The 113,792-nt window shown below is 39.4% G+C and overlaps 4 protein-coding genes across 6 annotated transcripts; 3 read left to right on the forward strand and 1 right to left on the reverse strand.

Moving 5' to 3' along the window:
* Positions 1-14,963: 14,963 nt before the first annotated feature.
* LOC115022836 (RNA-binding Raly-like protein) lies at positions 14,964-55,896 on the forward strand. The gene is given in 11 exon segments (XM_029453938.1): positions 14,964-15,109; positions 29,647-29,921; positions 49,543-49,618; positions 50,242-50,289; positions 50,971-51,155; positions 52,293-52,406; positions 52,579-52,625; positions 52,627-52,668; positions 52,670-52,738; positions 54,489-54,525; positions 55,239-55,896. Coding segments are annotated over 9 exon segments (870 nt in total). The 5' UTR covers positions 14,964-15,109; positions 29,647-29,665; the 3' UTR covers positions 54,522-54,525; positions 55,239-55,896.
* A 1,962-nt stretch (positions 55,897-57,858) lies between these two features.
* lrrcc1 (leucine rich repeat and coiled-coil centrosomal protein 1) lies at positions 57,859-73,441 on the forward strand. Its single transcript, XM_029453920.1, is given in 21 exon segments — positions 57,859-58,291; positions 59,424-59,629; positions 59,753-59,818; positions 59,905-60,072; positions 61,136-61,299; positions 62,292-62,483; positions 62,938-63,137; positions 63,865-63,946; positions 63,948-64,040; positions 64,986-65,134; positions 67,293-67,497; positions 68,132-68,271; positions 68,803-68,971; positions 68,973-69,005; positions 69,592-69,777; positions 70,421-70,595; positions 71,055-71,218; positions 71,454-71,662; positions 71,756-71,893; positions 72,581-72,716; positions 73,125-73,441. Coding segments are annotated over 21 exon segments (3,030 nt in total). The 5' UTR covers positions 57,859-58,247; the 3' UTR covers positions 73,236-73,441.
* Positions 73,442-74,157: 716 nt separating this feature from the next.
* e2f5 (E2F transcription factor 5) lies at positions 74,158-85,134 on the forward strand. Its single transcript, XM_029453933.1, has 8 exons — positions 74,158-74,412; positions 76,303-76,412; positions 76,718-76,879; positions 77,391-77,499; positions 78,915-79,257; positions 82,859-82,996; positions 83,289-83,327; positions 84,027-85,134. The coding sequence occupies exons 1-8, from the start codon at positions 74,284-74,286 to the stop codon at positions 84,101-84,103; spliced, it is 1,107 nt and encodes a 368-aa protein (XP_029309793.1). The 5' UTR covers positions 74,158-74,283; the 3' UTR covers positions 84,104-85,134.
* A 2,195-nt stretch (positions 85,135-87,329) lies between these two features.
* Positions 87,330-92,938, reverse strand: ackr4a (atypical chemokine receptor 4a). Of its 3 annotated transcripts, XM_029453775.1 has the most exons (3): positions 92,873-92,938; positions 92,091-92,152; positions 87,330-89,249 (listed from the first exon to the last, which is right to left on the reverse strand). In XM_029453775.1, exon 3 carries the CDS (start codon positions 89,232-89,234, stop codon positions 88,131-88,133), a length of 1,104 nt encoding a protein of 367 aa, XP_029309635.1. In that variant the 5' UTR covers positions 89,235-89,249; positions 92,091-92,152; positions 92,873-92,938; the 3' UTR covers positions 87,330-88,130. The 3 variants fall into 3 exon arrangements, with proteins under 3 accessions (XP_029309635.1, XP_029309636.1, XP_029309637.1); XM_029453776.1 differs by lacking the exons at positions 92,091-92,152; positions 92,873-92,938 and adding an exon at positions 90,908-90,980; XM_029453777.1 differs by lacking the exons at positions 92,091-92,152; positions 92,873-92,938 and adding an exon at positions 90,904-90,978.
* Positions 92,939-113,792: the final 20,854 nt, after the last annotated feature.

A 113,792-nucleotide genomic window follows, 5' to 3' on the forward strand; every position in this document is an offset into this window, starting at 1 on the left:
TTCCAGTTTCTGTGATAAGATTTCTTATTTAACAGACATACATGAGAATGATATCGAACTTCTTGATGTTGAGAGACATTTGTGAGGCTGTTGTGAATTGTTTAAAAGCCAAATAAATGATCACCACCTCCATGTGGATGAAAACACACTGGACATAATTAGGTACAATTAGACTACTTTTTTTATTCATTTCATTTTTATATTGTATTTCTTTTTGTATTATATTAATTTTATTTTATTTTATTCAACAAATATGAGGAGGACTCAAATAGGCCGGCATAGTTCTGTGTTTAATGTATTTCTTCCTTCTCTTCACAAGAGTTTGGTGTTTTCCTTTTGTTAAAACAGGTAAAAATAGCAACAGTTTCCTTTGTTGTCATTCTGTAATTTCATAAATGCAACAAATATAGTATAACTATATATTAAATCTATAAGCTGTGTTATCAAATATGTTTTTGCAGCTCCAGACAAATCTTATTTGGTGGAAGAGGGGCAACATGGCTCTTTAGATAGCAAAGGTTGCCGACCCCTGGCTTAATCCATGTCAAGAAAATAGTCCCTCATGTAACCTCAAAAACACTAATTGTTGTTTTTACAGCGATGTTGTAGAGATGAACAAACATATATATAATGTGTTATCCAGTCATCTCCAGAGGTGGTGGTGGGTGGATTGTTTAAAGTTGGACACAGCTCATCTAGCTTTCAGCAAGAAGGTAAATATGAGTATTTCCCAAAATGTCTGAATATTCCTGTAATGGTCCAGCTGGGAACTGCAGAAACGGCAGATGACATGAAAACTTACTTCTACTCTTGATTCCTCTGTGCTACATAGAAACACCTTGACAGTTCCTCTTATGTGCTCTGTGCTACTGGTTGTACACTTTCTTTTCTCTCACACACTCTTTTTTCTTTTCTCTCCTTCTTGGTTGCTTATTATTTACTTTCAAATGAATCAATGCACTGCTGCGTCTTGGGGTATAGAGCGATGTGAATAACCTTGGAAAATTGCAAAACCATAGAACTGCAGAACTCACAGTTTGATTTTGGAGTTTCTGTGCTTTTAATTTGGTCTGTCTTTGCAAACGTTTGCTGACCAGCCTGCTGCTCGGAGGCGGACATCATGAAACAGATGCTTGGCAGATGTTAAGGTTAAAACGTGCTTGGAGGAATTCACTTTCTGCTTAATGATGGCCAATGAGAAACTGCCTTTCAGCTGTCGCCTGTGGAAGTGGAAAGTTTGAGTGTTAGACAGAGTGATTGTGTATTTTCCAGTAGATTTTAGGAATGAATACATGCCTAAAAAGGCATATGGCACTCTAAACTTATCGTTGTAAGTGTTAGCAATCAAAGCTCTCCATTTTTCTTTTGGGTTTTGAAGTGAGTAAGGGAAAAGACGAACCAAGGTCTCGAGGGAACGGCGACAAAGTACACCGAGTCGTGGATTGAGATGACACTCGCTGCTCTCTCGTGCTTTAGATTGAAGGCAGCTGCCAGACAAGAAGTTGATCATTTTTAAGATTCAACTTAAGATGGAGCCCTGCTAGCTTTTTGAAACTTGTAAAAAATACCAGCGCTCGTCTTTTCAGGGGCAACATGTGGGAGAGAAGCAGCAACAGGGAACGAAGCAAAAGTAGACGTCTTGTCTGAAGCTGTCAGCGCTATACGAGAAGATCTTGTGGGCTTATTTCAGGGAAGTTATACTATTCATGCTGCTTTGTTCCAGAAACATTGACACATATAGAACATATTTGATTGTAGATTTTTGCCACTTTTCATTGGAGAGAAATGTAAATGAATTTTCAATGTAATCATAAGGAAACAGTTTCACCTGTTTGGTGTAAACTATCTCTTTGGGAGGATGCTGGGAGTGACGTTTTGAGATCTATGGCACCGCAGAGACAGAGGGGAGGCTTCAGATACTTTTTCATCTTTGACAGTAACAACTTCTCTGCTGAACAGCCCTCCCATTAGTGAGGGACTACCATTACCTCCCAGCTATCCTAACATGCACAAACTGGTCTTCAGAGCTCATTTGGAGGAGAGTGAGCTCTGTAGCTTTGCATTTCTCTTTACATTCCCACCTTACATCTTTATGCAGGTTGAATTGTTTTTGTTTTTGTTTTGTTGTTTGACATTGAAGAAACATTAACATTAACAAGGCTGTGTCTTTGTTATGGAGAAGCAGCAGGAGTGGGCATGCTACTGCGAAATTACCCACCTGATGCTTGCAGTACACACACACACACACACGCACACACACACACACACACACACACACACACACACACACACACACACACACACACACACACACACACTTTGCTCTTTCACTATTTGATAATCAGTTGTAGCAACTATCAGAATAGGAAACGAGCAGCCATGGAAACGCGTGCCTCTTGAGTGCACAATACAGTCGATAAATATGCCTGCAAATGACTCTCCATTCTTATCCTCAGCCATCTCTGCTCTGCTACTAGTTGTAACTGATGATTTATTAATATGTTCCCGCTAATACCCTCCAATCATACCGTATGGCTCGCAGGCAGGAAGATTTACTCACCTCTCACACTCTGCCACTGCTCCGGCTCAGCGTCAGGTCAGTCCAACAGAACCTGTTCAATAATTCAAGCACTGGACCGCAGGGCAGGGACCCACATGTCGCACACAATGAGGATGCACACGGCACTAAACTCCAGGAAGGCACTCACAGCTCATCATCAGCCGCCGACGGGTAATGAACCCAAATGACCTGACACGAGCAGAGAGAGATAAATTAAGTGCTGTGGAACAAAAAAGCATGCACAGTGGATACTGTACCTAGATTTAAGAAGGCACATTTATCTTCATTTAATGCTTATATAGTGCTCCAGGAAAAAGTTAGATATTTGTGGAAATATGCTTTTTTGTTTTCTGACTGAGAGTTAGAAAACATCAAGCATGGCTTTGTCCGAAGGTAACTAAATCTGCAAATGAGCACCTCTGAAGCTCACTAATTACCTCTGACAAGGAGTTGGTTTTGTTATCTTTGGACAGATCCAGGTCAGCTGTTTCCCATTGTGTCCAGTCTTTATACTAAGCTTAATACATTTAAACATACGGTATCTGCATATAAGTGCAGAATCTGTAGGACAAGATTTTGGTACCAATCACATTTGAGTACTTTGGCTGCAGGCAGATAAAGTCTTTGCCCGGCTATCCATTATCTGGATATCTTAAATATTTGCCATTGCCCCCAGAGGCTACATAAATCGTCATCAGACCGATAGCCGATGGGTTCAGAGATTGTGCTAAGCTAAGCTAAGAGGCAACTTCAGTTTAATTTAATAAGTATATTCACCAAAATGTTAAACTAGACCTTTATTTCACCTGCTGTTTGCTCTTGTTGCATTTGCAGAAATGACTTGCGAGCATCATGGCGAGCACCCTTAAATTACTGCTGAGCAAATTCACTGAACACATGAAGTCAGAACATTTACTGCTAGCGATAGCAACAAGTGGGCTAAAGGATGCACTGAAAGGTTTTGACAACTTGTGAGCATATTAAATCCCCACAGGAAGCTTAATAATCACCCTTGAGCTTTAACTAAGAGAGGAGTGAAATGAGCGAGAGCATCAAACTTCTCCATCAGCTGAATTAATCAGGAGTCAGAGAGTACTCTTCACAGAGCGGGCTAGCTTCACGTCTAATGACTCCAAGTCCAAGCCCAGTGTGTCCATAATTGAACTTTAAGCCTCAGAGAAATACGAGGAGCGAGGGTACAAAAATAACACTGTGTACTTATTATCCTCTACATAGCAGTGAGTGAGAGATCAGGATGAATTTTCGGTGGGATATAAAGATACAAGCTCCCTTCTGGGGTTAAACGTGCAAACACAGATTTCCACTGGAACGAGAGTCACAACGAATCCTCCGGGTCTGCAGGTCATGTCTGTTTTTAAAGCAGATGCAGTCTATTCTTACTGAATGGCCATTTTCAGGGAACGAGCACTCATCGTGCAGTGAGACCTTGCTTTGTGCAATAGGCACGTATTCCCAAGTGTGCTATAATATATCACGGAGTTTGCATAGCAAGCAAGTCAGTAGTTTCACATTTGCAATTCATAGCAGCTCCCCCCCACATGCCTGCTCACTCTCTGGAGTAATAGACTCCCGTCATTGATGAGTCCCCGGGGTGTGCAGAGTGAATCCTTTCTCACGTCTGCATCGATCGACCCGAGAGTCCTACCTGATTTACATTGACAAGAGCATTGGGGTCCAAATGAAAGTAAGCATGTTTTCCAAATTGGAAACACAAGGGACACTTCGCTCCGTAAACAGACAGCCGGGAAGGTAAACGCTGACATTTGAATTGAACACTGTGGAAGACAGCTGACTTGGCTACTTTTCTGGCTCCTTCCTTTAGCGGCAGTGAACATTGCTTCAAGGATAATTTAAGGTGTGTTCTGTTTAGATAAAGCAAAGGCCATATCCATGATGAGTAGACTCGTGTCAGCTTGTAGACATTTTTGATGGTTTCATTATTATTATAATTTTTTGAATGCAAGGTTTTGACAACTACTCTGTATTGTGTTTCTCTATTGTAAAATAAGATGTTGTTAGCACTGTGGACTCACTTGGCCAAAAACAAATTCCACTGACCCTGATTGTAAGCTCATTAAAATAAAGGGAAAATATGTTTCAGATCTTTTTGTGCTCTTAGGTTTTAAACAAATATGAAGTTAAAATATCATTTGGAAAACACTTTAAAGAAGAAGGCAAGTGATTTTAAAATGTACTTTTTAGACAATTCAAACAGCAGATCAAGCTGTAAACATAACACTGACACATTGTTACATTATAAGGTCTTTATGGCTAATGTGTTAGCAAACACATCCAGCAGACACTGAGCAACATTACCACATATGTTTGTGTCCAGCCGATGATTGTAAGTCCAATATTCACTCTGTTTTTGGTTTCTACCAAATCCTGAGGGAGAAGTCTGTCTCGTTAACTGTTAAATGCTTTCATCATGTTCACCAGTCTCTAACTGTGTGTGTCTGCCATTTGATGCTGAGCAGTTGTTGTAGTTAGAGGGTTTTTTTGTGCTGAAAACGGCTGCATGCTGCGACTGGAAAAGAGGCTGATGAGAGCGGTGAGAGCGAACTAAAACACTAAAGTTGCAGGGCAGACAACCAAAACAATGAGCTGAAAGACGCCTAAACGCTGAAGATAGATGGTGTAGAGTCAGTTGATAATTCTCTTTTCACCACAAGCAACATATTACGAGTTACATGTAGTGATTTGATTCATTGTTAATATAAAAATATGGATTAATACAGCATTAAAATCTTCATCAATGTTTATACCGGACATTAATGTCAAGTTAAATCTTCTTTGGTCTATTTGTTCAGAATAATTATATCATGAGGTGAATCACTGCGTTTGCCAGGTTAATTCACAGTATGATACGGAGACCCACAACATATGGCCAAATATAATGAGCAGCCAAATGAACAGATGGACTAAAATCCCACATAGTCATTAGGTGTCAGGACTCATTTAAGAGTCAGTGTCATAGGCTGGATGTTTGATTTTGAAAAGTCAGTGTTGGATTTTAATTTGAGTCGGTGAAGTTTGATGGACGCAGAGAGAGAGAAGCATCAGGTTTGTTTAGAAAGACTTCAAATAAACACATAGCTACTGTCTGTTGTGAAATCTATAGGGCTTTATAGGTATTGTTCTAAGTCATGAGCGGACAAGAGGACGAGGATATTAAATATTCCTCCCACGCGGACGGAGCGAGATCATGAGATGTCCAAATTATGTCACACACAGACAGTCGGTGAAACACTTTGTTTTAAAGCAAAAGCAATCATTTGAATTCATATTTGACAGCGGTGGGGCAGATGAGGTAATAAAGCCGATGTAATTATGTTGTTGATGCCGGCTTTGCATGGCATGAGAGCTGACAGGACAAGCAGCTCATGGAAATGTGAGCCTCAGGAATGTCAAGGGTTTTAGTTTCACAGAGGAACACAACAGATCTCAGAAATGTCAATGTGTAAACACATCAAAAGGTTACGCTTCATCAGTTGCATGCACACGGCCAGATGCACGGACAAACACATGACTCTCACTCTCACTCGCAGAAAAAACACACACACACACACACACACACACACACACACACACACACACACACACACACACCGACTGCATCCGTAAATGACCTTTTGTCTGATCATTATTTTTCAGTATTTTCTTTCCGTAGTCATTTCTGTGAGAAACGGAAGCAAATATGCAACGAAATGCCTGGAAACATGGGACAGAACTCAACAGAACAAAATAGAAAAAGCAACAAATGTAAAAAGAAGGACAAGCACTCAGAGCTGTAACTTAGACACCATTACAGTTTTTTTTTACAATTGCTAAAACACTAAACCCCATTCTCTGATCCAAATCATCAGTTGCCTAAACCCATTTGTCTAATCAACCACTCTTTTAACAAAACCCTAAACAAGTTCAAGTTAGACACTACTTGCAAAACTCTAAACACATTCTCCTTTACTATAAAACACAACTCCCACTGTGATGCACATGTGTTGCAAAATGCTAAACACAGGCAGCAAAAGTTGAACACAACTACAACACAGTGGTCATCGTTTAAACACAACGACTCAAAACTGTACACACTTGTTTCTAATGATGTGATCAGCCGAAGTTCAGAATGAAAACCCACAATGGATGAAAACATTTTGAGAGGCAGAGGAGGGAGAGGTGGAAGAAGAGGAGGTGGAAGAAGATGAAGAGTACAAGTAAGAGGTGATGGGCCAAGAGGAAGATATCAAGGCCGAGGAAGAAAACAGAACCGTCATTTCAGATGCAATCCGGGCAACGGTCACAGACCATGTTCTTGTTCATGGCTTGACAATGAGGGAAGCAGGACAAAGAGTGGGTTCTCTGTGGCCACCATCGTAAGAGCATTCAGAGAAGACAACAGGTACAGTTGGAGATTGTTTGAATTTGATTCTATGGAAAGGCCCCATGAATATATTGTTGGAGATGAAGCAGGGATCAATCTGACGAAGAGAAGAAGGAGAGGCAGGAACATAATTGGCCAACGGGCCATTGTGGAAGTCCCTGGCAAGCGTGGTGGCAATGTCACCCTTTGCGTGGCCATAAGTAATTGGGATTTTCTGATTGAGGTTCAGGTTCCTCATCAGGCCGGGCATCCTATTTATGTTGTAGTTTGGGACAATGTCAGCTTTCACCGTGCAGTCTGCATACGTGAATGGTTCATAAATGTTTGCCTTCCACCATACAGCTCATACAGAGGAGTTATGTTCTGCGTGGCGCTGGAGGGTCTTTGACCTGAACCCCTACACCAGGGTAAACCTCCTACAAGCAATGGCATTGGCCTGTGGTGACATGGGTGTGGATGCTTGTCAAGCCTGGATCCGCCATGTCAGAGTTTTTCCCCCGTTGCTTAGCAAGAGGAAACATTGCATGTGATGTAGATGAAGTCCTCTGAACCCAGAACACAAGGTTTTTCTATTTTGACTGGAAAAGTGCATGATCTGAAAGCATTGTTTGATTTGTGCCAGAGGAGTCTGTGATTTTGTGAATGTAGCTTTTGTGTTTTGTGTTTTGTGTTTTGTGTTTAAAGTTTTGAGAAAATGGTTGAAGGTTGTAAAATGTACTTTATTTCAGAGGACATTGAATAATACTGGCACCAGTACAAGGCCTTATTTGGTTTACAAACATACATCACTCATTCACCTGCTTTCACTTCCCTTTCCACATGCCCTAAATTGTATTTAATAGCTTCAATCAGTGTGGGGATAGTGAATCTCTGCTGTTAATGCACTATTCATGTTTGAAAAGGGGACATTGTGGGCGAAGCATCAGCCCTGTTGCCATTAACGTTGCATTAGATGTCCTGTTCCAAACAATAATTACAGCTGAGTGCAGACACATGACTCGACCTGAGGCTGAAGAGAGGCGGCCTGAAACACACACACATAAACACACACTTTTGTCTGCAATCACCTCATCCAGCTGCATTGCTCAGACCTGGGAGTGTCTGCTAAGACGAGCTGCATGTCAGAGACTGTTGGCCTCTCCACACAGAGCTTGGGACCCCAGCCAGAGAACCACCGTGTGTATTGGGGTGGAGGAAGGTGGATAGAGATGAGCAGATAGAGAAGTCCTTGGTCACACAGTGCTGAAGTGGCAGCTGCTCAGAGACTTGTGTGTGACACTGAGAAGAGAGGAGAGTTTGGCTCTTTTTAGGTTTTTTGCTGAAGTAAAGTCCAATAATATTCTGATGTGCTGAATGACAGGCACCATATTCCCACAACAGGGCAGCCTGGTCTCACCAAATGACATTTGGTTTGGTGTTATCGCGACACATTTTCTGCTTTTCGCCTGCCAATATCAGATGTTCAGAGCAAGTGATCTGGAAGTCAGGTGATGTAGTATAAAAAGTGAGAAAGTCCAAGACCCAAGACTGCTGTTTGTGACTACTTAACTCTTGTATTGTGTTGAAAAAGAAATACGTTAATTATGTTTAGGGTCATATTGACCCTTACTGTGTAAATACACTCAAAGAACCAGGTGAAACTAATAAGAACTTCAATTTAGATCATATGAACATTTAGAAAAGGGACATACAATACATTTTTTATTCAACAATCCAACACTATATGTAACAATTCTTTACCGTTACATTCTTTAACATCTTTCCCTCATCACACTTTTTTTGAAACTAATTTAACTTTTAAATATTCTCCTCACATTGTCAATGCTCTCCACACGATGGGCAGAATGTGATCATCTGCAGATGTAATTCTTGCATTTCACACAAGAGGTTCTTGTTTTACTGAATGGAACAAGGCGCTCGTCTACAGTAACATATTAACAAGGATCGTACAACAAAGGAAGAACTTCGACCCATGTATCCCAGACTTCTCTGACCGCAGCTAGTTTGTCTCTTTCACGTCGACCAGCTCTGGTGTCACGGTTGTCAAATCGGATCACCCGAGTTATCATGTGAAATGACTCCAGAGACATTGTTGCTCCAAAGATTGGCCTTCCCTTCTCTTCATCCCACAGACTGGCAGTTGCTTCTCCTCTTGACTTGCACACTGCGGCTAATACCAGGATTACAATGTACGCATGCAAGTCAATCTGATCCAGTGGCTTCCATGTCTCTTGGCATACACGCCTCCCCTCCGAGTTGGTCATGTCGAGTATGATCCTCTCTCTTGGTGGGGATGTGAAGAGCTGAAATGCTGATTGAATATCATCAACTCCTGTGGCAGCACATCTTGGAGGGCCTGGAGTCATTTTGATGACATTGGAAGATGACAGTCTGCCTCGGCTTTGGTGTGGTGATGTTGACCATTTTATGTTACCATCTTTAAATGCACGTGTCACTTCTGTCGAGGATTGCTGCATTCCTTGGTTTTCATCTGATGGAGAGACTACGGCAGGATCGTCCTCTGAATCATCTTCATCGTAGGAATATTCATAATCCGGATCGTCTTGTCCTCGGTCTCTGAAACCTCTTCCTCTTCCTCTACATCACTATCACAGTCCAGAATATGTGATGAAGCTTCTTCAGTTGTAAATCTTTTGGAGCCAATTTTTTATTGTGTCTCTCAGAGAGATGACATTACAACGCTGACAAGAACAAGCGTGAGAAAGCTCCTCCTCCTAATTCACACACAACTGGTTCTAAATGGCTGTTCAGAGCCAGTAGACAAATGCAATCAATTAAAGTGTATCAAAGAGACATGTTTTCTTTGGGTCTGAACAGCGACCTACCCACATCAAATACCAACTCTGCACAGACCTTCCACTGCACGTCTAAGTGTTCAGATATTACACCCAGTTCATGAAACTAAATGAGGAAAAGTCAAAAACATTCAGGAAGAAAATGACGAGTTAACCAAAACTTTGGTCAACTCAAAAGCTGAAATGGGTCAAATTGACCCTTAACATAATACAAGGGTTAAGTTCTTGTGATTAGTTGTCTGTGTGTATGTATGTATATGTGTCCCATTGTTCCTCATCGGTTCGTTGTGTGTTTGCTGGTGTGGTTGGTCCTTCTGTGCTGATCCTGGTGCCCACCTTGTTTGTCCTGTTTCTTATTACCGTAGCCTGCTCCTTCATTTTTGTTTTACACCTGTGAGTGCGTGTGTGTGCGTGTGTGTGCGTGTGTGTGTTTGTTCTTTTTAACCCAAACCATAATCTTTTCCTAAAGTACTTCATTTTGAATTCACAACGTTAACCACATGTTTAAAGCTGTGACTATGGTTCCGTATGTGACAAGTTGGGAATGAGAATGGCGTTAAATTACACATAAAAAGCTTAAAATGCATGACATGACACGTAAAATGGCCTTAAGTGGCATGCTATTCATACGCCTTCCCATGAGATCACTTTGCAATGCTGAAATCAGCCTCAGCTTTTCTTTCTGGCTTGTTTTTGAAACTGTTGGATTGAGTTGATCCTGCTGTTCATCCATCACCATAAACTAGTTATGCACTTAATTGGTTTTCATCATTAAACAGCTATATCATGACTACTTGTAGCTTTTAATTATAATGCAACAGAGAATTCTCACCTGACTGCAGCTAACCTCCGCTCTACGGAGCATTATAATGTATTTTTAGCTTGTTTTGGTTTTCTGAACGCAACTTTACTGTTTTTGGTTCACTGCTCTCATCGTGTCGTTGTTGCTCGCAACTGGCAGCTGTTTTCAGAAGGAAAAGAAAAGTCTGATACCGGCTGTATGCTATCTAACCGGCACCAAACGTCAAGGCGTCCACAGACAAGGTTAGTGACAAGCTGCTGAACAAAAACAGGAAAAGATATTTTCTTCTCATTATAAACTGTATGAATTTATCTCCATGTATGCAAACAAATGATTGCAGTCATTATGGAAATGATCACCACTTCCATGTTCATGTTTGCACCATGTGCAGACAAACAAACATTAACGCTGCCAATAACAGCGAAAAGTCAACATACGGTAAAAGAAGCACAGCATCAGCAACCAAGCCACGCCCCCTTCAAATAAATCAAAGTCATTCCTACATTTATAAAGGTTTAATAGGTTAAATACGTTATTTGGCCTCTTAAAACAGTCATTTTTAGATCTTATGAAACAGTAACTACATGTTTACAGTTAATTGGTTTTGATTAGAGGGAACTACAGATTATTTCTATCAATTTATATATGATTTCAAGTATTTAAGACATTTAGAGAGATTTATTTAATCTTTAGTTTGAAGCTTTACACACATCATATAGCTGGTTGTATAAATCTCCACTTATAGTCGTGGATTACGAATAATTACGAAATTTGAATTTATAAGCAGCCGATGCTCCTGGTGATTCAAGCAGCAAGTCATTTGTCTGCAACAATAAACAGCATTTTAACACCATCCCAAATCACATTTCAGAAACTCACAAGAGCACAAAATCATGTCTGATAGATGCTGCTCCTGTGATGTTTGCCAAAATCTATCAAGCAATTTATCCATCTAAGAAGAAAACAGGCATGGTAGGAAGCACGCTGCCCTTACGTCCGTCTGTCTCTGCATATCTGCCACTTGAGAAGCCATTGATCCAAACAGACCTTTTGTTCATATGACCGGCCGACGCTGCAGCAGCAACAAACACTTCTGTTCCTCCCTGACGGCATGACCACTCGTGTTTCCGTCAAGCGTGGGTATGAACCCTGGCGCTGTCAACCATGCAGAGAGGGATCAAATAAAATGAGATGAGAAGCCGAGCTGGAGTATCAAGTTTTCCAGACCAGAAAACACTGCACCTTAATGTCCTGGAGTTACCTTAAGGGGAGACACGACAGGGGAATAAGGTAAAATAAATTAACTATCACCATGAAACACCGTGACAAGTTTTCTGAAAGGTTATGTTTTAATAAAAACATTAGACATTTTCTCATTAAATATGTGCTCATTTAAATACAGCTCTGTAACAGGAATCTGAAGATTGGATAAAGCCAGGTTCAATATTCTTGTTTTATTTTGTTGACATATTAGAGAAAGGTTTTTAGAGGGAACTTTGGATATTTCTACAGACTTATAGACAAGGCTAGAGAAACAAACACCTAAATGTGTATTTTGATGTGTACTTCAAATCAAATCAAATTTATTTGTATAGCCCAATATCACAAATTATACATTTGTCTCGACACCCTCTATCCTTAGACCCTCGCATCTCACAAGGAAAAACTTCCTAAAAGAAACCCCATAATTAAAGGGGGAATAATGGAAGAAACCTCAGGGAGAGCAACTGAGGAGGGATCCCTCTCCCAGGACGGACAGACGTGCAATAGATGTCGTGTGTACAGGATAAACAACATAGTACAAATACAACATTTGACAGAAATGATGTTGTGTTGGAAAAGAGAAAGTTTGGATGAATCCAGGAAAATGTCAAAAAGGCTTCCCGGTGTCCAGCAGGACCAGGGCAGCAGGCGCAGCCACGATTCATGATCCTGACGTAAACTTTATCAGTGGCAACCTGCCACATGAGAGACAGACACTCCGGATGATGAGTTAGTAACATACATTTACATAAATGCATACAGATAGAGAGGGAGAAGAAGAGAAAGGGAGGGGGGGGAGAGAGGAAGAGAGCAGGGAGGTGTCCCCCGGCAGTCTAAGCCTATAGCAGCATAACTAGGGGCTGATCCAAGACAAACCTGAGCCAGCCCTAACTATAAGCTTTATCAAAAAGGAAAGTCTTTAGCCTACTCTTAAATGTGGAGAGGGTGTCTGCCTCCCGAACACAAACTGGAAGCTGGTTCCACTGGAGAGGAGCTTGATAGCTGAAGGCTCTGGCTCCCATTGTGCTCTTAGAGACTCTAGGAACTACAAGTAACCCTGCAGTCTGGGAGCGCAATGCTCTAGTTGGTTTATAAGGTACTATGAGATCTTTAAGATATGCTGGAGCCTGACCATTAATTGCTTTGTAAGTCAGGAGAAGGATTTTGAATTCTATTCTGTATTTTACCGGGAGCCAGTGCAGAGCAGCTAATACAGGAGTAATATGATCCCGTTTCCAGTAATCCAGCTTTGTCTGAAAGACGACATCTTATGGAAGCAAAATGGGCCAAACTTTCAAAATTGACCTGTGCATAAAAAAATGTTTTGCCTTTAGTATCTCGCCTTAATGTTTTGAAAGATGTTCAATCAATATTGCTCATCACCTGCTGCGGGGGACCATATTGCCCGATTTTAACTGAGCTTTAAACTCTGTTAAAAAACGACCCGAGAGTTGACGTCCTCATTGATGATCAATATTCTTATGAGGCTGAATATAAACTCGGTTGATTAATCCATTAAGTAGTTTTTAATGAGCGAGCACTGAGAGGTTGGAACTGTGAAGATATATGGAAACCTTTTTCAAATGTTCAGCGGATGATAACAGCCTTTAGCAATGAGGATAATGAGTTTATTTGTTTATTAATTTATGTAAATAACATAATGAGGGACAAGGAGTGATAAAATAAAAAATGTTGATGGACCTAATTGCGACAAGATATTCCCTTTAATGATGTGGTTGTGGTATAAGAGATAATTCTGGTTTATTATGCATGTAATTGTCCAGGATTTCTGTTACTTGTGATACCATTGAGTTCACCAAGTTAATTTGAGTTATGGAAATGAGACAACTAAAAAGAAACAGACAGTGCATTTGTTTCTGAAACTGTCACGATGGCAAACTTTTGCTGCCTTCAAATGGAACTTGTAAACTTGTGTTTACGAGTTGTGTACACAATATTTACCAGCAATAATATTGTTACTTCTCCCTCTGGTCTGAGGGCAGACCGGAGCTGCAGTGACTCACTATCACCTCTAGAGGAACAAGTGGTATTACAGCCTGGACGGAGCGCAGCTAGGCAGTTAGACTGATCATTTCAGTAGATATCTCTGCAACACAACACAGACTTCTTTGAACGCTGTTACCGCTTCACATTCTGTTGATAATGGTAGTTCATTGTTTAACACAGTAGTAATAAGCACAGAGGATTTACACTTTGTTCTCTTTGGCGCCACCGATGATGATAGGCGATAATCGCAGGTATGAGTTTGGATCTCACTTCTCAGACAGAAATGCGAATGCAAAGGCTCAATCACCATTGTGTTAACTCATTTGCCAATAGATTGTTTTAAGAGACATTTATTTATATGAAAATCTTCAAGATTATTAGACTTCTCATTTTATATTTCTAATATTTGAAAAGATAATGTAAATATTCGTTTTAATTATCTTTATTATTTTATCTTTTTTTTTACACTCATATGTAACAGTTCTTTTTAGTGGGCACGGGAAAACAATTTTTTTTATATATATATATTGAAATTACAGTAGGCAATAATCTAATTTTTTTTTACAAATAGCCTAAAGACATAAGAAACTAATAGTAGAAAAAGTGTATTTTTAGTTTGTCATCCTATTAATCATCTTCATGCCTAACTTTTACTCTTTACTTTACAAGTCTGCTTCTTTGCTAGCATCCCTCGGTCCAATTCAGGTCTACTCACCAAACTTTTTCTTATCAATGATCCCCAAATAAATTCATATTAAATCCCCTTTTGATAAGAATGCACAAGGAGGAAGGAGATGTTGCTGTCAATTACTTTAAGAGGTGTGTGACTTCAATTTGTTCTAATAAAACAAAACAGACTGTATACATTTATTCACTTCGGTTAAAAGGGGTTAAAATAAATCATAAACAATAACTCATATTTTAATAATGACCCTCCTGGGACACCGTCATTGACCCTTGGTAGTACCCGGACACTATTTTAGGAACTCAAATAGCACTGGGCATAAAAATCAATGACCTCACGAGAAAAGCTCCTATCCATTACAACACTAAATGCCTTCGTGTGTAGCTACAAGAGAGAAAAAGCTCGGACTGATTCAAAAACTCTGGCCAATCCCGAGTCACATGACTCAAACACCGGCAGCGATAGAGAGCGCGAAAGGGACGCAGAGCCTCGGTGTTCACGAGCCTGCACAGCACCAACCCACCACCGCTATACGCCCAATTTCTTTTTAATTGAACCCTTTTACTCCCGCTCGGTGAGTACATTTTCCACTGCCATTTTCTTAAGCATATTTTTATCCTCTTTTTCTTGCTTTCTTGTCTTGGTGTTGCCGACATGGGGAAAATGTTTTCTCGTTTTCTGCATGCAATGATTTAAATCTTGGATGCTGAGTGTTGCTGCTCCGGCGACATCCACCGAGAAATAGCCCTACGTGCTTTGCGGACGCTCTTGATATTTTTTTTCCTCCTCTTTCTCTTCCTCTCCTCTTCCCGAAGCGGCTTCTTTACGAGCTCACTTGTTATAATCCCCACCTTTTGCTTATTTTCAGGCTTTTTTTCTCCTTCATCATGGCTTGTTTTGGTGTGATTTTGCTTTTGCTTTTGCTTTCCTCTGATCTTGCAGTGTTTCTCTGGTGTTGGAGCCTGTACGTCTCCGAGGGCGCAAAAATAACAGTTTTGATTTTCATCTTTAAGGATTTTACTTTTCTAATAGGTGAGGAATTTCACTTTGCTGGAGTTTGTTTTGGTGTTTTCTTGGTACTTCTTCATGCAACCTTAACGAGCAAATGGGAACTTTTTGTTTTGCAAAACGGATATCTCGGACAGAGCTGGATTTGTATTGAATTGTTAAATAGTTTTTTAGATCTTTAGATCTTTAAATATAGATATGTTTTCAAAACACATCAGAAATCAAACAGCATGCCACAATTAAAGACATTTGTCCTCTTAAGTCCATATTCTTGACCTGTTTCTTCAGGGGAGTACAATAAAAGTGATGAAAAATGTCACATAATACAGGATTGTTGTCCTTCAAAGTTGCCTTTTCAGTTTGGAAAATAAATGCAAATCCCTGCTGTGCAAAACAAACAGAAGCAACAACAGATTCCTGCCAATTGAAGCAGACACAGCTGTGCTCCTCCGCCCTGTTTCTCTTGCTACACACACAAACCGTGTTGCGTTTGGGAGTGATCACTGGCGTCAGACATCACACAGAGAAGCCTGGAAACTTGAACTGGCTGAATGAGTCGATGGAGAGTGCAGAGGAGAGGGTTGGAGCAGGTCCTTATGGCTCAGGGAAATTTTGCAGCAGTTCATTATGCAGATGAGGCTGATAGATTTGATTAATAGTTTGACCTTGACATGCAGCCAGAACTCACCCACAAACCTGCAGGCGACAAATTAAAAGAATGTGCCTGCAATTAACACATAAAAAGAAAAGCGACATTACCCTTTTTAAATGACCGCTGGAATCACCTCTTTAAAATTCTTGAACAAAGTTTGTTTTTGTGCTCTGCTTTCAAAACATTTATAAGACAAAACCTCCTTTCAAACATCCTGGAGAGATACGGGTTGAAGGTATTTGACAGCTATTCCAGCCTTCAGACTTTGCAGGTCAGGGAACAGGTGGGTGAAGCCGAGCATGAAATGTGCTGCTACGCAAACAATACTTATCTCTCACTAGGAATGAGGTGGGAGGCTGGCTCTGGAATAGCCAGCCTATATACGCATGCACTGAATCACTAAGAGAGGAGAGGAGGAAGGAAGGATTAAAGTTTCTGTACCGGTCTGTAATCTGTCTCTGTCCAGTCGAGGCCTGTCGTAACGTTTCTGCACCCGTGGGCCGGGATGATCATTGACCCTTAGCAGGTGTACGATGTGGGCCGCCTCGAAGCTACGCACCACAGAGTCCATCTTCTTTCACATACAGATAAAAAAAAACATTTTTAGAGCTTCTCCAGCTTTCAGACTGTAGGTCAAAGAACAGATTTTAGAGGCCTGCTTCTCTCTGACTATTTGCTTGTGAAAGATAACCAAAGAGAAAAACAGATGAGGAAGTCAGACAAATAAAAAGAAAGATGATGGCATGCGCGTGTGTGAAAGAGTGTGTTAAAATTCACAAGCACACACACATGTAAGGATATCCACACAGTTCTGTGTTATATTATGCATGTGATAATACCCACTGCTGTCTATTAGATCTCCTATTCTGGGATCTGCACGCTATGTTCCACGCTTGCATTAGACATATTTAACACATTTTTTCAATGCAGAGTCCGTAATTTCAGCCTTTGGAAAACAGCAGTTTGGATAAACAACGGTGAACGCCTGCACCTGACGCTCAGTTCTGTTGTGAGACATGCCATTAGCCTCGCAGCGTCAGTATCTCAGCACCACGGCCAGCTCCTTTTATTCTCCATTCAAAGAGATAGCGGTTGATTTCAGCACCATGGACAGCTGCCAACACTTTATTACTCTGGCAGCTGGAGCAAACTGATTCTTTCCTGAAAGTCTGGAGTGTCTCCACTCACTAACCCCTGCCCTCTCCACCGCACACTTCTTATTCTAAGCTATTTCAAGCTCTGTACCCCTCATTCAAAAGGCTAAAATAAGCGATAAGTTAATACTTTCTCTGAACGAGTTCCTGTGTATTTGAAATGTTAATTTAGTCTTTTTTAAAGCGGAACTGGAATAAAACTTATATTGTGAGGATGGATATGCAGGTATGCAACAAGTATTTATGTTGTTATTCAACAAAATAACAGAAACACAAACTGTGTACAGTAGCAACATTCACCATCTCTGACACATCCCTAACAAAAATGAAACACTACGAGCTCTGAATGTAGTTATTTTATTGTATTTTCAGGTCTACCAGTTTACAAATGCCTCCATTCAACATGCTAAAAAAAGTAGTTTTCACCTTTTTAAGAAACAAGAGAACTAGAAAGTCACTCAGAGAACGCAGACCTCCGCCACGGCCGTTTCATAAGTGAAAAATAATGCGTGTATCCACACTGATTCAGATCCACTCCAAAATGTAATGGGTTCTTTCATGGCCCATGCTGCATCCTTCCACCCAGTTTCATGAACATCGGGCCGGTAGTTTTTCTGTAATCTCTTCTGGCAAACAAACCCGCAAACAAACCGAACCAAAAGCATCACCTCCTTGGTGGAAGTAATAAGATACTTTCTCAGACAGGGTTCCTGTATGTCTTGAGCTTGCTGAGAAAACAACTGCAAAGGATACATTTCGTGATATTTTATGAGTTTTCTTTTCATTCCTGACAACAAATTCCACGTAGAAGAAAAACAAAAATGAATTGACTCTTCAAGTATTGTGAATATAGCAGAATCCTGTACTTCAGGTGGTCCATGGAACTATTGTGGAATAACTCAGATAATTCAAATGAAATGTAACAAACCGACTTGGTTAGGTTAAATAAAAGATCAGGGTTTAAAATAACTACGTCTGGAGCGACTTGGTAGCCGGAGGGTTACAGCACATACAGCAATGTCCCGGGTTTGATTCCTGGCTTGGGACTTTTGTTGCATGTTATATTTCCCTCTCTCTCTCTCTCTCTCTCCCTGAAAATGCCCCAAAAAGTATCTTTTTTTACGTGACTTAATTTACGTACATTATCTAAGTTAAATTAAGTCAACATTGACATTTAATTCCACACGGGACACGAACAAGCGGTCTCCTGGGTGAATTTACTGCACGTCATTCCCTCTCTCTCTCCCTTTCCTGTCTATCTTCAACTGCACTTTCAATAAAGGTAAAAAAAAAAAAAAAACGTAATCCAGGGGAAAATATGTTTCCTTTTAGAAGACTGACCAGCTGTCATAGACCGACTGCACCGACACTCACCAACCTGAGCCGGATGTAACACTCGAACACCACCTGATTGAGATTATTAAACCGTGAGCAGAGGTGTAAAAAAGAGAACAAGCCGAAGAATCAACAATTCTAGGATGTGGGGGTTCGTTAGAGGGAGAAGGCTGTAAACCACTACCATAGACTTCCATTGATGTCCACAAACTGTTCACCTCAGTGAGCCACACTGTCACACTGAACCAGGGTCAGTCCCACTTACACCGTGCTGCTGCTGCTGTCAATACTCAAGAGAGCACCAATTATGTCCTAATCCACAGCTAAAAATAGTCCCCATCAAATTTACAATTCATTCTTTTTTAAGAAGACGTGTTTGTGAAGATTTATATCTTTAGTGGGAACCAATAGGTTACAGGCTGAGGGAGTTGGAAAGTCTCGAGGGACGGATTTACGCATTGTTTGTTTTGGTCTTTTCATGGGATTTATCAACAAAAATCCTTTAATTAAATCTTTTGTGAACTAAAACTTGATTATGCCTTAAATAGTGAGGAAGGATGTAAAGTATACAACAGTTATTTTGTCAACTGCAAACAAACATATGGCCCCAAATCTACCATAGAGTTGCAGTCTCTGAATTAAATACTTGTTTTTATTAGACACTGTGAGCATTTATTGCTTGAATATTGTATTTGATTGCGTTGTATAGTCAGTTTTAACTGCTATGAAATGCCTGTAAAACAAATATAGAAACTATGGAGCCAATTGGTCATCAAGCCAGAAAACCACCGCTTCTGTTTTCTTCTGGATCTTTCTTGCTCCTATCACAGCGGATGTTTATTTGCTTTCATTATTTAGTGTTCACCAGCTTTGATGAAGCATGTATTCACTGTAACTCTGTCTACAAAATCTGTTTCTTATCCACTATATAATAATGTGGAAACATTGCCAGCGTGAGATGTTCAATAGCAGATCCATTCAGTTCTTAGTGACGTTGTTTTCAGCGTTCACAGTGAGGGAACTCCATATTATTCATATACAGCTCGGCTTCATGCCTATGTGTGATTAATTTGATTAAACCTGCAGATTGTGTGAACGCTCCTCCCCGTGTGTGCGGCCTCTTGCCCACTTTCACCTTTAACCTTTCACTCTCACTGTAAGTCCTGCTCTAAATCATTAAATCACTTTACGCCTCACTCTTCCTGGTGCCATAAAGCAGAAAGCAGCTAATTACTCACAGCTCTAGTAACCCAGTTACTTTAGCCTACTGGAGCGGATGCTATATTTGGCAGTCACACAAGAGGAGAATTAAGGAAATAGAGAAATATGTCCGTGCCAAGAGATATGTGAAAGCATGGCATATGTTCATATGGCCTCTGGGGTAGCTGTGGACTCCCCTGCTACACAAGCAGGTGGAGTCTTTTTCTGCCTCTTTTCTTCAAATACACATATTTGTGTAGGAGAAATCCTTCGTTCTGACTGTTTTTCCACAGGGTGACAATAGAAAAGTCTCCAAATGAAGTACAAAAAAAAAGAAAAGCACTCAGAAGGCTGCAGAGGAATACACGATGATGCAATTGAGAATTATTGAAGCAACAATTGTTGGAAAAGGCTGCTGGTAGCAAGAAAAACAGCTTTAAAAATATTCCCTTTAAACTGTACGGTTCCTGTAGAATCAATGAATAGAATTCACTTTATTGTCCAGCCGAGGCAGAACAATTATCTTTGGTCTCACCCAGGAAAATATAAACACAAAACATATCCACAAGATAGAAACATCACATCAGCAGATCAGTCATTGCAATCATACCCACAGTGAACAGCCTGCACTCCAATAGTTCACTGTAGTTTGTTGAGCACTTTAATTGCATTTGGGATAAAAGAAAACCTGTAGATCTTTTTCTGAAAGCCCTGAAGGGCAGCAGCTCTAACTCAAACTAGAGGGGATGTGTTAGTGTGTTATTGGGGGCTTTCCTGTGTACAGCTGTGTGTGTACTGTGCCTACTGTCTTAATCCTGGTCATCTTGTTTCTACTTACTAAAGTCAAGTGACCATAACAGACGAGGACACTGTCTATATCAAGACCTTAATTCTCCTATTTAATAACATTCTGATTAACTTTGCTGCATATAAAATCAACATTGTCTGTAAACCTGAGCCGCTCATCTATGTGTGTTCCCAGATACTAAAGCTGAAGGAGACGTATTGTGCTCATGTTCAGGTTCATAATTGTATTTTGGGTTTCTACCTGAAACATTTTTAAATACATGTTCAAAAAACACATTATTTTTACCCACACTGTCACATTTACTTGTATGAAATGCTACGTTTTGGCGCCTTTCTCTTTAAATGGGAGATGTATATCCTAAAGAGCCTGCATGTGACACAGGAAGGGGAGCCACATCTGAATGGGTTGTTGACTCGCGTGTTTTAAATGTTTTAAAAGTTTCCACAGTGTAGAATAAGTTCCTTTGTTTTATCAGTATTAATTAACAATGAGCAACATCTAAGGAGTTTCTCTGTGTATCACTTTCATAACTGTTTATAAAAGCTGACAGTGCAAATAGTTTTAAGTTGTCCAAATGATACACGTGACCTCAAAGATCAGGTTTTTTGATACGCGCACAAATGCCCTGATTACGAAGATTATCATCCCTCTTATTATTGTAAGATGCAAGATAAAGTGTCTTCCAGAGATATGGCTCCATGCCATCTCACCGTGCAGGTCACATTGGGCTTTTATCTGCTGGCTGTCATTGCTGGTCGAGGCTATAGGTTGCTCGAATCAGATTATGGTACAACTCATTTTAGGAGCGTGATCATACCTTCAGTCGCTATGCTTCACTGAGTCTCCATAAATTCTCGTAGGAGAGATAAAACGGATGGAAATTGGATTGTATTTTCTTTACAGGAGTTTGTATTCCTGTGGGGTCTAGCATGTAAAGCATAGCCTTACGCTTCATTAAAGGTATAAAAATGTATAAATGATAAAAGGCTGATAGAATAGTAATATAAAAGGATAGAGTCACAGCAATAATTTATAAGCTACATACATATCCTGCATGATGTATGCCTGCATTTTCCATCTTTGATATTCTGGTCCGAGGCCTCGGCTTCTTAAGATGATTGGCGAATGTCTGAAGTTCTGTGATTCCCTCCTGCTTCTCTATCCCTTTTCCTCTTTTGTTGCCATCCTCCCCTCCACCCCCTCTCCTTCAATTCAACTCAAGGGAGGTATTATGCAGAAGGTAATGGGGTGGAGGAACAGAGAGAAAGAAAATAAGAATAGTGCTTGACAGTCATCCGTCCTTGTAAAGATCCACAGCAGAGAAATTCCAGGTGCATACAGTAGACAGGCCTTAAAACTGCAAAACGGCACGTTGCTCATTATGTGTGGGCAATAACAGGCTATTCTCTATCTGCTCTGCACCGTTAGTCAGTATTTACTGTACAAGTCCTACAGGAGAGATTAGACTCCACTGGGCTCCTCTGGACCTCTATTCATTAGCCCTTAATTGCTAATTGAGGTCTTTGAATGATTCAGCAATAGCTGCTGCTGTTGGAGCATTAGCTGAGTAATTTATGGCTGTGAGGGAGCAGGGAACAAATGAACAAGGGCGAGAAAGTGTTATGAAAAAGGACATCAGTGCCCGCAGAGCGTTGTTATTACACAGCCACCTTATGTTAACTTAACAATGTACAATGCTCTTTTTTTTTTATAGCTGATTTGTCTGCGTTAAACTCATTATGTTCTGTGATTAAATTAAATTTAGCCATAATGCAATTTGACCCTCCACACCCTCATTTTCCCTCGAAATTCTAATTTAATTTTTTGTGCATATTGTGCATGTACTACGGCTATGTCATTGACTTAATTTAGCACTATTTTCAGCTTTTATATTATTCACAGCAGCATTTTGATGAATCCTCACATGTTCTCACATAATAGCAGAAGCTGTTCCTAAATGTAGACTGTATAAAAATGTAATAAGTGTAATCCACATTTATTCCTCAAAAAGAAAAGAAACTGGCTTATTATAAAGCTTGATTCCACTACTGTGTCCGTCCGTTAAACATGAAGCTTCAGCCAGAAGGTGGTTAGTTTGTGTCTGTCCTAAACTTGTTAGTAGCATTGCATACTTTTAAACAAATGGGACATACAGTGTACATTACCTTTGGATAGAGCTACATGTAGGCTAGCTGTGTCCCACTGTTCCCAGTATAGTTAGCTATGAGCTAAACTGGCTCCTGCTCCATATTTAGCACGGACAGTGGTAATAAAGTCAATTATTACACAAACCACCTTAACTCCCCAAATCTGTACAAGACTCTTTTTTATTTTCACAATGTAAACTTTCTCTCATCAAGTGTTATGGAGGTGGTGTGTTTTTTTATACAATGTCAGTTATCCTAAAAGTTTGATTTAAAAAAAATTGCAATGAGTCATTTGTAAGTGGGCTGAGAGAAAACTAGACTTCTACACCTCTGGGCTCTGTGTTCATGCTTTAAGAACTATATCCAGTGACCGCAGACTTTGGCAAATCACAGGTCATTTCAAAGGTCGTTCCTTTTGGCTGTTTTACAAATGCAGGTGCACGTGCGCGACCTTTCAGACGCTGAAAGCCTGATTCAACAACAGAATATCCTGCCGGTAAATGTGCTATTCCAGTATTGACTACAACTTCCTGCACTGCAGAGCAACCCCCCCCCCCCAAAAAAAAAAAATGAAGACAGACTTATCAGAAAGTTTGACAATATCGGTGAAGCGTTTCAGAGATGGAGAGAAAATGTTGCTAATATTTTGTCTTCACCGGAGACAAAGACTCACGGCTACGGCCGGCAGAAGTGTTAGCAACATTTATGAAACACTTTGATATTGTAGCTCGCTCGAGGCTTGAATCACAGTGTTTCATCTCAAAAGGTTTTAACGTTTGCAAAGAAAACAGGGACGGTCATTCTTATAGATTTGGGGCAATATCACAGCATCAGGATCGGGATGAGATTACTCGTACTCGTTACTGTATGAACACATGCAGATACCCCTGCTAGTGTGGTGGGAGGGGAGGGTTGTATTTTCCAATTCTGTTTTATTTTTGCATTACTTTGGGCACCACTTGAATTACAATATGCTGAAAGGTTATTATAGGAATATTTGCATAATGAAGGCAAAGAAAAACCTGCCTACCCCGGCTTTAAGCATATTAGTTTGTCTTTGTATGAATTCTATATTTGTTCTTTCTTTGCCTTTTACTTACAATTGGAGAATTATTTTTCTGGCTATAACATCCCCCAGCGTCTTGGTATTGAGTGATTTTGGCACTATTTTCAGCTTTTATGGTATTTGCAGCAGCATTTTGATAAATCCTCCCATTTTATGCTGCACATGTTCTCACATAACAGCAGAAAAATGGAAAACAACCCATACCTGCACTGCAGCGTAGTTCGTAAATTTAGACTGTAAAAAAATGTAATTAGATTTCAGTCCACAGTTGTTCCCTAGTAATGTGTTTGGCTGTCATTCAAAAGAATGAGGCAAAAAAGAATAACTGGGCTATTATGGATCCATATTTCATTCTCTGCATGCAGACATATATTTTCCAGGGAGGCACTAAAAGTTGAGACTTAGTTTGAGACTGTCTCCTGAGACCGATAAGGCAGAAGGTGACGTGTTTAAATACAACTTATTTTCCTGTGTTGACGACAGTTGAGGTTAGATTCTACGCTGTCAAGCGGCTAAAGATAAAATGCTGCAATGCAACATTCAAGCAGCGGAGAGTGAGTGTGGCCTGAAAGCATCCTTCACATCCCATATGTTTTTGTCATATTTGAGGAGGAGTTTTCATCTTTTTCTCCTCTGACGGGAGGAAGCGTGAGTCAGTCAGGAGAGATCAGGGAGAGAGGAAGTGCTAAAATGATTACTTTCACCTCGCTTTTTTTTTTTATCTCCGGAGAATTCAGACTCTGAAGCCCCTGACAGTCGGTGTGAAAGGACCAAAGAGGATCCATGAAATACTTGGAACCTCTGCAACACGGGAGGATGCTGTAGTAGCCCTGAAGAAAAAAGCATCACTGTCAAACACTCACTTTTGCTGTTATAAGAAAGACTTTTAACACACAAACAAAGCGTCTTTGCGTGGAAAAACATGTCAGTGATGAGTTGGGATGCGTTCACAGCTCCACTGATGTGTGAAGATATTATTTAGCATTAATTTCTGGAGCATGAAGTGTACCAGGATGAATCCAAAGAACTCTCTCTCCTCATGTCTTGCCTATCAGGCTGATTTGAATTCAGTGTGAGTGTGTTTTCTGGCCTGGGATGTTTCCACCAGCATTTGCCAGCGGTTATGCCACATGTTCTCCTTAAAAGGCTTTGAGGATCTTAGAGACTCATGAATATTGTAAAAAATCGTCTTTGAAGTCTCTTTTTTGCCGTTTTGAGTGAGCTAGAGGAATAATGTAAAAGTCTTTATTGTGACCATGTTTATTAAAAACATGTAATTGACAAAATACTGAAAGCTTCCTTCACAGGACATAGATGGCCTGTAGCTGCAGCATGTGAAACAGATACAAACTAGCCGTTTCAAATGTTATCAGCCCAATAAATGGCCGTTATCAGTTGTTATCACTACCGTTATAATGTTTCAGATGGGGACAAAATAGGCAAAAGGTTTGCAGGAGACATCTCAAATGTTAAATCTCCCTCCACATTCCCACCCCCCATCAAATCCAAGGTCAACATACATATTTCTTTAGCAAACAATAGAAAGAAAAAAGGCAAGATATAAAAAAAGTAACTACATTTTAAAAACTTGGATGCAAAACGTGGACAAATAGTCAGACTATGAAAGTATTTAGTGTCTTATCGCTATCATTTTGGTAAAGGAAAGGCACTGGGTGCAATAAAGGCCTTAATTCAAGCAAAAGACTAAGTTTCTAAGTATCTTAATCAAGTTTAGATAGATACTTTATTGATCTCGAGGGAAATTTAGGCATTCAGTAGCTTAAAAGACATATGACATTACACATCTAAAAGTAAGTAAACATAAAAATAAGAGATAAAGGCTGATATAATTACAAAAGTAAAAATCCAGGTTGTTATAAATACAAATACACTGCAACATTGAGTTAGAGTAGGACAGTACCACCTCAATGCTACGCTCCCTGACATTTAATTGGCTGATAACATTCTCATGTCTGTGCATTAAGTAGGAATTTAAAGCTTTGCTTAGCACAAAGAGTAGGAAACAGTCGGGCTCTGTCTGAAGGTGACACGAATCTGCGTGGCAGCACCTCTACAGCTCACTAATTAACATGTTTAATCTTGTTTGCAGTAGCTTCATACTAACTGTACTGTTTGTTTTTGTTTCACATGTTTTTCTTCTTCTAGCAACGTTTGAATCTGATGACAGACGGTGGGGTTTTTATTTCCTGCCAATCAAATCTGATCAAACGACTTCAACACAGCCCTTTTAACTCTTAATAAATAATACCTAAATATGTTTTTAATTGTATTTAATGCTGTTTATTTAGTGCTAATGTAATAGATACATATATTAGGGGGTTTTAAAGAGTCAGGCTGTGTGCTTTTACAACTGACTCTAAGAAACAGGTAATAAACCAGTGACTCTACTTCACATATAGCCCACATCTCTCTGCTTTCTAAACTATGTATGAATAACCTTTGCATATATATTTACTTGTTTCTTTTGTTCACTTCTTCCTGACTAGCTACCGCAGTCTTTCTAGCCACACACTGTTCATTGAAGCATTTCAACTTGTGAGAAAAAAATCCAATTCATTCCTTTGGCACTATATCCCAGCTCAGCGTGGGCTTGAATTAGTAAAACCACATTTTCTGATATTAAATCTGCTTAAAAATCAGCTCTTTCTTGCTTAATCAACTGTCTAATGGCCTCACCTCTGTGCATGTGCCTTAAAAAGGGGCCATTCAGTGGACTCTTCACATCCATCAGTCACTCAGTGTGTCGGGTTAGGCGCTAGGAGCTGTGAGCTTTATTCAAAGTCAGAGACGGACTAAATGGGATTTGATTGTAGTGGATTGACTGATATTTTTTTTTTAGACCCCCTACTCTGTTGATAATTAAGTTAATCAACTGCAGAAAACCCAATGAAGACATCGCCACTTTGTGGGTCCTGCAGTATTAAATTATCCTTCATTCTGTGAGCATTAAAGGAGATTTTCTTTGATTAAGAATGAATTATGTGCAGGTTAGAAACAGGTAGGATGGGTAAAAGTGTGCTGAGTATTGTGTTAGGGTATTTGTGTGTGTGTGTGTGAGGATGTATGAGATATATTTTTAGAAAAATACCTATACATATCATTACATCTTTTCATCCATTCCCTATACGTACTCATCAGTATTCAGGCCCCTGACAGGTTTTTGCTGGATCCATAAAACATTCACAGATTAAAATACATTCACACGTACAGTCTGCTGCTCACCTGAGCTGCATGTCTTCATAGGAGGAAAGACATGATATGATTTGTCAATTAAACGATAAATCGATAAACAGAAAAATAAATTGGTTACTGATTCTCTGAGTAGCACGAGTTAGATGAGAATAAAACATGAGGGGAGGTACAAACAGCACTTTTCACTATCTTCTGACATTTTATAGACAAAACAATTAACCAATTAATGTTGAAATAAACTCAGCAGATTAACTGAAAATGAATGAATAAATGAGTTCAAGGTAAAATCTACAAAATGCTTGTTTGGTCCCAAAACCCAAAAATATGCAAATACAGTTAAAAAAGCAGCAACAGCTCCTAATTTGGAACCACGAACCAGAGAAAGTAGCTTACGTAATGAATTAATTATCAAAATAAATAAGATGGATGGCACATTAACTCTAATTTGTTAATTTAATTGATTTATTGTTTCAGCTCAAACATGAGGTGAGATTGTTTACACTTTTCTGCTCTTCCAGCCTCATAAGAGCTTCTCCTGTGATAATAATGTGTGTACAGTTTGTGGACTCTGGGTCTAAAAGCGTCATTATGGAAAGACACACAAACACACTCAGAAGTCATTACCAACAGGGAACTCCAAGGAGCACCAACCTCATCCCCCCCAGAGGACTGTGGCATTATGGGTACAAACAGAGCAGTGTGCAGACAGGTTGTCGTTTATTTGTGTCCTTCTTTTCTCTCTGTTGACCCGGTTTCTCTGTGACAGTAATGAAGCTGTCACTGTTTGTGTTGTTAATGCAATTGTTAATTGTGGAGGAAGTATTGAGATTCTTTACTTAAAGGTGGCATCAGCGATTCTAGTCCACTCTTGGTCAAATTCAGCAAATATCTCCTCACGGTCCGCTAGCTGTCCGTTCTGTGTGTGCGCTGAAAATATCTGGTATTCACACACAGCCCTGGCTCTGTGAATGGGATCCAATCAGCAAAAGGGGGCGTTCGTGCTCGTGCACGGGACAGGGGACAGGCCGTGGATGTCTAAAGAGGAAGGCAGCGGGAGTGAGAAGGACGGTCAATCTGTGGGAGGGTGTTTGTTTGAGTGTTCAAATATCAATATCGCTGACTCCACCTTTAAGTCAGAGTACCGATACAGTAATGTAAAAGACATACTCAAGTAAAAGCACAGAAATGTTATCAGCAAAAGTTTCAAAAGTAAAAGTACTCTTTTAGTAAAATGAACTGATATATTATTATATCTGAGTAATACCGATACATGAATGTGTAAACAACATTTTACTGTTGTAGCTGCTCGTGGTGGGGTTAGTTTTAACTGCTTCATCTTCAGCTACTGTACGTAGTTAAGCCCATTGGTTCCCAACCTAAGGGTCGGGCCCCTCCAAAGGGTCACAGGACGAATCTGACGGGATCGTGAGATAATTGAAATATTGGATCATTTTATTGCTTTGCGCATGAAGAAAACATGATTTAAATGAAGTCATGTGAGAAGTTTAGAGGGGAAATGACAAGGTACTACAACTACACACAGCTTTGCCCTTTAATCAAGTGGTTGAGCAACAGAACATTATTGTTAACTATTATGATCATTGATTGTTTTGAGTCATTTATTAAAGGAAAAAACATCTACAATGTGTGGATTCTCTGCTTTTCTCTTTTTTTTATAAAATAGTGAACTTAAGATATTTGGGTTTTGGACTGTTGCTCGCACAGGAAAGAAGACATTTGAAGACGTCACCTCGGACTCTGATGTTTTATAGATTAGACGATTAACCAAAGAATCAAGAATGAACAGATGAATTAAGAAAATAATCATCAGGTTGGGAAACTGTGACACTTTTCTAACTTTTCATGGACCAAATGATAAAAAACAAAACAAAATCAATGGTTGCAGCCCAAAATAAATCACTTACATTGTTGCTTTCAGGTTTTTAGTTTTCTCATAAAAACAAATAATAAAATATGATCCCATAAATCAGTGGCTCCCATGGTGGGTCAGGATCCTTCAAAGGGTTCCAATAAATATTTAAGGGGTCACTAGACCCCTCTGCTAATCAAAATCATGTATATATCTCAGACTTGGATGTTTTTCTTGTGAAATACTAGATGTTCACACCTCTTAGGCCTCTGAAAGCCCTTTAAAGGAAACTATCGGACAAGGAAATAAATCACTCTGTTGTTGAACTGTTCTCGACTCGTTTACGCTCTAAGACCACGAGGGGCTACGAGTCCACATTACTTTATTTTAAGGTTTGGTCCTTTGCTGTGACCATTGAAGCTATTAAGTAAAAATCTTGAATCGTATCTCAAAATCCTTTTTAGAGCTTATTTTGACCATCTAGTTTGGTTTAAATGGATTCATAAAAACAAAGATGGAGTTTGCTCAACCTGAACAACTGCAAGTATCTATAACACATACTTTCTGCTCCGACCTCATTGGTTGGCTCTCTGTGTGAAACCTCCACAGTCTAACCTTCCTGGCTTTCTGAGCAGTGTGCACCTGTGTCTCCCAGCAGGCAGTGCTGTAGGACTAGGATGACTGGGAAGACCCAGACCAGCAACGTGACCAACAAGAATGACCCGCGCTCTCTCAACTCCCGCGTCTTCATCGGCAACCTGAACACGGCCGTGGTAACCAAGGCAGACATCGAAGCCATCTTTGCCAAATACGGCAAGATTGTGGGCTGCTCGGTGCACAAGGGCTACTCCTTCGTTCAGTACGCCAGCGAGAGGAACGCCAGGGCAGCCGTGGCCGGGGAGAACACCAGGGTCATCGCCGGACAATCACTAGGTAATGTTGTTCAAATATGCATCACTGAGTATGATTACAGTGTCAATGTTTTGAACATAAGAGAGATCTACACTGTACTCCCTGTACACCAGGGGTGGCCAACCAGTCAGAGGTTAAGAGCCAGAAACCCCCCCCCCCCCCTTCTCTCTTTTGCTCTCAGCCTTTCTCTGTGCTCCCTCACTCTCTTTCTCCCCTCTCTCTCTCACACAGACAAAATGAAAATATAAAACTTTACACACACACACACACACACACACACACACACACACACACACACACACACACACACACACACACACACACACACAAAGACCCTCCCTCCCAACAACACACACACACACACAGACAGACACACACAGCTCTGCTCAGACAGATTTATTGTAAATGTCACATACCATAATATTGAGAGAAGTTGAATTAAACCTCTCCTACCAGTATTCAGTTATTATCAACAATGAACATTGTGTGCACTCTCACACAAACTCTCAGTGTGTTTTATCTTCCTCTGCATGTTGCTTCTTTAAATTAGTGGGACTTCTGACATTCCTTGCCTCGAACAATCCTCCTCAAATCTGGCTTGTATTCCGTTGTGGTCGCTCGAAGCAATTATTTCCCATGTGTGTCAGTGTGAACAGATCGATACTTTGATTGCACGTGTTTCAGGGTAGATAACACCGACTCACAGACGTATGTTGACCCAAACATTGATAGTAGCTTGAGTGCAGCCCGTTTGACATTGGGATATTTTTCCATTGGCACAGTTTTCCAGAACTCAAGGGTCCTCTTCAATCAGAACAGGTTTCAGTCGGTCTTCCTCAGAAAGTTCAATAATCTCCAAATGGGCCACCGCCTCGTCCGTGACTAGTGCATACCTGTCAACCCTCCCGTTTTTCCAGGGATTTTCCTGTATTTTTAACCTTTCAGAAAAGAAAAAGGCCTAATTATAAAAAGTGTACATGGTAAAGTGGCCTCCGGTAGAGCAGATGGCAGGATTATGTTTAACTTTAGCTGAAAAACGTTATCCGCCAGTAAACACACAGAAGAAGACGAGAACATATGGACGAGAGTCACAGTGAACGGGAGATAGATGGAGACGCAGTTGTACCTGCCAAACAAGTTAAAACTTTATGTAAGTACCAAATGGGAGGAGACCTTCCATTTATTAAAAGCAGAGTCGGGCAAACACTTGCTTTTTGTAAAGTGTGCCATTCAGATGTTAGCATCGCACACGGTGGAATAAGCGATGTTCGCCAGCAAGAAAAATCGTCCAAGCACAAGCACGCCAAGAGGCACAAAAACATCACTGTCAATGACTTCATGTGTGACAAGAACTGTGTCGGAGGCAGACCAAGTGACCAAAGCTGAGGGAAAGATGTCGATGCTTTGCACCAAAAATAATGTAGCCTTCAGCTTCTGCGATGATTTCAGTCGCAGTGTCGCCGACATGTTTCCCGACTCTGCCATCGCAAGGAAGTCCTCGTCGGGTAAACAAAAGCCACACAACTCATCACTATCAAATACATTGATGATAATAACTCATCAAATAAAATACATAAATCTTATAAACATGTATTTCCTGAATGTCCCTTCTGTGTTTACGTTTACATTGGTGGCTGAGAGCTGTTGGAGAGATTTTTAAATTCCAATGTTGACAGGTATGGACTAGCGGGGCTTTCAAACAGTCCGTCTCAGCATTAAAAGGGTCGACGAGGAACGTAATCTGTGACCTTTTCAGGTGTAGATCATGGAACCGGGTCGCAAAGTCTTTGTGCAGGGTTTCAACCAATTCGGCTTCGACAAGCATTTCGGCTTGTCCGCTTGCTTTTAGCAGAGAGGGAAAATGCTGCTAATTCTCCCGTTTTGAAGAAGTGTTTTAAACAGTTTCAGTTTGTTAAGAAACACAAATACACTTTGCACTAGGTCAGGCAGCATTTTTATATGAATATGAACTCTCCCACTCTACTAAAACGTCCTATGTTGGTCTTCATATTTTCGCTTAGCTGTGCATTTTTTCCTGCAACTTTAGGATCGAACTCAGATGGTCAGATAGTGTTTACTCTACGATAGGTTGTTCCCCCCTCGAAGGTTGATTGGTTCACTGCATCGCAGGCATTTTTGTGATTGACTCTTGGGCCACATCAAAATTAGACGCACTGTCATGCTCTCATACTGACAGCACACATACACACACTCACAAATAAAATTCGATATGAACTGAAGAGCCGCATGAAACTGGGCTCGAAAGCTGCGGGTTGGCCACCCCTGCTGTACACCCCTGCTGTACACCCCTGCTGTACACCCCTTTCTGTACACCATGGACTTACACCATTACTGGAAGGACCTCCGCCAAGGCCAAAAATGGCCTACTAATTTGATACTTCCTAATTTATGTATCCGCCCCGAAATGTAATGGATTTCTCCTTGGCCCATGCTTCACCCATCCACCAAGTTTCATGAAAATGGGACGAGTAGTTTTTCCATATTCCTGCTGAAAAACAGTCAAACAAACAAACAACACAGAAAACACGACTTCCTTTGACGGAGGTATCAAGAGACCTCACTTCAACATTAGTGTACTATCACTTTAAAGTCATGACGGGACAGAACATCTGGTGTGGGTTTGTTCTCCAGTATCAGTTTTGAATGTTAGACGGAATCCCAAAAGTGCATTACTGATCCTGAGCATTTCATCTTCATTTTTAAAACATGCACATAACTAATCTGCTGGCTGATTTATGTGTTGTGCTCTCAAGTGGCACGGTTAAACTGAACACATTTATAAGTGATAATAAAAAAGAGAACAAACCCTAGCAAGAGATCTGCAGCTCACCATCAGCCAGGTGTAGGTGTGATCCATTTGGCCTGTCTGCGGTCCGTGGTTTGTAAGGTTTGGTCTTGAAACTAAGTGACTTGGTCTGTTTGCGTGACTTTAAAGCTCTTATACGCATAATGGTGAATACATCGGTTGGTACCTGCTACTGTGGGATTTTAATATTTCGATATTTCGGTAATATATTTCTTTTATGTTTTCTTGTGGTTATTATTGTTGTCTGTCATTTCTTATGCTGCTGTCTTGGCCAGATCTCTCTTGTCTTAGCTGGTTAATTATGGGTTTTTAAAAGAAATGCTAGATTTATTCAATTCAAATTAATTTATTGTAGCAGTGAACTGTGGATTGTGCTTTCTTGTGCTTATTGTTTTTATTTTCCTCCAACATTTTGTCCAACAAAGACATACAGCTGTGTGGTAAAAATGGACAAAATGTTGTTTAAAAGTTTATGGTTTTTAGATTATAACCTTTATTTTAATGGCATTTAATAACTATATTTCCAACATGAAACTTTTTCCTGCCATATTTCATGACAAACACGTTTAAATAATAAAATCCTTTACTTAAATGACGGTTTTCAAGTGAGGTGCCGCTGCAGAATGGCGACTTGTTTCTTCCGCTTACGTACAAGTATTTGTACTTAGTAATACTCCGTAATAAAGCTGTGATTTGCACGCTGCGATCTCAAGTGTTACCCCTGCATTAGTATGTTTGTTGCATGTTTTTGTCTGAGCGATAGAGACATCTATATGTTTCATCTTCACAGGTAGAACAATGAACCATGCATGTTTCATGTAAACCAATGTAACCTGATATACAGTATATAGCGTTTTTTAAAACCTGATTTACAAAATAAAGCACTGTATACAAAACACGTAGAATTTACTGCAAAAGCAATAAAAACTACACATGAAGTACATATAAAAATAAAAGTCATAAAAGACGGGGTCAATACCAATAATAACAAAAAGATAATTTCATAAAAGTCCATGTAAAAAGAGGTTTAAGATTGGAAAATATAACACAGATGTAGTCGGTTTGAGACCTTCAATGGTTCATGTTATTTCAAATCCAAACTCTTATTTTTAATCAATATTGCCTGACGACCTCAGGCTGCCATCTGGCTCATGGTGTTTATGAACAACAGTTCTGAGATATATCTGGATGGCGAGCTTTAATTTGATCAGTAAAACCGTAAAAATTATTCTGAAATGAACGCGTACAGCCAGTGTGAAGACGCTAAGATACAGAATCTATTCTTAGGATTAGCAGTGAGGACACAAGGCGAGCTTGAAGGTAAAGATAAGACAAACAGCTGGACAGACAGACAGACAGGCCGGCAGGCAGACAGACAGACAGAGAGACAGACAGTAACAGGGAGGAAACACTCAGGGCCTGGTCCTCTTGGGCATTGAGTGGATCACTTGTAAATCTTCCTTATATGACTTATTGATTAGTTCACAGCCTCCTCCACGGAAAATAAAAGTCCTCCCCGAGCCCTGCTCTCTCATTAAATATGAATAAGAGCGCTGCAGGGTCACATCTGTAATTCCACTCTGTGTTTGCACAGTTTCATGCAATCTTTGGCTGTGAAATTACATATGACAGTGTTATACTGTATATTTATACAGCGATTCACTGTATAATTATGTGACTCAAGAACTATTATTGTATTGTTGTACAACTTTATGATTGATACTCTAAAATCACAAAAACAGCAAACACAAGTATAACCCAAAACTTTTTTGGAAGAACAAATGTGAGCCAGCAGGAGAATCTCCTGGTTCAATTCTGACCTACTCACACAGTGTTCCTGTTTAATGAGAGATTATTACTCAGGTAACTTTAGGATAATCTGTCTGAATTGTTATCTTGTTTGAAATCTCACGAGGAGGAAGATGAGCTAGATCTGTCTTTAGATCCAAATAACTACAAAAATGAGACCCAAGTTGAAATAAACTATCCTTAAAAGGAAGAAAACAACATTTTGAGGATACATATTTGCTTACTTGCCGAGAGTTAGATGAGAAAATAGATACCACTTTCATGTCTGTATGCTAAGTATGGAGCTCGAGCCACTGGGTGATTATCGTAGTTTATCATAAAGACTGGAAGCAAGTGGGAAAGAGCTAGCGTGTTCAAAATGTTTTGGTAAAAAACACCTGTAATTAATCTCCAGGAAGTCAATTCATCCAGCTCCTATGTGCCAAGAAATAACAATCGCATGTAACTACCCATAAAACCACAACTCTCTTTCATTTTTGTCCATTGTGTTTTAAATAAACAATCAAGATATAACATGTTAGTTTGTGAGCTTCAAAGTTGCTGGTTGGATGAGCTAGAGCTTCCAGTCTTTATGCTAAGCTTCCTCCTTTATGAATAATAAATATAATGTCGGAAAGTCTTAGAGTTTATAATCCTGGATACTGGATTGGCTCCTTTATTTCATTTTGCACAATGGATGCTTAATCTTGTTTTAAGGAGGCATTCTCCACATCAGTGTCAATAAAGTGTTAAGTTATAAAGGATGGGTTATGACGGGACCATTGATAAAAAAGACTATATGTTCCTTCATCGGACCTGATTACTGGCAAGAAAAATCTGACGCATATCTAAATACCTCAGTTCTTGATGTCCCAGCACAACAGAAGTATTCGCTCTGCTGTCAACACAAATCCACGTCCCGTCCGTGTTGTACTGTCTGCATCGTTGCACCCACTTAACAGAAGCTCCTCTCAGTGTTATGCACACTGACAAACCACAACACGCTTATATATTTTCTGAGAAACATGTGGTTTCCTGAGAGAAAGGAGAGCGCGTCTAGCTGAGAAGATCTATGGTGAACATGTGTCGATAGTAAACACTGAGCGTCTGTGGACACACACACACACACACACACACACACACACACACACACACACACACACACACACACACACACACACACACTATGATTTCAGTATATTAGCAATGCACCCTCAGTGTCAGAAGGTATACTAACGGTGCCTACAATAACGTCTCCCTCTGCTTTGGAAATGATCGTTTCTACCTTAATCTGCTGCCCCCCCCCCCCCCGAAATGTAACCCTGACAGTCATCATCTTTTAAACATGAACTTTATATTTGATTAGGCTTTGCAACTGTATTGCCTCGAGGTGGGTGTAGCCTGCACAAGATATGAATTCTTGATATTTTCTCCCTTTCTTATTAAAAACACAGGGAGGAGGCAGTAGTGTAAAGGAATGCGACAGGAGGTGTCAGGTATGGAGTCATAGGAGTGCCATAAAAAAAGACTCAATCTGTAATAACGTGGTAAATAAGAAGAAATAAATAAATAACTATTATAATACGTGTGGAAATATAAAGACAACTAACAAAATATTTATAAGCCTTTTAATTAAATTATGTATTTGTATTGTATTTATGTAAATATTTATTTACATATTTTACAGCCAAGCTGTCAATCAACTGGCTTTACCTATTTATTATTTATTTCTTGAATAGAAATGACTTTACTTTATATTTCTATATGATGTAATTGATTTACTTTGTATCCCTTTATTTTTCCTTTTTCTTTTCCCTATTGCTTTTACTGTGGCAAGCTGTCAATTAACTGCCTTATTTTAATTATTCTTTAAATTTTCTTACTCCTTTGCAGGTGTATTCTTTTTTATGGCACCTCCATGACTCCATAGCCACAAGGTCAGATTAAAACCTGTCATGTCCTGAGTATACAGCCTGCAGTTAGCAGAACGTCCCACACTTGCTTGTGCAGATTTAATATTCGCGAGGTACTGAAGCTCCAGCGATTGCTTTACTCACTTTAATTCCTCCGGACATGACTGGATTGCCGACACAATGACTTTAACTAGTTAATGAAAATACAAGTGACATTCAATCACACCGCTGGTTGGCCTCAGGCAGCAGCTACTTAGATCTTGATGAAGATGTCATCCGGTGATGAAGAGCGCAGGGGAGGATTTCATTCTTATTGCACAAACTCAGCATTTCTGCTTTCTGCTTTTGTGGATAATATCTGGACATAGATGTATCGATACTTTAAGGTTCATTCTTTATAATCAGAGCTTGGTGTATCTGCTTTCCCATCATCTTCGTGTGTAAGAGCTTTAACGTGTGACTGCTGTCTGGAAGTCTTTGAGCGCCTCTCTGTGGTTGAAAAGCTTACTGCAGAACATCATAATACATCCAAGGCATTTAATGTCATTTCTCATGATATTCAGGATCTGTAGGTTACATAAGGGGGGGGGGGGGGGGGGGACCTCTACTGGTCAAAAACACAAACAAAACATAAAGAGGACAGGGGACATCAAGCCCAACTGTTACAGCGTACAATCAAATAAAAACACAGAGTTTTAGTCAACTTTTGTCTTTATTTTAGGTAATAGTGTTAGAATAATTGTGTGTAATCAGTGTAATAATCTGTTTGCAGATCTGTCTGTCAAAACCTCTAGCTCTATTTACTTGTTTTTGTAAAAACAATCCAGGATGGTTAATGTTAATTTGATTATTATCTATTAAACATTAAATGTTAAAAGAACTAGAGCTGCAACAATTAGAGAACTAATCGATTAGTCCATCGACAAAAAATAATTAAGCATTTAAATTTAATTTAAGCAACTTTTGATGCAAAAATGCATAAAATGCTGTTTTTAGCCGCTCACATATGGGAATTTATTTTCTCAGGTTAATATAATAATAATAAACTGAATATATTTGGGTTTTGGACTCACAAAACAAGACATCTAAACACATCACCTTGGACTTTTACAAACTGGGATGGACATCTTTCACTATTTTCTGACATTTTATTAGACCAAACTTTAGAAATGAATCAATGTATTAGTCAATAACAACCATACTCATTAGTTGCATCTCTAAAATGTTCCCCTGTTTACTCTGAAATATGGATTTGTGCTTCTGTCTAGCGGGGAGTTGCATTCATGACTTTTCCATCTGCATGAACACTAGATGGTGCTGAGTGAACATCATTGAGGGCAACACCACCAGAACTGGGACATCTTATTCTTGCCTCAGCATGTATGAGTCATTTTTATCCTCAGTAATCAAACTCATGCAGGGATCGCCTGCATCCAGCTGTGCAGAATATTAATGTTTACATTTATGTGTGATTTTATGATGTGAAAAGCTGCATCTTTTAGTGGTTATCTTTGCTGTTTCCATAGGAGTGTGAATCAGAGGGGTTTGTCTTAAAATATGAGAATGATTATGCTGCTGTTGCCTCTCATGTGGATCAAATGTGTTTCAAAATGATCGTGAATAAACCCCAAAAGGCCAAGAGGATGTTTTAGTCCCCACACAAATAATTAGAGATGCATTTTTAATATTTCTCCAAAGATGTCAAACTCAGTGAGACCATATTTGAGGACATTGTGTTTTGATTCCAGCGACTGTCCTTGAAGCCATGAATCGTTCGCCTCCATCTTTCGTGAGCTTTTACTTTCTTGTCTTTTTTTTTCCGTGAGAACAAAGAAGCTGGGGGACCATTAAGATGTCAGGCTGTGTGCGAGACAGCTGCAAACCCCATGTCAGTGTAATTACATATTACAATTACAAGGCTTCATCTACAGCAGAGCCCAAATGCTGCAACAGCTGGGGAATCATAGGCACTCGCCCCCCCCCCCCCCTCCCCGCCCCACCACACACACACACACACACACACACACACACACACACACACACACACACACACACACACACACACACACACATCACCCTGGGTGCTCTGCTTGTTCAGTTTCTGTCTCTTAACTCCACAGCCCATCCACTTTAAATTACGCTTGAACAAAGAGTGATGTGAGACAGTGGCAACGGGAAGCTGTCTCGCAATACAAATAGATGTTTGACTATAGTGAGGTCAAACTGTATTTTTCAGTACGTATAAAAGGAATAAAGAAAAAACTGCATTTATTTTCTAAGACGGACCTTGAATATCAAACAAGAGTTGTTGACTTTTGTTTTTGTTAATTTGCTGCAAATGTGTTTTGAATGATTGCGCTTGTGTGTGGTTCAGAGTTAGGGTTATGTGAATCATTCTTTAGTGTAGGACATTATTTTTCGTGTTTTTCTAATGATTTATTACATAATTTCACAGCTTTCTTTCTTTTTTTGATTGCAAACATTTCTCACTTTGATGTTTCCCTCAGGAGTTGATAGAGCATCAAAACAGAGCGGAAAAGAGAGCGAATAGCGATATTAATGTTGAGCATTTGTGCTAACGTTGGTCCATGTTTGCTGTGTGTTTTAATAGGCAACTCTTTGCTAACACTTCAACCAATATCAACTTTATTTTAACGTTCCCCACCAAGTAGCCAAATAAATAAATAAATGACAATATATGAATGTTAACATGCAGTGTTTTCTCAATAGATCTTCAGAAATCCAGTTAATTAAAACTAAATGTCCAAAATGTCTTTTTTTTAATGTTTAGTTATATTTTTCTGAGGGGGGTGGTGGGTGCCTTGTTTGAGAGGACGTGTGGGCAGAAGTCCTGGCTACGGCCTTGTATGCTACTTGTACATATACACAATATTGTAGAGCTGCAATGCTAATAGTCGAACAACAGTAAACTAATAACTATTTTGATCAAATTAATCGTTAAAGTTGTTTTTTTCATGCAAAAATGGCAGAAAATGTTGTTTTCAGCCTTTAAAATATGGAGATTTCCTTCTTTTCTCGATTTTCTATCCCATTTAACTGAATATCCATAGTAGTTTTATGAAACCTATTTTATTTCGCTTTTTTATTCTCATGCTTCACGTTTAATTGCTTTTATTTTCAGGTAACATACATTTGGATTTTAAGGGGAGAGAAGACTTTTTGGAAGTCAAATAGTCTGACAGTATCATCCATAAAGGATCATAATTACACTCCTTGTAATTTACTCACTGCCTAATCTGTGCAACACAGAGGCAAACCCAGATTATTAGTTCATCTCTTGCATTTGGAGCAGCGAGGAGTATTTTGAGGCGCGAGTTCCCCCTGGAATAGTTTGACAAATGGTATGGTCTGCGGCGGCTCTGCTTTGAGTCTGCAGCTGGAGGTTCACGCCGGCAGTCTGGCTGTTTTTAGGGAGAGGAAAGGAAGCAAAAGTCGGCTCGACTACAGCACAGACATCACTCGTATTTCCCCGCTTGGTCATGACCATGTACAAAGGCAGGCGTCGCAACCAGAGATGTGAGTATGATGCGTCAATCACTCAGAGTTCATGTCGCTGAAGTTAATGCTGCTGTTTGGACATAAAGTTGCATGTTGCATATTAATTCAAGTGTTTCTTGCGGTCAGTATCACTTAGTTTACATTGCAAATGCTCTCTTACAAGTATCTCCTTTTTTTTGTAGCCCTAAAAGCAGCGATGGAATACAAAGTACACATTTGACGTATTTGTACTGTATTATTGCCATTTTATGCTACTTTTCCATTTCTACTTCACTACATGTCGGAGGGAAATATTGTTCCTTTTACTCATTTATCTGAGAGATATCGTTACTTTTCACATCTAGATGTTTTACATCAAACATTTTATTAATTTATAAAATCTGCAGTTTTATATTATTTAGTTTGCAACATTGAAATGCTGCTCAGACGGCGATGAATCAGGAATAACATAACAAATAATCAAGGTAACACTTTGAATGGAGCCATTATGCATAATGAGTACTTTTACTTTTGATACTTTAAGTAGCCTGCACTTGTAAGATTTGAATGCAGGACTTTTACTGATAACAGAGTATTTTTCATTGTGGGATTGTTTATTTAAAAATACAGCGTACTTTTTCCACTAGAAACTTGCTGATATTTATACATTCTTAAAATACATGTACTGTGTGCAACCTACTTTGCATTGTTGGTGGTTTTCTTGATTGAAATCTGTATCCACTGCACATCTTCTCTTGCTGTTGCTCAGCATTTGCATGTAAATGTACAATTTCTAGGGAAGAAAAGTAATCCTTGTTTCATCTTAACATGCACTGTAAAATATTGCATTGTAGCTTTTATCATTCATGGCAATTAAAGAATGGGTGCTGATACAAATCTTGCTGGATTATAATGTACATGTAAGGCTAACATTATAAGCATCTTTTCATCCAGTCTTTGTGCTTTTCACAGGAATTGTGTGAAATACAAATTTTTCACAGTGAGTTGATCACAGGCAGGTAAAGGGCGTTACATTTATCTTTATCTATTTAGTGACTGCAGTCTAAATAATCATGGTGGTGTGATGTTCAGAGTGTGTTTCCAGTGCAGAAGTGCATTTGTGTTCTACAGTGTGTGGTTGCACATGGCAGCTCCAGGTGTGCACCTGTGCACATAAGAGATATTCCTGCATTGTTAGCAGATCTGCGGGTAAATTAATAATTTATAATGTTAATGTATTTTTCAAAGCAGATATTATAACTTGTGAAGACAACAAAAACACAGGTGTTACTAATAACATCCATAATGTCTTTGTTCTATGTGTGCACCCGTAAGCCATGACAGTAGTGTTTCCATCCACCTGTTTTGATGGGAAAAAGTCTCTTTTTAAAAATAAAACTATAATGGAAACAGATTTATGAATAAATTATGACGTACATGAAGAATATGGCTTTAACGTCCACTAAGAGAAGAGTTAGGATGCAGTCTCACAGACACTTGACAACACAACCCGATGATTTCTCCAATTAATTAATTAATTAATTATTAATCATTTGCAAAATATATTGTGAGAAAAAAGGGAAAGAATCTATTAAAATTTCCCAAGTGGCTAAGGTGACCGCTTGTTTTGTCCAAATCACTATCGCATAAGAAAAATACTGAAACTTTCCCAGTAACAAAAGGATAATTATTTAATCCTATTCTATAAATCCTCTCAAATTTAAAATGTTTGAGGTGCACCACCCACTGGTTGGGAACTGCTGATTTTAAATGATCATTCAAATGTCAACATTTCACGTATTAATGTTTTGTTAGTCACCCAAATGATGAATCCCCTCAATAATATAATTGAGCTGATGTCTTATCACGTATGCCGCTCCATGTTTCAACCCCTGAATGAGAAGGCCAAGTTTTCAGAGCAGATGAACATGTAGTTTAAAGCAGGGGGCAGCTGTCGGGTTGCTTTCCAGCTGCTTGCACAGATACATGAGCGTGTGGTGAAGGGGAAGTGATGGACCGGCTCCGGGGCTTAAAATGTTTCAAAGCCTTGCACTTAAGAGCCACATAGTTACATCATAAGTAAAAGGAAAAAAGAAATTGCCAAGGAGGAAAAGTGCATTAACAGCTCAGGAGAGATGAAAGACTAAATGATGTTTACCTCAGGCTACGGCAACATGCTCATTATGATTTAATGCAAAAATCAACACGCACCAATGTTGAGATGAACCACAGCTGCAAAAACATTTTACCTTTCTGTACTGCTGGTCTGAAGAACATTGTATTTCCCGTGCTCTATATATATATATATATATATATATATATATATATATATATATATATATATATATATATATATATATATATATATATATATATATTGAGCACAGTTAACCTGAAAATTTAGCAACCCCACATCACGCTCTCCTCAATGCACCACAGCGCAGCAGTGTCTAATGAAAATCATTTCATTACATCCACAGGAGCTCCGGGGTAAGGCTGCCAAATCTATCCTCTGCCAAGAAACCATTTTCCTTAAGAGGTCAAAAGAGCAAAGTACAAGGAATTCATTAAGGAAGGACGGCAATTAATCCACGCGTCGCCTTCCAACCGTAACAAAAACTGTTAAAGCCTGAAGGTCCTCGTCCTCAGTGGAATCAGTTGGGGCGTAATGCACTGTACGTCACCACATGTAGCTCACAGAGAGTTGACAGAGTAATTTAAATAGACGTCGCCCTGGTCTTGTTCCCACTTTTGTCACTGAGCACTTGGGATGAATACCGGAGTGAAGCCGGGCGCTTACCCTCAAACTAATGTTTCCGTGTTTTTCTACAATAGCTGCCAACTGCTAAGACTCTTGATCGCTGACGACACAGAGATATTACGTGATACTGACGTCGTTATATTATTGGCTCACAAGCCTTGTTCGCAACGACACTGGCGGCCACACACAATCTTCCAAAGAGGTAAACACAAAACATTTTAGATAATTAATGCGGTGTATTATTTATTTCTAAGTATTCGTCTACATAACATTGTTGTCAATACGACCTTTTAACCAGCGGCCTCTGGCCACAAATGACAATTACGTCATAATGGTGAATGCTAAAACGTATGTATGACTAGCATGCTTATGCTATTAAATCCGTAATGAGAACTTCTGTTAAAAGTGAGCTAATATTGATTAACATAAAGCCATCATTAGTTACAGGTCATACCAGGGGCTGGTTTTACAAAGATACTTTAGACTGGTCCGTGGTGTCTTAACTTTGCTCTTACGGTTACGCTAATGCGCAGAAGACCGTTTCACACAAATAAGGACTGACTTAATTTAATCCTAAAAAGTTATGCTGCGTTTTATTTGCCTCAGAAATTGGACCTGGGAATAATTTCACACCAGAGTTGACGGCAATCCAGCACAACAAGTTGGGAAAAACGTTAGCTTTGTTAGCCATTGTTAGCAATACCAGTCGATAACGACTCATTACGGACTATTTTGCACGTACAAACATCGTAGCAACATGCCCACAGGTAGAAGTTGGACAGTATTGTGTGTATGACTGATTAAATGACACATAACACAGAAGTGCTAATAAATAGTATATTACTACAGCCTTAATTGATGCTCGTTGCAATTATCTCAGATATTGAGGTAAGCCATAAGGGGAAGAGAGATGTGATGCTAATGTTGAAGTTTACTAGGAGTGTATGTTCCCCAACTCTTTCCTCTTAATGTGACTCACAAAGGAGTCAAATGGTTTCTGAAAATATTTTTGACTTAGATCTATGCCATATTGATATACGACTTTGTGAAACCAACATGTAAACGTTTGATAGACTATTTATAATTACATTCATATATCTACAAATGCATTGTAACTAAATAAAATGCAATTTCATTCTGACCAATATTTCAGGATAACATGAACAGAAGGTCATTATGTACACACACACACACACACACACACACACATACAAACACACGCACTGATGCATATTTTTGTTTGTGTGTATACACAGACACTCACTCGCAGTGTGTGCTTCCTCACCCTGTCACTCATCCTGCCCTGCTTGAGGAAACACACTCTCAGGTGTAATAAAAAAGCCGAAGCTGCCAGTGCCCTCCAGCTGAGATCACAGATTATTCAAGTCCTCCTTGTCAGATTTAGGGAGCGTGAGAACGCAGCGTAGATTGAATCTGCGACCGCTGTCATGCAGGATGTCTCTTAGTCGCACATTTGTATTCACACAGGTGCCCGGATAATCTCTTAATCAAATACTGCTCACCTGCTCTCGGGATGCGTGTTACAGCAGAGATGGAGTTTGTTCTGTGCCAGGAGAGATGCTTTGCCTGCCAAAGATTGTGTTTAGGCATTAGTGCAGGGAGGAAACGTATTCTCTCATTACTTTTCTCAGGTTATGTTACCTCGTCGCTTACCTTTTTCTGTCGTAACTGAGAGCACTAGTTTAAAGGGATGGTTTGGCTGATTTAAGAGTGGGGTTGTATGAAATGCTTATCAATAATCAGTGGATACCTACTGTAGATGGCGGTTGGCGAACAGGAGTTATCTCCCCAGTGTACTGCTGTGGACGGTGTGCACATTTTAGCCACCTAAAAAACGTTCCACCTAAAAAGAATCAATAGCGGTTTAAGTGTACGCTATATTTAAATATTTTGAGCACTTTACCTTGCTGTCAAACAGCCATTTCCCACAGGCAACTGAAGCCTTTATATCTATGCTCTCACCAGCCACCAGAGCCACCAGAGTCCTTTTACCTCACAGAAGACGGGGCAACTTCTGTGTTCTGCAAGGTGAAATTACTGTTTTTGTCAATGGAGTCTGGTGAAGAGACTATAGATGGATATAACTGCTTCCCAGTCAGAAAGGGATGTCTGACAGCAAGGTAAAGCGGCAAATGAATATACTAAATATAGCCCATACTTAAACTGATATAGATTTTTTTTTTTAGGTGGCTAAAATACGTTTCCCTGCTGCCCCCTCCACCGCACTACACAGCTTTGCTCCCGTGCCCATACTCCTGTTTGCTTCTCCACACTGAGGCATGTCGACCGCCGTCTACTGTACGTAATACACTGACTATGGATAAGAACATCAAACGACTGCACTTCAAAACTACCGCTTTAGCAACCACTTTCATCCTAAATATCACTATTCCAAGAGTTAAACGTTGAATTGTAAAGTCTCTTTAAATGTATTGTTACCCATGAGAATAATCCCAGTCAAGAGGAAAATTGCTAATACTCTATAATTCAGTGCAGTGTTTGGCTAAATGGAAGCAGCACAGGGGCTGTACAGTTATTTAGCTGCGTTTTTCTTTTTAAACTAAGCCCAATGGACTAATTTGAATTTTTGTCAGTGTGTGTGTGTCTGTGCTGGTCGGGCTATAATGACTCGTCCGCACCTCCAGAGACAAAGAGCTCAAGGGCACGCTGTGGCTCTATATCTAACTGAAATAGACACACTCATGTAATTTAGCAGAGCTTCATTAATATGAATGAACCCAAACTGAGTACAGGGGAGCCCGGAGGTGGTGATGATTGTATTCTTGAGGGATCCAGTGTTAATTAATAAAACGGTTACTGAGCTCAGCCACATCTTTGCCTTTTAGAAGACGTTCAATTAAAATGAGCTCCGGTCCATGAATGGATGCTTTCATCTTGTCCACAGATGAAGGGAGGCGGTGTGAAAACAAATCGTTTGACCTCTGAATAGTGGATGTTCGCTCTGTTGGAGAAACATCCTGCTTATATTATGTCATATTTTTCCGATATTGTAACATGAGATAGCAAGTACGATCCGTGTAAATCTCATCTCAAGACCAAAAACAGATTAAATACTGGATTTATATTTGTCAGGTGGACAGAAACATGGATATTAATGAATGCTATTGTTGTGTTTGGAGCTTGTTTTGCTGCCCCAACGACCAAAAAATAGATAAACAAATTATTTTGTAAAGCAATTTACGCAATATGATCCTTCCCACTGATTATTTTAATATTGCATTGATCTATTCTGCTTCATATTCATACTGTAAACACTCTGAGGATTTGTCCACTTGTAGATATTAACTTTAAGACGCCTTTACAACCTTTCCTGGCAGCAGTGCGTTCGAGCCTGAGTAGCCTCTCGTGAGGATGATCAGTTGTTTTTCAGGATCTGTAACTGAGTTTTTTCAGTAGTCTTTTAATTCGTTATACTACTGCGGCGAACCTTCTCATAAAGAAACTTTTTATATTCCCCCTCCACGTGATTCTGCATCACTGTATCACTCAAGTTATAACTGGCTATTGCTTAGTAACACACTCTCGATCTCTTCCATCTCCAGTCCTCAACCTTTTTATGGATACACGTACAAACAAGTCTGAAAGCGCACACACGCACACATTTGTTCTTCCTTGTGTATATGATTAATAAAATGACTGTAATTAATCAGAGGCTCAGTGTGTGTCTGTCGGGCGTGTGGAGGGTTGGTGGGGTTCGTTTGGGAGTGCTTTTTAGTGCCTCGCTCTTTTTAATGACCCCGGCAGGGGACCATGGCGCACACTTTACATTGTGAACCATTCCTCACGTCTTCCTGGAGCCTAATGATAATGATACAGCCGTCCCTGTGTACCAGAGAGCCCCCGATACATCCCAGATCCATTAGTCCATTAGGGAGAGTGAGGAAGGAATAAAGAGAAAGAGGGAGGGGAAAGTCCGGACGCCAAACATAACACCATGGTTAATCTACAGCAAATGTGTTGGAGGCTCCAGGTGCAGCTGCTGGAGTGAGTGTGTGTGAGAAAAGGTGTGACAGAGTAGTACTGTAGTCTGAGATACGTTGCATTATTGAATGCATGAGTGTTAACAGTGCAGCTCTGGATTTCATCTCCACCAGTAGCTCCTGTCATGACATATGCTGGTGCATGATCCCCCCTACGGTAGATGCAGAGCCGATGTTTTATCTGAGCAACTTTTTGAAGCTGTCAAGGGTGACTCATCCATCAGACGGGAATCTGCCCTGTGTTGTCGGTGTGAGCTTCTGCGTGTGCATGGGAAGGATGCGTCTGATATTTGTTTGTGTTTTTTTGTGTATGACCTTGAGCAGCACTCGAGGCTGATTGAGTCGAGTTTGAGCAGAAGCAGCGACGTCAAGCCGACAGACTAAACGCAGTGATACCAGCCTGCTTTAGCGCAGTAGGGCTGTTGGCAGCTGGAAGGGGCTGTCAATCACGATGAGAGCCGTGTGGCGATGAGTCACACTAGTCTGCTAATGCAGTTTGAGGGGATTTAGTTGTTTTTAGCAAGTAAAAAACATTGATTTGAAGTCCTTTTTTCCTAACAATCAATGTCCCAGTTGTCTCTAGACATTTAAAATCGTTTAAGTGTTTCAAGCCTCTCTGCTCGTATTTATCTACGTCTGTTTGAAAGCTACGGTGGACTGAAGTTAAATCACTAAATGAATCAATGCTTTCTACCCAAAGCTGCCTGGTTAGTCTCATCACACAGAAGCAGACATGTGCTTAGGGAGCACAAAACTCTGCCAGCTTCACGGCTCAAACCAACAAATACTTTCATTAAAAGTTCCTCTGTAGACCTCTGATGAGTTGATCAATAAAGCTTTTCAAAAACAACATTAAACCAACTCCTTATTTTTAGAAGCTGAAGCCAGATAATGTTTAGATTTTTACTTTGCAAATTGATAATATAATGAATAATTTTATTTTCATTTATGAATCTGTTTCAGCCATTTATGAATAATTACTTGCTGTTTCGTGCATTTAATGTTATTTGATGAATACATCAAGCAAACTTTAAAGATAGCAGGTTCCGTCTTTTTGAGGAAAGATTGTAATAACATTTGAAGTTCTGCAGTTATACAGTAATAAGTGTCTTTTTGCTATGATTTCTAAGCGGATTTATCAGACATAATGATAGCCCCAGTACATCACGCTGAATCTATAAATGTAATATAATGTGTGTTCAGATTTGACTGCGACTCAGAGAAAGAGCCGCTTAAGTACCTTAATTGCCTCCATGAGCAGTGTTGATAAACTCGACCAATCAACCGTCAGTATGTAACCTATGACCTCACGCAATATCTTTGCCTCTCCTTTAACTCTTTGAAAAGCTCTGTGTTACAGCATTGTTGCATGTGTTCATCTTCCCTGAGCTACATTAAGTAAGGTCAAGTACAGACTACCGTTTAATCTTTTAATATCTTTACTTCTATGATGTTGCTTCATAGGCTGCATTTAAACATCACGATGAAATGCTGTTGCATTCATGTTTTAGGAGTTTGAAGGGCTTTGATGTCACAGTGAAAGGGATAACATTCTGCCATAAATCACCATTTCCAACCGCGTTCTCATGAGGATTGTTTGGTGTCTTGATTTGATGTTGTGTTTGAAGTATTTTAGACGTTTTGTACTGTATATTTTTCTCAATAAGGATGTTGAAGCAGTTAGAGAAACTTGTGTGGGTAATATCACAGTCGTTGCTATGAAAATGTTCTAGTAAGGTAACATAAAAGTTAAATAGATGCATCTTTTTGCATTGCTAATAAGGCAACCTTCTTACATCACTGACTGTGAGTCTGCAGGGCTTCACTGCAAAGAATCAGCCTTTTCTCTAAGATGGGGGGGGGGGGGAAATATTGCTCGTTTACCCAGGAGGTGACAACAGTGAGAATGAAGTCTTTCTGATGTGTCCGTGTCTCGGAAGTGATTTTGGAGGAATCGGGCCCTCGAGCGTTAGTCAGCGGCGCTCTTCCTCTAATCTTACCCATCACTCTTTTCCTCATCAAAAGTAAATCCTCTAATTAACGATGTCCCTCGTCTCCCAAAGTTGGGAAAGTTGCTTCGTGTGGTTTTCTTGCCACTTTCTTGTAACATGTAACTCCAGTTATGCTTTCACTTCACAATGTTGTGTGTTCCTCCTGCGTTTATGTGAATGTGTGTGGTGGTCCTGCTTCAAGTGTCTGATTCTGGTTCAGCTTGTAATGACTGGAGTCTGTTATTACAAACAGTATATGCAATACAATAATGCACAGCTTTATTTTCATTATTAATTAATCTAGCCCTGATTTATTTTATTTTTTTTATAAAATGTTATTAATCGTTTTGTTTGTCCAAAACAAAAGATTACAAACTGTGATTCCTATCCAATGGTTTATATCTTCCAGTGACCCTGAAGTTACAAACACTGTAGCATGTTGATCATTTTAGATCTCATGTGATCCAATTTAAACTCTAATCCAAACTATATTTTGGAGTTAAGACAATATGAACATGTCTGTGTTCTCTGCACGTATTTCATATACAGCGAGGTGTGGGGCATTGCCTAAGTTCAAGGTCAACCACATTTTCTCAGTATTATCATGGCAAAAAATGTAATTGAGCTACAATTAAACGGCTCTGAAGCTCATAAAGCTATCTTTACTTAAACCACATTACAAAAGGCAAAGAAAATGCAGCTTTATAGGCGTTAAAAACATTAATTTAACCCCCTATTTTACACAGAATTTGACTGTAGCTGCAGCCTCTCATGTTCACAATATTCAGTTTTCTGTATATCATAAACTGCTACTGTATCACATCATTTCATTTTGTTTCCAGATATCAACATGGCAGGAGAGCCAAAACCATACAGGCCTAAGATGGGCTCCAAGAGGCCTCTCTCGTCCCTCTACAGGTCTGTGTGAGACGCGCGTCTTATTTTACTGTATCAGTGGGATTTTGCTTTGCTGACCTAGTTTCCCCAGCGTACTTATATTCTGCTGTCTGCTCCCTGACTGTGCTATCAGTGTCTGTTGATATCACACCATTTCTTCTTGACATTTTAATCTTAGTCTTGTTAAAAGCAAAGAAAAACGGGTGCACAATAAGTGAAAGAGCTGACATCTTAACAGGCTAAAAGAAATACAAAATAAAACGTTTGTTAGGACTTTTAAAGCTTATTAGAGTTGGATAAGATGTTTGATACCGCTCTCATGTCTGTACGCTGGACATGATTAGCTTAGCTTAGCATAAAGACTATTTCTCCTCCTGTGCAAGAAAAAAGTCCAGCACGTAAACCCACCATAAAATGTCAAATTGTTGTTTTTCCACTTCAGTTTTTGTACAGATTAAACAAACAACATATAACATGTAATTAGTGATCTTTAGAGGTTATTGTAGGCTGTAATACTGTTAGGCAGAGCCAGGGAAGCCGCTTCCACTTCTTATGCTAAGCTTCTTAAAGAGACAGTACAGACATTATAGTTTCTAACTGTAACAAGTGCAACAGAAGAATTAAAAACTTTTTTGTCTCCGCAGTGGCTACGAGTTTGACTACGACTACTACAGAGACGATTTCTACAGCAGGTATGTGAACGAGATGATCTTGCGGTAAACAACAGCAGAGTGCGGCTGCACTTTGTCCGTTTTAACTCTCCACGTTGTTTTTTCAATTCACTTTCCTCCTGATATGTTGCCCTTCAGTGTTCACCCTCTTATCTCTCCATTTCCAAGTCAGCTACTTAGATAGAGATGGGTTTTGAGCAGCCCCCATTTCAATCTGAGGCAAAGTAACTAAATTATCATAGGCATAATGAATGTCATATTGGGGAGGTTTTTATTCCTCTCCGCTGGGCTTACTAATGATGCTTTTATCCGCATATGCGAGTACTGAATGTCAGATAGTCCCCCGGCTGGTCATTTGCGCTGGCAAGGCAAAGAATGTTTCTGCCTTCTGACATTTTCATTGGTTTGTTGTTTATTTCCTCTACTTTGCAATATCCCTGAGAGTTGAATCCTTCAGCTTTGAGTCATTATTACTATTTTGGCAATTTGATGTGTCGTAGTCAACGGGAAACAGGATTTGATTGGATGGCTGTGTTGCTTGAATAACAACATCTAGAGACTGTGTGAGTGATTACTGGGAAAAAAAACACTTTGCTGTCGAACGCACACATAAAGTCCAGAATTCTTTCTTCTGCACCTTTTTTGTAACATTTCCGTTGTTACTAAGATTGCTGAAACTGTGTCATTATGTGTCTTCTTCAGACTCTTTGAGTACCACGGTCGTGTCGTGCCGCCGACCCGTGCTGTGATCCCCATCAAACGTTCGCGGCTCGTCGTCCCTTCCACACGCAGAGCCAAATCCTCCTTTCCAGTCAGGGCCTGTTCTTCCTCCTCCTCTTCCTCTTCTCGAGCGCTCAATGTCGGCTCTTCCATCACAGTCCCTAAACGTATGTTCTATTCGTCCCTTCTTTCTCTTATTCACTTTTTTTTCCTGGACTGTTTAAAGGAAAGTTCCTGTTTTGTTACTACTCGGGTCTTATTTGTGAAGGTTGGGCCGTCATTGTTGTGCTCAACAAAGTATATTTCCCTCAGAAAGTGGTAGAGACCAAACAATGGTCTAAAAGAGAGTGAATATTGGATTAACTTCCTTAGTTGAACAGAAACAAATGAATCATAGTTTTGCTCCGCAACAATTTGCTAATGCATTTGCCACATCGACTTGGTCGGTGTTGTGTGTACAGCTTGTTGTGCTGCCCTCCAAATAAACAATCAATAGTTCGACATTTTGGGGAATGTGCTTATTCACTTTCTTGCAGAGAGTTAGAGGAGATTAATCTCATTCTCATGTGTGTCTGCTGCAGTCTCTTAGCTTAGCGTCGCTTAGCTTAAGTTAGCTTAACTTAGCTTAGCTTAGTTTAGCACAAAGACTGGGAATGGGGGTAAACAGCTAGACTGGCTCGGTCTGAAGGTAACACAATGTCCCTACCAGCAGCAACATATATCATCCAGAGTGAATAAGGATATTTCATTTATAAAAACGTAACATTTTCCCTTGATTTGATGAGTACAGTGTTATTAATACTGATGATGGCAAAAACTGTGAAAATAATATCCAGATTGTATGAAAACGTAATTTCCTTTGACTTGTTAACGGTTTGCACTGCTCGTACTCGTATTCTCCACACAATCATAGGACTGGACAATGTATCAATATTATATCGATGAGACTGGATATTGTCTTAGATTTTGGATACCCTAATATACCATGTTTTGTGCTTTCCTGGTTTAAAATGCTGCATAACAGTAAAATGATGTCCTTTTCTAAACTTACCACACTGTTCTATCTTTTTAATGATTTGCCTTTTAACCACTAAATCATTGCATCTACGTTACTCATGATTATTTATCCTATTATACCATAAACCTTTCTTTCTACTTGTACGCCCTTTCCCTAATTGTGCCTCAGCAACATGTCTGGCAGCAAACCTTCCTGAGCAGTGCAGGAGCTGTTGTAACTGTGTCCGTCTCCTTGTCAAACATCCCATTAATTATGCTGTTTATCTTTTATTAATGTATGCACACAGTGAAGACAGACCAGCTCCTAACAATCAAGAAGGAGCTTTCACAGATCAAGAACAAGATCGACTCGCTGCTGGGAAGGCTGGAGAAGATTGAGAGGCAACATCGCTCTGACGGCGGTGAGACTTGGCGGAGGAACATGAATATATACATGTGGAGATGAAAGACACGCTCGGGGCGAAGCGATACAGAGAATGTTAAAGCTGAAGATTATTCTATTAGTAAAAATAAGATGTCAGTTCAATAAATCTCTTATGCTCTGATGATAACTGCCAGTCTCTCTCTTCGCAGACATGCAGAGGAAACAGGAGGAGGTGTGCGAGTGTCTCCATGGTGACAGCAGCGGACCACTCTAGTGGAGAGGAGGCGGAGGGGGCGGCCTGAGGTAGAGGTGGGGGAGATGACGGACGGAGGCGAAGACGACTTTGAGGATGAAGGCACCGGTGATATGGTGAGTAGGTCAAGGAGCGTGTGTGCGTGTGCGTGTGTGTGTGTGTGTGTGTGTGTGTGTGTGTGTGTGTGTGTGTGTGTGTGTGTGTGTGTGTGTGTGTGTGTGTGTGTGTGTGTGTGTGTGTGTGTGTGTGTGTGTGTGTGTGTGTGTGTGTGTGTGTGTGTGTGTGTGTGTGTGTGTGTGTGTGTGTGTGTGTGTGTGTATGTTGTACATCTACTGCATGTGTTAATTTTACAGGACTAAAGTCTTAATGTTAAAGGGAATAGTTTGAGATTTTGGGAAATATGCTTATTCTCTTTTAGGCGGAGAGTAAGACGAGAAGATCGATACCACTCTCATGTCTGTACCGGGAATTTGAAGTTACAGCCAGGGACGCTTAGCTTAGCATAAAGACTAGAAACAGGGGGAAACAACCCCGCTCTGTCTAAAGGTAACACAATCTGACCGCCATCACCTCTGAAGCTCACTAATTAACACATTATCTTGTTTGTCTAATCTCTACAACAACAGCAGGGTAAAAACCGATAATGTGCTAGACTAATTATTGCTTCTGAGATTCAGACGGTGATATCCATCTTCTCCTCTAACTATCAGCAGCAAGGAATGACAGAATGCAAAACTAATCCTTAAAGGTTGTGACCCTTCAGTGAACTACATTTCTCTAGATACACAAACAACAACCTGATGTCTCTCCTAGTTTGGCACTTATTATAGGGGAAACGATTCGTAACGAATGTGTGTACAAGCAAGCATACACGTCAATATACAGGATAGGAAGAGTAAAGTTTCCAATGAGGATTAAATAATAAATGAACACAGTATGTGCTTCGGTTTACATGGGACAGTTATTTCAAAGAGGTTCCTGTTTGCTCTGTAATTACTATGAAATTAAACGGTTCTTTCCAGGAAACCCATGAAATAAAGCACCACGCTCAGACAGAGGGTTTATCAGATGTGTGTGTGTGTGTGTGTGTGTGTGTGTGTGTGTGTGTGTGTGTGTGTGTGTGTGTGTGTGTGTGTGTGTGTGTGTGTGTGTGTGTGTGTGTGTGTGTGTGTGTGTGGACTGAACCATTAGTCAACATTAGAGCATATTTTGCTTCCACCAAGAGATACCATTTGAATAAAACTGCATACACTTGTGTAAAATGTGTCTCGGAGGACATTGTTTGAGTGCCAGGAGATAGATAGACAATACAGGCTTTATCTGATATTCTTTCTGTAACATTACTTCTCAAAATATTTTATTTATACACATCTCACCCTGTATCAGACTTAGCTGAGGTGCTGGAGCTATAGACTATCAAACTTAATGAAAAAAAGCATCCAAACACTCAATAAGCGAGCTCAAGGCCATGCAGCTCTTCATGGAAAAGAATCTGCAGCACCAACTGTTAATCAGTGGCAGAATGGCCTCTGAGAGGTATGCTACTAAAGGTATCCCAAAAATATGGTTTAAGGCACAACCTGGGAGATGACTGTGTGCATCTGTATATCGATTTTTATGTTCTTATTTATTGTGGAAAAATGTTAAAACCAATCAATATGCCCAAACAGAATGAACCAAAACTCTTTTAGTTTTAGCTATTGTGCCGTTTTTTTTACCTGATGAGAAAGCCATCCATGTGACATTTTAAAAGGACAAAATGTCATGTTAATAAAAATACAAATTCATTAAGAATAGAAGAAGGAAACCTAAAAAGATTGTATGTCCATCTCACTTATGTCTTTTTTCTTCTTCTTTTAATTGCAGATAGAGAACCACATATCGGACATTGACAACTGAGAAGGTCAGTGTTTAATCCCTGCTTAAAATGCAATACTTCTTTACTTAACTGCCATTTCATTTTGTGAATGCACATTTAACAGTGTACGGACAACATATGCAAAGTATCCTTTTTTTCCTCACTCAAAAACAGCGACTCAAAAGATCTTCGGTTTATTTTTCCACTTTAAGCGGAGTGAGACAAGCTTCTCATCCCGTCTTCTAAATGGCCTGTCATTCTCTCTGTCTGCGTGCGTAAGGGAAAGGTATCTTCTCTGCAGTTATCACTGATGGCTGTCTGAACAGCCGCAGAGATACGACTCCGTCTCATCTGCACTTTCCATCAGACGACATTTTAAATCCCCTGATTTTCTTTGTATGAGCAAATAGCTTTTGAAATTTAATTTGCCTCTCGGCTGACATTTCCTCCCTGCTGTCCTCAAGTGCCCGATAACGGAAATCTTTTTCAGCCGTTCTGAACATGATGGATCATTAAGATGATGACATAATGAACTGTTTTTCCTCAGGTGGATATCTCAGTGGTTGCAGGTTATATCAGAAGCATTAGTTTATTTTAATATGCTCACAGCGCCTACACCTCCTCTGTTTTGTCACCTCACAGGGAAAGTTTGCAGATAAAGAATCTTTTATAAAGTAGCCACCTTGTCTACATGGGTTTACTCTGTCTGGCAATATAATTCATTTTCACTGCGTTTTGTCTTGTTTTGTTTTTTCAAGCCGGAGGAAAAAGGGAGCGTACAGTAGAAGAAGCTGGGAGAACAGATACCAGCAAAACCTTCTTGATCAAGAAGGTGTCTTTGAAATTTAAAGGAAAGCGATAGCGGGAGTGACTGACGGCAGAGGAAGAGTTTTTCAAACGTTTTCTTTGCCTCCAGACTGCAACTGCAAAGAGCTATCACTAATTTCCCTTTGTGAAAAATAAGGACAAGATATTGTGTGCTTATTATATTATGGTCTGTATTGTGCATAAAAAATAAATTTACGTCATCAATCAGATGAACCATGAAACGCCCTCTTTGGTTGTGATGTTTATTCTGTTTCTGTGCCTCAGCGCGTGCAGAGAGCTAAATATGAATGTAAGAGGAACACTTGATAATTATGTGATTTTGCTTTTATTCACACATTTTTCTGAAATGTACACAGTATGTAATTTATTTACAATGTCTTGACAGTGTTGTGTATGCATATCATCCCATTTGTTATACATGATAAGATGCATTTTGAATTCTGTTTATGGTTAACAAGATTTTTTACTATCAGCATGTTAAAAATGTGGCTATTACATTTGTATTCATTGCATCTGTTGTACAGCTATGGATGATAGCAGTTTTTGAAATATACCCGTTCCTCCCTGAAAACTTGAGTGTTGTGGCTTTTTATTTTCACAAACAATCGGGAAGGAAAAAGTGCAAACAGTGTTTCTGTGGCGGCAATCTGTTTTTTATTATATGACGAGAGAAGCAGCATTGGAACATTTCTACCTGACCAAACTTAAATTAACTCCTCGTTAAAAACGGTTTTAGCAACATGGCTGTGGGTCCGTGTGTCTGATAAATCCAGCTGGCTTTGCCTTCAGGTTGACTTTTTTTTTGGTTTTGACTGAAATGTCTCAAAAACTATTGGGATTGATTGCCATGAAATGTTGTGGAGTGATTTGAATTATAAACAGAGAGAAAATTATATATAAATGGAAGTGAATTAATTAGTAGGTTGACAAAATAATTAATTGCCAACCATTTAAAAAATCTAATTGAACAACTTCTCGATTGACCAAGCAAATAATTAGCATATTAAAAATAAGTTGCTACCAACAGTTAAAAGCTGCCTGAATGTTAATACATAAGTAATAACACTCTAATGGTTTATGATAAGTCACAGGGGACATTTATCTGCATTCAGTACTTTTACTTTTAATACTTTTAAGTACATTTTTCAGATTATACCTACATACTTTTATATTTTTTATATATATATATATATATATATATATATATATAATGCTATAGCTTATATATATATATATATATATAAATATAATATAATATATATATATAATATATATATATATATATATATATATATATATATATATATATATATATATATATATATATATATATATATATATATATATATATATATAAATAAATGCTATAGGCTTTGGCTAGTTAGTTTTACATTTGAGAAACTTTTCTTTCCACCTTCAAAAACTATTCTTTTCAACAAAAAGTAGTTGCAAGGTGAAAATAAAGGCACAGCAATGATGCTAAATGTACAAATTCTCCACTTCAGTGCCCTTGAAAACTACGGTTTATAAGCGATAAGTGGTGTGAGGCAGCAGCAGATGGCATTTCTAATTCACTCACTTCATTAGCACCAGATCATCATTTTTACAGGTTAAGGAGGGCCATTGGCTGGGTTGCAGGTATAATTGGTTCTATCATCTCTGGCTCGCAGCCAGTGGGTACAATGATCAGTCATGCAGCTCCTCAAATATGGACAATGTTCAGTGTGTGATGAAGTGAATCCATCACCGGCCTGTAGCTGCTGGAGGAATTATGAGTATAATAGGGGTCAGGATCTTTATAATGCATCTGTGATTACTTGAGCAAGGATGCACAACTCGCAGTGAGCTTTGTTTCACAGGCCTTTAAGTCAAAGATGGAGCTAATGTAGGAAGTTGTGTGAATCCTATCTTAGAGAAAGCTAGCATGAAAGGAGCCATTTATATTTAATATGTTCCTCTATGAATAATTCCAACGTGGCTACTTTATACTTCTACTCCACTACATTTCAGAGGGAAACATTGTACTTTTACTACAATTATTTGACAGTTTTAGTTACCAGTTACTTTTTACATATAAAAACAGGATGCAGTACTATACTACTAATCTTCCCAGTACTATACAAAGTATCTAGAAGTGGCTCCACGTTGAACTGCAACTAAATTGCTCTTACATGTACTGAAGGAGAAGGGCATAGGACTACTTTATTAATAATTAAATTATGAATTTTCATATTATATAATCCATGCAGGAACAGGAAGATTATTTTCAGTCATTTAGTTCTAAAACAAGAATGTTATAGTTGCTTTGTGACATTTCTATTATACACCAACATGCCTTTGTTTTGGCAGGCATGCAATATTATTTTTGTATCATTCTATACATTGTTGTTGTTTTTTAGGGGGAAATCCTTCTGCCTTTATAGTCATGTAAAATTCAATGGAACATTTTATTAGAATAGAAAATAATATGATTCACAGAAAAAGCTCTAAACCTATACATTTATTATTATCTTTAAACCATGATGTTTGATCAGAAATTGTTCAATAAGAAAAGGAAAAAAACTAACAAACAAAAAAAGTCTAAAAGCAAAAGAATATCCCGGATGTTACCGTTAACTACGTCACCGGAAGTCCCAAACCAGAAGCGGCTGGTTCAACTCGACAGAAGAAGAAAGGCTAAAAACAACAACAACAAATGTTTTAACGAGCTCACAAATCCTGCTCGGGATGTTATAATATTAAATAAACGCTTTTCTAACTGTGCTAAACAGTTAACCTCCTGCCATCGATCGCTATAAACTTATGCTAGGCTGCTAGGTTAACTTAGCTAAACAGTTTTCTGCTCACTCTGCCTGATATGGAAATACTTGTATTAGCTTGCAGACTTACAGCCAACGGTACAAACGGGTAAATAACGGTTAACGCTGCGTTTCGTCGTTATGGGAGACAAGGAGCTGAGTCTTATTGACAAGAATATAACAAGGTAACGTTAACTAACCACTGCTTCTTCTTCTTCTTTAGCTTTGTTCAATGAAAACTTGGTCCCCTGAGCTGTACATTTATTAATTTTAAGTAAAAGAGCAGAAGTATTATCAGTCAAAGGTTCTTAAAGTGAAAGTACTCTGTTACTTAAGTAAAATTAGCATTACTACAGTGTAGAAATACTCTGTTACCAATCCTGCATCTTTTTCCCTCTGTAATTTAGTGGAGTAAAACATTGAAAGTAGTATAAAAATGAAGTATGCAAGTAAAGTAAAGTTTCATCAAGTAAACATACTTTGTTACATTCCACTGAGGAGGGGTCCTCATCTCAATTCAGTCCCAAATCCTACTATAGAAACATGACACAAAGAACAGCAGAACATCCTCACGTCTGAGAAACTGAAGCCACAGAGTGTTTGGCATCTTTGCTTAATTTGCAATTATTAAAATAGTCTAATTATGACTAATCGCTTCAGCTCTAACACTCCTATCTCTTTGGGCTCTTTAAAATACTTGAAATGTACATTTGTAATGGCGGGAGGGGGGATAGATGGGTAATTGTTGTATGTCATGTTTTAAGCTACTGGATGCCTGAATTTCCCTCGGGATAAATAAAGTATCTATCTACTTAAAATTAAACAATCTTAGATATAGAAATTACTCTTTGCTCATAGTTTATGTCCACATTACCACCGTAACCTGTGATGAGGGATCACATCAAGTAGATCTTACTTCATGTAGACGGCATGTTACTTTTTAGCATTGTGAACACCTAATAGGCGATCACAAACCCAAAAGGTTTGGAAGCTCTGCCTTAGGACATTAAACACAAGGTTTCAGAAATGGAACAATTAATTGATCGACCGAAGGTTATTTAGCAAAACATTAGATGAATCGTTTAAATCGAACAAAAATGCCAAATATTTACTTTTTTCTTGTTAAATGTAAGGACAGGTGGCCTTTCTGTGTTTTTTATAAATGTAAATAGAATGTCTTCACATTCTTTGGGACAACAATTAGTCGATTTAATAAAAGAAAAAAGAAAATGTTGCTCCAAATTTTAGGATTTTTTTACTGCAAAGTGATACGTTGCATGGTGAATCTGTTGTTTCACCTTGTTGCTTTTTGTCTAGTTTGCTAGATATCTTCCTGAGTCCCACTGTAACATCACTCAATCTGCACTGCAATCACATCCCAGGGATCGAGGGTCTGACCTCAGCTTGGCACCTGCGGCACTTAGACCTTTCCTCCAATTGTATTTCTAAGATTGAGGGTCTAAGCTCCCTCACTTCCCTGAGAACTCTAAATTTATCCTGTAACTTAATCACCAAGGTTGAAGGTGAGTCTTTAGTCGCTCTTTTTCTTTGACGATAAATGCTTCACGGGTGTTCTCCAAGTAATAATTCTTCATTACAGACTCTTTGAGCTGTAGAGTCGTTAATGTCCCCTCCCTTTACCTCAGGACTGAACGGCCTCGTGAACCTAACACGATTAAACGTGTCCTACAATCAGATAAACAACCTCACTGGTGAGTTTAACACCAACCAAACTTTTCTTTTTCTACACTCAAATAAAACCACTTTTGATTGACGTGGCTGTTGATGTACCTATTAGGCTTGTTGTATCTTCATGGCGCGGGATACAAGCTGAAGCACCTCGGTCTCCATAGCAACCACCTGGACAACATCGATCACCTCCTGCAGTGCCTTCTGGGATTGCAAAGTTTGAGAGAGGTCACTCTGAGCCAGGATGGCAGAGACAACGCTGTGTGTAGGTTGCCAGGTAAGACATGAAAAGGTACATACTGGTACTCAGCCCCATTTCTAAAAAAAAAACAAGCTTGTGGTTGTTTGTTTGGAAGAGATGACTTTCTTATTTTTGAAGGTATCTACTTCTGAATACACTTATTGTCAGCGTTGGACAAAAAGTATTTGCCATAAGAGTGATGTAATGTTGAAAGATTAACAGCCCTGCTTAAAACCTTATCTTTTATGAAGGTAATAACTCTCAGTTTGTTGTTGAATATGTGCTGATTCAACTTCATGATCATTTTGGAGGCTTTATATTTAGTTATTCTGTCGAGCACATTTCAATCAGTGCAGACTAAACATTAGAAACACGTCTCTAAATCAGTTTGAACACTATAACCATGATGAAGGTTAGAGATTTTACGTGTTGGACATTTAAAAAGTGTCAAAGAGACATCATAACAGTATGTGCTATAAACACCTCTCTCTGTTGTTTTTGATGCATCGCTGACTAATCCAGAGGATAATTGTTATATTTTGCAGAAATAACTGACTCCTAACTCTCGCCTTGAGTTGTCTGAAATGAAAGCACAATGAAAATCAGTGGGAGTCAAATTGACAGCTACTGCTAGTAATGACAGTGACCTATTTTTCTCTCTATGCATCTTATACCCGTGCCTTTTTATACTTTTTATCTTGACTGCAGTTACTACCTTTTTAGTTATGCTATGCACCCGTCGTACATATCTTCCTGCTCATAATTAATTCACAGCAGTAGCTGCTGAAAGCACGTGTTTAAATCCGCGAGGGCGCACTTAAAGCATTCTTACAACCCTTGCTGTCAATATGCAGAGGTACACTTGTATTAGCAGCGTTCAGTTCTCATTAAGTGAGCCGCATCAATAGTGCATATGAGGAAAGTGCACGCAGAGGAGAGGTTATTCGTTAAGAAATAGATTATTTGATTTCATGCAGCATTACACCTGATGATTTAGCCAAGCCACATGCCACTGATGTTACCATACTGAATAATGGTGTCTTGCAGCTCTAGCCTGGTCAGGTTTTTCTAATGTCTGTGTGTGTTTGTGTCGCTGCAGGTTACAGGGAGATTGTTATTCAGTCGTTGCCACAGATCTCTGCTCTGGACGGTCTGGACCGGCTGGGAAATCCATCACTAGTTCTCGGGAGTCCCTGTGATATCCCCGGTCTGGAAGACTACGTGGACCTCCTGCTGTCCTCGGATACTAGTCACAATGAAGCGGTATTTATTGTGGCCACACTACCATTAGTAGCATTATATTTATACAATTGTATTTCATTATAATGACCGTAGTCCAGTTAAATTGTTTATTAATTGAAACATTCATTTAACCAAGGAGTCTCTTGAGATACATTTTTGGAAGAGACACCTTCAGCATAGAAGTGTCAACACATAGTCACAGAGGAACACAGACTTCATTCATCACATTCATACGCAGCACAATAAAACAGGACCTAAGAGGAATGAGAGAGAGAAGTTTTACTTTAAAACGGTTACATTCCTCAGAAGATTTATTTGTGAATGTGGCTTTTGAATTCCTGATATGAAGGCCACATTTCAAAATGAAGTTTATCTTGTAAACAGTGGTAAGGATCAAAGAGACAGAACACCGGCACTCACAGATAAATGGTCTACTTATTTATTGCTGACGAAGCTGAAATGCATTCGGTTTCACCCACAATAAATAAGAAGACAATTTATATAATATAATACATTAATAAAAGTGCATAGTTCAGAACTAACGCTGTCAATATCATAATTGCACAGAAATACCTTTTAACACTAAAGAAGCTTTCTAATGCAAAATAATTCAAGTATCAACACTTTGCATCAAGAAAACCTCATAAATAAATAGAAGTTGCATTTTGTGTCCAACAGGATTTAATCCAAAACTCCAAATTCGTATTTTTATCAGGAACAGTTAAATGTTTCTCTTTAGATTCTGTCATAAAAAGAAAAGTGTTGTATTACTGAAAGTGTTTGGGAGATTTGATTACAGGGCCATCTTGCTCTGTCGCTGTGTCACTCTGTGGCTCAGGTAGTTGTTGTTAAACGCAGATTCCCAGTGCTGGAATATTATGTAATTCAGTGGATTTGTAGCAGGATAGTGAACATTAGGGAATCTGTCCAATAAATTGGTTTAAAAAAAAAAAAAACAACTTCAGTGTTAAACCAAATGGAGAAAAAAAAGCTCATTTAATTTTCCACTGCAGGTTAAAGAGGATGTCAGTCTCGGCACACCCCGCATCGATGAGGTGCTGACCCAGTTTCGTCAGCGGATTACCTCCGAAGTAATCACAGATCCAGGGGAACAGGTTCGCTCGTCTGTGGCCGATCCAGCAGACCCAGCTAATGAACAACGCATCAGGAAACTGGAGCACCAGGTGTCTCAGCTCATCCGGAAGGTGCTGATTTAACACTGCTGAAATATATAAGTCAAAGATAAAGAAGTATTTGTGCGAGGTATACAGCAGGTGAGGGTAGCTGAGCACATTGATGGCTTGTACTTAGATTAAAAACAGTAGAAGTTAGCCTACAAACCTAACAATCCTCTTATAAATCACATACAATATTAGAAACTGGAGTATTTTAGCATTTTCAGAGAGAACATTCTTCCCTAAAGATGCCTGTTGGACCTGCTCAATTAGTCAGTTCTAGGTTAAGTATTCGTGGTATCCAGGCATATTATTTCTTTACCTTTTAGTCTTACGTCCTTGTATTTTAAGTGTTGCCAGAAAGGGCTTGCTGCTATGTCTATCAAATAAACCCTATGTTTTATTCATTTATCATTTACGTGCATATTTATATGTAGACTTATTTTATCCCCTCACATTATTATGAGTATTTCTGTTTACTCAGGCCCCTGCGGGTGACAAATCCAGTAGCTCTGCTCATTCTGTGGCGACGATTCGGAAACCCAAGAGGGACACAGACCGCACGTCGGAGAGCGAGTGTGACAGCGGGAAGGAAAACAGGAGGCGCTCCAGGATCCCCAAACGTCGTAGCGGCATAACATCAAGGACGACCTTCAAGGAGACCAAGGGCCGGAGATCAGACAGGTGATTCTGCAACTGCATATCTCTGCGTTTGCTGCATTAGCCGTGCAAGAGACCCTGGGCGTCAAAAGCTCGCATGCAATGCATCTTGGTACATTTAGGCACTGCCGGCGCGGCCCAGCAAGCAGAAGAACTCAGCTTTCTTAGTCAATATAGCACACACTCAGTCATTTATTGCTTCAGTTGACTGCATTTACCATCAACACTGATTAAACATGCACATCAAAAACTGTGTGAAGACATTTTGAGCTCTATTAGACACTAACACAATCTGGAAGTGTACCTTTAAGTAAAGATAATCACATTCATATATCACATATCATACGGTTTCTTTTTTGCCTCTCAGCTGGAAGGCGGTGACACATTTTCTTCTCTGAGCGATGTGGTAAACTTTCCTCCCCTCTGGTAGAAATTACAACTGTCATCTCACTCCTATGATTAACGACTGTGCTTCTGTGGCATACCCCCTCATCTTGCTTCATCAGCCACTGATGACACATGCTCAGGATTCAGTTATTTAACTCAAGTAAGCGCCCAACTGTCCTCATCAAAGGCAAGGTGATTTTAAAATACAAGCTCCAAATTCAATTCAAAGTTGTTCAAACTTTGCCAACCTATAAAAGTGCCCATGTTGCCTGCTTTGACCTTTTATTGAGCCACACACAGCTTGAGGGTTTTTATAATCCAGTTTTACAGCTGGTTCAATGCCTGTGATATAATTTATGTGCAGCGATCAGGAGAATCATAAACAGAGGAGTTCAAAGTCTGCTGAGGGGCTCAGGAGGAAGGCTGGTGGCGCAGGTGTGAAAGACGCAACAGGGGCCGATGAGGAGGGGACCTGTGAGAGCTGCTAAGGCCTCAGGTGACATGAAAACTAAGTCCAATGAAGAGGAGGAAACCTACAGGGTAAGACTTGGATAGGATGCAGTCTGAATGCAGTTTTTATTTTTATTGAATGAATGTAATATGAAAAAGGTTATGTCATCGTACATCCTCTGGGTGTTTGCACTCATATCTCTGGGAAAGCAGACTTTTCTTTGTATTCCTTTTTATTGTACTCTGAAACATGCACATTCAGGAAAAGAATAATACAATAAAATAACCACAACACAAAGACAACAACAAAAATAACAGCGTCAACATTTTCCATTCCACTTTTTGAGATTTTTGAGATAACATTGTGTTTTAAGTGAATCAGTGCGTTACACTAACGGGTTGCAATATACATATAGAGACATGAATGATCATTAAAAGTATACACGCATATAAATAGCATATTTTCCATTCCCATTTAATATACCAGCCACAATTGTTTTTGTTTTATATGTATGAACTGTATTCCACACATTCTTCCTTGTGTAAACGAGACGCATACATTACCCACAATGCAACCTGTCTGGTAACAGTTTGGTCGAATATTTGGGTGTGTTATGCTAGTAGAAGCTAATGTTGCCTCTAGCTGCTAGCTTCAAGCGGAGATGAGGAGCGGGCTACAGAAGTCTGGACTCCACACCTCCAGATTCTTTTCATTTTCAAACTTGTAGTCTTCAGACCCGACTGACGCTGACTCATGTGACAGCATGAGGCAATTCATCAGATTTCACGCAGCTCCCTCCGGAGCTACCAAATGCTTTAAAAACCTTTTTTCACATTATGCAGTATCAATCAACCAATCAAATGATAGTTGTATAGCACCTTTCATACGGGTTAGTGTAGTTCAAAGTGCTACACAGATGACTGACGAGCGTAAAAGAACAAGTGTAGACTGTGAAAACAGAAAAGACAAAAACAATTTGAGAGCAATGCATCCAAGACAATAACAATTATGAATTATCTTTGTGTATGTGTCAGACTATTGTGGAAGAGCGTGACCAGGAAAGGGAGAGGCGTTGGAAGGCTGAGCAGGCTGTGAGGAAACTAACAGAGGATCTGAAGTGCCTGCAGACAAAGGTCAGCGAGGAACAAGACCTGCAGAGCATGGCCCTGCACACCACTGACAGGTAACAGGAAAACTTTGTTTGGACACGCAGATGTTTGCACACAAACTTCCACGTGAATTGCTGCAGTAGCTCTAAAGAAGATATCATGATGAAAAGGGATAATTGAACTTGTCTCTGTGGATTTGAATTGTCAACTGCATAATGGATTCTCATCTAGTTCAGCCCTCTTCATCAGACCCGCTGCCTGTCTCATTCTTGAACAATGAGTATCCATCCCAGCCATTAGAAATCCTCACCGCTATTGTCCGGGAGCCTCTTGTGAAATCAAGCACACATTATGGCTCCATTATTCCAAAACCTTAAAGGGATAGTTTGGATGTTTGAAGTGGGATGGTATGAGGTACTTATCCACAGTCAGTGAATTTCCTGTATATGGAGGTCCGCACGCCCTAACTTTGGAGAAACTGTACCAGCATGGAAGCTAAGCTTATGTTCTGCTGTGGAACAAAATTATGCTCGCTTCAAAGCCACCAGAGTCCTTTGAGAAAAACAGTCATTTTACATCGCAGAACGCGGACGTTGCTGTGCGTTGCCTCTTTAAAGCCACTACCAGAAGTCTGGTGGCTTTAAAGAGAGCCTAACGTCTTCAGTTCCCCATCGAAAAAGTAAAGCACTGAAAATATTCCAACTCTACCGTACACTTGAACTGATGTTGATTCTTTTTAAGTTGCTAAAATACATTTAGCTGATTCCGCCGTCTGCAGCAGTACATTGCTTCTGTGCTGGTACTCCCTCCTATTCCTTTAAAGTATGCCTGCATTTGTCTGCAATAATAAAGCTGAGTATAAAGATCATTAACATACCCTCCCATCCATCGGTATATCTTATATTTAAATTCCAGAGGGTATAGTTATCTATTATTTAATATTCCTATATGTCTAAGACCATTTGGCTGTGAGCGATGCTCCTTCTGCACTGCACTGATAGAGCCAGGTAAAACTATTGTGTGCACTCTTCTTGCTTGCATCACACCCTGCTTCGATAAATCTGCATTATGGTGGTAGTTAGAATCCTGGTGACAAGCATATGTCAGCTGTATTACAGGAATCAATCTTAACTGTCACTTTGTAAGGACAGTGAGCACGGCTGCTACTGTTTACTCCCCCGCTCATCAGGAGATAGATTACAGTAAAATGACTCATCATGGCTAATTTAAAGGTTTAATGTGTAATTCTGAGCCACCTGCTCTAAAGAAATAGGGGGCAGTATTTCACCTCTAAACTGGCTCCATATGATCTCTAATGTTCATATTTTAGCTGTAATAGTTTGGCATATTTATTGTATTCTAATTTATTTTTTGTATTGTGTACTTCTGTGTAATGCCTGTCAGTCAGTCAGTGGGCAAGAATACCACAATTTGACCAAACTGCAGAAACTCTGAGAGCCGGTCAAAAGAAACTGCGATCTTCTAATCTTCACGTGGGGCTGATGTTTACTGGAGCACTAATGTTTACCAGGGGCTGTAGTTCGATTAATGTTACATTAGTTTGTTTATTGGACTAAATCTAAAGTTGCAGAAACTAGTATTTGGAGTCCCCGGTGGCGGTGAAGCTAGAGCAGCCCGCCGGGGGAGGAGAGAGAGGCCGGCATTCTGCAGCCTCCTCCCTCTGACGGAGCCCCAGTCAGCGGCCGAAGAGACTTGAGCTCAGCCAGAACAAGCCTGTCCACACAGTGGGCTGCTGGAGGATGTGTAACGGCAGCAACACAGAACATTTACAAACGAGTCAGGCAGCTGTACTTCTTCTCCCTCTGGTCTGAGGGCAGACTGGAGCTACAGTGACTCACTATCACCTCTAGAGGAACAAGTGGTATTACAGGACTGGACGGAGCGGAGCTAGGCAGTTAGCATGCTAACTTCAGTAGATATCTCTGCAGCTCAACACAGAGACGTCTTTGACATCACGTTAACACTGTTACCTCTTCACATTCTGTTGATAATAGTAGTTAATTGTTTTAATTTTAAATTCTGGCATAGCTTACACATTGAACCTTTACAGAGGGAGAAAGATTTTTAACAGCAGGCTATAAAGCACAGGAGACAATCAAGGGCATCACAAAATTGGTAGTGGTTGCCTATATCAGTCTCCATATGTAGTCATTCGGTGTATTACTCCTGCTGTTCTCGCACACTTTTTTATCATGTTTTCTCCCCATACAGACTAAAAGAATTGTTGCTAAAGGAGCGATCGGGGCGCTCTGAACTGCAGGCTCGTGTTGAGGAGCTGGAGGGGAGCCGGCAGTCTTTAACCCAGCAGCTGGAGCAGGCCCGCAGCAATGAAGAACAACACAAGACGGCACTGCACAGACTGGAGGAAAGTTTCTCCCATGCAGAGGCACTCAGGGCTCGCCAGCAGGCTGAGGAGGTAGAGAAGTTGGTTTAGTATACCTGAAAACTCTTGTATCGCCATTTTAATGCATATAGTGAACATTCATGGAAATCAGAGCAAGTGTATTTAGAGTCATACAAATACAAACTTGTATTTATTACAGAGAAACATTGACCGTACTGTACGCATGTATACGGCTAAAGCTCATTTTCAACACCAGTCGCTCGATGATTGATAGTTCAAGTAATCATTAAAATGACACATTACAGTTCATCTTAACATCTTTTAATTAAAGAAAACAAGAACAAATCATCCATGCCATCACACTCAAAAACAACACTCACACAAACAAACAAAACATTTATATCATTAACTGAAGTACACAAATAATGACTCGGCTAGTTGGTGTCATTAATACAGTTCTGGCTAAGTTTTAACAAGTGCTTGTAGAAAATGTTTTAAAATCCTGAATCTGCTTTGAGCCGGCAGGTAGGGAACATCATGCTGTTTCTGTTACCTACCACTGCACATGTTAACTAACTCCCTTGGTCGATTTCAGTGTTGATTAAACCAGATAAGTAGTTCAGTGATCTCTCCTGCAGAGGAAAAGCTTCAGTAGAGCTCTGATGGTATGTGATAAAACATGGTTTAATGTGCTGACCCTCCTCAGATGAAGCGGCACCAGGAGCTGGAAAACAAGGCAGGAGCTCTGAAGAGAGAGTCGGACATCCAGAGAGCCTCGTTGCGTCAGCACAAAGACAAACTGCAGCAGCTGCATGAACTGCTGGCATCCAGGGAACAAGAGCACAGGTACACCTGGAGGTTTTGCTCTGAATCACTGCAAGATGTGTTGCATAATATCAACACACACACACACACACACACACACACACACACACACACACACACACACACACACACACACACACACACACACAGGCTGGAAATCAATTTTCTCAATCAACTTCACCCTATGAGTGCATGAATAAGACATTTTCTGCCAAAATTAGAATAGTTTTGGTTATTTCACATGAAAGGTTTGCATTTTTGTGTTTTTGTCTTTGCTCTTCTGAATGGTTTGATCAGTTAGAAAACAGTGATACACATATTTACACTTTCTCTCCTCTCCAGCTAAACATGAAATCACTGTCCAGTGAAGCACAAACAGGGAATTTCATACTAAGAAATCTGTCTGATTAACTCTGACTGCTGCAGCCTCATATTAGTCTCAGATAATCTTTTGAATAAATAAAAAAAAAACAAGAATATAAGACTTGAAAACAGTGAATCCTGTTTGTATAAAGGCTCCAGTGAACCATCCTTGTTTGTATTGTTTTACAGAAAACAACTGGATTTGCGCCTGCAGCCTGGTGGGGCAGACTTCCGAGAGGCGGTGGCGAAAGAAGTTGCATCAGTGGAACAAAGACACGGCCACAGGGAGGTGGAGCTGCAGGAGAAGCTGGCAGAGGGCAGGAAACAGTACGCCGCTCTGGAGGACGAGTTCCGCATAGGCGCTGACCATCGAGGCTGCTCGCTTCTCTGAGGTTTGCTAAAAGATGGACGTGTGCCAGACAGAAGACCTGTTATCCCTAAATGTGACTCTGTTCTCAGCGGATAAATTACTACTGTGTCCAGTAAAAAGTGAAATGATTGAACCGGAATCAATCTAGATAGACTCAGTGGATTCTTTTCAGCATTATGGTGAAAGCTGAGATTGAATTAGGGTCATCTGAATCTGAACAAGCAGTCTGGGGTTGCCACAGGAAGAGAGCTGTACAAAAGGATTGGATTTGAATCAATCTTGTCGTTATGGTTACAGATTGCATTTATACGTTCTGCACAAAATGTAATTTAGTCCTGATTGGTACGACTCGCACAATTTTCTACTTTAAGTGTCCAAAGTTTGACCTTTTGGAAAAGTTTGAATAAGATACAGATTGACAGCCGTACTCTCACTCGTGGAAACCTTTAAAAATAGCTTTCTTTAAATCTGTAACTCTGAAACCAGAATGTCACATTGATTGATACAATTGTTGAGTCAGGTAATGCTCAAACCAAAGTGCTTCACTCTATTCAACTCCTAGACGTCTCATTCACATTCGATTCCACATCCTCGCTCTGCTTCTGCAGGTGAAGGACGCTTGTGATCACATGACTGCAGAGCTGTTGGGGGTCAAGGCGATCCTCGCTCAGTCCCAGCAGAGGGAGAAGAAGTCGGGCTCCCTGGTGCAGGAGCTCACAGCCATGGTCAAAGAGCAGAAGAACCGCATCACTGGTCTCATCAAGTCCAAGAGAGACACTGTCACTGATCTGAAGGTACAGCACTAAAGTAAAAGAGACATATCTGACTGTATTAGTAAATCAAGAACGAACTGTCTGGAGAAATCGATCCCGCTTCTTCAATACACCGCAAATAAAGAGTAAACTAACTAGTTCACAAAAAATCCCGTTGACCATTATGTCTGAATAGAATGTTTTTGTTTTTAAATGGAAGAAATGTGTGACATAGTGGGAAATGCTTATGGACTAACTGATATATAAATCTCAAAATACTGGATTTGTATACGCCCTTCTTCAATGACTGGACACTTTGACCATGGCTGTTTCTGTTTTCATTTATTTTGCTTATTTGTGGAGTTTTTTTTCAATCTTAATCTTAATCTTTTTCCACTCATAAGTTACCATACATAATATGTGTGGTTGTATGCACAAACTCTATAAAGAAAGAAGAATACATTGTCTGATCAGGTTTGAAAAATCACATCATATATGAAGATACAATAGAGACGACCAGTTCTGGGCATCAGTCGCTGCCTTTCCAAAGATGGTTCAGCCTGAGCCTCTGCGAGACTTTGAGACATCGTGAATACTGAATGGTCCAGATGCCTTTCCATCTGTCAGCCGTGACAGATGGCCGTTGATCATTAATACTGTCTGTCTCCGTCTGTCCCTCTGCCAGAGCCGCCTGCATTCCTTGGAAGCAGAGGTAGAGCAGGACCGGCGTCTCGGCCTGCAGCTCGAGCTGCTCAAGAAAGACAAAGGACGACTGTTGTCTCAGCTCACAGCTCAGGAGTCGGTGATCGACGGCCTCAGGGCCGAGAGGAGGATCTGGGGCCAGGAGCTCGCTCAGCAAGGTGGGAAACGTCCAGGAGGGCTCATGGTGTCCACTTTGAATGAGCCTTTTAGTGCATGGCACACATTGATAACCAGTTTTAGTTGTTTGTCATCAAACACTCGTACAGGTCTTCCCTTGAGTCCAACGCTTAGCGTATGAAGGAGACATTAGCTGTTTGGCTTAATAATGTGTATATGCTGATGTTTCATTTCATCCATATCAAGTAAAGCCTGTCATCTAGTGGTTCTTTGGGAGAAACACACTCAGGCTAGGCAAGGTAATTGTACACAATTGAAAATGTTGCTGCAGACGTATAAGGCATTAAAATGTACTAAAACAAGATGACTCAAATAAAAAGGAATCGAATGGATAAAAATAGACAAAAGAATAATAGATGTTGAAGTAGTAAAGTTTAATATTAAGTGCTATTGTGACAGCTGAGATCCAATTAACAATTGTATGTATTTCTCTTTACAAGGAGCATCTTTGTCTCAGGATCGTGGACGCCTGGAGGCCAGGATAGAGGTGCTGGGGGCTGAGCTGGAGTCTCAGAAGAAACAGAACAAGAGAGACAACGATTCTCTAAAAATCAAAACCAAAATCATTGATGACCAGACAGAGACCATCCGCAGACTCAAAGAGGTAGTGGGATACTTTGATTATTGAAATCAGTGAGTTGTACTAAAAGAAAAACAACAAAAGAGCCCATCATACCAGAACCCGCCACAACTTCAACATATTTGTGTGTGTTACCATGAGCATCAATGTGAATTGGTGTATGTTTGTGAATTTGTGTTTGCCTATCCGTCTTATTCGTTCTTTATCTTGAGACACACTGAAGCCATTTCTCTTTCTCCTCCGCCTTCCTGCTGTCTAGGCCCTGCAGGAGCGCGATGATCAGATTCGCCGGCTGCGCGAGGAGGCGGTCCAGGCCCAGAAGAGGTTCCAGCAGCAGCTGGAGGAGGAAACATCTCAGCAGGCTGAGCTGAGGGAGCGGCTGGAGCATCTGAGCCTGCGCAAGGAGGAGCTGAAACAGCAGCTGGAGGACAAGGAGGCGAAGCTTGAGGAGATCAAAAGAGTTTACAGGCAAGCGTCGCATCACAAACACACACATAGACATACTCGCTATATAGCGTATACACCAGAAAAAAATGATGTTCTATCTATTTTTTCTACTAGTGATTCCAGTAAGAAGTGGCAGGCGAAGGCAGACCTGCTGACTCGGCTGGAGAGCCAGGTGAAGTGCATGAAGGAGAACTTTGATTCCAAGGAACGCTTGCTGCTGGAAGAAAGAGATAAAGCAACCGAAGCACACAAGTATGATACATTACATGAGAGCACAATCCCTTGTAGTTATCAAGTGGCAACTCTTATATCCTATGCGATGGGTAATGTAGTTGTATTTGCTTGTCTTTTGTAGAAAGAGCGATTATCCTGCATTAAAAAAAGAAGTTTAAATGCCTTAAAAACTTAAACAAAAAACGTGTTGCTACTCTGTATTTCCATATCTACCATGTGCACACATGTTTGCCCAATCATGGTCTACCTGCTGGGAACAGGTAAGGACAGCTCTGCAGCTTTCTTTAATCCTGAAGGAGAGGGAACTCATTTCCTACGTCAAGAAAGCTGATAAAATACTTTTCCTCAAAAGTCTAAAAGGAAGATAAAGTATGTCTCACTCTGACATTTTTGTGGCAGTAAGGACTATTTTTTTTTTATATATTTCTTCCACCTTTCTCACAAAACCCCAAGCTGAAGAACTCTGAAGACTCATAATTGTAATAACATATTACTTATGAAGTCTGGGGTCAAATTATAATCAGGGTTTATGAGTGTCCTTGACACAGAAGTAGGTGATTCATTTTTAATAAAATATTAGTTTATTTTTAGGTCAGTGGTTCGTTCATGGACGGTCCGCCCTAAAACAATGCTTATTATGCAGTCAGGACATGATTTCCATGTGCCTTATGTAACATTATGTTGTATTTGTTGTCTGTCTTGCAGAGCTGCGGTAGAGAAGTTACACTGTGTGGATGATGCATTTCGACGACAGCTGGAGTCTGGCCAGGCTGCTCATCAAGTTGAGCTGCTTCGACTGGCAAATGAGAAGCAGAAACAGATTGAACAAGCCAATAAGAAGGTAAAATATAAACACTAGTGTAGTTTTCAAAAGGAAGTCGTGTTTACTATAGATCTGGATTTTATATTTCTTTTTTATAGAGCTGGTAAAAATATTGTCACTGGAAATGTTACATGTTGGACACAGCAGATCGTTGTCTTCCAGCTGTCCTTTGTGAATCTGAGAAGAAGGGAAACATTTTGAAAGGAAGTTCCACAAACACGTGCAGTTTGACAATGTCATGAGTAAAACTGGAATCTGTGGTTTCAACCTAATCACTTTTTTACCTCTGATCATATCCAACTTTATTCTTTGGATTTCACCTAACAAGGCTTTGAAAGTCGCTAAAAAGGTTTGAATTTGATGACCAAAACATGTATAAGAACCTCATGTTTGAAATTGTAAAATTGTATATCTGTGTGTCGTCAGGTATTTGAAGTGGAGGAGGAGATGCGTCAGCTCCTGGAGGAGACGGAAACTAACAAGAGAACCGTGGAAGAGAAAATGAAACGTCTCACAAGTGTACTAAAAGACTTTTAACACATGAAATATGACTTCAGCTATGGCAACTAATGAATTTCAACACTTTGAAATTTTTCTTTTTAAATCAATTTATTAATATTTTGTTTATGTTAAGTTATTGATGTATTTTAATATCATGATTTATCAATTAAATTCTTGAGTATATTTTTGTATTTTTAAGACATAATATGTAATGTTTTTTCATTAAAATGTTCTAAAAACAACACCTTTTATCCAGTTCAAGCCACATTTTTACCATATACTTTTTATATCTTAGTGGTTTTTCTCTATTTTAACTGATTTTTTTGTTATTGATTTGATTAAGAGCCCCCTAGTGTCAGAAGATTACCGGTACATATTTTACGTTTTGATGAGAAATAATTATAAAATGTTATTTATATAGCATATTTCATACAAGAATATACAAAACAATGTACATGACGTTAAACAGGACAAAAGACATTTTCAAGAAATAGAATTAAAAAAATCAAAGATAACTATGATGTGTTTGTTTCAGTTATGAATAAACTAAAGTGTGAGCACAGAGAATGGACCAATTAACCAATGAATACAATACAATATCTACAGAAATAATAATAAATACAGAAAGGAATCTCATCTTCAGTCAAATGAGCAGAGAACATAATTGCAATTTTTTTTACTAAAAATATATGTTTTGAAAGTTTTTTTGTGTACTTTAAATCAGCTTTATGTCAAGATTATGAGAATATAAATATGTATAAGTACGAGATTTTATTTTACTTGCTTATTTTATGTTTGTTTCTTTTTGTCTTTTTCGACTTCCATACACATTGAGTATTGATTGATCAGAGGGGGGCGGGGTCAGATTCTAGTCGAGGAGGGGCGTCACGAGCGGGACAAGGGTTGCCGTAGCAACAGTCAGTAACCTAACGTAACGTCCGTTTATTTAAAAAAAAAAAGAAAAAACAGGTACTGCCGTCGTCCCGTCGAGGTAATTTAGCAGAGTTTCTATGTTGGAAAGAAATGGTCGTTAATAGTAGTTAAAAACAGACAGCTGAAAGTAAGACTGTTTTAAGGAAAGAAGATGGAGTTTGAGACGACGGAGACTGTACGCTCGACACCGAGTCGCCACGAGAAAAGTTTGGGGCTCCTCACGATGAAGTTTGTCAGTCTGCTTCAAGAAGCGAAGGATGGCGTCCTTGATTTGAAAGTGGTCAGTGAAACGGCGAGAGGAGAGCAGGCGGCTCAGTGTTGGTGTTTCTGGGTTTGTTTTGTGGGGGAAATAATCCGTGTTTAGTGCCACCTTGGGAACAAAGAGCTGTCAGTCAGTCACAAACGGGGCCAGTCAGGTGCATTGATTTTCTTAACAGGTGGTCTAGCTAGCCGCCATTAGCTCCTCGTTTGTAGGTTCAATAACACCAACTCACAAGCAGTAAAAATATGATTACAGAGAGTGTGTAGCTAGTTTGCTGTCAGATTATTAACGTTGATGACAGTACACCTAAATACTATAACGTTATATTAAAAGTGAGGCTATGGGTCCCACACATGTTATTTATCGGATTACTGATCTGTCCCTCTGAGGCAGTCCCATTTAAAGCAATGTTACTTATAGCTAAGTGTATACGTACATATATTAGGGATCCTTCAATAATAATTAGCCTAATCAAATTAGAGTGAAATGTAATTGCTCATTTTAATTAAGACTAAAAAACACATTTTTAATGACATTTATGTAAATGTATAGCATAAGGATATACGGCTAGCATAACAGGCATAACTCAACTCTCAATAGGATGATACATTCAAACATGGTAGCATGACATAGGGTAACTGTAAAATAGTACAAATAAAGGCACAAAATCCAATTTCTCAAAAATAATCCCTGTAGCATATTTCGTATTATTTAACTGTTTTATTTCCTAAATAATATTTAAAGATTTCCAGAATCCTAATGTGTACTGATATTTATAAAATCATGTTGTTTCTGCTTAATTCAACAAAAATATTGAGACACATTTGTTGGTGGGATAAATATTGTGCACAATATTGTAATGTATTTCTTTCAGTGTGTTGGGGATAACACATTTATATGTGAGAAGCCATGTTTCTCAATGATTACTAGGAAACATGGGAGCTCCACACAGATTTCCCCTGATGGAGTAATTTTCCTTTTGCTGTAGAAAAAATTATTATGTTTTTTTTAGTACATTTGTGACTTTATTATTTTTTCCTTTTAAAAACAACAACCAAAAAGACGATAACTTCCAATTCCTTCTAACACTTATCTCTGAGTGGCATTTCATCAGCTGAATTCCACTAGTAATAACAAAACAATATCTTACTCTGACCCAGTGCCACCAGTTGCATATATCTAGGAGTCATTTTTATTTTTCAGGGCAACCAAAAAGTGATGCATCGTCTTGTCTTTAGCGTCCTGAACAGGTTAAACTATGAATTTATTCACATATAGATTTTGTTTATAAAAAAACAATGTGTAGACTAAACAATAATGGCAAAAATGATCGACAGATTAATGGATGATAAAAAATAGTCAGTAGTTGCAGTTTCCTTCCTCCATCTCTCAAATTATTCTGTTTTCTTAAGGGTCTGCTATCAGCTAGAAACTAACCCCTTCTCCTCAAACATCACGGTTGTGATAGACTGTGTTGTAGCTGCCCTAAGTGTTTAGATTTGTGGCTGTATCTTTGCCAGACCTACCTGAAGTGTCTTCCACAAATCTACCTTCTTTTCATCCCACTGATAAGTAGTTTTCCCTCCCTTCTTGCGCGCCAAAGCTGGGTAATGTTTACACAGCAGGCTCCTTAGACCCCTTCCCTCCTCCTTTCTCCTCTGCTATTGTATAACTGTCTTCTTCTGCCAAGGGGTTTTATTTTCTGCTTGTGCAGCTTAATTTGCCAAATCCTTTATTTGTTGGCTTTGTTCGAGCTTCTCTTTATTTTCACCTCAAGAAATGTTTGCCACCGAAGTTTCAGGTTTCCTGTTAAAGCCGGCTAAAAGTGTCTGCATCTTGTCAACAAGGGTTCATATTAAACTGCCACTCTGTAAGATCCTTTATGGAAACGTCTGTCTGAATTAACAGGCTGCAGACAGCTTGGCAGTGAAGCAGAAGAGGAGGATATACGACATCACTAACGTACTGGAGGGAGTGGGGTTGATCGAGAAGAAAAACAAGAACATAATCCAGTGGAGGTTTGAAAAAAACAAACAATTTTCATATTTTAGAATCAGTGACATTTTTACTTTCTTACTGATAAATGATTGCCTTTAATATGTTTGAACTTTTAAATGTTGTCAGTGTGAACATTTTTAGAGCACTTCCTTTGCTACTGTAAATAAAAAGTATCATCTTCCATCATCACCTAAGAATTTTCTTTTACGCTTTTAGCAGCAAATAAATTTTAAATTGGCTGTTAACCTGTCAAAATGGAGCGAAACATTACTAGTATATGACTCATATCACATACTTTCTTCTTTGCTATCTTCCTCGTGTCCAGGGGAGAGAACTCAGGCAGCCAAACTCAGGAGGTGCTGGAGCAGGTGAAGGTTTTGAAGGCCCAAATCTCTGAGCTGGAGGCCCAAGAGAAAGAGCTGGACAACCAGAAGGCATGGCTAGAGGAGAACATCAAACACCTAAACCACGATCCCATCACCAGCACATATCCTTTTATGCCATCTGGAATTAAATGGAGTTGCTTGTACTTATTATAAGGTTTTTGTTTGTGCAATTCAGGTCAGTAGTTTATTTCTCTTCTTCACGCTTACAAACTGTAATTTTGCATTAACGTCATGTTGAGGATATTTACCATTCCTACAAAAAGCAAGTTACTGTTGGTCTGAACATGTTAAGTTTAACTTTTGCTTCCTGTTTGATGTAATGTTGATCTTGATTCTTTTTTTCTCTACAGTTTGTAACTAGTCCTCTTGAGGCCCCATTTATTCATTTCAGAGGAAAGAAAATCTTTACCTGATCCTTTCAACATTGTTTGCTTATTGAGAAAATTCTCTAAAGGGAGGATTGTAAATATAATTGCTATTATCAGTCTCTTGTGAATTCACAGCCAGGCTAATCCTGACATGTACAATGCTCACAGTCTTGTTGTTCCAGTTTATTGTCTTTATTTTCCTTCCATAAGTAATCCTGCTCCTGTTTCCTTAACACCTCTCCACTTATAAATTTGTCACACATGAAGATATCTGCAATGCCTTCAGCGGAGACACTCTTCTTGCCGTAGTGGCTCCTGCTGGGACTCAGCTCGAGGTACCGCTACCCGAAACGGTTGGTCTCTTTTCACAAGCTGTTTTTTATTGATTGGGATAGATGGGCTGTGTTTGAAATTGCATGTCTGAGTCACATGACTCACGGTCAGTCTGACCCGGCCAGTGGCTCTCACATCTCTGAAAACGTTGCAGCAAATTTTCAAACAGGCCTTATTTTGATAAACTGATCACATATTGGGAATCTAAATGGTTAGTTTCTCACATGCAATGTGGGGCAGTTGAGTATATCCAGTAAACTCACGTCTCATACTAGGAAATTATTGTTAATCGAGTTTACATCTGGGCATTTCTCAGATACACATGCTATGCTGTTGGAATGCACTACATTCTTAATTGGACACCATACTTATTATGAATTGTACGTTAGTATGTGATTCCTAACACAGCCATGGACTTTTGATCTGCACTATGTTAATGATAATAATCACCAGAAAAGATTTCAGCATAGTTATTCCTCGTTTTCTATGGTAAACCACATGTAGTCTGTTTATAAAAGAAAACTAATGCGTGTGAAGTCTAGTTTCTGTAAATAGGGAACTATCTTGGAAATAATTTTCAAGCACATTTGGCTTTTTATTTTTTTAACACGCTAGCGTGTATTTGCTGTATTTGTCTTGTTGCACAATTGTCGTGGATGTTGTGTTTTCTTATATGCCAGTGCCAAAAGAAAAATGTAGTACCGGTTTGTGGATAGTTTGGTACAGGGCCGCACAGAAAGAGTACAACTTTTTTTTTTTTTTTGTGTTGTTAATATTCATTGTAAACATTTTATTTACATTTATAAAAATGAATAAAAGACCACTTCCATCCGCACCTCTTTCCGGCACTTGTCTGTTTTTTACATACACCTAAATTATATTATATATTACAATGTAATATTACTATAAATACAGTGCATAATATAAAATGGAATAATTACATTTACAATATATATGCAATAATTTAATTATATGTTTTGCTCTTTTGTAGAAAAATTGTCTTGTCATGAAACCGGTCCATGGTGTGGGTTGGGGACCACTAGTAGATATGGAGTAACATTAGCATCACATTAACACATTATCCATCTGATGAATGTGAGTCCAATGAGGAAAATATCTTGCTCATTAGTTGCTAAAAGCTCCACTAAGTTCACCAGCTGTCTGCTGCCGTTTGGTGCTGAGTAGGTAGTGTAAGCTGGGTTTTTAGAGGTTTTTTTACTAGAAACAGCTGTTTGCAGTGAACCAAAACCATAAAGTTGTGGCCAAATAATGAACTGAAAGTTCCTCAAATACTCTGTAGAGGGTAATTAAGATAATTTTGTGTGGGATTGTGACTACAAGGGACCTCTTTCATACCAGTGGTCCTGTGATCCATTGTGTATTTAAAAATGCTTGATTATATCTGCTGTAATGATGATGATAAATCTCTACATAGGGCAAGAGTGGTCAGAAAAAGTACCAGGTGAACCTACGGAGCCACTCGTCTCCCATCCAGGTCATGCTCATCAACAGGGATTCAGACTCCACAATACCTGTGGTCTTCTCTGTGCCGCCGACTGACGACGTCTGTCCGATGCCAACTCCACCCAGCACCCCCGCCAGCCTGCAGAGGTTCCCTCTCTCCACATCAGTGTACTCCACCTCCACCTCCAACACCACCTCCTCCTCCTCCTACTCCTACTGCAGCCAGGACTCTCTCTGCTCCGACCACCAGATGGTGCTGCCAGAGCATGATGAAGTGCTGACGCCATCGTCCACGCCTCCTGATCTGCAAATGGGTAAGCACAGGGACTTTAATGCTTAATAAGTTCTCTATAAAACCACCACATACAATTATTACTGACTTTTAATGGCCTCCTCGGCATTGACCAAAACTTGACTTTACACTTGTGTAGAGACATAATTTATATGCACAGTATGACCTTAGTAACAACATAAAGGATTAAATGAATAAACCCGCTAAAGCCTCAATTATATTTTTATAATACAAATGAGTAAAATATTGTTCGATGTTCACTTTTTCGGTCCACACATTATGTCTGACTATATATATTTTTTAAATGGCGTCACAAGAAATGCATCGCAAGTGTTTCTCGCCTTGTTCCACATAAAATGAAATGGGAAGTTAGTTTCGATCTGACTGCACCATGGGAACAGCTAATGAAGTGGTGTACAGAGTGATTTCTCATTTTTAACTGTAAGATTTAACTTTCAACACCCAATGCTCTCAGCGTACTATGCTGCTGTCCTTTTTTAGTTTAACTCTATACTTAGACATTCTAAATATCAAATTACCTCCTTGTTGTTGAACTATGTTGACTTATACTGAGACTAAAATGTTCTGACTACAATGACAGTGGACATAATATTGGCAGAGACACTTTTTTAAATCTCTGTGTTGCATTCAAAGACTCCCCCATGTCCGAGAACTGAAAGTATTGCATGGGTGAGCTGTGTTGTCAGGAAATCAAATCCTGATGACATACGGTAAGAAAACACTTCCGTTATTCGCATCGTGTGAATTTGGTTGATTATTGCTTTAAAAGGTTTGCTGTCCATCAGGTGACTGAGAAATATCCGATGTCTGCATGTCCTGATATGTAGTAACAGGAAAGGTTCAGTCTTACATCTCTAATACCATGTGATGATATTGTAACTAACACGGTCATAATGGCTTCCTTATCTCAAGCAAGTTCAAAGTCTTAGGAAGTTGTTTGTCATGGTGTCATGCTGTAAAAATAAACCACAACTAATGGTTGTCTGGTCCATGAGAACAATGGTCATTAGTAAGACACAGTCATTTGAGTGACTATTTTATTTGTATTACAAACGTAAGACAAAATACTGTATCAATGTAAAAGCAACGGATGCCAAGACATGAGAATGGTGTTTGAGCTTTGTAATCCTGATGTTTTGATTGCAGAAAATGTGTCTTCTCATCTAAGAAAAATGAATAAAAGAGGGTTAAAACCTCTTTCATGAGCATTTTCATACATCAGCCTTAACTTGTGAATGTTCTATCTACTTTTCTTCTAATAATAATAATAAATTGTATTTATAAAGCGCCTTTCAAAGCTAAAAGCAATCTCAAGGCGCTAAAAAAGCAGGACAACAACAAAACAACAGACATAAGATTTTACGGAGAGGCTTTTGTGAAAAGAAAGGTTTTTAGGCTCTTCTTGAAGGAGTCTGTGGCCTGTGGAGCCCTCAGGTGTTCTGGGAGGGAATTCCACAGGTGAGAAGCGGCTGAGCAGAAGGCCCGATCGCCCATGGTGCGGAGCTTGGTCCTGGGGGGGTGGAGCAAAGTTTTTTTAGAGGAGCGGAGGTTGCGTGTGGAGGTTTGTTGGGGGAGGAGTTCCTTGAGGTACGGAGGAGCATTTCCATGTATGCACTGATGGGTGAGTAGGGAGGATTTTGTATTCGATCCTGAATGCGACAGGAAGCCAGTGGAGGGAGTGGAGAATCGGTGTGATGTGGTTATATATTTGCACCCTCATCAGGATCCTAGCGGCGCTGTTCTGGATATATTGGAGGTTTTGAAGGCTCCTGCTTGGAATCCCGATGAGGAGAGCGTTGTCCAACATTGAGGAGACAAAGGCGTGGACGAGTTCAGCATCTGACAGGGAGCGTGTGGGACGGAGTTTTGCAATGTTCCTGAGGTGGTAGAAGGAGGTCTTGCACATATGTTTGATGTGGGTGTCAAAGGTCAGATGAGGGTCAAATCTTACACCTAGGTTGGTGACTGATGGTGATAGGGGTATGTTTTGACCAGAAAAGGTGATGTGGGTTATGGGGGAAGACTGGAACTGGTGTGATGTGCCAACTAAAATAGCCTCTGTTTTTGAGTTATTTAATTAAAGGAAATTGTCTTTCATCCAAGCCTTTATCTCCTCAAGGCAGGTGTTGATGATGATGATGATGAAGATGTCGACAGTGGGGCTGCATGTGGCATCGGGTCGTTTTTTATATATAGCTGTGTGTCATCAGCGTAGCAATGGAATGGTATTCCATGCTGGCTGATGACACGGCCAAGGGGCAGAGTGTAGAGGGTGAACAGAGTGAGGCCAAGAACTGACCCTTGAGGGACACCACAGGTCACTGGGTGTATCTGCGAACATGCACCTCCCAAGGATACATACTCTGTTCTTCCAGAGAGGTAGGACTGGAACCAGCTCAGGGCGGAGTCAGAGAGTCCGGTGGTGTAGTGGAGGCGCTGAAGGAGGATCTGATGGTCGACCGTGTCGAACGCTGCAGTCAGATCCAGGAGGATGAGGAGAGATGGGGAGCCAGTGTCAGCTGCCATCAGCAGGTCGTTTGTGACCCTGACCAGAGCGGTTTCGTTGCTGTGGGCGCAACGGAAACCGGACTGGAATTTCTCAAAGAGGCAGTTGTCCTGAAGCTGGGCTGCAACTACTTTTTCCAATACCTTTGATAAAAATGGCAGGTTGGAGATGGGCCTGTAGTTGGTGAGGACATCCGGGCCTAAGGTGGGTTTTTTGAGAAGAGGTCTGATGACAGCAGTTTTAGAGAAGATGGGACATGACCAGTCTGGAGCGAGAGGTTAATGACTTTGGTGATCAGGGGGCTTAGAGCACAAATGTTGGATTTTACCAGGGCTGTGGGAAAAGGGTCCAGTGCGCAGGTGGAAGGTTTCATCCTGCAGATGACGTCCTCAACCTCTTGCTGAGAGATCTCCGTGAAGACTCGGAGAGGCGGGAAAATCCCAGGCTGTGGGTTGACAGCAGGGACAGACTGAGCGGAGGAGCTGGAGAGAAAAGAGCGGATGGTGTCGACTTTAGTCTTGAAGAAAGTAATAAAGCTATTGCACTGCTCTTCTGTGGTGTCGGTGTGTGAAAGAGTTTGTGGCCTGAGGAGATGACTTATGGTGGACAACAACTGCTTGGAGTTTCCAGGGTTTTTATTGATGATATTGGAGTAGAACTGTGTCCGTGCGTTTCTGAGTGACTCTGAGTAGGGCTTTTTGGTGTTCTTGAAAGGCTAATCTATGAACACTGAGTCCATATTTTGTGAAAAGCCAGAAAGAAAGAATGCATTTGCATCTGTCCCCACATGATGTCAGGGGAACAGACGAAACGCAGATTAAACTTCCAGTTTGTATGAAAGACAATGACTCCTTACAGTCTTCATGCTAAGCTAAGCTAAGCAGCTGCTGGCTTTATATTTACTGAATATAAGAGTGGTATCAATCTTCTCATCTCACTCTTGGTTGATTACAGATTATCCACAGTGATATGGATGTAAAATAATAATATGCCCCACATTTTTGAAGACATTGGTTTTTTTTTGTTCATGTCTGTTATATAAGTTTATTAATGTTTAATGTAATTACTATTGTTGCACCTCCGATGCTCCCTGCAGAGTGTCACAGTCAGTCAGCAGCGATGTTGGAGCAGCAGCAGATGGACCTGGCGGGCCCAGAGTTCCAGTCTGTGCTGGACATAAGCAGCCTGCTGAAGCTCAGCGCTGCTGGAGACCACATGAAGGACGACAGACAGGGTATGCAGCTACACGGTTCACTCTATAGTCGCATACAGCAGTGAAGCTTGGGGGAATTTAATGTTTGCGTCACACGTTCAGTTATGGTTCTATAAAGCCTTTAAGATACAAGCTTTCGGACATGGACTAGTAAGAGAAAATGGCTGAATAATATACTGATAGTTTTTAATATACTACTTAATCCAGTTTTGATGGTTATGCATTAATGTTATATAGATTATGACTGTATGTGTTTATATGTTATATATTCACTATATTGTGAAATGGAAATATGTTTTTAATTCTCTTGTAGGAGCTGTCGATCTGATTGATGAGCTAATGTCCACGGATGGTAAGCATCTCAGAACTTTAACTAATGATATAAATAAAAAATGGTGTCAACAATTGTTTGCAATTAAAGTATATTTAAAAAGATGATCAACAAAACTAAGTCTACAGCCGTGCTAGCAGTTCTGTGAGATTGTAACAAGCAAAGCTGTGCTTTGAGCTAAATCCTAACGTCTACATGTACAACATTTATTTTGTTAGCATCTTAAATTAGCACTAAACAAAGTACAGTTGAGGTTGATGGGATTGTCATTAGTTTGCAGGTACTTGAACATAAACCAAGATATTGGAATCGACCCATTGTGTCCAAAGACTATATTTTGTATGATCAGGAAAAATGCCACAACATTTGTTCTGATTGGTCTAAAGTCTTAATCTGGTACGGACATACATTGGGCAAATATCTAAACTTACAACTTTGACTATTAGTGTTTACTAAATGTCTTCCAAGTGAATTATTGTTTTACACTTTGCAAATGTTTGCATATGTTTGATGTTCAAATTGTTATGAGTTCTTATATGCAAAATGAGAAGCAGCCATTTTCTTATCATACAAATATTTAGTTTTTGGGCACATGGGACTCCTGCCCGACATTCATACAGCTATGCTGCTAGCATGGCTAAAGTCTCTGAGTAGTTTATATCTGTCTTGCTCATGTTTTACAGTATGATGTATTGTTGATGCTCCTCTCTCCTCACACAGGAATAGACTACAGCTTTAACCTGGAAGACAATGAGGGAGTGTGCGACCTTTTTGATGTGCAGATTCTCAATTACTGATGCCTAACAGCGCCTCTGCTGTTCACTTGTACAATCTAAGGAGGCACTTTTAGCCTTTCTCTAAGGACGCTTCAAAGATGCCTTTTCCCATTTTTGTTATAATTGCACAGTTGGTACTTAAACATACCATTGTCAAAACACTTTACACATATTTAGACTTCTCTGCTGTTTGTCTGCCAGACAACTACTACACTGTCCTAAGTCAACACGTCACAAAGTGCCTGAATTATTTTGCCATAAGATATTTATGAATCCACGAGTCATAATGTGTCAAATGTGTCAAATGTAATGGTTTACTGGGTAAATGTGATTCAGATAAATGAGTTGCCTTTAGTGGGAAGTAAGCCAGGACAAGTCATTTAGCCTCCTACTGCACCTTTGCATGTATGTATTTTTGTATTTTTCCACATCCAGTGGAAATCCTGAGAATTGACAACTGCTTTACTTTATGTTTATGAACAGTTCGGACTGTGAGAGTGTTTTCTTTTAGTTGATATTCACAGTAACATATACAGGGTTTATAATCTAGTTCAGGTTATACAAGTAAGTAAATAATATTGTGTAAAAACATAACATTCCATAGTTATATTTGATTAAAAAAAAAGGCATATTGTATTTAATGAGTGAATGTTTCGGTTACATGTTGTAACCTTGTTCTCATATGTAAGTGCCGGAAAGATTTATTTTCTAAATTATTGTGACACTGCCATTTTAGGCCTCTAAATTTGTTTTTTTTATATATATATATATATATTTTGTGGAATTAGTTATGTGTTTGAATAACTAATATTCTTTATTTAATTTAAGATAAACATTCTTTGTTCTGGTTTGTTTAAAGTGAAGCTGGTTGACTGCCTTAATTATAATAAGAAGTGATGAAATATCAGATGCTAAGAATGGCTATTTTGTATATTTACAGTTTTTGTTAATTACAAGAAGTCATGTTTTTTTTTGTGACATTTAGTTTTTTATTTGCACATTTTTGAAAATAATTTTCAATAAATCTTGATTTTCGATCTTTTTTTCTTCTTCTGACGAGGGATCATAGTTTGATTTGAACTTACTCAACTTTCGTCACGTAAGACTTGTTTGGGAGTTGTTGAAGTATCTCATTATCTCAACAGTTTTAACAGTTTATGTTTTGGCTCAGTGAAATGTTTTGCTCAGTTAACAGATGGTAAACCTCCAATGGTTTCCACGGGACATAGCACATGTGCCAGCCAGACCTGCAACATCACTTGATTTGTACCAGCTGGGATACAAGAAGACAACTAAGGAAAAAAACATGAAATTGAAAATGGGTTTTTTCATCTTTGAAGACCTTGTGAAATTCTAACTTTCCGTGAACACTTAATGTGTTTACATTTTGTCTGAGAGATTAATGACATGACAAGCCAAAGAACATTTAGCAACAGCCAAGCAACACATTTATTAAACTATCTAGTGCTGTGTTTATGTCTAATTTAAAATTGGAGACATTGTTTTATTTTGCTGACCAACAATAACCCCTGAACTTTTATCTACTAAGCCATGCAATGAATTTGCTTCATTCTTTATTGACAATATTAATACAATTATACAAGCTTTCAGTCCCTCCATATGGTTTGTATTGTCAACTTAAAACAAATTAAATTGGCATGAAATGATTTGGTCCCATAAACTATAAACATTTTAGGATATTGTGCAACATATGACATCCTCCAACTGCTGCCTTGATGTTTCACGTACAGGCCTTTTTTATATGTTTTAAACTGCATGGCATCAGATCTTCTGCAAATAGTCAACTTCTCTACTCTGAGGATATTTCCAACAGATCCTGAAAACTGCAGTTACTAAAACACTCTTAAAAAGATAATCCAGACAATTTACAAATGATCAATACAGGCACATATAAAGAGTTTAACACTCTTGGTCCTAAACAATTGTTTTGTTGTTTTCCAGTCAGGATTTCAACACAGAGACTGCTCTTGTTATGCTCTTAAATGACATCCACTTAAATGCAGTTAGAGCAAACATTTCAGTCTATGTATTATATTTCAGTGCTGCATTCGGCATGGTCAACCTCAACATATTGCTACACAGACTAGAAATAAATTCAGGGTAACTCAACGCACTGCAAATGAAAAAAACACACATTTTGGGTGAAAATCAGTGGTGTTAGAAAATAACCTACAATTATAGGTTTTTTTGGCTTATTTTTCTTTGTGATCACATGACGCAGGTATTTGCTGTTAACCTAGCGTTGGCCTTTATTAGCCCCGTTCAATAACTTCATAAACCGCAAACCATGGCAACAAGGCGTCCCAGTGTGCATCACTTTCAGTGTCCCCTGGAAACAGTTTCTGTTGTGTTGTGAGCTTCTTATAAAGTGTTTTTGTATTTGCAGCTTTTTCTATAAATCTGCATGTGTCGTCAACTTTAGAGATATATTTCTTAATTTGCTTGTGTTGTATCTATTTGCATTTTGTTTTGTCGTGTATACGTGCTTTCTTAATTGGCAGTGCATTGAGCAACAGAGCTGGGACTACTTTGTGTCAATCAAGGATTATACATCTGAGCCAACAACAATTATCTGGAGTTCCCCAAGGCTCCATTCTCGGCCCTCTTCTGTTCAACATCTACATGCTCACACTATCTCAAACTACAAAATATTTACCATAGTTATGCAAACCATAGACATATTTGTATACTAATATCACCTGGTGACTATGGTCCCGTACAAGCACTTAGTAAGCATGGTTGGATAATGCTAGAGTTTCCTCTAGTTTAACAAACAGGTGGATGATGTAAGCCGTTTGTAAGGAAGTAAAGAAAATAACACTGACTTGTGTTTATCTAAATAGAAACGGTGTGCTCATACTGGACTTTTCACAAGTCTATGACTAAATGTTTGAATGTGTGCAACCCTCTATGCCTCTCCAGGTTTTAGAGAAAAACATCTAATGAAGAAAATATGGTTTGCAACTATTAAGACGACCATCGCCTCGTAAAAAGGTTTCTACAAGTTGTTTTTCATCGTGTTGTGCAGACTTGGCTGCAGAAATAAACTTTGACGTGCGTGTGCAGTAAATGTGCCTCAGATGTTCTGAGGAATTCAGGAAACTAATTTGTGGTTTTCCTGCATGACAGGAAGTTAAATCCCACGTGGACGTAGTACCAGACTGCAAGTTACAAGACAAGTGCAAAAAGGTGATTTGTGATATTTTTTTAATTTTCATAAGTAAGTTCATCTTGAGCTGAGACATAGAACATCAGAAAGTTCAACTGATACAATATTAGAGTTTAAAAGTCATGCTTCTTCACTTCATATAGTGGTACAGGCATGTGTAGTACATCTGCTTTGTAGGCTGTGCAGATGTTTAACATCAAGTGAATCAGGAGTATTTACTTAAGTTGATTACACTTAAAACAATCAGGATTTTAAACAAGTTGCAGTTACAAAGTTGTTTTTCCCAAAAGAGCAAAGCTCCAGTTTTTCTATTTAGTGTGTAATGAAGAGTATCAAGTTCAAGTATTTATCTTATGTGTGCTTCCTTACTGTGTGGCAGCTGGACAAACCTTTTTAAAAGTATGTGTCTCGTAAACTCCTGGAGGAATAGATAGAATAGATCTGGAAAAACAAGGAAACAACCAATTTTAGCTTGTAAGCTATCCTGCAAAGAGCGTTTTCATGACAAATATAAAAAATACAGTATTATTATTTCGTCTGGACCAGGGCATAAAAACTAACAAAACATTCCTCGAAATCCCTTTTTCATTCAAAACTCACAACAGAAAAAAAACATACAATTCTTTGGTCTTCGAAAGTAAACAAGAATACTTTGCTTAAAGCAACTTTTCTCAAACAGGAGGAAGAAAATATTTGAAAATAACAACTTCCTGTTTTGGATGTGGAGAGAATAAGTGTTAAAATGTCAGTGGAATTGTACATCCTAATGATTTCCACACATTCCTCTGCTGCTGCTGAATCTGCTCTTCTACTTTACTAAATAAGTGATGTTGAATGTGATGTTTCTCTCGTCTTGACTCATATTGAGAATGTGTTCGTCTCTTGGGAGGCGCTGTGGGAGTTAAATGACATCTCTATCTCTTCCTCAGCAGGATTTTCCCTCCTCTTCCTCCTCTTTCTTCTCTTCTCCCCAAACTTCTTGGCCACGTTCATCATGTGCTGCCTGAAGGACGACCCCACGAAGGCGTAGAGAATCGGGTTGAGGCAGCAGTGCATGAGGGCCAAGCTCTCCGCCACCTGAGCCGCCTGATCCAACACTTTACTCGTCCCACAGTGGGTCACTAAGGCATAGACTGAGTCCATCGCTTGGTAGACCTTCAACACGTTATAAGGCAGCTGAGTGACCACAAACACCCCCACTACTGTGAGGAGGACACGTAGAGCTTTCCACTTCTTGCCTCTGCTCTCCGCGGGGAGACCCTTCAGTGCCCGGCCCACACTCCAGTAACACATCACCATAACCAGGAGTGGGAGCAGGAACCCCAGCAGCACCTCTACGATCTCCAGAGCAGCTTTCCCCTCTCGAGCCATCGATGTAGGGTATATAGCCAGACAGACACTCCTATTAGACGCCCATCTTACTTCTGAGAGTATTAAATCAGGAAGTCCAAGAATGAATGCTGTCGCCCAAACAACAAAGCACATCTTCCAGCAGTGTTTCCTGGTGAATATCCTCTGCAGACTCTGCTCTTTACCTTGCGCCCTGGCTAGCGCCAAGTAACGATCCAGGCTGATGCAGGCCAGCAGCATCATGCAGCAGGTGAAGTTGACCGTGTAGCAGGCCGACACGATCTTACAGATGACCTCGCCCAGCTCCCAGCCCCTCGCAGCATCAGCAGCCCAGAAAGGAAGCGTTAAGAGCAGCAGCAGGTCGGCCACAGCCAGGTGGGTCAGGAAGGCATCCGTCATGGTCTTGAGGCGTTTGTGGTAGGCGTAGACCGCCACGACCAAGCCGTTTCCTGCCAGCCCCACCACCAGACACACAGTGTACATGATGGGGAGGAAGAGGGCTGCGAAGGACCGGACGTCGCGCTTCTCACAGAGGGTGGGGTAGTCGTCGTAGCTAAAGTTGAAGCTGATGTTTTCATGGTAGTAGTAGTCGTCCTCCTCTGAGACATCCATGATAATCCGATAAAGCTGCGAGGGAGGACATATAGAAATGTTAAACATTCACACCTAATGAAATAGCAGTTAGATCTTTAGCTTCTGTAATGTGACACAGTTCTGAGTGAAATGGATCTATATAAGAACTGGATATGGCGCCGCTACTCAGCCTTGCTTCCAATGTTTTCCAATGGCCACTCGCGGTATTGCAGCGGGGGAAAACACCTGCTTCCGAAAAACCATTTACCCCATAGACCACCATTGTAGAAGATCCACAGAGGTTTTATATTTGTAAAACTGTCCTCGAGCCGAGAAAACTTATTTAACAACTAATGTCGTCACGTCAATATAAAGTCTATATAAACCAGGCGAGCTATTCTTAATGAGTGGAATAGGCGCCATCTTTGGGTGTTTTAACCAGTTCTTATAATACATCCATGTGTAACGGTATATGAAACACACAGGGAATAGTTTGGCACAGAGAATATCTTAAATCAAAAAGGGAACATCGATTTAAAATAGCCAAAAGTCATAATAGTGTTAACGACTTAACCAAAGCCACAAGCAGCTGTAGAGCCAGTGTCTGGATTTAATGTTCTCATCATAACAATAAAGCTTTTAAATGAGCTGTCTGTGTTTTACAGCTGAACGAGAATTGGCAACAAAACTGGAAAACACTGCACGTGGAAACCAAAAATCATCTAGTTTCAGGGGAATAAAACATCTAAAGACACTAAAGTCTGCAAATAAATGTTGTGATTGTAGACTAATTATTGTGCAGCGATAACATCATTGTTGACATCGTGTCTTGACCCAAACTGTTCCTCCCTGTTTACCTTCACTGAGATAAATAACAGTTCATCCTGCCTCTCTGCAGAATCACATGCGCAAAGGACAGAGGAGGACACATGAGTTTCTACAAGTGCAGATTGTAGAAACTATTAAATTCCCCCAGAGATCGCCCCGCTGAGATGAAGAGTTGTGATATTGATAACTTTAGTTAATTTGCAGATTCTCACAAGCTACCCAGCAGATAAAGTAGTTTCAGCTCCACCTTTACCAGCTGCAACATTAAAGTGATGTTGACGCATTAATGCGTCAACAAATGTAATTAAATATTAGAATATACATTATTCTGCATGAGTACTTTAAGTATATTTTGTTGCAAGTACCTAGAAGATTACTTAAGTAGGACTACAGTACTTGAGTAAAAGTAATATATAATGTTATAGACAGTAAGTAGCTAAATTGGCTCATCAAGCTATAGCATTAAAATGCTGCTTAATGCATCAGTAATAATATTTATTATAATAATAGACGATATTATTCTCAAAGGGACACTCATAATGAGCACTTTTGATACTTTAAGGGAGTGTTTGCAATACTTAATGTAGTCTGCTTTTACTTAAGTTTGAAACACCTATACTTGTAATATAGTTAATCTGCTTTTGCTTTAGCCTACTTGTTCCACCTCTTATTTAAAGTAATATCAAATGACTGTACCTCTGGCAGTTACAGCACAGAAAGCCTCTGCACATTGGATATCAATGATTAACGAGACAAACGTGACACTAAGTCACAAGGCAAACTGAAATATTAGTGTCAGCAGTGGTGGTGAAGCCCATTCAAACCTGTTAAAAAGGAAGATGTAACGTAACAGAACAGGTAAGCAATGTTAAATACATACTCACGGTGTTTTTATTCACTTATCTGTCCCGTCTATTTGCGCCATTGAAGCTCAAAGCTTTCGGACTACGTGCTCTTTTGCAGACAAGGGTTCGTTTGATTTTAACCCCGCGCAGCACGAGTGGGCGGGATGTGTGAAGTTTAAAAGAGTTCACGGAGAGTTCTGTGATCGACATAAAATGCAAAACAATCTATGGCAACATTTACAAGAGAATGCTATGTAGTAAATGTGTCTTATTATTGCTTTATAAGCCTTTATTTGTAGGCTACTCGAGAGATCGACTCAATTACAAAAACAACAACAACAGATAGATATAGGCCTACCAACAAAGCAGAGGGAAATAAAATCCATTAAAACCTTTCGATAAAAGATTCTGAGAAAAATGGAATAAAAAAGCACCAGGAGGCTACAACAATATAAACATACTCCCATACAAGTAAAAGCCCTGCATTGAACATCCTACTTAAATTATAGTTCATAAATGATCAGCCAAATGTACTCAAAATGTCCCATCATGTGACTGATAGCCAGGACATTATAATGTTGTTATTACTGATGCATCAACGTGAAAGCACCAGTTTACTACCTGCTCAAGGTGGAGCTCGATTTATCACTTTATACACAGTTAGTTTAGTCCAGTGCAGAAACCATCTGAGAGGTTTAGAGGGGAAATGTTTCTCATGTCTATGATGTCATGTCTATTCAGATGTCTATCTGAAGGTAGTCAAAGGGTCACACAGCTCACCAGGGGGTCACAAGCCAAAACGTTTGGGAACTACTGGTTTAATAACACGTTAGCAATGTGTTTTATTTATTAGATTAACAAATGTTGTTTTAGCTAAAATCTTAATCTGTACAGTATCTCCAGCTGTCAGATAAATGTAGTGAAGTAAAAAGTACAAGTGTTCTCTCTGAATTGTAGTAGAAGTAGAAGTATTAAGTAGCAGAAGAATAAAGTAAAAGTACCACAAAATTGTACGTCAGTGAATAATTGTTTATCCAGCACACTAAAGATTCTGACATTGAAAATACTGACTATGTGGATCAAGTTGTATTGCATCTACTGGGAAAACTAGCTCGGCAAGTGTCCCAAAAAATCTGAAATGACTGTAAATGTCACCACAGGATAATAGTAGCTGTATGATTTTGTGAATACGCCCAATAATCAGTTCAGAAACCAGTCTTACCGTCAGTCACTGCCAGAGAGCTGGGAATCCGTCCAGCTTGTAGCTCCGCAAAAAACACACTTCTGAGAAAAATGACTCAGAGAGGGAGAGAAAGAAAACAGGAGACAGAAACCAAATCATAAACTTGTTTACACTTGTTTACTTTTGCTTTAATGACTTGATGTTTAGTTTAGCAGTGAAGGCAAGGCAGGTTTATCGCACATTTCAGCAGCAAGTGCTTTACATAAAACATTAAAAACTGAAAAAAATACAAAAAAAACAAAACAAATTATAAAAGGACATTTAATTACAATTAAAAACATGCAGCCGGTGTATATACCAGCACCGGGAGTAACAGCGGGCTGATGGAGCGCTGGGTTCAACTTGTTTAAATGCAGCAACAGAAAGTTTGACGATCCAATCTACCAGACAGCTGTACTTCTTCTCCCTCTGGTCTGAGGGCAGACTGGAGCTACAGCGACTCACTATCACCTCTAGAGGAACAAGTGGTATTACAGGACGGGAAGGCGCGGCGCTGTCAGTGAGACTGATAATTTCAGTAGATATCTCTGCAACACGTCTCTGACATAACGTCAACCGCTTCACATTCTGTTGATAAAGTTAGTTCATTGTTTCAATGTGTTAAGTTTAAATTCTATTTTACACATTGCACCTTTAAAGATATCTTCCTGCTAAAAAAAGCATCGACCTGTGGTGTTTTCACTGTATCTCATTTTACACCCACACCCAGAGTATCAGTACCCTCGCCACAGTTAAAAACCACGAGGAATGTGCAAGATTACCTTTCGGTTTCAATCCAAGATTAGTCAGCAGAGACTCGCTTTTTCTTTTTTTATATAAAAGCTTCCTTCTCCTGTTCTGTGTTCACTCAACGGTTGAGCTGCCCTGCCCGGTAACAGAAAACATAAACATTGGATTATTCTCTTCAGTGTGAAATTCTTTTGGCTCCTAAAATATTAAGATTTTGGAAAATCACATTCCCGTGTAGAGAATAGTCATAGGTTGCGTTACTTTGAAGTAGTTTGTATAAGTACCGTATGTGCATTATTAGTCACTCATTTTAATTTAAAATGTCATGTTTATATTATTATTTTGTTTGTCATCAGCGTAAAGAAGCTTCTTCTGTGGGTGCTGTGGGTTTTACACCATTATTACATGTCACAGACACCATGAAAGAAAGCTCAATGTTTTAGACATTCATGCAAGGAGCCCCCGCTCTATAAACTTGGTGATCCAGGGACTCGCAGTTGTTGATTAACTCCTCTGACAAGCTTCCAGCTAACACACTGAGTAGCTGGCAACATGTTAGTGTCACAATATTGTCACTCAACAATGTCCAAAGGCACTTCCTTTCCAAATAATTCCGCAGTAATCATCATCCTTTTGCATCATCACTGACAGGTGATGCACAACCGTTATAGTTGCATTGCAACACACTGCATTGTGAGGCGTCAGCTGAAAGAGTGACATTTCACTCTTTTTGAGGGGATGTGGAAAATGTACAAAATCTGTATTCAGACACTCAATTCATTTCAGTTTTTATTCACAAACAGTTAAAATACAAGATCAATTACAAGACATAATGGCGATATGTGAAATGGGACGCCCTGATAAGCGTTCTTAAGCTTGAGAATAGGGGCTTAGACACTACACACATAGTATATAAAATATATGTATATATATTTTTATTATAAATGTTACTCAAATTGTATTGGCAATGATTTATTTTCGTCAACAAAACACTAAATGGCACGGAAAAATAAATATTTTATGATAAAAGAATGTAATGAGGGTCTTCATGTCTTCAACGTCCCTGAGGAGGAGGAGCATCAATCAACTGATCAACTGACCTCTACTGAGCGCACAGGTGAGTGTGTCTTTATGTTTGTTCACTTACACAACAGATGTGATCTCTTTTTAAACTTGCCATTGGTAAAACCATAACAAACAGCTGTCCTGTGCACAAATGTGTTTAATTTCTAAATCAAAATATCAAACACAATTTATTTCCTCCCTATATTTGTTAAATCTCTGATGCTCAATGCGCACCAATGATTGCAACGTGCGACTGATTATTTTATTTAATTTGTTAGCTTCTGTCTTCAATCAAGCTTGTTTAAAAACAAAAAGAAATTCTCTAAATTCCACACAAGCAATTAATCAATTAATTTTGATCTCATGTATTTTATGATAAATAAAATAAACGCAAGCAGATTGGGTGTTACTGAGTGGGAACTGCCTCTCTGAATACAGTTACATCCTTGTTTATAACATTGTCTACTCCTTTTTCCTTATTCTGCCTATAGAACAAAACTATATTTAGTTTAATTAATATTTATAAGTATATAAACATTTAACTATGGTTTATAACACACTATAAAGTAGTAGTAGGCAATTAAAGGCTGTATGCAGATACAAAAAAAGCCAATCCACATGCATACCCATACGTGAAATGATTTGTTTAACCACAAGTCCAATGTAATTATCAGCTGACTCTCAAGTGTATTTTAACTGATAGTATCTGCTTCCTTCCACTGAAGTCCCTCCTGAAACATTTCCTCCCATTTTGAGAGCTTAAAGTTACGGCATCTAAACTTCACAGAACTGTACAAAGTCCTAGTTTAAAGAATGTTCTTGGATCTATAAACACAAGATGAGTCTAAGCATAAAATTGTGAAAATCCTTTATTTTAATGAATGTATCAACATTTAACAGCAAACGAATAAACTGAATGTAAACAGTAATATAGTAAATGTATATTCATAATGAGAAATCAAAACAAAACAAAGAATTGTGGCTTTCACAATGATGAGCTCATGTAATGATTGACTTTTGTCACCAACAAATGCAATTAGCAAAGCAAAATAGAACAGCTTCCTTGAAGAGAAGATGCAGGTTTTCATGTCTGTCTTCATTTCTGCAGTGCGACTTGTTTGGTTTTCTTCTTATCACTGATGTAGAAGAAAAAGGAGAAAAGTCACTGAGATGTAGAGCAAGATAAAACATATCAATATGTGTGTAGTGGAGCATTTACAACATCACCAGAATGTAATCAGTTAATCTACATTGATTACATTTAGAAAGTGTTATACATGTTTACATTTTGTTTACCTTTGTCGAGGGTTTAGTGTAACTGGGATCTGTAAACAAAGAGAAAAGAGAATCTGAAACAGTTCAAAGATAATAAAACAAAAGTATATCTGTTTGGCTTGCTCTGCAGGTGATGTACCTGAAGGCAGCATGAGAAACCCCTGTTGTTACAACATTATTTACAACATCACCAGAATGTAATCAGTTAATCTACATTGATTACATTTAGAAAGTGTTATACATGTTTACATTTTGTTTACCTTAACAGTCACTTTTTTATTTGACTATATTGCAAGAAAACAACACAGATCTTGATCTATGCTAATAATATATTTATCCCCAAAATATGAAGCACATTTACATCTTTAGGTCCAAAGTGGTCAGTGGAGGGTTTGGTGTAACTGTGATCTGTAAACAAAGAGAAAAGAGAATCTGAAACAGTTCAAAGATAATAAAACAAAAGTATATCTGTTTGGCTAGCTCTGCAGGTGATGTACCTGAAGGCAGCATGGGAAACCCCTGTTGTTACAGAGTTAACTACTACCTATTTGTTTCTCTTACACTCATTTGTAGTAAATGCCTTTATCACATTTATGTTTCCCGTTTCTTTGTTTTTCAAGATGTAGATTCTGAGGAGAGCACCTTTCTTTTATTTCTTTTTTAATATATATATAAATGTGTTTATTATTGAGTAATTTGGAAAAAGCAGCTACAAAAGCGACATTGTACATGTAGTTTATTATTCTATTTTCCAAAAGTAAAATAAACATTCCCCTTATCCCACAAAACAATTTAAAGCCAGAGTAAGACATATAGAAAGTCCTTATGGAAGTAATTTTTCAATGATTTGCTAAAGTGTACATTTAAGGAAGAAGAAGAAGAGGGGTACATTAATACAATCCAGTTTTTAATAAATAGATGAAGAAATAATTCTAATAATTCTAATAATAAAAAAATAAACACACACACACACACTGTATATATATGTATAAACAAAGAAATAAAATGATTCACTTAATTTATTGTGAATGAAAAATTACCCATTTTGGTGCACTGAAGGCTAAACATCCACCTAGTCTGCCCCGGCAGCCGGATCGACGTGAACTTCTTCCAATCTTTTCTTTGTTGGCCAAAGTTCCTCCCACCTCCACCTACAACAAAATAATTTTTAAATTACACATTGTTCTATGCCTACAGCTCTAATGTGTACTTATATTCAAAAAGTCTGGTATTAATCTGTGCCGTGACTCCAAACCACCAATTCTAACTGAATAAAATCTCTCTCTCTCCCAACAACTTGTTTGATGATAGACTGAAACAGTCCTGTGAGAAAACACAATTTGAATCAAAGATTTTACAGCTCCTGCGTTGATCTTCTTACCCGGTCAGGAAACGGTTGTTGTTGATCATCTTTCTGTAGAGCGGCTGCATCAGAAGAAGTGAAGGCTGTGATGAGCAGGAAAACCTGCAGACACAACAGCACCAGCAGCACACTTTTGTCCATGACTGATGAAGAGTTTGATTCAGCTGTGAAGCACACTGGTCTTTATATACTCACTGCCAACCAATCACTTACATGTTGACATAAAGAGGAAATTAAGAGGGTGTATGCTGATACATGATTCATGAATCCAACTTCATCATTGCATTGACTCTTTAGACATCCCTGCCCAGCAGCTTCTTAGATGAAAATAAATATATTGAAAATGTTCCATATCACATTAGATTAAAACCAAAATAAGTCATAATATGTAAAGGTCCTGATTGATACATTATGTGTTGAATTGAATTTATGATGCAATTTAACATAGCGTTCATAGAGTTTATAGTTATATATAATATTCAACTCTTGTCCCTAGTTTGGCTTTTGCATGTGTATTTAAAATATACAGCTTTCAATTTCATAAAACTACAATACATTTCAAATATAGAAATACTATCACATAATAGACATACTACAATACAGCAATATACATACATATACACTAATTCATTTTTAATGTGTAAAGCTCGGTTTTGCTTTTAGCCAGGACTTAACCTTTGTTGTGAACCTTTGTTGTGAACCTTTGTTGATGATGACTATGGTTGCAAAGGGTCTGGAAATGTTTCATTATTTGGTAGTTTAGTCCAGTGGGTCCCAACAGCTGTGAGATGATTAATGGGGCAGGAAAGAAGAAAAAAACTAAGTCCTGGTACACAAATGAATTGTTTGTATTAATCTTTATTTTTTTTCTTGAAATAAAAATAATGGATACGTTTACTTCATGAACAGTTATTTATCTGAGGAGTTTAGTCTCTTTGAATGAACTGGAAAAAGTACCGTAATATTTCCCTCTGAAGTGTAGTCGAGTAGAAGTAGAAGAAGGAACTGTCACATAAACGTCACAATTCTACAACTTAGTTGGCCAAAGAATATTTTACTGAACTATCAAATCCAATTTATTTGTATAGCCCAATATCACAAATTATACATTTGTCTCAGTGTGCTTTACAGACTGTACAGGATACGACACCCTCTGTCCTTAGACCCTCGCATCGCACAAGGAAAAACTTCCTAAAAGAAACCCCATAATTAAAGGGGGGGACAAATGGAAGAAACCTCAGGGAGAGCAACTGTGGAGGGATCCTTCTCCCAGGACGGACAGACGTGCAATAGATGTCGTGTGTACAGGATAAACAACATAGTACAAATACAACATTTGACAGAAATGATGTTGTGTTGGAAAAGAGAAAGTTTGGATGAATCCAGGAAAATGTCAAAAGGCTTCCCGGTGTCCAGCAGGACCAGGGCAGCAGGCGCAGCCACGATTCATGATCCTGACGTAAACTTTATCAGTGGCAACCTGCCACATGAGAGACAGACACTCCGGATGATGAGTTAGTAACATACATTTACATAAATGCATACAGATAGAGAGGGAGAAGAAGAGAGGGAGGGGAGGAGAGAGGAAGAGAAGGAGGAGAGCAGGGAGGTGTCCCCCGGCAGTCTAAGCCTATAGCAGCATAACTAGGGGCTTATCCAAGGCAAGCCTGAGCAATCCCTAACTATAAGCTTCGTCAAAAAGGAAAGTCTTCAGCCTACTCTTAAATGTGGAGAGGGTGTCTGCCTCCCGAACACAAACTGCGAGCTGGTTCCACTGGAGAGGAGCTTGATAGCTGAAGGCTCTGGCTCCCATTGTGCTCTTAGAGACTCTAGGAACTACAAGTAACCCTGCAGTCTGGGAGCGCAATGCTCTAGTTGGTTTATAAGGTACTATGAGATCTTTAAGATATGCTGGAGCCTGACCATTAACCTCTTATCTCTCACCGTGAACATCGTCACATTGATAAAAGCCCATGAACAGCTGTTGCAATCTGTGAAATCAGCTGATCGATTTTTAACATTTTGTTATCATAAACTGTCAAAACTTAATATTTTGAGCGTTCAGCGGTGTCCAGGCACTTTCTGAATGTTAGGCGGACTCTTAGCGTTAGATTGACACTTCATTTGAGCCAATCGGAGCTTCCATGGCTTATCTACAACCTTTATGAGCCAATGAGTGTCAACTTGATAAGGAAGTGCCCGTCCTCTTCTTTTGTTGACAGGCTGAGCCAGCAGCAGCTCATCGTAATGCGCATCGTAATGCCAATGAACGGCTGGTCAGTTTGTTACATCATAACAAGGGTTATGATGTCCTATGTTTTTTTTATTTACAAATTGTATTTATTTTAAAAATTATATTTATTATATTCAAGTTCAGAAGAAAATACAAAAAAAACATAAAGATATTAGAATTTTTTTGTTTATACTTCACTTACTCTGTGTGATTACTACTAACAGGGAATATGGGTATATAATAGTTATTTATAAATAAATAAAAATAATATTTATTAAGGCATGCTTGAAGTTTAGCCAATTGATTGGTTTCGTCTGGTTTAATTGATAGATATAATTGGGTATCATCTGCATAACAATGAAAGTTTATAGAGTGGTTCCTTATAATATTGCCCAAAGGAAGCATATATAAGGTGAATAGAATCGATCCAAGTACAGAACCCTGCGGAACTCCAAGACTGACTTTGGCTGTCATGGAGGATTTATTGTTAACACATACAAATTGAGATCGCTCAGATAAATAGGACTTGAACCAGCTTAGTGCGGTTCCTTTTATGCCAACACAATGTTCCAGTGTCTGTAGTAGAATGTCCTGATCAACAGTGTTGAAAGCAGCACTGAGGTCTAACAAGACAAGAACAGAGACGAGTCCTTTGTCTGAAGCCAATAGAAGGTCATTGGTAACTTTCACCAGTGCCGTCTCTGTGCTATGATGAACTCTAAATCCAGATTGAACAACCTCAAATAAACTATTATTATGTAAAAAAATCACACAACTGTTTTGCAACTGCTTTCTCAAGGATCTTAGCGAGAAAGGGAAGGTTAGATATCGGCCTATAGTTGGTTAAAACCTCTGGATCAAGACTAGGCTTTTTAAGAAGTGGTTTTATTACAGCTACTTTAAAGGATTGTGGTACGTAGCCAGATAATAGAGACAGGTTGATCATATTTAATAACGAGGTGTTAATTAAGAGTAAAACTTCTTTAAACAGTTTAGTTGGAATCGGGTCTAAAAGACAGGTTGATGGCTTAGACGATGAGATTGTTGAAGTTAGTTGGTTAAGGTTGATTGGAGTAAAACAGTCTAGATATATTTCAGGAGTTACAGATGTTTTTAAAATTCCGATAGTTGAAGTTAAGTCATTACCAATTGAGGTCAGGAGGAGATTAATTTTGTCTCTAATAATTATAATTTTATGGTTAAAGAAGCTCATGACGTCGTCACTACTGAGAGATATAGGAACAGAAGGCTCTGTAGAGCTGTGGCTCTCTGTCAGCCTGGCTACAGTGCTGAAAAGAAACCTGGGGTTGTTCTTATTTTCTTCTATTAAGGAAGAGTAATAAGCTGCTCTGGCATTACGGAAAGCCTTCTTATACGTTTTAAGATGATCTAACCAGACTAAACGAGATCTCCTCATCAGAATCCGTCTTTTAATGGTATACCCTAATATATTTTCTCTCACTTGTTTACTCACACTTGCATCACCTCCGTGTCGACTAATTCCTTGTTCCCTGCAGAGAAACAGTGGAAGTGGACCTGGATCAGGCTTTATCCTGAGCTCCCCTCAGAAACCGTTACGACAGGCTGCACGGATCAGACCTGCAGCGGTGAAACTTCTCCTCAACCAAAGAAACAGGGAAGATTGTGAAAACAGTGTCTTGAAAACTCTGTGGAACTGTTTTTGGCGACAGCTCCCAGATAATTCACACGGGGAGTAAACTGATTGTATTCTTTTTGCATCTGCCATACTTCTGTCTCTATATTCACGTCAGTATTGGTGTTTTTGAATCCATTCCGGGTTTTTATGGGCACCATTACACCAACAGCATGTGCTCATACCCTAATGATGCTTAACCCAGGTGTTCTCGTTTAGTCTGGTTTACCTTACTCCAAGACGATATAGTCTGCGACTAATTTAGCCAAATTTCAGCCCCTTTTATGCAAACTACTTAAATGTTTTAGATTAACTAGTCCACATTAAGGCCTATTCCTGGCTTAATCTAAATTATGTCTGTGAAACCACCCCTATAAATTTAAATTCAAGTTTTTGAATTTATCATATTAGCAAAAATTGCGTAGAAGCAGTCATTGGCAATGACAATCTTAAGTTTCAGGCTTCCTCCAACAATGCTCATTAAATAAGTCGTAAAAAAAAAAAGAAAAGATCAATAAAAACACAATGAGTCTAAGCATAAAATTGAGACATTTTTATTTTTTTCATTTAACAACATTTAACAGCAAAATAATAAACTGAAATTAAACAGTAATATAGTAAATGTATATTCATAATGAGAAAACAAAACAAAGCATTGTGGCTTTCACAATGCTGAGCTCATGCAATGATTGACTTTTGTCAACAAAAAATGCAATTAGCAAAGCAAAGTAGAACAGCTTCCTTGAAGAGAAGATGCAGGTTTTCATGTCTGTCTTCATTTCTGCAGTGCGGACTTGTTTGGTTTTCTTCTTATCACTGATGTAGAAGAAAAAGGAGAAAAGTCACTGAGATGTAGAGCAAGATAAAACATATCAATATGTGTGTAGTGGAGCATTTACAACATCACCAGAATGTAATCAGTTAATCTACATTGATTACATTTAGAAAGTGTTATACATGTTTACATTTTGTTTACCTTAACAGTCACTTTTTTATTTGACTATATTGCAAGAAAACAACACAGATCTTGATCTATGCTAATAATATATTTATCCCCAAAATATGAAGCACATTTACGTCTTTATGTCCAAAGCCGTCAGTGGAGGGTTTGGTGTAACTGGGAACTGTAAACAAAGAGAAAAGAGAATCTGAAACAGTTCAAAGATAATAAAACAAAAGTATATCTGTTTGGCTTGCTCTGCAGGTGATGTACCTGAAGGCAGCATGGGAAACCCCTGTTGTTACAGAGTTAACTACTACCTATTTGTTTCTCTTACACTCATTTGTAGTAAATGCCTTTATCCCATTTATGTTTCCCGTTCTTTGCTTTTCAAGATGTAGATTCTGAGGAGAGCATCTTTCTTTTTCTACATATACATATATATATATAGACATATACACACACACATATATATATATATATATATATACACACACACATACATACACATATATATATATATATATATATATATATATATATATATATATATATATATATATATATAGACATATACATATACACACACATATATATATAAATATATACAAATAAATGTGTTATTATTGAGTAATTTGGAAAAAGCAGCTACAAAAGCGACATTGTACATGTAGTATATTATTCTATTTTCCAAAAGTAAAATAAACATTCCCCTTATCCCACAAAACAATTTAAAGCCATAGTAAGACATATAGAAAGTCCTTATGGAAGTACGTTTTCAATGATTTGCTAAAGTGTACATTTAAGGAAGAAGAAGAAGAGGGGTACATTAATACAATCCAGTTTTTAATACATAGATGAAGAAATAATTATAATGATAAAAAATAAAAACACACACACACACACACACACACACACACACACACACACACACACACACACACTGTATATATGTATAAACAAATAAATAAAATGATTCACTTAATTTATTGTAAAAAAAAAAAAAAAAAATCTTTACCTTTCCGAAGGGTGAAGAACAACCTGGTCTTAACCAGCAGCCGGGTGGCCATGGTCTTCTTCCTTTGGCCTCAGTTCCTCCCACCTCCACCTACAACAAAATCATTTTTAAATTACACATTGTTCTATGCCTACAGCTCTAATGTGTACTTATATTCAAAAAGTCTGGTATTAATCTGTGCCGCGACTCCAAACCACCAATTCTAACAGAATAAAATCTCTCTCTCTCCCGACAACGTGTTTGATGATAGACTGAAATAGTCCTGTGAGAAAACACAATTTGAATCAAAGATTTTACAGCTCCTGCGTTGATCTTCTTACCAGGTCAGGAAACGGTTGTTGTTGATCCTCTTTCTGTAGAGCGGCTGCATCAGAAGAAGTGAAGGCTGTGATGAGCAGGAAAACCTGCAGACACAACAGCACCAGCAGCACACTTTTGTCCATGACTGATGAAGAGTTTGATTCAACTGTGAAGCACACTGGTCTTTATATACTCATTGCCGATGAATCACTCACATGTGGACAATGAGGAGGAAATTAAGAGGGTGTATGCTGATACATGATTCATGAATTCAATTTCATCATTGCATTGACTCTGCTATACTTCTGGTCCTTCTTGTAATCCCTCTTTACACATCCCTGCCCAAACCAGGAAACAAATTGCGTGCCAGCAGCTTCTTAGATGAAAATAAATATATTGAAAATGTTCCATATCACATTAGATTAAAACCAAAATAAGTCATAATATGTTATGGTCCTGATTGATACATTATGTGTTGAATTGAATTTACGATGCAATTTAACATAGTTCTTACTACAATACAGCAATACACATACGTATACACTAATATACCTTAGTAATTCACAGTAATTCATTTTTAATGCGTATAGCTCGGTTTACCCTTTAGCCAGCACTTAACCTTTGTTGTGTAACATTGTTGATGATGACTATGGTTGCAAAGGTCTGGAAATGTTTCATTATTTGGTAGTTTAGTCCAGTGGGTCAGTACAACCTCATCTGTTCTGATTTTATTATTTGTAAGCATTTACTGAACCACACATTAGTAAGCTTTCTCTAAATATAGTAACATTTAAATCAAACTACTAACACATTTCATTGGCAATTATTTATTTTTGTTTACAAAATACAACCTCTCCGGAAACCATCACCTTACCGTGGTGGAGAGGTTTGTGTGTCCCTATGAACCTGAGAGCTGTGTTGTCTGGAGCCTGGTGCTCCTGGTAGGGTCTCCCAAGTCAAATTGGTCTCAGGCGAGGGGCCGGACTATGGTTTAAAAACGACTTAATGAAACAGAGGGAACGAGAAGGAGAGACCCTGCCCAGAGGAAGCCCGGGGCCCCCGTCTGGAGTCAGGCCCAGAGGGAGGGCCCGACAGCCAGCATAGCCCGAAGAAGCTACTTGGTTCATCCCATCCATCCATCCTGCGGGCCCACCACTCATGGGAAAAACTGCTGCGGTCGGGTGCGCTGTCACACAGGTGGCAGTGTTGGTCAGGGACCTCGACGGACCAGACCCCGGCAGCAGAGGCTGGCTCTGGGGACGTGCAACGTCACCTCTCTGTGGGGGAAGGAGCCGGAACTAGTGCGGGAGGTGGAGCGCTGCCAGTTGGATCTGGTGGGGCTTACCTCTACGCATAGTCTTGGCTCTTGAACCGTACTCCTGGATAGGGGTTGGACTCTATTCTTCTCCGGAGTTGCCCAAGGTGTGAGGCGTCGGGCTCGTGTGGGGATACTCACAAGTCCCCAGCTGAGCGCCGCTACGTTGGAGTTCACCCTAGTGGACGAGATGGTCGCCTCCCTACGCCTTCGGGTTATGGGGGGGGAAAACTCTGACTGTTGTCTGTGCCTATGCCTCAAACAGCAGTTTGGAGTATTCGGCCTTCTTGGAGACCCTGAATGGAGCCCTGCAGGGGGCTCCAGTAGGGGACTATGCAGTCTTCCTGGGAGACTTCAACGCGCACGTGGGAAACAATGGAGACACCTGGAGAGGCGTGATTGGGAGGAACGGCCTCCCTGATCGAAACCTGAACGGTCGTTTGTTGTTGGACTTCTGTGCTAGTCATGGAATGGCCATAACAAACACCATGTTCGAACATAAGGATGCTCATAAGTGTACGTGGTACCAGAGCACCGTAGGCCAAAGGTCAATGATCGATTTTGTGATCGTATCATCTGATCTGAGGCCATATGTTTTGGACACTCGGGTGAAGAGAGGGGCGGAGCTGTCAACTGATCACCGTCTGGTGGTGAGTTGGATCAAGGGGTGGGGGAAGACTCTGGACGGACCTTGTAATCCTAAACGGGTAGTGCGGGCGAACTGGGAACGTCTGGAGGAAGCCCTTGTCCTGGAGATCTTCAACTCACACCTCCGGCAGAGCTTTTCAGACATCCCTGTGGAAGTTGGGGGCATCAAACGTGAGTGGGCAATGTTCAAAACCTCTATTGCTGAAGTTGCGGTGAGGAGCTGTGGTCTGAAGGTCTTAGGTGCCTCAAGGGGCGGTAACCCTCGTGGACCCCGGTGGTCAGGGAAGCCGTCCGACTGAAGAAGGAGTGCTTCTCGGTTATGTTATCCGTTATCTCGTTCCTGCTGCCGGGCCGCGACAGCCTCCCGTTTAGTTACATTCCACCTCTGTACAGTATTTACCTTACTAACAGCCCTCCTGTCATTTCAGGCTGTAATTCTCCACCTGACCACTAGTTCCCTCAGTGTTTCTGGCCTTTGTCAGTCACCCCCACGTGCAAACCTGCTGCTCATTATCCAATCAGACAGCTTCCAGATACCTCTCCTGTCTGTAGCTCTGCAGCATTGATCCTGTTTCATAAAACCACCACCTACTGGCTTGTGCGTCTGTTTGTGTTACACATGTTTACAGTTAGAAATCAAGATGTAAAATGAACTATTGCGCAAATGTGTCCAAGAAATTAAACGTATTGTTCCGCACAAAAAAACTCTCCACTCCTCATCAGAATCCGTCCTTTGATGGTATACCCTAATATATGGAAGTGGAAGTGGACCTGGATCAAGCTTTATCCTGAGCTCCCCTCAGAAACCGTTACGACAGGCTGCACGGATCAGACCTGCAGCGGTGAAACTTCTCCTCCACCAAAGAAACAGGGAAGATTGTGAAAACAGTGTCTTGAAAACTCCGTGGAACTGTTTTTGGCAACAGCTCCCACATAATTCACACGGGGAGTAAACTGATTGTATTCTTTTTGCATCTGCCATACTTCTGTCTCTACAGGACTGTCTCAGAAAATTAGAATATTGTGATAAAGTTCTTTATTTTCTGTAATGCAATTAAAAAAACAAAAATGTCATGCATTCTGGATTAATTACAAATCAACTGAAATATTGCAAGCCTTTTATTATTTTAATATTGCTGATTATGGCTTACAGCTTAAGAAAACTCAAAAATCCTATCTCAAAAAATTAAAATATTTCCTCAGACCAAGTAAAAAAAAAAGATTTATAACAGCAAAACAAAATCAAACATTTGAAAATGTCCATTAATGCACTCAGTACTTGGTTGGGAATCCTTTTGCACGGATTACTGCATCAATGCGGCGTGGCATGGAGGCAATCAGCCTGTGGCATTGCTGAGGTGTTATGGATGCCCAGGATGCTTCAATAGCGGCCTTTAGCTCATTAGCATTGTTGGGTCTGGTGTCTTTCAGCTTCTTCTTCACAATACCCCACATATTCTCTATGGGGTTCAGGTCAGGGGAATTGGCAGGCCAATCGAGGACAGTAATGCCATGGTCAGTACACCAGTTACTGGTGGTTTTGGCACTGTGGGCAGGTGCCAGATCATGCTGGAAAATGAATTCCTCATCTCCATAGAGCTTTTCAGCAGACGGAAGCATGTAGTGCTCTAAAATCTCTTGGTACACAGCTGCATTTACTCTGGGCTTGATGAAACACAGTGGACCAACACCAGCAGCTGACATGGCTCCCCAAACCATCGCTGACTGTGGGAACTTCACACTGGATTTCAAGCAACTTGGATTTTGCTAGTCTCCAGCCTTTCTCCAGACTCTGGCGCCTTGACTTCCAAATGAAATACAAAACTTGCTTTCGTCTGAAAAGAAGACTTTGGACCACTCTGCAACTGTCCAGTGCTTCTTTTCCATAGCCCAAGTCAGACGCTTCTTCCGTTGTCTTGAGTTCAGAAGTGGCTTGACCATGGGAATACGGCTATTGTAGCCCATTTCCTGGACACGTCTGTGAACAGTGGCTTTTGATACCTGGACTCCAGCTTCAGTCCACTGTCTTTGAAGCTCCCCCAAATTCTGGAAGCGACTCTTCTTCACAATGTTGTTAAGGCTGCGGTCATCTCTCTTGGTTGTGCAGCGTTTCCTGCCACATTTCCCTCTTCCAACAGACTTTTTGTGGATGTGCTTTGAAACTGCACTCTGTGAACAGCTTGCTCTTTGAGACATTTCTTTTTGTGTCTTACCCTCCTAATGGAGGGTGTCAATGATGGTCCTCTGGACAGCAGTCAGATCAGCAGTCTTCCCCATACTTGTGATTTAGTTTACTGAACCAAGCTGAGTGTTTTTCAAGGCTCAGGAAACCCTTGCAGGTGTTTCGAGTTAATTAGACGATTCAAGTGATTCGTTGAACACCCTACTAGTATACTTTTTCATGATATTCTAATATTTAGAGATAGGATATTTGAGTTTTCTTAAACTGTAAGCCATAATCAGCAATATTAAAATAATAAAAGGCTTGCAATATTTCAGTTGATTTGTAATGAATCCAGAATGCATGACATTTTTGTTTTTTTAATTGCATTACAGAAAATAAAGAACTTTATCACAATATTCTAATTTTCTGAGACAGTCCTGTATATTCACGTCAGTATTGGTGTTTTTGAATCCATTCCGGGTTTTTATGGGCACCATTACACCAACAGCATGTGCTCATACCCTAATGATGCTTAACCCAGGTGTTCTCATTTAGTCTGGCTTACCTTACTCCAAGACGATATAGTCTGCGACTAATTGAGCCAAATTTCAGCCACTTTTATGCAAACTACTTAAATGTTTTAGATTAACTAGTCCACATTAAGGCTTATCCCTGGCTTAATCTAAATTCTGTCTGTGAAACCGCCCCTATAAATTTAAATTCAAGTTTTTGAATTTATCATATTGGCAAAAATTGCAGAGAAGCAGTCATTGGCAATGACAATCTTAAGTTTCAGGCTTCCTCCAACAATGCTCATTAAATAAGTAGTAAAAAAAAAGAAAAGATCAATAAAAACACAATGAGTCTAAGCATAAAATTGAGAAATTTTATTTTTTTCATTTAACAACATTTAACAGCAAAATAATAAACTGAAATTAAACAGTAATATAGTAAATTTATATTCATAATGAGTAAACAAAACAAAGCATTGTGGCTTTCACAATGCTGAGCTCATGCAATGATTGACTTTTGTCACCAAAAAATGCAATTAGCAAAGCAAAATAGAACAGCTTCCTTGAAGAGAAGATGCAGGTTTTCATGTCTGTCTTAATTTCTGCAGTGCGGCTTCTTTGGTTTTCTTCTTATCACGGATGTAGAAGAAAAAGGAGAAAAGTCACTGAGATGTAGAGCAAGATAAAACATATCAATATGTGTGTAGTGGAGCATTTACAACATCACCAGAATGTAATCAGTTAATCTACATTGATTACATTTAGAAAGTGTTATACATGTTTACATTTTGTTTACCTTAACAGTCACTTTTTTATTTGACTATATTGCAAGAAAACAACACAGATCTTGATCTATGCTAATAATATATTTATCCCCAAAATATGAAGCACATTTACGTCTTTATGTCCAAAGCCGTCAGTGGAGGGTTTGGTGTAACTGGGAACTGTAAACAAAGAGAAAAGATAATCTGAAACAGTTCAAAGATAATAAAACAAAAGTATATCTGTTTGGCTTGCTCTGCAGGTGATGTACCTGAAGGCAGCATGGGAAACCCCTGTTGTTACAGAGTTAACTACTACCTATTTGTTTCTCTTACACTCATTTGTAGTAAATGCCTTTATCCCATTTATGTTTCCCGTTCTTTGCTTTTCAAGATGTAGATTCTGAGGAGAGCACCTTTCTTTTTCTACATATACATATATATATATATATATATATAGACATATACACACACACATATATATATATATATATATATATATATACACACACACATACATACACATATATATATATATATATATATATATATATATATATATATATATATATATATATATATATATATATATATATATATATATATATATATATATAGACATATACATATACACACACATATATATATAAATATATACAAATAAATGTGTTATTATTGAGTAATTTGGAAAAAGCAGCTACAAAAGCGACATTGTACATGTAGTATATTATTCTATTTTCCAAAAGTAAAATAAACATTCCCCTTATCCCACAAAACAATTTAAAGCCATAGTAAGACATATAGAAAGTCCTTATGGAAGTACGTTTTCAATGATTTGCTAAAGTGTACATTTAAGGAAGAAGAAGAAGAAGAGAGGTACATTAATACAATCCAGTTTTTAATACATAGATGAAGAAATAATTATAATGATAAAAAATAAAAACACACACACACACACACACACACACACACACACACACACACACACTGTATATATGTATAAACAAATAAATAAAATGATTCACTTAATTTATTGTAAAAAAAAAAAAAAAAAAATCTTTACCTTTCCGAAGGGTGAACATCCACCTGGTCTTAACCAGCAGCCGGGTGGCAATGGTCTTCTTCCTTCTTCCTCAGTTCCTCCCACCTTCACCTACAACAAAATCATTTTTAAATTACACATTGTTCTATGCCTACAGCTCTAATGTGTACTTATATTCAAAAAGTCTGGTATTAATCTGTGCCGTGACTCCAAACCACCAATTCTAACTGAATAAAATCTCTCTCTCTCCCAACAACGTGTTTGATGTTAGACTGAAACAGTCCTGTGAGAAAACACAATTTGAATCAAAGATTTTACAACTCCTGCGTTGATCTTCTTACCCGGGCAGGAAACGGTTGTTGTTGATCCTCTTTCTGTAGAGCGGCTGCATCAGAAGAAGTGAAGGCTGTGATGAGCAGGAAAACCTGCAGACACAACAGCACCAGCAGCACACTTTTGTCCATGACTGATTAAGAGTTTGATTCAACTGTGAAGCACACTGGTCTTTATATACTCATTGCCGATGAATCACTCACATGTGGACAATGAGGAGGAAATTAAGAGGGTGTATGCTGATACATGATTCATGAATTCAATTTCATCATTGCATTGACTCTGCTATACTTCTGGTCCTTCTTGTAATCCCTCTTTACACATCCCTGCCCAAACCAGGAAACAAATTGCGTGCCAGCAGCTTCTTAGATGAAAATAAATATATTGAAAATGTTCCATATCACATTAGATTAAAACCAAAATAAGTCATAATATGTTATGGTCCTGATTGATACATTATGTGTTGAATTGAATTTACGATGCAATTTAACATAGTTCTTACTACAATACAGCAATACACATACGTATACACTAATATACCTTAGTAATTCACAGTAATTCATTTTTAATGCGTATAGCTCGGTTTACCCTTTAGCCAGCACTTAACCTTTGTTGTGTAACATTGTTGATGATGACTATGGTTGCAAAGGTCTGGAAATGTTTCATTATTTGGTAGTTTAGTCCAGTGGGTCAGTACAACCTCATCTGTTCTGATTTTATTATTTGTAAGCATTTACTGAACCACACATTAGTAAGCTTTCTCTAAATATAGTAACATTTAAATCAAACTACTAACACATTTCATTGGCAATTATTTATTTTTGTTTACAAAATACAACCTCTCCGGAAACCATCACCTTACCGTGGTGGAGAGGTTTGTGTGTCCCTATGAACCTGAGAGCTGTGTTGTCTGGAGCCTGGTGCTCCTGGTAGGGTCTCCCAAGTCAAATTGGTCTCAGGCGAGGGGCCGGACTATGGTTTAAAAACGACTTAATGAAACAGAGGGAACGAGAAGGAGAGACCCTGCCCAGAGGAAGCCCGGGGCCCCCGTCTGGAGTCAGGCCCAGAGGGAGGGCCCGACAGCCAGCACAGCCCGAAGAAGCTACTTGGTTCATCCCATCCATCCATCCTGCGGGCCCACCACTCATGGGAAAAACTGCTGCGGTCGGGTGCGCTGTCACACAGGTGGCAGTGTTGGTCAGGGACCTCGACGGACCAGACCCTGGCAGCAGAGGCTGGCTCTGGGGACGTGCAACGTCACCTCTCTGTGGGGGAAGGAGCCGGAACTAGTGCGGGAGGTGGAGCGCTGCCAGTTGGATCTGGTGGGGCTTACCTCTACGCACAGTCTTGGCTCTTGAACCGTACTCCTGGATAGGGGTTGGACTCTATTCTTCTCCGGAGTTGCCCAAGGTGTGAGGCGTCGGGCTCGTGTGGGGATACTCACAAGTCCCCAGCTGAGCGCCGCTACGTTGGAGTTCACCCTAGTGGACGAGATGGTCGCCTCCCTACGCCTTCGGGTTATGGGGGGGGAAAACTCTGACTGTTGTCTGTGCCTATGCCTCAAACAGCAGTTTGGAGTATTCGGCCTTCTTGGAGACCCTGAATGGAGCCCTGCAGGGGGCTCCAGTAGGGGACTATGCAGTCTTCCTGGGAGACTTCAACGCGCACGTGGGAAACAATGGAGACACCTGGAGAGGCGTGATTGGGAGGAACGGCCTCCCTGATCGAAACCTGAACGGTCGTTTGTTGTTGGACTTCTGTGCTAGTCATGGAATGGCCATAACAAACACCATGTTCGAACATAAGGATGCTCATAAGTGTACGTGGTACCAGAGCACCGTAGGCCAAAGGTCAATGATCGATTTTGTGATCGTATCATCTGATCTGAGGCCATATGTTTTGGACACTCGGGTGAAGAGAGGGGCGGAGCTGTCAACTGATCACCGTCTGGTGGTGAGTTGGATCAAGGGGTGGGGGAAGACTCTGGACGGACCTTGTAATCCTAAACGGGTAGTGCGGGCGAACTGGGAACGTCTGGAGGAAGCCCTTGTCCTGGAGATCTTCAACTCACACCTCCGGCAGAGCTTTTCAGACATCCCTGTGGAAGTTGGGGGCATCAAACGTGAGTGGGCAATGTTCAAAACCTCTATTGCTGAAGTTGCGGTGAGGAGCTGTGGTCTGAAGGTCTTAGGTGCCTCAAGGGGCGGTAACCCTCGTGGACCCCGGTGGTCAGGGAAGCCGTCCGACTGAAGAAGGAGTCCTTCCCGGTTATGTTATCCGTTATCTCGTTCCTGCTGCCGGGCCGCGTCAGCCTCCCGTTTAGTTACATTCCACCTCTGTACAGTATTTACCTTACTAACAGCCCTCCTGTCATTTCAGGCTGTAATTCTCCACCTGACCACTAGTTCCCTCAGTGTTTCTGGCCTTTGTCAGTCACCCCCACGTGCAAACCTGCTGCTCATTATCCAATCAGACAGCTTCCAGACACCTCTCCTGTCTGTAGCTCTGCAGCATTGATCCTGTTTCATAAAACCACCACCTACTGATTGGCCTGTGCGTCTGTTTGTGTTACACATGTTTACAGTTAGAAATCAAAATGTAAAATTAACTATTGCGCAAATGTGTCCAAGAAATTAAACGTATTGTTCCGCACAAAAAAACTCTCCACTCCCCATCAGAATCCGTCTTTTGATGGTATACCCTAATATATGGAAGTGGAAGTGGACCTGGATCAGGCTTTATCCTGAGCTCCCCTCAGAAACCGTTACGACAGGCTGCACGGATCAGACCTGCAGCGGTGAAACTTCTCCTCCACCAAAGAAACAGGGAAGATTGTGAAAACAGTGTCTTGAAAACTCCGTGGAACTGTTTTTGGCGACAGCTCCCACATAATTCACACGGGGAGTAAACTGATTGTATTCTTTTTGCATCTGCCATACTTCTGTCTCTATATTCACGTCAGTATTGGTGTTTTTGAATCCATTCCGGGTTTTTATGGGCACCATTACACCAACAGCATGTGCTCATACCCTAATGATGCTTAACCCAGGTGTTCTCGTTTAGTCTGGCTTACCTTACTCCAAGACGATATAGTCTGCGACTAATTGAGCCAAATTTCAGCCACTTTTATGCAAACTACTTAAATGTTTTAGATTAACTCGTCCACATTAAGGCCTATTCCTGGCTTAATCTAAATTCTGTCTGTGAAACCGCCCCCATAAATTTAAATTCAAGTTTTTGAATTTATCATATTAGCAAAAATTGCAGAGAAGCAGTCATTGGCAATGACAATCTTAAGTTTCAGGCTTCCTCCAACAATGCTCATTAAATAAGTCGTAAAAAAAAAAAAGAAAAGATCAATAAAAACACAATGAGTCTAAGCATAAAATTGAGAAATTTTATTTTTTCCATTTAACAACATTTAACAGCAAAATAATAAACTGAAATTAAACAGTAATATAGTAAATGTATATTCATAATGAGAAAACAAAACAAAGCATTGTGGCTTTCACAATGATGAGCTCATGCAATGATTGACTTTCGTCACCAAAAAATGCAATTAGCAAAGCAAAATAGAACAGCTTCCTTGAAGAGAAGATGCAGGTTTTCATGTCTGTCTTCATTTCTGCAGTGCGACTTCTTTGGTTTTCTTCTTATCACTGATGTAGAAGAAAAAGGAGAAAAGTCACTGAGATGTAGAGCAAGATAAAACATATCAATATGTGTGTAGTGGAGCATTTACAACATCACCAGAATGTAATCAGTTAATCTACATTGATTACATTTAGAAAGTGTTATACATGTTTACATTTTGTTTACCTTAACAGTCACTTTTTTATTTGACTATATTGCAAGAAAACAACACAGATCTTGATCTATGCTAATAATATATTTATCCCCAAAATATGAAGCACATTTACGTCTTTATGTCCAAAGCCGTCAGTGGAGGGTTTGGTGTAACTGGGAACTGTAAACAAAGAGAAAAGATAATCTGAAACAGTTCAAAGATAATAAAACAAAAGTATATCTGTTTGGCTTGCTCTGCAGGTGATGTACCTGAAGGCAGCATGGGAAACCCCTGTTGTTACAGAGTTAACTACTACCTATTTGTTTCTCTTACACTCATTTGTAGTAAATGCCTTTATCCCATTTATGTTTCCCGTTCTTTGCTTTTCAAGATGTAGATTCTGAGGAGAGCATCTTTCTTTTTCTACATATACATATATATATATATAGACATATACACACACACATATATATATATATATATATATACACACACACATACATACACATATATATATATATATATATATATATATATATATA

This window comes from Cottoperca gobio, chromosome 17 (genome assembly GCF_900634415.1).
Source record: "Cottoperca gobio chromosome 17, fCotGob3.1, whole genome shotgun sequence".
Classification (NCBI taxonomy): domain Eukaryota; kingdom Metazoa; phylum Chordata; class Actinopteri; order Perciformes; family Bovichtidae; genus Cottoperca; species Cottoperca gobio.

Coding starts and splice junctions, on each gene's coding strand:
- e2f5 (XM_029453933.1), top strand. CDS start 74,284: ATGGAGTTTGAGACGACGGAGACTGTACGCTCGACACCGAGTCGCCAC. Junction 76,413..76,717: donor AAGAACATAATCCAGTGGAG/GTTTGAAAAAAA, acceptor CCTCGTGTCCAG/GGGAGAGAACTCAGGCAGCC. Junction 76,880..77,390: donor CACGATCCCATCACCAGCAC/ATATCCTTTTAT, acceptor ACACCTCTCCAC/TTATAAATTTGTCACACATG.
- ackr4a (XM_029453775.1), bottom strand. CDS start 89,234: ATGGATGTCTCAGAGGAGGACGACTACTACTACCATGAAAACATCAGC.